The sequence below is a fragment of the Gracilinanus agilis genome, chromosome 6, assembly GCF_016433145.1.
Source record: "Gracilinanus agilis isolate LMUSP501 chromosome 6, AgileGrace, whole genome shotgun sequence".
Lineage (NCBI taxonomy): Eukaryota > Metazoa > Chordata > Mammalia > Didelphimorphia > Didelphidae > Gracilinanus > Gracilinanus agilis.
In genome coordinates, this window is record NC_058135.1 from 148,459,104 (window position 1) to 148,579,103 (window position 120,000).

The following is a 120,000-nucleotide window of genomic DNA, read 5'->3' on the forward strand; positions in this document are numbered from 1 at the left end:
GCAATTTGGAATCATGCTCAAAGGGCTATAAAAGAATGCCTGCCCTTTGATCCAGCCATACCATTGCTGGGTTTGTACCCCAAAGAGATCATAAACAAACAGACTTGTATGAAAATATTTATAGCGGTGCTTTTTGTGGTGGCAACAAATTGGAAAAGGAGGGTATGTCCTTCAATTGGGGAATGGCTGAACAAACTGTGGTATATGCAGGTGATGGAATACTATTGTGCTAAAAGGAATAATAAACTGGAGGAGTTCCAGGTGAACTGGAAAGACCTCCGGGAACAGATGCAGAGTGAAAGGAGCAGAGCCAGAAGAACATTGTACACAGAGACTGATATACTGTGGCAAAATTAAATGTAATGGACCTCTGTACCAGCAGCAATGCAATGACCCAGGACAATTCTTAGGGATTTATGGTAAAGAATGCTGCCCACATTCAGAGGAAGGACTGCAGGAGAGGAAACATATAAGAAAAACAACTGCTTGAATGCATGGGTCTGGGTGGACATGATTGAGTGTGTGGACTCGAAACTACCACACCAATGCAACTACCAACAATTTGGAAATTGGTCTTGATCAAGGACACATGACAAAACTAGTGGAAATGTGCATCGGCCATGGGTGGGGGAATTGCTGGGGGCGAAGGGGAAAGGAGGAGCATGAATCATGTAACCATGTTAAAAATGAATATTAATAAATGTTTGAAAAAAAACTAAAAAAAAAACCTTAGCAACTTTACCAATGTTGCAGGGTGTAAAATAAACCTACATGAATCTTCACCATTTCTCTATACTGCCAAAATCCTAACAGCAAAAGATAGAAAGAGAAAGTCCACTTAAAATAATTGTAGACAATATAAAATACCTCGGAGTCTACCTAACAAGACAAATCCAGGAATTATATGATCACAACTACAAAACACTTTTCATACACAAAAAAATCGTATCAACTGAAAAAGCATTAATTGTTCATGGGTAGGTCAAGCCAAATAATAAACATGACAATTCTACCTAAATCAATTTAATTATTTAGTATCATACAAACAAATTACCCAACAATTATTTTATAGAGCTAGAAAAAAAGTAACAAAATTAATCTGGAAGAACAAAAAGCCTAGAATATCAAAGGAATTAATAAAAATATGAAAGAATATGGCTTATCTGTACTGGATCTCAAATTATGTTATAGAGTGAAACCATTAAAAGAATCTGGCACTAGCTAAGAAACAGAGTGGTGGACCAATACAACAGATTAGGTACTCACCATACCATGGTAAATAACCAAAGTAACCTAGCATTTGACAAAGCAAAAGATCCAAAGATCTAATACAACAACAATATTGTGAAAACAAACAATTTTGAAATCTTTAAGAATTTGTATCAATGCAATGACCAACCATGATTTCAGAGAACCAATGCTGCTACTTCCTGAAAGGTGATTGACTTCCATTCAGACAAACATTTTAAGACCTGAATAATGGGATTGATATGAGAATCGAATAAAATAACATACACAAAATGCTTTTCAAGACTTAAATGTTATATGTGTTAAGTACTTTTCTTTTTTTTTAAAGGTTGATATAATTTTTAATAATCATTTTCTGGCATTTTGTGGTCCATGTTCTCTTCCTCCCTCTTCAAGATAGCAGGCAATATGATATATAGTATACATGTGTTAAAACGTAATATATCATTCCATGTTCATCATGTTTTGAAACAAGACTCTTCTTACACTAGAGAAAAATCCATGGAGGAAATAAAGAATGGTATGTTTCAATATGCATTCAGACTCTCTCAGTTTCTTCTATGGTTGTGGATAGTCCTTTTTTGTCACAACAAGTTGAGGTTGTCCTGGATCCTTGTGTTGCTGACAATGCTTAATTCATTCATAGTTGATCATCATATATCATTGCTATTACTGTGTACAATGTTCCTCTGGTTCTGCTCACTTCACTTTGCATCATTTCATATAAGACTTTCCATGTTTTTTTGGTGATTGTCTTGTTCATCATTTCTACTGGCACATCAGTATCCTTCTACAATCATACACCACAATGTGTTCAGTCATTCCTTGTTATGATTCAAATTCTCTTGAGACTCTATCTTAATTTAGAATTATTCATTAAATAATAAAAAATGGGCCAGAGAAAGAAAAGGTTATCAGCCATGTGTGCTAGTTGTTCCCTTAGCAGCCTCCTCCTAATGCCAGGTGCACTGGCTATAAGCCAGATCTCTGGTATGCTGGCACTCCCTTAGGTAGCCCCAAACCAGACCACCTATGTTGGCACTCTCCAAGTTGCCTCCCCCTGAGCCAGTTGTGCAGCTAGACCATGGACAAGTCAGCATGATCTTAGTCGTTTCCTTTCTCTGCATTTCCCAGCTCAGAACCCTTACTTACTTTCCCTTCTTCAATTCATGCTCCTCTTGATGTTCCTTTCACAAATCCCTCTAATTTGGAGGACTCCAACCTTTGTCCAGATAAGAATCAGCTCTTCCAGGGACCAAGAATTACTTTTTGGTTCTTAAAATGTCCATACATCTCTAGTACAGTGTCTCCCAGCTTGGTTGGGAGGACTCCACCAGTAGCATAAGGGAGATAAGGTTAACAGGTTCAGAAGTAAGATCTTTTGCTTTAAAATCTTGGGGTGCCAGAAAAGGGGGACAGGCTAGTATTAAATTTCCACATCCCAAATGATGGACAACTCTTCAGTTTCTAGTTTTTTCCCCACCACAAAAAGAGCTGCTATAAATATTTTTGTATAAATAGGTCCTTTTCTCTATTTTTGATTATTATTATAATCATCATCATCATTCTGATGACTGAAGGTAGGAGTATAGATACAGAAGTCTAGGTATATTTGTACATCACCCACCAAAAAAGAATAGTATTTGAAGTATTATTTAATGTACAGAAGAAAATAGAAATAAGGCTAGAAAATAGAACTAAAAAAAAAGTTGCATATAAAATTTATTATACAAAGAAGGCAGCTAGGTGGCTCTGTGGATAGAGAACCAGGCCTAGAGACAGGAGGTTTTGGGTTCATATCTGAGCTAGATTCTTCTAATCTATGTGAAGCTGGGCAAGTCACTTAACCTCCACTGCTTAGCCATTACTGCTCTTCTGCCTTGAAATCAATATTGATATTTAAAAGGAAGGTAAGTATTTTAAAAAATTAACTAAAGAGAAAAGTGAGCTATACATGAATAGAAATCCACAGTTTCATGTACAAGCCTTCTTTTCTATTTTATCATCTCTGTGGAAGAGTTTGTTTTACTTGGTGCTTGTTTAGTTAAGAAGTTAAAAAAAATAAAGGGAGCAATTTGGAACTATCTTAAAAAAAATAAAGCCCTAAAGTGTCCACACCCTTTGATCAGAGATCTCTCTGAGTTTGGCTCAACTCTAAAGAAGTCAAAGGCAGACAGATACATGAAGGTCATGGAATGTCATTGCAGCATAAGAAATGATGAATATGAGCCATTTGGAGAAGCATGGGAAAATATGAACTGATACAGAGTGCAGTAAGCGGAACCAGGAAAACAATATATACAGTGACTACAAAAATGCAAACAGAAGAACAAAAGAACGAAACTGGGCTTTGTGTTATTTTAATGAACAAGCTGTCCTCAGGGAGGAGTTGAAAATACTCATCACCCTCCCTTCATCAGATAGGTAGGGGACTCTGCAGGTAAAATATGGCACAGACCAGATGTGGTCAATATGTGGCTTAGTCACCTCCACTTTCTGACTACTTCAATTTCCTCTGTAGGAAGCTTTTCCCAGTCCCTCCCCTCTTTCCTCCCTCTCTCAGATGCATGTCCACCAAAAGACATCAGAAACAGTGTTTTGGAGTTTAGTACAATGCAAGGTTTAATAAATAATTGTTGATTTGACTGACCCTTTACAATCTTTATTACACTAGAAGCAAGAATCCGAAATTAAATACGATGCAATGGGAAAAGGCATTACTAAAAAAAAAAAAAAAAAAAAAAAAAAAACCCGTAACATTTATAAAACAAAGGAACAGCAATTATCGACCACAAATGACATATTTATGGAACCACATTTCATTTTAAGGTCTGTGGATGGGCTTGGAAGCCCAATATATTTATAGTGGCTTAGGAACAATAGGGATTGCTTCATATGCCTTTGTATCACAGGCAGAGAAATGATGGTGTCTTGGGAGACTGGTGGAGCTGTACAATCTCTTGTCCCTGTGATCCTGCTATTATGTTACAAGCCAAACTCCTACTAGAATTCCTGTAATTGCTTGTTAATCCTCCAAAGTTTTAAGAAAAAATATATTCTGTTCTCAGTGTTGCTGTCACGTTCTCACAACCGCAGATTGCAAGGGTCCTATACTACACTGGAGGGAGCAGGAAAGACCTCAGCAGGTCTTTTCCAGATCATGACTATCACACAGGATCCCTGTGGTTAAAAAGGTTTTTGGTGAAAATGTGCATTAAGGCATCTTGTAGCTTTTAGAGCTGGGGGCTGCTAATACCAGCTGGGACCAACTCTAAGACTGATATTATAAGATATTTAAGATTCTCCTTAGAGATACTCACAGTAGAGGGATACACTAATGAAGACACAGGAAAACACAGGCAGTTCTCTACACTGGTTATTCACAAGTTCAGACAAAAATGAAGTTGATTTTTAGAAGTAATATATTTCTAAACGTAAAAAAAATCTTAGAAGTGTGAAAACATTATTCACAGAAATATCTGATGTTCACCTAATTGTACAAACTGATAACATTTGCTTATCATCTGGTATTTATTTGTACTCTTTCTTTAGCAGATGAAGTGCAATATAGCCATGTAGGAAACACACACACACATAACACACACACCATCTCATGCAAAGTACAGAGAGTTTCTACCTCTCTCAGAGAAGTTTATCACTACTGCCTTCTGGTATTACCTTCTAGAATATCCTGATGAAATAGGATACTTTTCTTTTTAATGAGAGCAATGTATTAAAATGAACCAGTGTTAAAACTCAATTTAAATTAAGCTGACAAATCATTTATCATTTTTAAGGTGTATTATCTGTAACAGGTTTCTAAATCAAGAACACAAGTTTAAACATGAGCAAAATTCAAAGCTTTAATGCTGGAAAATATGCGATCTTGGCCTCAACCCAAATAGATACATCAGGTATGTAGGGGACAATGAGGTGCAGCAGAAAAAATATTAAACTTGTATGTTTGCTTCTTGATTCCATAGAAAAATTGCTTGGCCTATATGAACCTCAATTTTCTCACCTAAAAATGGGGATAATAGTGATTATACAACAAATCCCACAGGTTTGCAGTGGGTTATAAACTTTTTAAAAATTAATTTATTTAAAAATATTTTCCATGGTTACATTATTCTCCTCTCTTCCCTATCCCCCTCCCAGAGCTCACAAGCAATTCCACTGAATTATACATGTATTATCACTTAATACCAATTTCCATATTTTTCATTTTACATTGGGTTATAAACTTAAAGCACTTACTGTAGAGGTCATAGATTATTTGTGTTCATTTGTTCCAGCTGAGTCCAACTCTTTGTGACCCCTTTTGGGGTTTTCTTGGCAAAGATACCAAAGTGGTTGGCCATTTCCTTCTCTAGTTCATTTTGCAGATGAGGAAACTGAGGCAAATGAGGTTAAGTGACTTACCCAACAGCACACAGCTAGTAAGTGCCTGAGGCTAGATTTGAATTCAGGTCTTCCTGACTTCAGGCTCAGCATTGTATCCACTGTGCCACCTAATTAGTCTGGCATAAATTATACTGTAACAAAAATAAGCCTAGGGATATCCAAAGTACAACTATTAGAAATTCAAGTGGTTTGATTGCTGTTTTCTTTTAAACAAATCTGAGATTTTACCAGAATATAGCATTTCTGGGTAAAGAACTACCTCTACAATGCAGAGAAGTTTCTGTTCTGCAACTTATAGTAGTAAGGAGTTATGTGGGACATAGGAAAATAAATTGATTTCTCCTAGGATCTCACATCCATCACAGGTCAATATGAGATTTCCATCAAGTTCTTCCTGACTCTGAAGTCATCTCCCTTTTCAGGGTGTTATATTTCTTCTCTTTAATACTTTAAACCAGTGCTTCTCAAAAGATTATCTATGGACACCTCAACAACTACAAGACTCAGAGTGGTTCCACAAGGTCAAAACTATTTTCATAGTAACACTAAAAAATTTACATAACACACATAAACAAAAGGGTTTAAAGGGTCTTAAAAATGTAAATGTGTCTTAAGACCCAAAATTTGAAAGCTGTTGCTTTATGTCAAAGATAATTAAGTTGAGGCTATTAAAGTATACCCATATATAAGGTATGCTTGCTAAACAGACTTGTTGTAGCCCTTAATGAAACTGGCCTCTAAAATGCTACCTTGACATCATTCATATCTTCTTTGCTTTTGGACAGCTCTCTTTGCCCACCACCATTTCCAAGGTGGAGGCAAGTAAAAGTTAAAAGGCATTAGTAGTAAGATCAGACCAAGACTTGAAGGTGGATATAAAACTTTCTTCAAAATACCTTTTATTAACCTTCCAGGCAGGACTCTCTCTTCCTTCAAACTGAGTCAGTCTGAAAAGGTAAGGCAAAGCAAGAAAGAATAAAACCCAATCATATGCACTACATATGCAGGCAAGCCAGATCTCTTGTTTAAATTCTGTTCATCAGATTGTAAAAGGATAAAGGAAGAAGATACTTTCAAAGGTGTTATTTTAAACTCCTTCTTTTACTTATTACACCAGTACCTATCCAATGGCAGGAATATATCTTGAAGGAGTCAAAGACAGAAAGGTCCCATAGACACCCAAATTTTTGGAGCAGCACATTTTTTGACAGTAAAAAACCCAGAAATAAGGTGTATGATGATAGGAGAATGATTCAGTAAATTGTGGTACACAGATGTATTTTGGCTATAATATTCCTGGAAGTTGTCAGATATGGATTAAATGTAGGCTGTGATCTGTGGATTCTTTTAATTTCCACGTTTCCCCCTTGTTTGAGAATATCAGAGCAGTTTTCTTCCTGTAGGATGATGTCCAGGCTTTTACTTTAGTCATGATGTTCTGGTAGACCAATAATTCTTAAATTGTCTCTGTTTACTAGATCTGTGGTTGTGTCAACGAAGTATTTCATATTCTCCTCAAATTTTTCATTTTTTGATTTTGTTTTATATATTCTTGTAGCCTTGTGAAGTCATTTGCTTCTAGTTGTTGAATTCTAATTTTTAAAGACTGAATTTCGTCCCTGGCTTTTTGATCACCCTTCTCCTTCTGGTCTGATTTTCTTTGTAGATCATCTTTCGCCTTCTTTGCTTTGTTTTTGAGCTGTTCAATTTTGGATTTTAAGACCTTGTTTTAGTTCATGTATTTCATTTTTCCAATTGTCTTCAGCCTCTCTTGATTGTTTTTTGAGTTCCTGAAATTCTTGAGTTAATTGAATTTTGAGCTCTTCCAAAGCCTGTTTCTAATTTGCTAGAGCTTCCTGATCTTCTATTTCATTTGCAATTTGTTCACTTCTTGGAAAGAAACTATCAATTGTAATTTCTTTTCTCTTTTTCTATTGCTTACTCACATTTTTTTCCTTCTCTGTTCTGCTAGCTGATTAGGTTAATGGATTTAATGAGTTTTAATGAAAGATCTTCCCTCAGCTGGCAATGGAGGTTTGTAATTACTTTCTCTGCAGTCTATGAGGGAGGGGCGTTGGAGTTTCCCTGCTCTCTGAAGACTTCTTGTCTGTCAAATTGATGGGATTAAGCCTGGACTGGGTTAATGTTCCCTGAGGCTAAAACCTTGAGAGAGAAAGGGGGGCAAGATGGTATGTTTTCACTGAACTGACCAGCAGTAGGGTCCCCCTGCTCTGTCCTGCTGTTAGACCTACTTTTCATTCCTCTCCAAGAGCTTTGCTTTTTATCTTGGTGTGGTAAGGCACATAGGTCTGAAGCTTTGCTCCATCTAAGCCACCATCTTCCAAGCATTTTTGCTGTGTTTCTCTGCCTTTCTCCTCTAGTCACCTCCCTGGCATCTGTGTTTAACTCCTTGAGTCTGGCACCAACAAGGCCCTCTCTCCAGGCTGGTGTGTTTGCCCACCTGGAGATTTCAGGGGCCACTGGAGACTCTCCACAGCACATGGGGAAGAAATTCTGGGATTCCCCTTCTATATCCTCAGACCCAACAGTTTAAGAATTCAAGCCTTTTTCTTGGTGTACCTCTTGAGCTGTCCAGCAGCTGTTGTTAGATTTGTTTTTCTTTCTTTGTTTTTTATCTCAGTATGGAAAGGGTGCAGAGGTTTTAAGATTTGTTCCGTCTAAGCTGCCATCTTCCCAGCTGTGGTACACAGATATATTAAAATATTTTAATTATAAGGCATCCAGCACAGTTTCTAGAATACTGTTAAGGTGCTTAATAAATCCTGATTATAAGTGATTGATAAGAAATGATGAACATGATACCAAGAAGCATAGGAAAACTGAAGCAAAGTGAAGTCTGAGAATCAGGAAAGGAATATACAGAATAACAACAGTAATGTAAGTAGAAAGAACAAAAAACAGAAACAAAACTGAACATTAGGTAATTAAAATGACTAATCTTGAAAGGAGGTGAGAAAGTATACCTCTTTCTTTGCAAAGGTGGGGGACTATACTTGTTAAATCAGATTCAGCTGATGGGTTAGTTGATTTTTCAAAACTTCTTCTAAAAACCTCTATAATAAGGGAAAGTTCACTCACTAGGCAGGGGATTCTGGGAAGGTATATTCAGAAATTAATTGAATATAGAACAAAATGCATCAATAAAATCTTTTTAAATGGAAACCATTCAGGTTGATACAGTGGTTTGATTATAAAGTACTTTATATCATTGTTGCTATTCAGTTGTGTCAAACTCTATTGACCCAATTTGGGAGTTTTCTTGGCAAAGAGACTGGAATGGTTTCCTTCTCCAGCTCATTTTGTAGATGGGGACCTGAGGCAAATAGGATTAATTGACTTGGCCCGGGTCACACAGCTAGTCTGAGACTAGATTTGAACTCATGAAGATAAGTTGTCCTGATTTCAAGCCCAGTACTCTATACCCAGTACCCCTTAGCTGCCATAATTTTTATACATTTATATACATTTGTTCCTTACTGCAACCCTGTGAAGTAGATGGTAAACAATGTTATTATTCCCATTTTTCATATGAGAAAACTGACACTCAGAAGGAATGACAGAATTAGGGCAGGACTCAGGTTGTTTGTTTGTTTGTTTTTAACTCTAAACCCAGTAGTCTTTACGCTATTAAAGCCTTTCATTTAATGTAAATTTTCCATCAATTTCACATTATCTCTGGGAGGCAAGCAGGAAGCTTTCACATATGTCTCCAATAATAACAATTCAATTCAACAATTTTTTTTGGGGAATGTCAATTTTGTGCCCATGCTGGAAAAATACCTTGTTCTATTAGCCACTTTTACTCTAATGGATTTTATGAATAAATACAAATATACATACATATGTATTTATACACACATATACACATACACACAAAAAAGCCAAAAATCTTTTTTCAGTCTCTTAATCCTAGTGCATTCCTGTGACATTTCTCATGAAAAGCCTTACAACCAGTTTCATCTCCTTTATTTAATTGGTCAAAACAAAGAAATTCTTGCTGGAACTCTAATAGGTCTTTTGACTTTTCTTAAGCTATACTACTGGTTAAAGCCGCTCTGTCCAGACTCGTTTGACTAGTTTTATCTCAACTTACTTGTAATATATTTCTTCATTCCTTCCAGGACTGAGATCTCTAATAGATCCCAAGATGTCACACATTTGATTGGAAATTCTTAATCAGTGTGCAGACCTAGAAGATCTCCTCAGGGGACAATGTATCGGTAAGTTCAAGTTAAATCTTTGGTAACTGGTAATTTGGTAATTTTGAGTAAATACTGGGGAAGCTAACAGAGATTCCATTAACTGAAATTTGAATTGAGCTGTTGTTGTTTTTTGTTTTTTGTTTTTTTACAATATCGTGGAATCACAGATTAAGAGTCTCAATTATGTTTTCAACCTAAAATGAAAATTTATGGTAAATGTTTTGCTCTACCTCTCCCTATCCAACAAAAAAGTAACAGGTAGAACTTGAGAACTAGCCACAGGAAGTTACCAAAGAGTACTTTGATCGTTTCTGTTGTGCATTGATTTTTGTTTGTGTTTTATTAAACTCAGTATCTTAGGTATCCAATTAAATTTGGCTGGTATTTATTCTTCCATTCTGCCTTTCCTTTAGCTATTTCCCCTCATGCTCTTAGAGTTGGTATATGGAGTCAAGTGTGGAGATCAGCAAAGGTCTGGGACTCCTCTTTGGGAAAAAAGAGAGGAAGAAGAAAGAAAATTAAGGACAGGGAAGAAAGTAAAATTGTCATGTATCTTTCTTTTTTTCCTAACTTAGGAAAGAGAAAAATATTAATTATAACATTATTCTTTGTGAAATTATATTTATTAGATGAGAATGCATGCAAAAGATGAATTAAATTGATTAAGACAATGTTGCTTTAGTTACATGCAATTATAAAAAAAACAATGCTTTATATAGATACGGGACTTTAGAGCTTTCAAAATATCTTCACATGGGTTATCTTATTAGCTCTTCACCATAATCTGTAGGAGGTAGGCTTCTTTTCCACATATGGTAAAAGAGGCACAAAGAGATTAAGTAATTTGTCCAAGACCACACAGTTAGTAAAGGATATTACTGAATATTAATCCTAGATGTAATCAACTTCATTTCAGGACACTTCATTCATACCTACTCTTTTTGTAAGTAATTAAAACACCAGGTTTCAAGTGACAAGAGATTGGAATTTAGCTCTAGAAATACCAGAAATTCAATGAATTTATCTGAATTCCAGTTTCTTTGCTAGCAAAAATCAAAATAAAAAGTCGACTCTTTATTCATCCTCTAAGAATATGGAAATGTTTTTTAGTCATGCTTGACTCTTCATGACTACATTTGGGATTTTCTTAGCAAAGATACTGGAGTGCTTTACCATTTCCTTCTCCAGCTTGTTTTATAAATGAGGAAACCGAGGCCAACAGGATTAAGTTATTTGCTCAGGGTCATACAGTCAGAAAGGTTTGGGGTGACAGATTTAAATTCAGAAAGGTGAATCTTTCTAACTTTAGATCTAGCACTCTATCCTCTCTCTACACCAGGGGTTGACAACATATGGCTCTCGAGCCATATCTGGCTCTTTTGAAGGCCAGATATGGCTCTTTCTGCAGGAGCCATAAATCCATTTTTTTTTTTCAGGCTCTGTTACAGGAGCGCGCACTGTGAGCACTGTACGGCTCTCACGAAATTACATTTTTAAAAATGTGGCGTTTATGGCTTTCACGGCCAAAAAGGTTGCTGACCCCTGCTCTACACCATCTATCTGCTCCAGAAACATGGGAATAAATAGGGTTTCTTTTTGAGACAACAATTATAACAATTCTCTTTGAATTTAACAAAGAAAAATGAAAATCCATTTAGTTCAGTACTTCCCATGCAAATGGCTCTCAAAAGTGTTTATTGAATGAACATATTAACAAAACTATTTAATACTAGTTTGAATTTAATAAGTAAAATTCCCTTAGTTGGACATTAGAACTCCAATTCATTAAGAGTATTTCATGATGATCTGGGTACTGCATTGTTCTTATGCCTTTCAAAATTAAAACAAACAACCAAAAACCATTCTGCCCAAGGTATGACCACTTAGAGCTCCCAAGTCTAACTTTTTCATTCCATAGTTACTTCTGGCTCAATCAACAGCCTCTCTTTTTGGTCAAGATGTTTTTGAAAACCTTCTCTAATGTTTCCCCCTATTATTGCAATAGTAACTCTTTCTATTTGTCTTTATTGCTCATCTAATCTCCTCTCTTATTTCCCTGTGATGTTGTCTTTACCCCTTACTCTTTCCTCTAAATTTAATTCTATAGTGATTCATCCACTTTAATGCTTCAATAAATTTTATGGTAGATAACACCCAATTGACTTCTTCACCTTAGATTTTTATCCTCTTCCCAGAAGTCTCACTTATTTTTCTTTCCAAATGGCTCGCTAATCTAACTTTAAACTTAAATGTCATGTATATAGAACTCTTCATATTTCCTTCCTAATATTCCCTCTTGGGGACTAGTCTACTCCAATATTCACTGATCCTACCTAATGTTGGTAACTTTAGTTTCCTTTATGTCAATTAATCTATTGTCAATCCCTCCAGGAGACTGCTTTCTCATGTGTATCAAAATGATTATTTATTCTTTAACTGCAAAATAAAAGCAACCATCAATTAAGTGAAATAAAATCTCTACATTTGTATTTTTATTCTGATCCATATACTAAAAAATATCAACATTTGTACCTGTTATAGTCATCCTAAAATTTGGCAAAGTAGACAAATATTTAGACAGTGAATTGATGAAAAAGAACATGAATATAATTGATTCAGAAGGAGGTTTGCTAACAATACATTAGAAGGTATGAAAAAAAAATGTTTTAGTTTCATCCTAGCAAGGATCATCTTAGAAAGGGAAGTAGGACGAAATAGACTCTGCACTACAGGTACAAAAGTGAATCTAGTGGAGATGTTGATGAGGAAAATGTTATGGTCAATTTTTGGAAGTTATTTGTAAAAAAATTTACAATTTGGCTTCATAAGGAGAAGACAGGACTCATTGTAAACGTCCCTGATATTGGAAAAGATTTAAATCAAAGGGAGAAGGGGATAGCAAAGGCTGAGATAGATAGATAGTATCATAGAAACAATGAATATGAACTTGGACAGACTTCAAGAGACAGTGGAGAATAAAAGGGTCTGGTGGGCTATGGTCCATAGGGTCACAAAGAGTCAGGTATAGCTGAATGATTTAACAACAACAAGTACTTATTTAACACCATTCTGTATAATACTTTGAACTATGTGAACATATAGATGCAAAGGTAACTAAGTAAATATATAGTTCATTACTTATAGGATCATAGACTTAGAGATGAGATGAGACTCAGTGGTCATCTAGTCCAAACTAGAAATGAAAGAAATACCTTCTATGTATACTTCCTAAGTGACCATTTAGCTTCCAATAAAAAAAACCTCTAAAAAGGGAGAATGACCATTTCTTGAGATGGGCAACTCATTACACTTTAAGGTAGCAATAAAGTTAAAGAATTTTTTCCTCATTTCATGTGACCTCTCTACCTATGGATCTTTTAAATATGGCATCACTTGGGAATATCCTGTTACTTGTTTATTTATAGCATTATTTAATAGGCACTTAATTAATGCTTATTGATTTATGATAATAGTCAAATATTTACTAAGCTCTTAATATGTGTTAGTTACTGTGCTAAGCACTCAGGAAACAACTTTAAAAAAGAAAATCAGCCTCTGCCTTTGAGGAGTTTATAATCAAATAGGAGGACAGAAAACACCAAAAACGCTGAAAAGGATTAGGGAGAGAGAATAGGGACAGCGAGGAATTCAAAGAAATCTAAAAATCAGCAAAACCAAGTGAAAAAAGAAAGATGTCTGTCTTGGACCCTCTCCTTAAAAGGAGGTTGAGGAACTCTTGGCTCCACTCTTCAATTAGAAGGGCAGAGAATATTTATGTGAGGAGAATGACCTGTGAATATCAAGTATGATTAAATCTTTTAGGATGATAGGACTTTCCAAGGATAAGTTCCTAAGACACATTGGAGAAGAAATGTAAAATGTAAAAGAAAAAAATTTCAGCCAAGTGGGAAATGAAGAAATATCATTTGGCATTTATATAGCTTTTTAAGGTTTGTGAAACACTTTAAAGTATCTTATTTTATCTTCACAACAATATTGGAAGGTACGTGCTAATACTTTCTCCATTTTATAGATGAGGAAACTGAGGCATATAATAATTATCTGCCCAATATTACACAGCTTCTAAGGGACTAGGTCAAGATTTAAACTTAGGTCTTTCTGACCCTAGGTCTAGCCCTCCATTCATCAAACCACCTACCTGATTGGTTAATAATCCAGCATTAGGAGAAACCTATGCCAATGTGATGTAAGCAATTGGGAGATATGGACATATCTGGCTAAACCCAGTTTTGGTGTAAGGCTGTCAATTCAAGGCTTTCTCCAGTTCTATAGGTACACTCACAAAGACATACACACACATGCTTAAAGGACTCTAGACATAGATGTGAAAAATAATAGTACTTTACATTTATTGAGTATTTTAAATGTTGTGAAGGGCTTTTGTCATATAATAATCCTATGAAATAAAGAGAACAAAGCATATTATTATCACCAAGGTCCTGAGAGGTTTATGATTTGCCTCTGATCACACAGATAGTGAGCAGTTAAAGCAGTATTAGTGTGATGTCAGCATTAAGTTTACTGAGCTACTGTGCATCTCAAGATGGAGTTTAAATTATGATGAAATAGATGCCTGTAGAGCCAACCACAAGCAAATGGTCACTGAAGCTGTTTCCATGAATAACATTTTGCTGCCACCACTCAGCGGATTAAGGGGTGAGGAAAGGGAGTCTCCAAAGAACATAACCCAGGATTTACCTACCCATTTACCTTTATTTTAATTCCTCAATTCCTTATTCCATGTCTATTGCAGCACAAACCACATGTTCTACATCAGTGGTTCCCAAACTTTTTTGGCCTACCACCCCCTTTCCAGAAAAAAATATTACTTAGCCCCTTGGAAATTAATTTTTTTTAATTTTAATAGCAATTAATAGGAAAGATAAATGCACCTGTGGCCATCACCGCTCCCCTGAATCACTGCAGCACCCACCAGGGGGAGGTGGTGCCCACTTTGGGAATCACTGTTCTAGATGGTACAGCAGTGAGAGCACCAGATTGCTGTTAGGAAGACTTCAAATCCAGCTTCAGATAGATACTAGCTTTGTTATCCTCAACAAGCCACTTAACCTCTTTTTCAGGTCTCTCATTTTTAAACTAGGCATAATAACAGCACTTACCTCTTAGGTTGTTGTAAGGGTAAATGAGATTATGTTTATAAAGTGTTTTGCTATTTTTTTTTACCATTTACTATATTTTGCTCTTTTTTACTATTATATAAATTTACAGCTGTTTTACTCCAATGTAAGAAATCTCACGGCATAACCTATATACAGATGAGGTGAGTCATTGTCTCTACACCCTGAATAAATCAACAAATATTTATTAAGAGCCTACTACTTTGTCCTACACACCATGCTAAGGACTGGGGATATAAAAAGGCAAAAGAAGAGTCTCTACCCTCCAAGAGCTTAAAAATTAATGGAGGGGCCAATGTGCAAACACATTATTTACAAAGCAAAGCATATACAGGATAAACAGGAAATAATTTAAGAAGGAAGACAAAGGAATTGAGAGGGGTTAGTGAAAGCTTTCTACAGAATATAGGATTTTAGTTGGGACTCGAAGGAAGCCAAGGAGATCGGTAGGTGGAATGAGACAGGGAAAATGTTCTATGCATGGGGGAAAGCCAGAAAAAAATTGCCCAGAGCTAAGAGATAGAGTATATTGTTCATGGAATAGCCAAGTATTTTGCACAGCACCTTTCTAAAGTGTTCAGTATTCTCTTCCTGAACTCAATGCCCCAGTTTTCAAGTTGTTCCCCTTCTATAGCTTCTTGTCTAGCCCTAACTCTTGATATCATTGTCTTCTATTATTAGTTCAACTAAGTTCCATATCAGAGAATTGCTGAGTTGGAACAGATCCCAGAGACCACCTAAAGCAATGCATACTTGATTAGGAATTTCCCTTAGAACATCCTCAACAAGACATTATCCAGCCTTTGCTTGAATACCTCTAATTAGGGGAAACCCTCTTCCTTTTGAGGTAGCCCATTTTATTTTGAGATAGCTGTAACTATTAGGGTAATTTTCATATAAGAGTTGAAACATGTTTCAGCAACTTCTAGTTTAGCCCTTTGGGGCCAAGCAAAATGCATTTAATCCCTCTTTTATATGGCAATCATTCAAATGCTTAGAGACTGCTATGCTGTACCACCTCTCAGTCTTCCAACTTCTAATTTTTTCTCTATGTTTACCATTCCCAGACCCTCCAATTGGTCTTTACTCTACAAATATCTCACCAAGAGAGAGTTCTCTCTCATATTTCAAGACCTCTGGAGGGAAAAATAAATCTTTTTGTTTTATTGTTATTCATAGTTGGTACAGTGGGTAAAAGTGCTAGATGTGATAGCAGAAAAAGATCTTCAAATCCTAACTCAAATATCTCCTAATCATGTAACCCTTGGCAAATTACTTAATCTCAGACTACCTCAGTTTCCTAATCTGTAAAATGGAGATGATAATTCCACATACCTTAGGAGGCTGTTGAGAGGATTAAATAAGATGACATATGTGCAATGTTTTGCAAGTCTCAAAGTGATATATGAATTTACTATTTTATTAGATAATTGACATAAAGCATTTTACCACTTTAAATATAATACAACTATATATACATGCATATTATTTCATTTAAAGCCCACAAAAGTAGTATAAGGTAGGTATTTATGTATACTTGCTGTTCAGATATAGAAACAGAAATTCAAAAAAGTTAAACAACTCACCTGTCCAGTCATCATAATGAGTAATTATCTGAGGTAAAATCTGAAAACAAATCTTCCTGAATCTGCATTGCACATTATGTCTAGCTATCTTTTCTCTATCCAAGAACTGGGTCCATACTGTTCATTCTCTTCAACTTGAAACTGATCTAAAAGCAGTTTTATTGAAATGTAAATACTCAAACCCTAATTCATATATTTTATGAATCTAGATTTATCACACTGGATTTGCTTAAAGCATACAGACATTACTTAGAATTATAAGAGGCAACTAGTGTTACTAAGGACAGTGTTTAATTATTATGAATCAGAATTAAATTAATTTAATTTGCAGGCTTCAGAAGTTTTCCTAAACTCTGAATTTCAGCTGATCTTGTTAGTATGACTGTAGAGCACAATACCTCTAGACTCACAAAGCTCACTAAATGAAAAATATTAGAAGTACTTTTTAATAAGTAGATATTAATAACTTGTAATGAAAGCAATATTATATGAGGATGCTTCTAAACTACTTAAAGGACTTTGTGTCTTTAGAGATTTTGGTATTCCTTTTTTATGTGCTATAAATTTATTTTGCATACTCTTTTCGTAATACAAATATAAATAACTTTTCCTGCCCAAATGATCCTATTTCAAATTAGTAAGTAAGATCCAAGTTAGAAATGTTATTGCAGTGGTTTCCTAACCTTATTTCCCAATCTCGGGTTCACATCCAGGTCTTTAATTACATTACTACATATTCAATTCATTTCCATGGCATTGAATATCTATTTGCCCAGTACTATAGCAGGCACTTGGAAGTAGGAATGGTGATGGAGAGGAAACATAGAGTTGAGTATATTTTTTAAAAATCCAGGATATGTTCAGTGGTTTATTTACATTTAGCTTTTAATTTTGTGGAGACTCTATAAATGGGATCACCAAAGTCTTAGTGCAGTGCTTAAAACTGCACTAAGACTTGTAGGATAACTTCTATCTTAACTTATTTCCAGTAATTCAGTGAAGGGATGTAGACTCTTCTTCTGCTAGTTCTGATGGAGTCTCATCCATGACTTCTCTTCCTGTGTGATACTTTTTCATATCTTTTAAAAAAGTTTTCTATAGGGGACCTACTTAAACCATTGGAGACTTTCTTTTGGTTCTTCTAATATTTCCTGGATACTAGTGCAAAATCCATATTGTCCATTATTCTTCCGTAAACTAAGCACATAACTGACCCACTTCCTTCTCAAATCATACAACCCCCTTGATGATATCTTTTCTATCAATTCTCACTTATGAGTCACCAATATGTGGCAGTTTACTTATTTATTATTTTATTTCATTTTATTATTCTAAAAATCATGGTAAACCAGAGTTTACTCTTTTTGAAAGATATTACCAGGGAAATTTGAAGCACTTGAAATGCTTGTCCTTAGAGAATTTACTTCTCCAGAATTCCTCTCATGTCCATGGAACTTCTGAGAAGCAGTCAAGAAGACAATGAAAAAGGAACCCTCACACTCAGATTATATCAACTTTTAGGACGCCATGCTGAATTCTACAAAGTGAAGCCAAGTGAAGGCTACAGCCAGAGGAGACTAGAAGCATATCATATCAGGAGCCAAGGTCAAGGTGAAACTAAGAGCTCAGTGGATAGAGAGCCAGACCTAGAGACAAGAAATCTTGAGTTCAAATATGACCTCAGATACTTCCTAGCTATCTAGGACCCTGGGCAAATCACTTAACAACCCCTGTTGCCTGGCCTTTGCTGCTCTTTTGCTCCAGAACGAATACATAGTACTGATTCTAAGACAGAAGGCAAGGGTTTAAAAAAAAGCCAAGGGCAAGACTGGATCCAGAGAACTGATCACTTCAAACAATAGAGGACGGTTTGGTGAGACAGACTGAGTTAGGTCTTCCCAATGACTTCTGATTACCTCTACTTCTTCCAGTCGTAGCCTTCACTGTGCATCACTCCCTCACTATCAGGCACAGAGTCCTAGAAATCACTCTAATGATTTGATGGGATGCAGTAGGAAAGGAAAGGATCCTCTCCTGGTCTCTAGGCTTTTTCTTGGAAAACACCAAGTTTGAAGTCATGGGCTCTCAGAGAACTCCTGGTAAATGTCTGTTTCTAGTATGTACCTTGTTTCTGTAGTAACATCCCTGGGAAACCAGGGTTTCAATGATATTCTTCCATGATTTGCAGTCATATAACATGCCAAGAAAATATTAATATTAAAATATGGTAAGGTGACTTTTTTTTGCATCAAGCAGTACTTTCAATATATGAACATACAAAATAATTTCACATAAATCAAAATTTTAAAAACAATATAAGAGCAATGATGTAAAACAGAAAGAAAGTGATTAGAACTGGTAGATAAAATAGTAGGAGGTGCATAAAAAAAAGAATTGAATGAGTCAAAAAGTGTCATCCCAAATAGAGTAATTTATGTAGTAGTAAGTACTAAAGATAATTCCTTCTCAAGTACATGAAGGTATGTCCAATTAAAATATCCTTCTCTTCCATTAGTTTACCATGAGTAACTCTATTATCCATGTTCAGAATTTTAATGTTATCTTTGACTCTTCTGTCTCATTCACATCACACATTGTTTAAAATTTTGAAATTATCTTTGACTCTTCCGTGTCACTCACATCCCACATCTAATCAACTTCTATATATTCTTCCTCCTAAATACTTCCAGCACCAGTTCATTCCTTTCTAATTTTGTTGTGCCAACTTACCCTTTATGCGTTCTATTTAATAGTATCTGAATTAGTCTTTCTATCTCTATTCTCATTCCCTTAGAATTTGTTTTTCATACATTGTTTGGTCACTATTCCTTCTGAACAGATGTGATAAAATCACTTCTTTACTCAAACCCTTCTTTGGCTCCCTGTGGGTATTACAGACTCTTTTTCTTGGTATTAAAGGCCTTCTTTTCCAATTTGGTCATGCATTGCTTTTTTCCAACACATAATTTAAGACCTTTCTAAATTAGAAGGCTTGCTTTCCTCAGCAGAGTCCATGCCCTCTCACTTTTGGACCTTTGCTTTCTCTTGCACTTCTTCCTTTTCAAATCCTCCTAATCTTTACTCCTTGGTTTAAATGCCACTTGTTTCACTAGTTTTCCTTAAATGGAAGCAGTCTCTCCCTCCTAATGCCTCAATAATATATTCTATGAATGTACTGGTGTGCCATTTTGTGTGATGATTTCTTGGAGATGTCTCCCAGTTAAATTGTAAATTTTATGACATAAAGGACTTTATCTTGCCTATGTTTGTATTTTCTCCAGGGCTTAGCACAGTGTACATATGTACTGTGTGCATTTGAAGTACCAGAAACTGTTTGTTGAATCTTTTAAGAAGAGATCAGATGGGGTTGATGTTTCATGTGGTTTGCAACCCAGGCAAATTGATTCTGGCTTCTATAAGGTTATGTGCCAGTTATAGACCACAAATATTCAAGCACAGGCACATCCCATCCCTGATTATTCATAATGAAATCCATTCTTCTGTTTTTTAGGGTGTGTAGGTTTCTCTTTGCTGGATTGCAGAGGGCAAAGATATAAACTCTGAAAAAACACTATGCATTTCTTTAACATGACCCTAACTTGATCTTACACACCCTTCAGAACATTGGAAAATCAAACTTAATAAAAATATAATGAATATTATAAAGTTCTCTTTCAAATAGATGGTGGTCTGCCCAAGGAGAGCTTAGTATATTGGATGGATTCCTGGAACTAGAGTCAAAAGACTTGGGTACAAATTAGATCTCTGGCATTTAAGAACTATATGCCAACCACTTAACCTCTCTGAACTACAATTCACTCATCTGTAAAGTGATAGTATTAGATTGTATAATCTTAAGGCTCCTTATGGCTCTTAATCTTATGAATCTATTTCAGAATATCATTCATTTTTCTGTGTTGCAAATCACAACCATAGGTTAAAGGAGTGAAGCCTTATGATTGACTACTCTTAAATGCCTTTCCTCTTTTCTCCTATCAGTCCATTCAATATTTGTAGAAATCTTCTATTACAGAAAAATACAATAGTTTATATTTATGTAGGTTGCTTAATATCAGTCATTATACAAGTTCTCTCCTCTCTTTATGCTTATAAACTAAAGCTCCATTTTAATACTGTCTTTTTATCTGTTTCCCTTCTATTCTACCTTATTAAAGATAACACTGTTAGGGGTTGACACTTTTCCAAAACTAACCTTTTTTTCCTCATTGTTTGAATTAGTTTTGTCTTTCTTCTTTCACCTTTCATTCTACTTCCTCCTCTTTTCCCTCTTCAAAGTAAGATTATCAACAATCAACACACATGAAGTTTTGCCATGATGAATTTGATTTGATTCAGTAACATACTTCTAAAGCACTTACTATTTTACCAAACATTATACTAGGTTCTAAAGATACAAAGGAAAAATATAAAAGAGTCCTTACTTTTGAAAGGCTTATATTCTACTAAATGGTTATGACACGTACACAGATAAATAAGCACAGAGTAATTTCAGGAGGGAGATAAACTAGGGAAATCAGGGTCAAAGACTTGGGTAATCTTAGAGATCATTTGGCCAACCTCTTCATTTTGCAGATGAAGAAATGGAGATACTCAGAGGATCAGGAAAGATCCCACATAGGAGGAAGCAACTGAGCTGAGTCTTGAAAGAAGCTACAGGTTCTAGGAAGAGGAAGTAAGGATAGAGTACATTCCAGGGAGAGGGCAAAAGCATGCCCATACACATTCAAGTGCATAAAGTCAAGAGGTGAATGGCATATACTAGTAACTGCTGGTAGATAAGTTTCACTAGAATACAAAGCATATGAAGAAGTCAATCTGAAATAAGAATGTAAGACTGGAAATGTAGGTGGGAGCCAGATTGTAGAGGGCTTTAAATGCAAAGCTGAGGATTTTGCATTTCATCACAGAGGTAATAGGGAGCTGGTAAAGATATTTTCAGTAGAGAAGTGACATATTCATATTTATGTTTTAGAAATATAAAATTGGAAACGATGGGGACATTTGAGGGAGAAGGGGAAGCCCTGAAAGCATGGAAACCAAGCAGGAGGCTACTGTTATAGTCCACACAAGTGTAAGGAGGTCTTGACCTAAAGCAGTATCTGTGTGAATGGAAAGAGTGGGTTCAATAATATATTTGAATCAACAAAACCTGACAATGAAGGGAAAGGGAAAGGGAAGAGTCAAGGATGATTCTGAGGTTGTTAAATTGACTGAGAAATAGATAATGGTAACTTCAGTAGAAACAGAAGTATATATGGAGGGATTGCTTTGGGGTAGAAATGTTTTAAAGTTCTATTTTAGACATATTTAATGTGTTACGTCTAGAATACATCCAGGTGAAGAAGTTCAGGTGTTAATTAGTGAAAAAAAAGACTAGATTTAGGGATCATCTTCACAGAGCTATTAATGGAACCAAGGAGAGCTGATGAGATCATTAAGAAATAGAATAGAGAGAGAAAAGAGGAGAGGTCCCAAGATGCTGTTATTCAGCCATTTCAGTCATGTCTGATTCTTCATGATCCCATTTCAGGTTTTCTTAGCAAAGAAACTGAAGTGATTTTCAATTTCCTTCTCCAACTCTTTTGATAAACAAGGAAACTGAAGCAAACAGGGTTAAGTGACTTGCCTTGCTTGTCGCAGCCAGTAAGTGTCTGAAGACAGATTTGAACTCAGGATGGAAAGTCTTTCTGACTCCAAGCCCAGCACTGGATCAGCTGAGCCATCTGGCTATCCAATTGGCTGAAACAGAGACCGTGTAATCTAGCTAGGTAAACAAACAACATCAAAACACAGGAAATGAATCAAAAATACAAAATGTAAACATATAGTTTGATACAGTAATTCAAGAACTTTGACAAAGTTATAACAAATGTAACCTTGCTTTGAATGTGTGAAGCATGTTTATGCCAGAGTGTGGATTTGTAGGAATTCTGGCCTTATGAAGTGGTTTCTTATGCTTATGCCCCTGGTTAGACAGGAGAATTCTCAAATCTTGAAATGAGGTTTTATATTCCAGCCCTGCACTGAGAAAGGCCTCTCTATAATACCTCTGCATTGCAAACAAAGGACATCAGATAACCTAAAGACGAGATTAGTCATAGGTGTTTATAAAATTATTAAAATGTGGCAAATATAGAATTCTAATTTTTTTTCCTAAAAGTACCAAAAAGTAAGGCAAAAAGAGGATAGGGATCAGTCTGTCCTCCTATCAGGTATTCCCTCAGCACCTCTGCTATTGCAGTGAATGGTGCATAAAATTTTGAACTATCGGACATTTCTTTGCTTGTAATCGTGGCCCCTGGCTTCCATAGTTGCATGGATAACTCTACATTGCACTCCTCCCCAACACACCTTCTGCAGTTAGTTTCTTTTCTTCCTAAATCCAGAAGAATTAAAAATCCCAGAGGCTTTTACAGCCAGTTCAACTCTTCCATGATTATTGTATCATTAAGAAAATACAGAGATACACTCTGGAAAATAAAATCCAGATTTGGAGGTAACTGTGACTTATATTGAGACAATACAGTCATTTTTAAAGGAATGGTGCCAGTGATATTTGGTTGTTTTTTTTTTTTTTCTTCTGGCTATTATGCTGCCTTCTTCTGTCTATAACTGTGTCAGTGAAACTACTCAAAGTTGGATATGTGATACTGTCAGAGGTTATCTTGCCCAGCATGCAGATAAGGCTACTAGCATTATGCATGCCAAGGAGGTATTAGGAAAATAGGGGGGTGCACCGTGCACTGTACTAGGAGTTCTGAAGACTTGGCTCCAGACATTTACCATCTCTGTGACCCTAGACAAGTCACTTCACTGCCTTGGCCTCAGCTTCCTCTTCTGTGAAATGAAGACGATGGGTAGCATCAACTTTCCACGGTTGTTGGGAAGATCAAATGAGATGTTTGTAAAGTGTTTTGCCAACCCTAAAGTACTAAATGAATAGTACTTCACTACTAGCTATTATTATTGTCCTTTAAATGCTGTGATCTCAGTTATGCCATAAGGATATTTTCACTCATTGGTCAAATTAGCTTAAATTACTCTTCCGTATTTCCAGAGAAAACAAGAAATTTTTTCATCCTGTCATTGTGAGGTTTTTTATTTATTAATGGCTGTCTCTCCCCTCTCCCATTAGGCCAGTTGGAGTGGGCACAAAACCCCGAGGTTTGGAGCCATGGATGATTGTTCTTATTGTCATAGTAGGACTATTGATTGCAAGCATAACCATTGGTCTTCTGGTTCATTTCTTGGTCTTTGGTAGGTATAACTTGAAATTTCCTTCCAAGGAAGGAAATTTCCTTAATTTCTTTTCCCCTGAAATATTTTTCCACACATATGTGAAAGTGATTTCTTTTTTGCAATTGGGATATTCTAGGTGCTATTTGAAGAATAATTGCTGATGCAATAGACAGCACCAGGAATTTGGATTCAAATCCCAGCTATTTATTAGCCATGTGACCTTAGGCAAATCACATAACTCTTTGATCTCAATTTCTTCATCTGTAAAGTAAGGGAGTTAGATGAATAAATTTTTAAAGTACTTTCCAAGTTAGTTACGAAGCATATAATCCTAAAAGGAACAATTAATCATGACAGCTTCTGTGTTCCAACTAACAAAAAAGTAAAACTACATGTATTTTTATATATACACCTTAATCAGTGAAGAAAACAAATGTAGTATTTATTATAAACGATTCCATATTTATTAATCTGCAAGGATCAAAGAATCATGGATCTAGAGCTGCAAGGGATCTTAGAGACCATTTCATCCATTGCCCTCATTTTATACATGAGAAAACTGAAGCCCAGGGAGGTTGTGATTCACCCAAAGTCACAAAGAAGCAAGGCACAAATCTCCCTTTTTATATTGTACATTTCTGTCTTTCTGCCAACTTTTCTGAGCAGCAGGAACTAGGGCAGAAATGAGATGTTTATATTAATCTGTCGACATGTCCTAAGGAAAATTCACTGAACTATATTTTCTTTATCACTTTTTAATGTCAGATGTACATATGTAAATGGAAATAAATACATTTCTTTTTTATATTTTTTCTCCATGGAGCTAAATGTATGTAAATATATTATCTAGTGAATTCCACAATATAATTATGATGCTTGCATGGTGCCTGATAAGACATAAGGCCCAAGTCGTCTGCTTTCATCTCTATTTTTTTTAAATCTCCATTTCTATTGCTGCTGCTCAAGGACATGTGGGCCTTTTTTCTTGGAATTCTTTATGACCTTTGTAAGACAGGCATTTTCCCTGTGGCCCGAAGTCTGTCTATACTCTCTCAGAAGTCGTCACCATAGCAACAGATTCATTGGTTAGCTGTTTTGAGCACAGAAAAACTATTTTGGCATTTTTATTAATCAAAGTAAGGTTATAAAGAAGAAAACAAAATCCAGTGATCAGCATGAATGTATCTTCAAAATACATTTTATATTTATCTACAAAATTTCATTAACTTTATGCTGTGAAAACGACACATTCTTTCTATTCAGTTTTATATGTTGCTTTAGATTAGAGTACTACATTGGAGTCAGAAAGACCTGAGTTCATATTCTGCCTCGGTCAATTATTATCAGTGTGACCCTGGCAAGGAAAACTTTCAAATTTTCATTTTCCTCATTTGCAAAATGGAAATAATAATAGCACCAATCTTCTTCCATTGTGTGGGGATCAAATAAAATAACTTGTAAAGTATAATATAAACAATAGCTATTTATCATTAATGAGGCAATATGTAATTGTATATACATTATAGGTCAATAATATTAATGAAAAATTAAAATTCACCATAGTTATACACAAACTGGTAATTTTAAGTATAAAGCTTTTCATGGGGTCAAATGATGTTCCATCTGGAAATAAATATTAGAGATAGCTTAGTTCTACTGTTTTGGATCAGGCCTTAGAATCCTTTAACTTAGGATTCATGAGCTTATTTTTTAAATATTTTGATAAATGTATTTCAACATGTTTGGCTTTCTCTTGTAATTTAATGTGGGTTTTTTTGCATTTAAAAACATTATTTTGAAAAAAGGATTCATAGGCTTCATAAATTACCCAAGGTATCTATGACACAAAGAAGGTTAAGAATGACTAATCTAGCTTTTTCTTGAACCAGATTTGTTTCTAGTTAGCCATTTGAGAAATCTGCTTCTCTTCTTAGTTTTACCTTCTTCACTTATTAGCTCAAATTATACTCAAACATTTAAATGGGTCTTTCATCTCAAAGATTCAGAAATTTCTCCCAATTGTACAGATCATGGGCCTTTATGGGTCAAGGTATGAGTCTCCAGCATCCAGTTCTACCTACAATTCAAGTCAAATTTTCTGAACACTGAGACTAAATTATTACCCTTTTTTCTTAGTTGTCTCAATTAACCTCTACGTTTTTAAGTCTCCCAATAACTAATTGATATTTATTCTTTCCCTCTCTCAGATATTTAAATTCCATACTTTCTTTGAACTATTTTTGAATTTCTGTAGCATGTCGATTAGAAATTCACCTCTTTGAGCAAATTCATGAACCAAAAAAGTAACTTTTTTGACACCAGCAAAAAGAGGAGAACACTTTTTGTCACATTGTCACAGTGGCCTGATCATATATTCAATATGAACCTCTATTGGTCCTGAATTAGATACTTACATTTTCCCCTACACCTGAGTCTTATGTCCAAGTCTTGTCCTTAATTTTCTTTTGTTTCCTTCTCATTGCAGATCAGAGGCTAGAGTACTATCATGGCACTTTTAAAATTTCAGATGCACAGCTGAATGCTAATGCTGAACAAGGCTATGGATACCAATACAAGAACTTACGTGAGAGGAGTGAAATCTTGGTAGGTCCAGCTTTTTCTTTTTCCTTCATAGAAATTTGAGTTGGAAGAAATCTAGAGATGATCTAATTCAAACCCCCTAATTTTCCAAGAGATGAAATTCACCTGGGCCAAGAAGGAGCCCATTCTAATTGGGCCAGCCCTAAATTTCCATATATAATTATCAATTTTATCATGATAGGTGACATTTATAAAGTGTTTTAAGGTTTGAACTTCTTTTACATATATTATCCCATTAGAAGATAGAATTAATTATGAGGTAATAATCACCCCATCACTGGTGAGTTTGCAGAAGGAATTTAAGCTTCATATTGGGGTTAGACTACATAAATCCTAAATCCTCTTCTATTTCTGAAATTCAGTGTTTTTGCACAGTCACTCTGGAAATAATTTAGAAACAAAATATGAACTAGTGCCAAAATCTCCTAATTCACATTTCTGATGTTTTTAATTTTATTCCAAATATATATTCCATATAAATTATATTCCATATACCTCCTATAGTTTTCATAAATGTCCATTAATTCAATAAATATTTATTAAACAGCCACCATGTTATAAGAGAAGGATTTTTTTTTGTTTTTGCAGAATTTAAAATACGACAGAGGCATATAATATCTATGCAAAAAACTATAATAGGTAAAAGTACCTAAAAGAGGCATGAAAATATTATCCTGCTTCCAAGCCTTAGTGAGGAAACATCTTTACCAATTTTTTCTAAATTTGAAGTCAGCATAGCTATTTTCAGATCCTGTTCTGAAAAATATTATCCATGTGATTTTGGGCCAGTAGCCTCACACTTTTAAGTCTCAGTTTCCTGATGGGTAAAGCAGTAATAATAGCCTCAACCTCAAAGTAGGGACAATGGGAGGTTGGTCTAAGGAACCTCTTAAGAACTCCTTCAATTCTAAGATTTAATGAAATACTGAGAGGAAATGACTTTGTCACTAGAGAAAAGATAAAATGGATAATGGAAAGAATAAGAATTGGAGGAACCATCTGCGAAAAGATGAGTATACTTACAACATATATAGAAAGTCAAATTAACGGAGACTTTAATACTCAAAAACTTTTACTGAGTCATAGCAAAATATTAGACAAATCTAAAAGCTCTTAGAACCACTAGAGCCCGAGTCAAGTCAAGTCAACAAACATTTATTTGGCATTTACTTTATGAGAGACACCATACTAAATGTCAGGAATACTAATACAAAGAGTTCAATCCCATCATTTTATGAATGAAGAAATTGAAGTTCAGGAAAATGAAATGGTTGTGTGACCAAAGGTCACCTGACTAGAGTTTTGATGTTCTGACTTCCAATCCAGAGCTCTTTTCACTACACTGTAATGCCTCTGAATTAGATATGCTACGACAATAGCAGCACTGATATTTTTAGGAACAAATGTTTTATGTAGCTTTTGGCATAAATAAATATGTTTTTATAGTTTGAGAAATATATGAATTACTCGAAGGACATACAATTTTATTACATCATTAATACGACAATTACCAGCTATAGATGTCATGTAACGGGCTAAGTACTATAGGCAATCAAAAGACCTGGACTCATTTCAAAATATTCAGACTGAAAGCCAAGAAGTATAGTAAAGTTTGGACACAGCTCTAGTTCCCATCATGCTTCTCCCATCATTCAACCAATGTCCTTTTGTTGTTGTTGGGGTTCTATCATGTCTGACTCTTTGGGACCCCATTTGGGGTATTCTTATCAGAGATAGTGGAATGATTTGCTCTTTCTTTTCCAGCTTATTTTGCAGATGAGGAACTGAGGCAAACAGGGTTAAGTAACTTGCCCAGAGTCTCATAGCTGGCAAGTGTCTGAGGCCAGATTTGAACTCAGGAAGACAAGTTGCCCTGAGTCTAAACCCAGAACTCTATATACTACACCACTTAGCCACACTTCTCTAGGTACTTTGTGAACCAGCAAGTGAATATTTGCATATTTAAATATGTTGGTCAGGACCTCAGTGACTCTAAAGATACTCCCTTTAAAAAGAAAAGAGTGAATAACAAAACAAAAGAAAAAACAACAAATTATTATTCATTGTGATCTCTATCATAACCCCTGACAAAGAGCATAGCTATAAAAGGAAAGTCTGGAGAATGATCATGTGACTATTACAAAACTGTTAGAGTAAATTCCTAAATTTTAGTCTATTAGGAAGATCCAGGAACTGGAATCATGGAATCTTAAAATCAGAAGTAACTCTAGCAAGCAACTAATTCCGAGGTAATTGACCCCTTTTGTGTCATGGGCCCTTTGGGTGGTCAGATAACATCTCCGAATCTCTTCCTGAAATAATATTTTTAATGCCAAAAAAAGTGCAGGATTGTAAAGAAAGCTAATTTTATTAAATTTAGTTATCAAGATATTTTAAAACAAAAAAATCCTCAGACCTCAGATTAATAACCCCAAGGACTATCCAGCCTTTTAGCCTAATCTCATTTTACAAATGGGGATACTGAGTCCAAATGTCACTTTGAATTATAATAGAACCAGAGCTAGACTGTAGGTCTCTGGATTATTACTCCAGGCCTATTTCTATTATATCATGCTGCCTCTTACTCTCAGCTTTACCATTAACTTGAATAGAACAATAAGGATAACTTTCCTAATCTGTAAAATGGACATTGTAACACTGACCTTCAGAGTTATAGGCATGAAAAAGTAAATATATGATCAGTTCTTTGAAAAAAATTAAGTCTATAATTGTAAAGAAATATATCATCAGGAAAAATCTTACTGGACCTATTTTTGAAACCATATATTTAAAAGGATCTAGAAAATCTCTCTTTGTTTGGCAAGAAGATGACAGCAAATCATTCAGAGACCACCAAACTAGTCAATATGTTGGTAGAGCCTTTTAAAATGCTATTGAATTCCTTAAGTAGCTGGTGGTACAATGGATAGACTTTAGGCTGAAGTCTGAAAAGCCTCAATTCAAATCCTACATCAGATGTTTACTAGCTGTGTGCCAATGATCAAGTCTCTTAACCCCTCTCAGCCTCAGTTTCTTTATCCATAAAGTGAAGATAATAATTACACCTACATACTGGGATCATTGTTTCTCTGAAACGAATTGATCTCTGTAATATCCTTTGCAAACTATAAAGCACTATATACCTGCTAAATATGATCATTCTACATATGACAGGATTTAAGAGAGAAGAATTGTTCAAATAATAAGTGTAAGCTCCAGTCAGTAGCCAATACCTAGTTTAGGAAAGATTTTCATAAATGTGAATCAATTATTAAGTATTGTTTGTGAACCTTTTATGTATTCAGTGCCAGGAGGTGGAGGGAAGATGAGGACATAATGATCTCCATCCTTTAAGAGCTCACCTCAATGAAATATGATGATCTAGCTAGGGAGGCAAAAAGAATGCATAAAACACTAGCCAAACAATACAGGACAGTATATAATTAAGTGTGAAATTATACTACATTTAATAAGCAGGAATAAGAGAAAAGGGAAGTCAGTGCAAAATGAAGGGGTCAGGAAGGGCTTTAAACTGTTTATCTTTGTCTCTATGAGGCAAGTTTCTCCCTGGCCCAAGTTCACCTTAAGGGAATTACAAGAAAGGCTCGTGCCTCTCCCTGGGCCACTCCTGTTCATTGTTGCTAAATCTCAATGAAGAAAGCCAGATTTTTTTTTCTCTGTCCCATATGAATACTAATTAAATAGCTAAAGCAGGAAAGCTTGCAAGTCCTGTTCTTCCTTTTGGTTTTGTATTTACTGATGTTAGTGGAGAAAGTGAAAAAAGTAAAATGAATTCAAGTTCACATAACCTGTTGGTTTTTCCAAATTTCCTCAGATTATGATATAAATGTGTTGTTCGGTCATCTCCAACTCTTCCTCGCACCATTTCAGGAAGTTTTCTTGGCAAATATACTGGACTGATTTGTCATTTCCTTCTCCAGCTCATTTTAAAGATGAGGAAATTAAAGAAAACAGTCTTAAGTGACTTGCTAAGGGTCACATAGTTAGTGTCTGAGGTCACATTTGAACTCAGGTCTTCCTGATTCCAAGCCTAGAGTTCAATCCACTGCACTACCTATCTGCCCTCATGACATAAAAATATTTCATTATTCAAAATATCCTATGTGGCTACTGGATTTCACGATTCACCAAAATCCCTGCAGTTAATGTAGTTTTAGTTTGCTCTCCTGTCAGAGAAGTGTGAGAACTAAAGTCACATAGAGGAAAATATCTTGGGATTGTATTAAAGACACCAAATTTGGACTCAGATGTCTGAGCTTTCAGTTCTGGCTCTGCCATTTCTTACCCATGCAACACAAAGGATTTATACGGTTCTGAACTAAGACTAAAAAACCTTTCATTTTGGCTTTCCATCTCTGTTCTCTTTAACATGAAATTTAAAGTAAAAAACAACCTCATATTTCTTTTCTTTTCCCCTCTCCCCTTAATCTAATAGTCTCATTTTTATCCATGTTAAATGAGAGTCTTTTCATCAAGACATACCAGCTCTTCGGTAGGGCAAATGCAAACACACCCTCTTTGAAGATGGAAGGATATTAGGAAGATAGATAAAGTCTATATTCTCTAAATTAAATCATGGTTTATTCCTTCCCAGAGCAGTTCAAAACTGTCAACCCTTTTAATAGAATAAGATCAGAGCTAAAGTAAAAAAACGAATCTCAAAGTAGCATTCAACAAACTTGCTACAAAGTTATAGGGATTATTGACTAAAAAATAATAGGTGACCAAGGAGATGTGGTAGTACAGAGTAGCTTGATGAACTAATTTGAAACTAAGGGTGAGGAACTTGGATTAGATCTCCAGTGCAGTGAAAGTTCCTTTAAGGAAGGTATTCTTGCTATGGTAAAGGATCTAGTCAAAAAGATAATATAGTAAGAGCATTTAGAGTCAAATAGAACAGGCAGTTGCCAGAGGTAATCAAAAGACTGAAGATGAGATAACACCATCAGTAATTCCCAAAGTGGGCACTACCACCCCCTGGTGGGTGCTGCAGCGATCCAGGAGGGAAGTGATGGCCACAGGTGCATTTATCTTTCCTATTAATTGCTATTAAAATTAAAAAAATTAATTTCCAGGGAACTAAGTAATACTTTTTTCTGGAAAGGGGGCGGTAAGCCAAAAAAGTTTGGGAACCACTGTGGAGGAAATCACATGAAATGTGACCAGAGTCTAGATTAAGATTAAGAAATGGCTTCATGCATTGGTAGAGGCTGATCCAGATGCTTTAAGAGTAAAGGAAAAAAGCAAGGTTTGGCAACAGATGAGAAGTGCAGAGAATAGGATGTTGACACCTTGAAGATTACTGAGATTTTTTGTTTGGGGAGCTTGACTTTATACTGTTGTAGCTAAATAATATCCACAACTAGCATTTACATACCATTTTAATATTTGCGACATGTTTTTAAAATATCATCTCGTTTTGTCCTCATGACAACCCCCCATTGGATGGATGAAGAAACTGAGACAGACAGTGGTCAACTAACTTATCCAAGGTTATATATTTCATATGTATCTGGGGATGGATTTGAACTCAGGTCTTCCTGATTCCAGGTCTACCACTCTATCCATTGTGCCAGTGGGAAGAAACATACCTGTGTTTCTATCATGTTTAACTTCAGTTAGGAATGGTACCTCCAGGGCATATATCTTATGAATATAGGATTAGAAGAGATTGTAGATACTTCAGGAGAGATGATAATTTTTTTTATCAGTAATTCACATATCAACTTTTGCCAAAGAGTTATCCCTGATTTTCATTGAATTAGTTCTCCTAGTGAGATAGGTCCAACTGTGCATTAATTGGAGAAAATATATTTCTCCTCAATGGCATTTTCAAATCAATTGGTTCAGCATTAAATATAAGTTTCTCAAGGGCAAGTACTATATCTTCTCCAGCCTCTGTGACTTCCCTCACCGCCTGCCTAGTAAGGGGTCCTCCACTCAGTGGATCTTCAATGTGTTGTGGTCTAGTAAATGTATAGCAAATTAATCACTTTAATATACTCAGCATACTGGAAAAACTAGTACATTTCCCTAAAGATCATCTTCATTGTTTCTTCAACAGCAAATTTAGAAGCATTGTCTTGTTAATTTAGACCAGTGATTCCCAAATGTTTTTGGCTTACTGCCCCCTTTCCAGAAAAAATATTACTTAGAGCCCCCTGGAAATTATGAAACTCAGAATTGAACTCAGAATAGAATGTAATACAAAAAAAGTGTGGCCATCACCACCCTGCCTGGATTGCTGTAGCACCCACTAGGAGGCGGTGGTGCCCACTTTTGGAAGCACTGATTTAGACAATCCTTTAAAATTGGTAAAAACCTGTCAAAATCTATAGTTAGAGCTAAGGATGGGTATACTGGATAACCTTATAACGGCTTACATCTCTCAGTCTCATTATTATGGATCTATTAGGCAAATGCATAAAATTAAGATGAAAGAATTAGATTCATTGTTATGAAAATAGTGAATTAAGCAAGGCAGAATTTTATGTACCTGAATTATCTAACAAAATAAGGAATTGTCATATTTGGAAAGACATAACTTCATATAGGAAGAAAAAACACCTTAACTTAACAAGAGTGAAGGGGAAGAACAGGAAGGAGTGCCAGGAGATCTAGGTACTACTTTCTGCCACTGACTATCTGTATTATCATGGACAAGTTTTTACCCCTCTCTGGGCCTTAGTTGCCTTTTTTGTAAAAGTAGGTTTTCTATGAGTATGAGATTGGGAGACTGGGTGGAAAAAAATAAAAGTAAAAAAATCACTAAAATTTTTTGAAAAATAAAAGAAATTAATGAATATGTTCATTATCCAAGAGAAGTTATTTCTGTTCTTTAGAGAACAGTGCTATGTATCTTTTCAATTCAGCAATATTATCATTACATTCATATGTCCCTAAAGGATGCAAACAATATCATTAAGCTTTAATCCTGTTTCTATATCACAATGAGTTAGGGAGGTTGTCTGTATACAAAAAGTCATTTGTTTCCATGCCATTCTTAGAGTTCTTGCTTCTATGGATATCATTTGCTTCCCTCTCAGCCTCCTCCATAAAACCCAGGAGTTACAGATGGAAATAATGCTTGGCTCAGTAGTTTTTTCAGAGAAATTTGCTTGTATCATCTGGTGAGTCAATAATTTAATTCCAGTATTGTAGTCAACAAGTTGTGAATTGCCAAGCAATCAAAGGTGCGAGGAATTCATATAAGGGAAGTTAAACCAACTGGTCTTTAAACCCATTCTTGGCATACAGTTCCTCATTCTTTTTATTTATATTTCTTACATTTTCTTCTTCTATGTTTCTCAGGTAGTCTTGTAGTTTTTTAAAGTTTAGATAAATATTATTGATGAAATCATTACATTAGCCACTTTTCATTTTGATATTAATCAATTTAAAATTCAAATTTGGGTTATTGGTAAGTCCAGAATTTGAATGGTAAGCCAATGGTTCTAAGAATGCTGAGGAGAAAGGACTTATAGAAGTCATAGCAAAAGTATCAAATTTATTTGATTCCCTATGTAACTGTGGAAGGCCTTAAGTTGTATCGTGGGCTGTTAATAAAGATTTTGAAGGCCAATTGTATGAGCACACATCTTTACTGGACCTTCTCTAAAATTCTGATTCCTCATGGAGACATGGAGTTTACCCTACATGAATATGAACAACATTTCAATGATGAAAGATTATGCCACCTGGTATTGACAGGCATGTTCAATCAGAAAGCTTTCACACTCATCAAGGTGTCATGGGAGAAGTATTTCTCTGCCTGTGGCTTCTCTGCCAAGATTATGAAGGCTAGGATGTTAAGAGAAAATTGTAGAGTGGCTAGATTTGGCAGGAATAGAGAAATCTAGAACTGTATCATATCATCTTCAAGGAGACCCCAAATCAGAGGGCATTACTGTTGTTGTTCACTTGCTTATATGTCATGTCCCACTTTTTGAGACCCTCTTTGGGGTTTTCTTGGCAAAGATACAGGAATAGTTTGCCACTTCCTTCTCCAACTCCTTTACATATGAGAAAAACGGAGATAAACAAGGTGAAGTTACTTGCTCAGGTTAACACAGCTAGTAAATGTCTGAATCCAGATTTGAACTGAGATATTCTTGACTCCAGGATCCAGGCTCAATGTACTATGCTGCCTGGCCATCCAAAGGGTTTTACTACTGAATGTGCTGGTCATCCAGAAGCAGCTAGGGAGTGCAGGTGTTACTCAAGCCAATTACCCTATTTGCCTCAGTTTTCTTAAATGAAAAACAAGGATAATAAGAGCACCTACCTCTCAGGGTTGCTGTAAGGATCGAATTAGATATTTGCAAAGAACTGGGCATAGTGTTGGGCATATGATAAATGTTTAATAAATACTTTGTGAGGCTTTAACAGAAGGTTCAATGGAGTTAAGGGGGTATTTCTAGAGCATGTGTGGAATATCATCAATAATGATGTTCCAGGCTTTTCTCAATACTTGTTGATGTTTGGATAAGAGCCACTGATAGTTATTGGCATTTTAGAAACTTAAAAATAGAGTGCATAATGAGATGATCTTCTAGCTAAGGATTAATTGAAGAAGGTCTAACACCTGGTCTATGACCTAAGTTCAGATAAGCTAAGAGATGTTGTAAATAGTGTTGAGAACACATTTTCTTGCATCAACTCCTGCAAAGGAAGATAATCCTAATAAGTTTATTGGTTTATATAGAAAATACAATATTATCAGCCTGGCAGAAAGCCATCTCATGCCAAGTGTAGTGTATGAAAGACAATGTAGTTTGATGGCATACAAAATGGTACCAGAGAACTCTTGGGTTCATACAAAGACAATATATCACAACCACTTGTTGATCATGGATGGACCAGTTAGTCAGATATCTATAAACGGGACAAAAATTAGCCACATGGGCTCTGAGGAAGGCTTTTCTATTGGTTGCAGATGATTTGTTGAAGTTAGATGATCACTCATATGAAGAAAATATGGTTTCTGATTCAACTGAGGAGGAAAGTCCATGTTTCCAGGATTAGGGAAGTCAAGCAAGATTGCCACCAATTTGAGGGAGATTGGGAGGGAGAAAGAAAGAAAGAATTCATAGGCCTCCAATTTCTTTACTAATATTTCAGTAGTGGACATCTCAGTGGAATATAAGAAACAGAAGTCTTATTTGTTGAAAAGCAGAGATGACCATCCTGGGCTTCCATGAGATCTTAATTTCAACAGTAGGCCAATGGTTCTGAGAATAAAGGACTGACAGCAGGTCATCCCAAAAGTATAGAACTAACTGGCCAATGATCAGGGTGATTTATGATGCTCTAGGAACAATGAGGACAAGGCTACTTGGGTAGCCAAATAGTACCAATTGATTTGTACTTTGCCTATAGCACTAATATGTGAAGCTATATGCTATATGTGAATTTTGTTATCTTATGGATTATATGAATTATGCATTATATTTCTTCCTAAATGCTATGGAACTCCAACATAGATATTATGTATTCTGTGACTACACTTAAACTGGACATTTGAGATAATTGCCTATGAATAAACTAAATGCCAAATGATGGATATTTAGAATGTAAATAGGAAAATGTGTCACATGGGCAATGCCATTTTCAGTGCCTTCCTTTTTTTTAATGGGGTAGGTACATAAGCGTACATAATATGGCTATCTTATTATATTTGAGGGGAATGTATTCCCAGAAGCCACTAGTAGAGAAACGTTCAAAATTCCAAAACAGAATGATTACTACCTCCCCCCAAAAAAGTAATATATAGATATTATGATGAAAGATTGAGTCAGGAGCAAACAACTGTTAGCCACAGATTCTGCAACTAGAAAATTGGTCAGGAGCAGCTCTGCTCTGAAATAGGTGCTGTGCAAGCAGATAAGGGTTAGGAGCATGAGAGAAAGCCAGATACTGATCTAGGGAATTAAGAGAACAAATCAGCAGGTCCCCTAGCCATCAGTCCCTCCATGAGTAACTGATAAATCCCCTTTTCCCTGTGTTAGGGAGATGAGCAATTATTTAAGAAATAAATTAGCACTTACATAGAAGAACTATATCAGTTAATGAGGTTTATGACTGCAAGCAATTCAGTTAACTTCTCTGAGACTCAATTTCATTGTCAATAAAATGGAAACGATTTTAGTATTACTTAATTCCCAAAGCTAATTTGAGAGAAGTACTTTGTAAATTTTTCAGTGTTATATAAATGAATTTTTATTAATACACGTGTATTATTAAAAGCTATTTTGCTCAATTATATGGCAATACGTATGACAATCTAGGTGAAATGGGTGAATATTTACAAAATTATAAATTGTCTAGATTAATAAAAGAGGAAGTAGAATACTTAAATAATCCCATCTCAGGAAAAGAAATCCAACAAGCCATCAAGGAACTTCCTAAGAAAAAATCCCCAGGGCCAGATGGATTCACAAGTGAATTCTATCAAATATTTAAAGAACAACTAATACCAATATTATAAAAACTATTTGACAAAATAAGCAAAGGAGTGTTACCAAATTCCTTTTATGACACAAATATGATACTGATTCCAAAGCCAGGTAGACCAAAAACAGAGAAAGAAAATTACAGATCAATCTCCAAATTAATATAGATGTAAAATCGAATATAGAATACTAGCAAAAAGACTCCAGCAAGTTATCACAAGGATTATTCAAAATGATCTGGTGGGATTTATACCGGGAATACAAAAATGGTTTAATATTAGGAAAACCATCCACATAATTGACCATATCAATAATCAAACCAACGGAAATCACACGATCATCTCAATAGATGCAGAAAAAACCTTTGGCAAAATACAACACCCATTCCTATTGAAAACACTAGAAAGTATAGGAATAGAAGGGCCATTCCTCAAAATAATAAACAGCATATGTTTAAAACCATCAGCAAGTATCATATGCAATGGGGACAAGTTATAAACCTTCCCAATAAGATCAGGACTGAAGCAAGAATTTCCATGATCACATCTATTATTTAATGTACTAGAAATGCTAGTGATAGCCATTAGAGAAGAAAAAGAAATTGAAGGGATTAAAGTAGGCAATGAGGAAACTAAATAATCACTCTTTCCAGATAATATGATGGTATACTTAAAGAACCCCAGGAAATCAATTAAAAGGCTAATGTAAACAATGAATGACTTAAGCAAATTTTCAGGGTACAAGATAAACCCACATAAATCATCAACATTTCTATATATTTCCAACAAAACTCTCTGACAAAGGCTTAATTTCCCAAATATATAAGGAACTAAGTCAAATTTACAAAAAATCAAGCCATTCCCCAATCAAAAAATGGTCAAAGGACATGAATAGGTAGTTTTCACATGAAGAAATAAAAACTATCAATAAGCACATAAAAAAGTGTTCTAAATCCCTCATGATTAGTGAAATGCAAATTAAAACAAGTCTGAGATACCACCTCACACCTAGCAGATTGACCAATATGACAGCAAAGGAAAACGATAAATGTTGGAGGGGATGTGCAAAATTGGGACACTAATATACTGCTGGTGGAATTGTGAATTGGTCCAACCATTCTGGAGGGCAATTTGGAACTATGCACAAAGGGCTTTAAATGAATACCTGCCCTTTGACACAGCCATACCACTGCTGAGTCTGTACCCCAAAGAGATAGTAAGGAAAAAGACTTGTACAAAAATATTTATAGCTGAGCTCTTTGTGGTGACAAAAAATTGCAACATGAGGGGGTGCCCTTTGATTAGGGAATGGCAGAACAAATTGTGGTATATGTTGGTGATAGAATATTATTGTGCTGAAAGGAATAATGAACTGGAGGAATTCCATGTGAACTGGAACAACCTCCAGGAATTGATGCAGAGCAGATCGAGGAGAACATTATACACAGAGACTGATACACTTTGGTACAATCGAATGTAATGGACATTTCCACTAACAGCAATGCAATGGCCCAGGACAATACTGAGGGACTTATGAGAAAGAACGCTATCCACATCCAGAGAAAGAACTGTGGGAGTAAAAACAAAGAAGAAAAACATTTCCTTGGTCACATCATTCATTGCGAATAAGATTGGGGATGTAGACTCTAAATCATCACTCTAATGCAAACATTAATAATATAGAAGTAGGTCTTCATCAATGATCCATGCAAAACCCAGTGGAATTGCTTGTAGGAGAAAGGGAGAAGGGAAGGGAAAGAACAAAAGTCATGTAACCATGGAAAAGTTTTCCAAATTAATTAATTAATTAATTAAATGAAATTAAAAAATAAAAGAACAGTGGGTACAGAAATGCAGAAGAAAAACATGATCAATCACGTAGTCCGATGGATATATAATTGGGGTTTTCACATTAAAAGATCACTCTATCTTTTGTGAATATGAATAACATGGAAATAGTTTTTTTTAACAATGATGCATGTATAACCCAGTGGATTATTGTCAGCTCCAGGAGCAGGAAGGGAAGAGGGGTGGGAAAAATCATTAATCATGGAACCATGGAAAAATATTCTAAATAAATAAAAAATAATGTGTAAAATTGTATGTGAAAACATGGATAATGATCCACAAGAAGAAAATTCATAGTGCTGTTACTATCTGTAAGAGTGGAATGAATACCTACCTTGCTAAGAATGATATCTATTAAAACATTGTAATATAGTGTGAAAAATTAAAGAAATGAACACGGATGGTGAATAAGGAAATCCCAGGATGTTTTTCTTTACCTCAGCCTTCTCTTTCTTTTTGGCCTTTTGTAAGATGATATTTATTTTTTTTTGTTCATTTGTTTATTTTTTTGTTCCTCCCAGTATAATTCCAGCAAGTTATGTGCATGCTCAGCATATCCTCTAGCTAAATAGTAAGTTTAAGTAACTCTACAGAATGCTCTCATATTTATAATCAACACACATTGCTGCCATCCAGTGTTCACTGGCAAACATTACTACTTGTTGGTGCCAGATACAACTTGGACTAGGTCACCAACAGCATGATATGTACAACCAAAGCACAAAAACAGTGGCCTTTTATTTCCTATTTGGCACTCAGGTTAATACAGCTTCGGACTAACAATTGCCAAGGAAATTTTATTATTCTCCCTTGGGTTATACTCTAGTGTGGAAGCCAACTGAACTAATTAAAACATACAGTTCTTTCCTAAAGACCTGTTTCCTCCTCCTATACCTATCTCTTATAGTTAATGACCTCGTGATCTACAGAGAAAAATCAGACCTATAAAAACTTTCACAGCACATCTCCACTTCTTGAATCTCTCTCTGTTGAGCTACTTTTTCTTCTAAATGATCATAGGATGAAATCTTGCATACTGAAAAATCTAACTTCTTCATATATACAAATGAGTCTACCTCTTTTTATCTAAAGAAGGGCCTTGTTTACATATAACTTCTCTCCTCTTTCTTCTCCTTCCTTTACATAATCAACCTCCAAAAATTTCTTCTTTCTTCTCTGTCTTTATCCATGAACCATTATTTTATTGATGTATTCTGTATCATTTTTATTTCCAAATATATCTCCTCTCTACTCCTTTAACCAACAAGCCATTTCATATAAGAAAAAAAAGAAAAGAAAGGAAGGAGGAAAGCTAGAAAAGAAGGAAGAAAAGAAGAATGAATGAGAAGAAGGAAGGAAGGAAGGAAAGAAGGAAGGAAAGAAGGAAGGAAGGAAGGAAGGAAGCAGGAAGGAAGGAAGGAAAAGAAATCCATTCAGAGGAAACAATAACAAATTTATGAAGTTGGGGACATTATATGTCATAATTCACACCCATAGTCCCTTGTCTTTACAAAGAAAAGAAGGATATCATTTTCTCAACTTTTCTCCCATGTCTAATTTGTTGGTGATTATGATTGTACAAAGTTAAATTGTTTTTGTGTGTCCTTCCCATTTACACGGTTGTAGTGACTTTTTATGTTATTTTTTTTATTTCTGCTTAATTCATTCTGCAATGGTTCATATAAGTCTTCCTTTGCTTCTCTGAATTCTTTATTTAGAATTCCATTATACTTATGTAGAACAATTTATTTATTCATCTGCAAAGCTAAAAACATATACTTTATTAATTATTTGTCATTAGAAAAAGTGCTACTATGAATATACAGATATATACAGAAACATTCTGCTTTTGCCCTTGGGGTATATTTAGATCAGTGAATTTTTCTGGATCAGAAAATAAAGATATTTTAGTTATTTTTAATGTAATTAAAATTCCTTTTCCTTTAGAATGATTGGATCCATAAACTCACAGTTCTGTGAACAGAATATTACTATGATTTATGGATCATTGTAGTGGCTTTTTCTTTAATCGATTCAACAGTAATTAATTCTTTTTATGGAGTTAATATCCTATATTGTGCCAACAGCCTAAGTAGTTAAGAGGCATTGTACATTTTTTTTAAGTGGAAAGTCCACTTTACACATATCCATATTAAAATATTAATAATTAGCTAGTAATTATGATAAACATTAAGGTTTGAAAAGCAGTTTATGAATCTTAATTCATAAATTCTCAAAAGTTAAAATATTATTTAAAGGTTTAAGGGGAATAATGTTCAGAAAATTTCAGGAAAAGAAATCCTGCTGTTTCTTGGAATAAGAAAATATGCCAAAAGGAAGTAGAAATATTAAAAAAAAAGTAGACAAAAGGAAGAATCCAAGAAAAAACAAAGTGATTTACATGGTAGTACGTGTGCAAAAGCTAGATATTATGTAATTAGGCTAGATAATGGTAATATCCTTCAGCTGCAATTCATTGTGAATGACTTGTTTCATAAGAACTCACTCTTATTGCAAAATATCCTCTTTGTGTTAACACATTTCTCTCTCTCTTTTTTAAAATCAGGTAGATGAAACATTTATGGATTCTGTCTTAAGCAAACATTATATTAAGAATCATGTAATCCAACTGACGTAAGTATATTTAGAAAATATTGTTATGATTAAAAATGATAAAGACTGATATAATAAGAAAAATTAGTAGTTTAATTAAGGCCATGCTGATAGGGATAAAATCATTAGACCACGGGCCTGTAAGAATTCACATTGCCCCAGCCATTTTTACCTTTCCTATCTTCCCACGCCTGGTAGCTAAGAGGGTGACTTCCTCCTGACCAAGGAGACTTATCCCCTCTCTTACATCATCATACCTCCTGTTTGCCATGAGGAATCATGGGAAATGTAGTTTGAAAGTCCCCCACATGTCCATAGGGTGTCTGCTAGACACTTCCCTGAATTTAAAACAAACATTATAGACTGGGTAAAGTTGGTTGAGTAAGCATAGTAAAGAACTTATGACTTGCAAAATTATATTTAGTAAAATTCTTTTCTCTGGTAGGCTTTTCACATCAATTTTTTAAAGTACATTTTATTTTATTTTTTTCTCAATTACATGTAAAAACAATTTTTAGCATTCTTTTTTTTTTTAATTTTTGAGTTCCAAATTCTCTCCTCCCTTCCCCTTCTTCTTCATTAAGAAGCCTGGCAGTTTGTTATAGGTTATACATGCTTAGTCATACAAAATACTTTTCCATTTTAGTCATGTTGTAAAAGAAAAAACAGTTAAAAACAAACAAGAAAAATAAAATTTTAAAAAGTATGTTTCAAAATTAATTCAGATTTCAATTCTTTCTCTGGAAGTGAATAAATAGAATTTTTTAACTTAAACCATTTGGAACTTTCTTTGGTCTTTGTATTGATGAGAATAATTGTCATCTATAGTTTATCTCTTCTGGATCTATTTTCCAAGTCAGTTGTTTTCCCAGAGAGGCATTTTAGATTTTCTTCCACCTTTTTATTCTTCTGATTTTATCTTGTTCTGTCCTGATGTTTCATATATTGTGATTAGCTTCTATTCACCTAAATTTAATTTATAGAGAGTTATTTTCTTCCTTAAGTTTTTTTTTGTGTTTCTTTGTCCATTTGGCCAATCCTAATCTTTTATGAGGTGTTTTCTTCATTGTGTGTGGTAATTTTTTTGGCTTCAATTTCCATTTGGCCAATTAGTTGGTTTTTTATTTTCAATGTATTTTGTGCCTCTATTTCTTTTTGACTACTCTAGTTTTTAGGAAGTTTATTTCTCTGGTGAATTTTTCCCATAAGCTGTTAAGTTTTCCTGTCAATTTCTTATTATCTGATTTTTAACCTCTTTTCAGTTCTTCTAAGGGTTCTTTTGGGACATGGCAACCTTTAACACTTTCAGAACCTGAAATAGTAGATGTGGAGTGGAGGAGGAGCTTGCTGATGGCTTGCCACAGTACTCCTTGGTGTTGCCTCTTGTTGTCTGTGTTCCTATCTCTCCCTGTTGAATCAGACACTCTCTACCTACTTTTCAAATTGTTCTCTACATGAAAGTTGCTTCACTCCACCTCCTTGTTGCTTCTTTCACTCCAGTATTCATTTTGAGCTATTATTTTAAGGCTGGTTAGAGAGGATTCTCATAGTGATTCCAGCTTTCCCTGCTTCTACTCTACCATCTTGGCTCTTCCTGGTCTACTTTTATAAAAAAAATTCTTCTTTTCAGTGGGTTTTTATGCCTCCTTTAACTTTAACCAATCTATTTTTTTAACTCATTCCATCCATAGAATCAATATTGTCTACTGGTTCCAAGGCAAAAGAGCAGTTAGGGCTAAGCAATTGGGGTAAAGTGACTCACCCAGGAACACATAGTTAGAAAGTATCTGAGGCCAGATTTAAATCTAGACCCTCCCATCTCTAAGCAGAACTCTCAATCCAATGAACCACTTTGCTGCTCTTCAATCTGTTTTTTAAAGTTATATTTTCTTTAGAAATTTTGTGCCTTTTAAAATAAGCTGTCTATTCTTTTTTCTTTAATTTCTTGCATCATCTTAATTTGTTTTCCCAATTTTTAGTCTACCTCTCTTATTTGATTTTTAAAATCCTTTTTGAGCTTTTCTGAGAATTGTTTTTGAGCCTGAGACTAACTCACATTATTCTTTGAAGCTTTGGATATAGCAGTTTTAACTTTATCTTCTCAATTTGTGTTTTGATTTTCCCTGTCATCATAGTAACTTTCAATGACCAGGTTCTTTATTTTGTTGTTTGCTGATTTTCCCAGTCTATTTCTTGATTTTTAACTCTATGGTAAATTTGAGTAGCTTTTTTCAGAGCTAGTTCTGGAGGGATCTGCAAGTTTTTGTTTCTTCTAAGGTGATATAATCTAAGAAAAAGTGTGTTTACTACTTTCCCAGCCTGTGCTTTGGTCTTTGAGCAACCACATTTATTCTGTTCTGGAACTGTGACCAGGATCCTTGTTCCCATGTTGCAGTAAGCTTTGGTGTGCTAGTGGTCCTTCTCTCCCTAGGACAGAGACTCAGTCCTAGAACTCTAATCCACACAAAGGCAATGCAACATAATACTGAACCCCGTGCTAGCAAAGGGACCCTTGTAATCTCCTGACCAGTTCTTTTATTGTCTGTGAAACTTTTATAGTTCTGCTGCTCCAAAATTCATTTTGAGATATTATTTTAATGTTGTCTGGGAAGGAATTTGGGACAGTGCAGGAGAGTCTCCACCTATTCTCTGCCATCTTGGCCCCACCTGCCACATAAAACTTTTTTTTAAGTAGCTGCTAAATTAGATGCTAAAGGGGGATTAAAATTTTTGTCTGTTGTAATTTCCAAAAGCAACAGATATTGGTGAAAAGGAGTGTAACTTGTGACTTGGGATAACAAGTATTTTTTCCTTTGTTAGTTTTTTTCTTGGTATTAGTAATGTGCCTAGAGAGTATAGTACAGCTCTAATCATCTTTTGAAAATCAGCTGAGTGACCAAAAAAAAAAAACCACACAAATCGCCAACGAATAATAGATATGAATTCCCTTTTTACACCATGAAGAAAATATATCTTTCAATAGATTACTGGAAAATTCATCCCTTTTCTCAGAGAAAAAGTTCTGGTTTCCATTAGCTGATGATGACTGGATGACTCAAAATGGCTTATCACAGTGAGGGCAAACCTTTTAGAGGAGTGTCAGGCCCTGCCCCAACTCCACAGAGTGCTGTGCCTGCCCCCTCCAGAGACTTCATGCCATGCCCTTCCCCACCACCAAGTGCCAGGCATGCCCCGTCCCACCCCTTACCCCACACAGAAGAGAGAAAAAGCTCTCCCATAGGGCTCCTTGGTGGAGGAGCGAGTAAAGTGAGGAATGTCCTTAGGTGTGCTGGAGAAGGGGATAGGAGCAGCACTGCCTGAGTCCCTCTGCCTTTCTAGTTACAAACTCTTGGGAGGGTTGGCCACATGCCCACAGAGAGTACTGTACATGCCATCTTTGGCACCTGTGCCATAGGTCCATCACCACTGGCTTATACTGTTTCACAAAAAAATTCATTAGTTACTCAGGGTGATTTCCACCTGATTAGAAGTATTGTATTACAAAGGAAAGGGTCTTAAATTTGAATCATTGAAATCAGAATCACACAACCTGAGTCTGAAATTCAACTCTGTTATTTATCATCTATGTTCCCTGGGCAAGTCATATAAACCCTCTGGACTTCAGTTTCCTCCTCTGAAAAAAATGAGGGAATAAAACTAGAGGATCTTTAAGTTCAATTCTAGCTCTAATTTGTAATCCTCTGAAAGTATGAGCTGACTTATTGAGTATTTATTGGCCCAATGATATAATAAAATGAATATAAGACTCAGCGGTCAAAGATCTTATGTTTTGGTCCTTAATTTAAAAGCTCATATTTACATAGTACTTTACATTTCACAAAACATTTATCTCACAGCAATCCCGCAAAGTAGATAACATAAATATTATACATATTTTGCAGCTGAGGATAACAGAAATTAGGTGACTTGCCCAATTCACAAAGTTAGTAAATGTCAGAAGGGAGATTAAAACCAAGATCTTAGTAAATCAAGGGGCATATACTATGCCACATCCTTTTATCTTTCTGGGTCCACGTAAAGTGATTTGATCACTAAGATCCCTTCTTTTTCTAATATTCTAATAATTCTGTCACTTGGATCACAATGAAGAAGTCATGAATTCAAAAACTTCCTGGAATAGTTTTGAGTTATGATTACTGAATTACTACAACAAATGTGTCTTAGCAGAGCTCATTTAATAACTAGTATGATTTCATCTTCCCCTTTACCCAGAAGTTTTTGAGCGAAACATTAATTGGATGCAGAATGAATACACTAAAAGAGAATTTGGTATCAAATACAATCTAAAGTCCTAATCTTCAGATTCGGTATTTTGAATGAAATAGAACACAGCACTAATTAGGAATTCTTTTAGCTGGAGCAAAAGCAATTGAAGCCAAAAGCTCTGATGGGATAAAAAGGATGGATAGAGAGATATACTAATAAATTTTTACTAAATGGCTCTTTGAAAAACACAAGACACGTTTAAGTATAATCTCCATCATTATTATTTTCTCTATCGTTTTCCTAGATTTAGATAATCTACAAGCCAATAAATTCAGCCCTGATTTGTTATGTGTTTAAATAGAGCACTAGGAGCTGGATGGAGCATATGGGGTGTGGGGAACATTATAGAGAGCAGCCTGACAATAGGTGTGGTCAGATGGTAACATAAGCAGAAAGAGGACCACAAGATGAGTTTCAGGAATGGTTGTTGCCAGAGAAGAAAATGAAGTATTCTGAGAAGGAAGTATGAATCACCCCAAATCAAAACCTTAAGCTCCTTGTAGATGGGAATTTTAAAATTAATTGACAAATATCTGTATACCCTGGACTAGTTACAGGTCTGGTAAAATATATGAACTATTGAGAAACTGATACATAACATCTTCTCATTAGCTAATTTCCCCCTTATTTAGCCTGGAGAATCTGGGAGAGCTATTTTTCAGCTTTTTAGTCCTAGGATTTAAAACATAAGCCAACAAACAATAAAAGAAATAAAATCAGATTCCTAGGCAAATCTATAAGAATATATTTTGCATATGAATATATTTGATGAGTAGTCTGGAAATAAACTCTCCTTTTTGAAAGAGGGTATAATTCAATAATTCATCCCTGTGGTATGGCATTAAGCAAAGATGTTGTAAGTGTACATCTGTCTTTACCACATCTTACCTTATGATATCACTGCTTATGTACCTGAGTTGACACACCTTCTGATTAATTATGAAAATAGGCTTAGCTAATGATGTGAAAGAAAAAAAACAAAGAAAAATTTCTTCTGTGGTATAAGAAGAAGGAGAGGAATAAAAATCAAAAATCATGTGGATTGGGCAAAATAAGTCACCACCATGCCAAACAATTTAAACACAATTCTGCTCAAATTGTAAGTTTCAACTCAACTGGTAGTTATCAAATTAATCAATTAATTTATTAGAATTTATTAATTATAGTTGGCTACTAGATAGAGAACCAGGCCTAAAGATGGGAGGTCTTGGGTTAAAATCTGGCCTCAGATTGTAGGTATGTAACTCTGGGCAAGTCACAACGCCAAATGCCTAGCCCTTACCACTCTCCTACCTTGTAGCTAATACTTAGTATGGATCCTGAGACAGAAGGTAAGGATTTTTTAAAAATTAACATTTACTCTATGGTAGGCACTGTAATAAGTCCCTGCTACATACAGTTTATGATGGGGAAAATGGGTTAGTCATATATCAAGAGTAAGGGGAATGCACAACCCACATGAGTCAATGGTGAGGGTTTCAGCAGAACACAAGGAAGGTCTCTAATACATTGAGTCAAAGCCTAAAGAATGTATGGGAAGATATGGACGAGAATTATAAAGGAATGGCAGGCAAGGATGGGTTGCGACTTGCCTTGTTGGAGGGAATATCTATATCGAAGAGATCATAGATTCATTGGAATATGTACACATTATTTTTCTACCTGTTGATGGAGCTATAAAGATAAATATAATAGGTTCCCCTAACTTGAGAAGCTTGCAATTAAATTATTATTTAGTCAATTAGTTACGTCCAATTCTTTGTACCCTTTTTGGGGGTTTTCTTGAGAAAGACACTGGAGTAGTTTGAAATTACTTCTCCAGCTCATTTTACAGATAAGAAAACAGAGGCAAACAGATTAAGTGATTTGCCCAAGGTCACCTAGTTAGTAAGTGCCTAAGACTGGATTTGAACTCAAGTCTTCTGATCCAGAGAGGTCACTCTCATAAACTGCACAACCTAATTGCCCTTGTAGTTTGGTAGGGGAAAGATAAAGTATTTATGGTACATATAGATTAAAAAAATAAAAATTTAAATATAACTACACGGTATGAGCGTGAAATGTTTTAAAATCAAATAAGAGAGTAAGTGCAAAAAAAAAAACCTTCAAGATCATACAGTGAAACCATTTCATTTTGCTTACAGATAAAGAAACTGAGAATTATGTTATGTTCACTTGGGACTTGAACCCATGTCTTATTTTTTAAACCCTTAACTTCTGTGTATTGGCTCCTTGGTGGAAGAGTGGTAAGGGTGGGCAATGGGGGTCAAGTGACTTGCCCAGGGTCATACAGCTGGGAAGTGTCTGAGGCCAGATTTAACCCAGGACCTCCCGTCTCTAGGCCTGACTCTCAATCCACTGAGCTACCCAGCTGCCCCAAACCCATGTCTTTTGATTCTTATTCTAGTGTTCTGCATCCCATGACAAATTTATTTGTCTTTTTCTGTCTTGCAGTCCAGAGATAGATGGTGTGAAAGCAGATATTGTGATGGTGTTTCAGTTTCCCTTCAAAGAGAGAAGAGAAACAAGGGAGAAAAAGATTCATAGCATTTTAAATCAGAAAATACGGGCCACAAGAGCTCTGAAAATAGATACCTCTTCACTTCAGCTCAATGGTAGTTATTTCTTTTCTTCCAATTATCATTAACTTGTGTGTCAATGCATTTACTTTTAAATTTGTTGGTCATTCTTTCAACATAAGAATAAAGAACGAATAAATGAATAAGTAGAAAGAAATAAGAATTGTTTAAAGCATCTTCTATGTGTTAAGTTCTTCACAAATATTATCTCATTTGAACCTCACAACAACCGTAGGAGGAAGGTTTTGTTATTAACCCCATTTTAGGGTTCAGAATACTAAGGCAGAGATTATATAATTTACCGAAAGTCAATGTCTCTCTCTCTCTCTCTCTCTCTCTATCTTGGTTCTTCCTAACTTAAGCCCAGTGCTTCATCCACTGTGACACCTCCTGCCTTAATAAATACAAATATACAAATAAATGAGGGGCCAAAATGGCTAAACAAATAAGCAAACAGGGAAAGAAGGTATGGATAAAGTGAATAAGTAACATTTCAGAATTTTTATGAACTATCTATATTAAAGGTGTGACATTAATAACGAAACCTTATCAGTTCTTACTTAGATGGGTCATGGAGTGACTTTTGTTTTGTGTTGGATGAAGCAACTGATGATACGCATTCCCAAATAGCAGACGTTAATGTATATCAGAAATATGGACTAGCTGAAGATGTCTTTGTGACTGAAAAATCGAGGGTATTTTACAACTTCCAAATTTTCAAGTGGAACCTGAAACACGGTCAAGAAAGTGCTTCATTTAAAGAACATATAGAATGGTGTATATGCTATTTCCCCCCAAATGGATGAAGATATGAGTTGCAAAAGCAAATTCTAACAGAAAGTTGTTCCTTAGGATTTGCATCATGCAGCCTGAAAGTATTCATATTATAGATGGAAGGCACCAAGAACTGGAGGGCTAGCTCAACAAAATTAAGAGTTACTTGTCCTTCCCTTGCTCTGACCCACACTTTTTAAGCAGAAGATACTTAGTTGGAAACAGTGTCTCCCTCTAGAGCAGTGATTCCCAAAGTGGGTGCTACCGCCCCCTGGTGAGTGCTGCAGTGACCCAGGGGAGTGATGATGGCCGCAGGTGCATTTATCTTTCCTATTAATTGCTATTAAAATTTAAAAAATTTAATTTCCAGGGGGCTAAGTAATATTTTTTCTGGAAAGGGGGCGGTAGGCCAAAAAAGTTTGGGAACCAGAGCTCTAGAGAAATTTTTTTTTAAAGTTGCCTTCTGTGAACAATTATTACTAGAACCAACATTTATTTTAACATTTTCTGGTTTGCAAAACACTTTGCATATGTTGTTTCAGTTGACTTTTATAACAACACTATGAGATAAATAGCATCTATATTGTTGTTTAGCCACTTTTTAGTCTTATCTGACCACATTTGGGGCTTTTTTGGTAAAGATATTGGAATGACTTTCCATTTCCTTCTCTAACTCATTTTACATGTTAGGAAACTAAAGTAGGCTTGGTTAAGTGACTTGCCCAGAGTCACCCTGCTAATAAGTATCTGAGTCCAGATTTGAACTCAGGTCTTCCTGACTCCAGGCTTGACTTCTATCCACTGTGCCACCTAGATGCCTGACAGAGACAGGCAGATAGATAGATAGATAGATAGATAGATAGATAGATAGATAGATAGATAGATAAGTCTTATTANATAGATAGATAGATAGATAGATAGATAGATAGATAGATAGATAGATAAGTCTTATTATACAAATGAGGACATTATGTAACTGGAAAGTACTGGAGGCAAAATTATAACCCAGGTCTCTTCCAAGAACATTGTTTTTCAGTGATGCATGTATAACCCAGTGGACTCACTTGGAAGGGAGGGAAGGGAAGAGGGATGGGAAAAATCATGAATAATTTAATTATGGAAAAATATCCTAAATAAATAAATTAATTGAAAAAAAGAACTTTGTTTTTCCCAGTACATCACACTGATTTTTCTCATACAAGGACATATGAATATGAGAATGTGAGGACATTATTTCAAATTCTTTAGCACCTCTTCCCCTTGAAAATCAATCTTTCCAAGTAGCCCAAGACTGACTTTTTAAATCCTTTTCTATGTACATGGTGTGAAGTTGTCAAGGAACCCAAAACGGGCTTAAATTCCCTATAATAACGATCAAAGTCAGCCCAGTAACAAGTTGTTCTGTGCAAAATAACATCAACAATATCAACAAAAACTGTTGATAACTTCCAGTTAAGTTAATGAATGACTGGAAAAAATAACCCCAAGAAAGAAGCTATTGACTTGCAAATGCTAAGGGGCAATTTTCCATGGTGGAGAATAAAGCTTTTTGTCATTCTAAATCTAGTAAATAACAGTATGTGGACTAGTTAAGAGCCAGGATGGACCCAGCCATGGGTTGGATTCAATGTGGGTTGGATTACTCATTAGAATAATTATTATTTCTCTGATAGAATAGTAAATTATAGGTATCTACATGTTGTTTCTGCTGTTTTCTGCTTTATAGATTGACAGTAAAACCAGCCAGGCAATATACTGGCTTTATAAACACTATCAGTCATTTGGAGTCACTTTTCAAGTGATGTTTAAAGTATCATCCAGTTAATAAGACAAATCAGTGATTTTCATTGCAAGCTGATATATAGATATAGGTAGAACTGTGAGGCAGTCAGTTTACTTTTTGATTATTACATACTTGTTCTCTGTTTTAAACAGGTCCTGAAAGAATACTTCTAGGTGGAGTGTTTGCTTGATTTGATCATTGCTTTCAATTTTGTTCATCTTTTTTTTTTAATCTTCAGAATTTCTACTTTGGTATTTAACCAGGGTTTTTAATTTGTCAGTTCTGAGTTTTAGAAAAATATTATTTATCTTATTAGTAAAAAGTCTGTTTATTCCAAGGGCAGTTAGGTGGCACAGTGGATAGAGTGCTTGGTCTGGAGTCAAGAAGACTTATCTTCCTGAGTTTAAAATTTCACCTAAGACACTTGCTAGTTGTGTGTCATTGTTTGCATTAGTTTCTTCATATGTAAATGAGCTGGAGGAGGAAATGACAAACTAATTTAGTATTTTGGGCAAGAAGACTTCAATTGGGCTAGGAAGCATAGGGCATGATAGAAAAAAGACTGAATTACAACTATGTTTTCTAGTGTTTTTACCAAGAATAAGGCTTTTTTCTATTGTTTTTTTTTCTGTGTCTATTGATATTGATTTTTTGTGGCTTTTACAATCATTATGGTCTATTTTGGTGATATTTTATTGAACCAGTCTTTCAACCTAGTCATTGTATATAATAATTGTGACTTATTGCTGTATCCTTTTTGCTAATATTTTATTTAGAATTTTTGTATAAATGTTGATTAGACATATTAGTCTATGGTTTTATTTTAAGTTTCATTCTGAATTTATTGATTTGTTCTTTCTTTCTTTTGTTGATAATATAAACTTTACCCTAAGTATTATTTTGGCTGCATTTCAATAATGTTGGAATTTTGTCTCTTTTTGTCATTAGCATTAATGAAATTATGTATTAGGTTTATAATTTGTTCTTTGATTCAAAACCTTAGATTTAAGTTATTTCATCCAGTTAGTTTTTAATCCTTTCTAATTAAATATAAATATATTGTGTTGTGATCACTAAAGGATATGTGTAATATTTCTACTTTAATGCATTTCTTTGTGAAGTTTTAATGCCATAATACATGGTCAGTTTTTCTAAATGTGTCATATACAGGTGAGAAATATGTATACTACCTGTTATCTTCATTTGATAATCAGCAGAGGTCTATTATCTCAAATGTTTAAAAAATGAATTAAGGGCTTTAATTTGTTTCTTGCTTATGTTTTGTTTAGATTTATCTAGTTCTGAAAGAAGGTACATTGAGCCCCTCCACTATTATTATTATTATTATTATTAATTATGTGTTCAGTATAAGAAAATATTTGACAGCCATGTTGAAGTCAAGATGATGGACAGCTACCTGCTTAGAATGTAGAATGGACTGAGCTTGGCAGGAGCCTGGCAGGAGGGGCAGTTAAGCTCGGGTATAAAAGACAGGGATTTGAACACATATAAAAGACAGGGGTTTGAACCCATTTGGATCTCAGTTGTGAGATTTTTGGGTGAAGGGTGGTTTGGATTAGGCCTAGCTTGTGCTCTTTTCATTCATCAACCAGCAACCAGCTTTTAACTGTGTTTCATCAATCCCTGTTTCCTGAATTACATTTACCAAGAAGACCAACAAACCTATCATTCAGCAGGACAACCTTGACTCTAGGTTGAGGCCTGTCCAGCCTCAGCCAGGCTGTTAACAATCAAGAACTTGATCAGCAATATATAGGAGAGGATTCATCAATAATATAGTCATCTAGATATATCTAGGGATTTCCAGTTCCCACTTTCCCAGCTTCCTATTTTTTTCAGTTTTTTATTTTGTTTTATACTTCTTGTTTCATACTAATTAACTTCTATTTGGTTCATGATAATTTTCAAGGAATCTGTTACTTGAGCAAGATTGTACATATATTAAAAACTAAGGTTTTATTTCTCCTTTCAAATCATTCCTCTAAGGCTCTCATTTTTCCTCCAATTTTTTCTCTGGCATCTCATCTATAGAATTATTTTAACCTTAAGAAAACTACATCAATTTCTTCTAGGAATTCTATTTAACTTTGTGTCCAAACTGTTTTTTCTTTGAGTCTTTCCTTGTAGATGTTTGGAAGTATCTTTTATTTTTTCCTTGAGTTTGGCGTCCCTGTTATCACAATAGTTTTTATAGTGATATTATTTTTTTGTCTCTGTTGTTTACAAATTATTCCCATCTTATTTACTCATTTAGGACTTTATATTAGAGCTTGGTTCTATGTATTATATAGGGAATTCTGGGCCTAGTGTGATCCTAATTTGTTTTCTCCATGGTCCTATTGCTACTTTCTTCAGGTGCTGAGTGCAGTGTTTTAAAATCTTATGGGTGATTCAGACTAAGGACCTTCAAACTTTCAGTGCACCCAAGGGAATTTATTCTAGGGTGAAATGTGATCATTGCATAGTCTTGGTATAAGCTTTCAAAGCTCTTTATCTTAGTTTAGTTTGGGGAGAAGTGGGAATATAGCATATAATCTAGTTTACAGTTATTGACCCTCATCCTTGTTAGCTAACTGAAAGATTCAGAACATTAGAACTTCAACTTTCACTTTGGTCTGAGCTCCCTACTGTAGTTACTCATTTATAGGCTTTAGGCCAGGAGGGGGACAGAAACAAAGAACCCAATAAGGTCCTATTCACTTCTGTTTCTGCTCCTTGACCAATAAACAGTCTCTGGCCAATTCCTAGCTCTGGTTCACAATCATAAATTACCATCTCTATGTATACCATCTCCCTACTTTGTATATCATCTACATAGTCATCATTTTTTTTTGTTACTCTATTTTTGTTACTCTATTTTGATCATTTTAGCAAAAAAAATAGAGTTAAGAAGTTCTACCTTTACTGATTATAGAATTTCATCATCTAACTCATCACCTTTGATTTGCCTTAGAGTCCATAGATAAAAAGAAGGGAGGGATAAAAATTGCTTCTTGACTAGATATTGAGATGCAGGTTGGTAGGCAGGTTATAAAGTCAGTCCATCAGGAATAAATCTTGGTCAGACTCAGCAATTAGACAAAGAGGTGGGCTCAGAACTGAATAAGAGAAACAAAATGGATTAGAAACTTTTGGGAAATTATGCAAGACCTTCAATAATCCTAGCTTGGTTCTCAACTAAAAATTTTATTTTTTAAATATTAATATTATAGCTAAGTCATAAGAAAGATAGAAACAAAGCCTGATGTAAGGCTTAACATAAGAATGATTATTTTCATTGAGAAGAGGAAAACATCTATTAAGATTTTGTGGAAGAGGAATCATACCAAGTAAATCATAGAACATCATGATATGGAAAGAATTAGAACTTCAAGTGACTCAAAAGGCCATGTAGAAATTCATGGTGGATGTCATTATGCTGTCGTACTTTACTCATGCTTACTTGAATTTAAGAGGTGGCATAAAATATATCACCAGGAAAACATACACCCTAAGGAAGAGCCTGATCATATATCAAGAGTAATGAATAACAGTCAAGCTACTGGGGATCAGCAAATTTATAAAATGCTAAAAGATCTAGAAATAGACACTTCTAACCCAATGCATTAAGTAGATATTCTGAAGAATTTATTTGAGTACTCAGAAAAGATTTGCATATGATGAGGAATTGTAGACAAGTTGCATTCACACTGTTGTAATCATAATTCCAACAAAGTGATTGACTTCAGTATATCAGTCTATCAGTTATTGTCTGATATACCTCCCACTTGTTTCATAGTTTTATTGAAAATGCTAAATGTATTACTGTTGATACCACATAATCACCTTATCCAATTGTTCTCTTTTCTTTCAACCATTTAGTTGAAATTATGATTGTAAAACCAGAGTCTTCACGTGGTCAGGATTCTATTATTTTTGCCAGAGAGAAAGACCCAAATAACTTCAAATTTTGATATTTCACTTTTTTTTTCCAGCTATGAGCTCAACAACGGGCAAGCTAACTGTCCAATCATGTAAGTTTAAGAACTTTCTTTAAATAGTAGAATTTCCATAGCAAAAAAGAAAAATCCTTCACAAGACAGTATCAATATTTTTCATCTATAAACATGTCAGTCAGGAAGTTGATAGACATTTATTTTGGCACTTTGAGCCAGGCACTTTGTTAAGCACTGGGGATACAAAAAGAAGTAAAAAGAAATCCCATGTTTTCTCTGTAAGAAGACAATATGTTATACACATGCATTAAAGATTCTTGTCAAAAATTGAAACTACAGCATAAATGAATTTTGAAGCTGATCTTTTTAGTCATAAAATATTTTTGGGTCATATTAATAAAGCACAGGAAAATAGGCTTGAAAGAGGGGGACTTTCTTGTCCAAGGGAAACATTTAAGTGTGAAAAATCAACAAAATATGTTTTGTGCTGAAGAATAACAGAAACTAAGCATTGTTTTAATGGTTGACCTTAATCCCATGGGTAACATGCTGCCCTTCATCCATAAATAAAATGTGCCCACACACTTTGAATTATGTTTTACTCATGAAGCCATCAATGTCCTTATCTTGTTATTCTTGAACAAATGGTAGATATTGACAAGTTGGCTGACAATAGGTATCCACACAATTAGTGATCTTGGACAGTTTTCTTTAGGTAAGTTTACCTAGTCAATCTAGGATCTGAACCCAGTACATTTGCTTTATCAGTACCATGTTCTAAAAAGCTCAGGCTTTTAGCAAGACTATTAAGTATCAGAGTTATCCCTGATACATATAACAAATGTATTTGATAAAATTGTTTTGTTATTACAATAATGAAGGAATGGAAATTCTATTGAGCAGTAAGATTTAGAGTTATATCAATCTATGCTTACATCTGATGGAGTCCTTCAGGCAGACATGGGGATGGAGGACTCCTGGAAAATGAGGAAGAGAACAAGAATTCTTTAAGCACAAACTATGTGCCAGACTCTGTGACAAATATTTTATAATTAATATCTCATTTGATCATTACTAAAACCCTAGGAGGTAGGAGTTCTTATTATCTACATTTTACAATTAAGGAAGGTTCTATTATTTTTCTAATTTCCTTATTGAGGAAATAAAGCATATAGAGGTTAAGTGACTTGCACAGGGCCACACAGCTAGTAAGTGTCTGAGTCCTTATGTGAACTCAGGTCTTTCTGATTATAAACTTGGAAGTTTATGCCACATAACAGGCTTTGGGAACCACTTGTCTGCCTCTCTGTTATATTTATAACCTGTGAAATGATGGATGCCACCTTGAATGACAGGGAAGGCAGTTGGAAGACATGGAATGTTCCCAGGTGCTGTGAGCCAGGGGCAAGCGTCGGTTGACCTGGCAGTATAAATAACCCTGACAGCCACTTGGAAGGGGTCTTGGGTCTTTGAGCTCTTTAGGTCTTTAGGTCTCTGGGTCTTTCTAGTTCTTTAGGTCTCTAGGTCTCTGGTTGGTGAAGAGATGCTGGGAGGTCTATGAAGAAGAGGGTAGGAAGCATCTGAATATTTCCTGAAGCCTGTGAGAGCTAGTGCATTACCAAACACTGATAGTGAGAAAGCTGAGAGAATAAGATCACCAACACAGCTGCATCAACAGCAGTCTCTATTCTCTGGCTTGGCTGTGGCCAGGCTGGGCCAAGGGTATAGTGGAGAATAAAGCTCCAGCTTCTACTAGATCAATAGCCTCCAGTCCTGATTGTCCACTAGTTATAGACATTAGGTTGATAGGGTCTCTAATCCCCATCCTTGTCCTATTTATCCTTTCCCTGATTATAGATAAAGAGAGTTTAACAAGTACATTCCTGAGTGGTCTTTAAATCACAACCCTTGGGGAGGGAGTCAACGCAGTCAGATATCAAGCGTGACCCAAAGCAAATCAAAAGCCCTATAATAATTTATCCAACCCCAGGTTGGACCTGAAAGGGTTACCCATCCACCTAACCTTTCGGGGTCCTCCCTGGGCAACTGTTAGAGAAAAGGGGAAATTATAACAACTACCAAAGGTGATTGGGGTTGGTGTTCCTCTGTCATCTGCAACTAGGGAGAATACATAGATACATTCACATCACTCTATATCTCGCTAGGCCCCTTTATGTTTATAACATCTGATGATCTCAGGGAAACTCTTGCTTTTCTGGAACTTTGTATAAACCATTCTTGCTATCATGCCAGAAATAGAAATGGTAACCCAGAAGGACATTCTCAATATTCAAAATATTATATCCAAATGAATCTGAAATATCATTGATTCAGGCATTCTTTCTAATAATATAGATCTCAATTCATCCGTGCCTGATCATCCTGTATGTTTCTTGTCCATATTCTTCCAAAAGTTTGCTACAGAGTTCTTTGCTTTCAAATTCATGAGGGTACCAATGGACAACTATCATTATATGTCATCCTTTGTTCTTGCCATATTATCATCTCATATTCTCTTTTGTCATATAACTCTTTGGTGATTTCTTATTTACTTTCATTCTTCTTTGGATTTCCTCATTGGCTATCTGTTGAAACTCATCATATGTCTTTCCACTGACTTATGTGTGATGATCTTCTTCAGCTCATCAAAGGCAGTGGTGTTATATATGCCACTGCCAAAATATAGGCCTTTACTTCTGGAGGAACAAAAAGCTTAGTCAATAAATGGGTTGTGTAATCCAATCCTGCCCACTCTCTCCCTCCTTTTTACTTCTGGACCTATTTCAATGCCCATCTGCATAGTCTGTCCAAGATACACATACTATTATTGGATGAGTTTTATAAGTCCATCAAAATAAATGTAGAAATCTCCAGATAGTCTTCATCCTCTTGGTCTTTCCTTTGTGGATAGATGAGCCAAATTTCTTTGTGTAACTGCAAAATTCTTCCTAGAGGTTCTGCAAAGGCTTGAGGCTTGTTGCAATCAAGACATTTGTAAATAGAAACATCTGGAAATCCTCACTATCCACAATGAACTCCTCCTTAGCCTGTCCTCTGCACTGGATCTCCTCCATTAGAATGACATATAGGGGCAGCTAGGTAGCTCAGTGGATTGAGAGCCAGGCCTAGAGACAGGAGGTCCTAGGTTCAAATCCGGCCTCAGACACTTCCCAGCTGTGTGACCCTGGGCAAGTCACTTGACCCCCATTGCCTACCCTTACCAATCTTCCACCTATAAGTCAATACAAAGAAGTTAAGGGTTTAAAATTAAAAAAAAAAGAATGACATATAACTTTAGCCCACATATATTTCCATGTTTTAATACCTTAACTCACATTTATTATCAGAGTTATTGAATTGGTTTATTCCTGTTTTTATATTTTTCAAGGAATCTTGAATGATGTTGAAATAGAGATGAGAGACATTTTGCTACAAACAAGCCTTCTACTAAATCAAATACTTTTTTTTGGTAATCAACAAATAATAAGTACAACAGCCTGTTATATTTTCTACATACTTTAGTTGCAAGATTATCAAGCTGGGTTCCCTTTTGGAATATTGCTTTTGAAAATCTTATTGTTCCATACAAAAACTCTTATCCAGAATTTTTCAACCTATGTATAGATAAACCTGACAAAGAGTTTTTCTTATTAGGAAAATAGGTATATTTGGAAGCATAAGTATACTAATGAAATATTTCTATACTTCTAGGATCTATGATATGAACTATGTGGGAAGAAAGGAAGGAAGGAAGGAAGGAAGAAGTAGAGAGGAAAAAGGAGGAAAGGAATGAAGGAGGGAAAGAAGGAGAGTAAGAAGAAAGAAGGGAAGGAAGGAAGCAAGTATTTATTAAGCACCCCTATGTGCTAGGCATTATGCTAAATGCTTTACAAATATCTCATTTGAACCTCACAACAACCACGGAAGAAAGATAGTAACATTATCCACATTTTACAGACTGAGAACTCTAATACACTGCATCACCTGGATACCTTTATAATTTGCATTCTAGTTTAATAGCCTTTGAGCAGCAAAGGTCAATTGCAAGTTACAATAGGTAGTTTGAGTGAGTTGTTAATGGAATTGCACAATGACTAAATTTGGGTTTGTAGGATGGATTAGTGCCACAAATTAAATAATGGAAAATCTTTCTGTTCAATTTGAAATCTCAGCCACCCTCAACTATTCTCTTTCAATCTCACCTTCTATATCCAATCATCTCTTCTTTCTGAAGACTCACATAGCCCGTGTTCAGGAACTCATCATTTCCTTCTGGACTATTGTAATAATCTACCTATTGGTCTTCTGGTCTCAAATCTCTCCAATTTCCAATCCAAACTGGCAAAATAATCTTCTTAAATCAGAGTTCTTAATACATCACTACTCTTCTCAAAAATCTTTAATGACATACTATTATTTATAATTTTAAATACAAACTCCTCCAATCTCCATAATCTGATTCTGTTCTCCTTTCTAGACATATTTAAAAATATTCCTTTTATATAGTCTATATCCTATCTATACTGGGATACTTTCTGTTCCCCAAATTCAATAGCTTATCTCCCATCCCTGTGCATTTTACACAAGCTGTCTCCAAATACTGAATTGTACCGTCTCCCTCAGTCTTGTAGAATATTTACTTTCTTTCTAGGCTTAACTCACATACCACTTCCTCTGAGAAGTCTTTCCTGATCCTTACAATTTCTGGTCCCTTCTACTCCCTTATTTGAATTATCTGTTTACATGATATGACTCCTAGTAGAATGTTAATTTCTTGAAATAGGTACTATTTTTTGCTTGCTTTTGTCTTGCATATTGTTATTGCTCAATAAATGTTTGTTAAATAATCATTGTATTACATTGTCCAACAACTTTATGCAATATGACCACTGATGAACACAAGGAAACAATAAATACTCTTTCAAGACAATACATCTACAAGTTTCCTTGCATAATTTGATGGTGATTTCTTGAAAATTTTAAAGATCTACCAATTTCTTACAGGTTGTGGCAAACGAGTGACTCCAACAATAATCAACAGAATAATTGGTGGAGAAATTGCACCAAAGTCTGCTTGGCCATGGCAAGCCAGCCTTCAGCATAACGATGTGCATCAATGTGGTGGCGCTTTGATTAGTAACACATGGCTTGTTACTGCAGCTCACTGCTTTAAGAAGTAAGTTTTAGTTAAATGGAATGATCTTATTAATCAAAGGCTGAAACCTATGGTAGTGAAATGGAATTTTACTGCACATCTCTTCTTAAATCCATTTTAAAGAAATCCTATCAGTGTAGTGGAAAGAAACACTGCATCCACATTCTAATGCTTGTTCAGCCACTACCAGCTCTGTAACTTTGGGTGAATCACTTATCTCTCACTGTGTTTCCTCATATACAAAATCAAAGGGACCAGATTAAATGGTTTCTAACATTTTCTATGTCTGGGTAACTCCTTGGCGCTTGCTGTCTTTGTAGAACCTAGTGGTCTTAAAACATATTTTAAAATGGTAGAATGAAAGGTATTTTCATGACCATCTAAGTCTAAACTGCCAGAGAGTGTAAGAATGCCTCCATGGTATTTTTTTTAATTAAAAACCCTTACCTTCCATGCAATGGGGATCAAGTGACTTGCCCAGGGTCACACAGCTGGGAAAATGTCTGAGGCCAGATTTGAACCTAGGACTTCCCATCTCTAGGCCTGGCTCTCAATCCACTGAGCTACCCATCTGCCCCTATGGTATTCTTGACAAATGATCATCTAGTCTTAAATACCATTAGTAATGGGGAACTGGATTGCATACTTGAATGGAGCATGAGAGTTTGAGTGAAGAAGACTTGTTTTAGATTCTTTCTTAGTTCTTTACTGGCTTGTGTGACCCTAAGCAAGTCACCACCTCTCTCTTTGCCTTAGTTTTCCTTATCTTTAATAACAATCATGATAGTTAGCATTTATGTAATGCTTTAGAGTTTGTAACATTAAAGTTACACTTGTTAACTGCTTTGTAAAATAAGGGGTTAGACTCAGTGGCCTCTCAGGTTCCTTTCAGTGTTCTCTGTATAATTCTGTAAGATTTTCATGTAGTCTTTTTCATTACTGGATATCTAACTCTTAGAAAGTTTTTTGTTAGGTATATTTGAAATCTCCTTCCTTTTAACTTCCATGAATTCATTCCTATTTTGCCTTGTACACCAATTCAGGATAACTTTATTGTACTTTCTAAAGTATAATCTTTCAAATATTTGATGACAGTTATGAAATGCTTGGGATAGAGAGTGAGACAGTATGAATAAGAGTAAGACTTTCCTATTACAAATTCTGCATAGAAAATAGGTTTGAGAAAGTAGCAATTAGAGCTAGAAACCCCCAAATGAATCTATTATAATGGCTCAACTAAAAAGTGACAAAGGCCTCGCAAAAGCATGGTGGCTATGTGAATGGAAAAAAAAGAAAAAAGACACAAGAGATGTTATGGAAATACTATCAGCAAGCCTTACTGAATGTGGGAAATTACTAGATTACAGATATTACTAGAAATTACTAGCCTTACTATGAGGAGACGACTCAAGGAGAGTTCTGAAATTATAAACCCAGATAACTGGGGAAATAGTGGCATTCTTAACAAAAGCAGAAAATTTTGGAAAGTGTAAGGCTTTGAGGGGATGATAAGTTCCATTTTGGACATGTTCATTTATGTAGTATTTTAATGTTTGCAAAGATCTTTATATATGTTAACTCATTTGATCCTTGTCATAATCTTGTAAAGTATTTTTATTCTCATTTTATGGATAGGGAAATTGAGGCTGATAAAGGTTAAATGACTTGTTCATGGTCAGTGTCTGGAGCAGGATTTGAAACTCAGGTTTTCATAACTCCAAGTCCCATACAATCTACAATCTACTATGAGACCTAGCTGCAAGTTTGATTACCTAATTTGATTGGCCAACTTTAAAGACATAGATGTACATTAGGTAGTAAGAGATTCAAGACTCAAATTCAGAAAGTAAATTGATTTGGAGATTTATCTATATAAAGACTTTGACAGGCAGTGTAGCAAAACACATAATTTTAATTCAGGAAAAGTTGGTTTGAATTCTACGTCTGACACTTCATAGCTCCGTCATCATAAGCAGCTTAATTAACCTCTGTGGGCTTAATTTTTCTCATTTGTAAAAGTGAAATATCATATAGTTAGGGAGAGAGAGGAGACAAGGATAGTTTTGAGATTATGAACCTAGATGACTGGGTAAATGGTTGTTGTGAGGCTCAAATGAGATGGAATATATAAAGTGCCTTTTAAAGTTCAAAGTACTATATGAATATCAATTATTAGTATAATGATCACTAAAATTCAAAGACTGAGATCACCAAGGGAAATTGTATTGAGAAGAGAAAAAAAGGAAGGGAGGGGAAAAGAAGGGAGGATAGGATAGAGGAAGGAAAGGGAAAAGAAGAGATAAAGTCTTAGGGGAAAGAGGTAGACAAATTATACAGCAAAGGAAAATGAGAAGCCATCAGCTAGATAGAAGAGAAAGAACATTGTAATGAAAGTCAAGGGAGGAGAGAATACTCAGTGATAACAAAAGCTGGAAATGGGAAGGGGAATAAGGATTCATAAAAATTCCTTGAAATCAATAGTTAAGAGTAATTTGAGAGAGCAGTTTTATTAACATAGTGAGGCTGGAAATCAGACTGCAGGGGTTAATCAATGCATGGCTTACTGAGAGAGCGGGGGCCATGAGACCAGACAAGTCTTTCCATGATTTTGGCAATGACAACAACCAAAGAACAAAATGAGAGCCTGAGGGAATGGCAGAATCAAAAAAAAAAAGACTTTTAAAGATTGAGTAGATCTAAGCACACATGTAGAAAGCTAAGAAGGAGCCATTTGATAGGAAATTAATGTTGAGGGAGAAAGGGAAAGATCACAGGAGCAAGCTGATAGAGACAATTCCACCTAGGATACATACAGTAGCCTTGGCAAGTTTCTTCAGAAAATGGAGCAAATGAGGAGATAAAGTGATCTTTTATCAAAAAGTGATAAAAGGGGTAAATCCCCTTTTATTGAGCAGAAAAGATGATAGGGATCCTAAGGAAAGACTACAACAATGAAAGATGGGAAAATGAGGACATATTAGTGTAAAGAGACTGATTTACATGTATAGCTTGTAGAATCATTCTCCTTACTTTATTTGCTTGCTTGTTTATATTTTTCTCATTTATATTTTCATTAAGAATATAGAACCTCCCTCCTCTTAGGAAGCTTCTCCTGGCACTAGGAGGTTAAATATCTTGCCCAGGGTCACACAGGCAGCATTTGCCAGAAGCAATACCTAAAACCACAATTTACTACCTTATAGTAGTACTTTGTTCAAGGACCTGAGTGTTGCAAATCTGTTGGTGACCTAAAAGTAGGAATGTGCTGCTTCTACAGATAATGAATTCCTCATAACTGGAGGACATCTAATGGATGTTGGATGATCATTTGTAAGGTATATTTGTGGAAGGCAGACATAGGTGGACTAAAGAAACTCTGATATTTGATGATTCTTATGCCATCCAATCCTTAAAATTATTTATTCTTCATCTTTTACAGTTATCCCAGCCCACGTGGATGGACAATTAGCTTTGGTATAACTATTAACCCTCCCTTGATGAAAAGAAATATCAAAAAAATTATAGTCCATGAAAGGTACCGTTCTCCAGCACGAGAATATGACATTGCAGTAGTACAGTTTTCTCCCAAAGTCACCTTTACTGATGATATACGCCGGATTTGTCTACCAGAGGCATCTGATCATTTCCCATCTAATTCAACAGTCTTTATCACAGGATTTGGAGCACTTAACTATGGTGGTATGTATCTCAGAAAAGACTGTGCTGATTCAAACACTTCTTTAACCAGCATGATCCATTCTTTTTTTAAACATTTAATAATTTTTATTTTTTAGAAAAGTTAACATGGTTACATGATTCATGCTCTTACTTTCCGCTTCACCCCCCGACCTACCTCCACCCCCCCCATAGCTGATGCGTATTTACACTAGTTTAAACATGTGTCATTGATCAAGACCTATTTCCAAATTGTTGATAGTTGCATTGGTGTGGTAGTTTCGAGTCCACATCCCCAATCATGTCTGCCTCAACCCATGTGTCCAAGCAGTTGTTTTTCTTCTGTTTCTTCTCCTGCAGTCCTTCCTCTGAATATGGGTAGCGTTCTTTCTCATAAGTCCCTCAGAATTGTCCTGGGTCATTGCATTGCTGCTAGTACAGAAGTCCATTCTTGTTAAATGTTAAGTGGTCAGATGAATATGGTTTTGTGGCACAGTTATTTTAGTGATGGGCTTGGAATCAGGAATTGTTCAAAATCTGATTCAGATACTTACTAGTTGAGTGACCCTGGGGAAATCATTTAACCATTCTTCATCTCAGTTTCTCATCTGTTAAGTTGGAAATAATAATAACATCTACTTTAAGGGTTTTTGTGAGGCTCAAATGAAACTTTGCAAATCATAAAACAGGATAGCAATGCTATTCCTATTATTATTATGCAATATGACTAAATGATGACATTAAACTATGTTGTCACTTGATGTTTTTGTTTATTTATATATATATATACATATATATATATATGTTTGTGAATATTCATGTCTTTACTCTAGATCCCTCACACCAGGGAAAATAAATTTCTTAGTTCCCTAATATAGGATACTTTAGTTTTCTGTATTTAGAGCTATTTCCCTTTAGTATTGTTCAAAATATATTACAGTTCCCCATCTGTGACCTCTTCAGGATCTCTCAGTTATCAGGGAATTCAATCAACTAATGAAACATATTACCTTAACATAGATCTAATGAATGTTGAGGTACTTAAATTAACAACTAATTTTGGGAATAGAAAACTAAACAGAAGCATAATATTAACTGGTTTGGTTTTTTTCCCTCACTACAAATGACAGTCAATTTTAGTTGTGAAACAATGAGAAGTATCAGAGAACAAAGATGAGCCTTACTGCCATACTCCAAATTCAGCAGAATCTAATTTTACATCTAAGAAATAATTTTTAAACCACAAAAAAATTAATATTGAGAATCATCAGGAATGAATATCAATGAGCATCTCATAATTAATTATAAAGCATGAAAAGCAATATTACTTTGACTTTTGCCAAATGAGTTTCCTTTGGGACTTTGTGACAACAATAAGTAAAGATTGTTTGTTTTCTGTGTTGATAACTCAAATAATTATTGTTTTGCCATGACTATCATGGTAAAATTGAATTCTTTCTACCTCTGCATCTATTGATTTGTTTAAGGAGATCTAGTTACCAATTAGTTGTGAGTACATACCCTAAATATCCTCCAAATCTTCATTAGCCAAAGAGCTAAAAGAAAATGAACCAGGGCAGTGTGGAATCATAAACAGACCACTGAGTTACATTGAAAGACTTGTGGGGCTAGGTGGTGAAGTGGATAGAGCACTGGGTTTTGAGTCAGGAGGAATCAAGTTCAAATCCAGGCTTAGACACTTAGTATATGTGTGATACCTCACCTGTGTTTGCCTCAGTTTTTCCAACTATAAAATGGGGATACTTACCTCCCAGGGTTATTGTGAAGGTCACATGAGATTATAATTAAAAGGATCCCAGCATGTGGTAAGCACTATATAAATGTTAGCTATTATTATTATTACTAGTCCCTGCTCAATCATTTAATTGCCTATTTAGTCTAGGGTAAGTCATTCAATTTCCTCTGTCATTAGTTTGCTTATGTTTAAAATGAAAAGTTTGGTTTAGATGATCTCCAAGTTCATTTTCACCACTAATATTCTGTGATATCTTCTGTGAAATCATATGGTAGGCAAGTCAAGCACAATGAAAATGGACATTTAGATCCCATAATGCTAATGGTTTATGGGTTTACAATAGCCTAAAAGGCAGAATTGGTAATTTCTGTAATTGATAAATCAGTGAATGATGTTGGTATATATTAACCAGAGACCAGCAGTTACAATGACCGCTGGTGTGCCAAAGGTGAGAATTCTGTAATGAAGTGAAATTCAAGAATATGAACCAATCTAGAGTCCACACCTTATTGTTCAGAAGAGCATAAATGTAGAAGCAAAGGCTACAGGATTTCATTTTTAGCCTTAGGATTCATTATGTTCTTCAAGAAGAATTTATTAAGAAAATGACTTCAGTTTTAGGAAAATTGAAGTCACTAAACAAAATTCCCAAAACAAATGAGCGCAGCTATACATTCATTATTCCAGCACTTAGCACAATGCCTGGCACATGGTAATTGCTTAATGAATATTGATTGATTGATTGGTTATTTGTGTGGAAAGTACTCGTACTATATAATTTAAAAACATACACACAAATTCCAAACCCCATAGATAGTGCCTATTATGCTTGCCAACAACATGTATATCACTAAAGTCTCCAAATAAAAACTATGAAGTTATCTTGAATTATTTAGGTCTTTCTTTTAGCATAAGATGCTATCTTTCTTGGATATTTTTTTCTGTAAACCCCCGCCCCAAATTCCTAAACTGTAGTCCCTCTGTAATTGATGATCATCAAGTACCATTAGAATAAATTGCATTAATTTTTTAAATTCTAAGCCCCAGTCCATGACTCACTGGTTTTTAGAGGAAAAGTTCTAGGACATTGAGATTGCCAAATAACATTAATAATCCTCTGAATATTATTGAAATTATATCTAACAAGGAATTTTGTATTAAAATTATGTCTTGATCTGGTCCCTCTTACTACCTCCTGCTTCTCTAGTTAGTATAGTAAATCAGTAAGTTTATAAGTTTATAAAGAGTAACAATAGCAGAAGAGGAAATTAGCAGTTACAGATTTGTTCTAAAGATCAGAGGAGAATTATTTGCAAATTGTAACACATATTAACTAAAATTGTCACATCTAGAAACTATGTGATCAAACAAGGGAAATTATGTAAGCCTTACTGTCAGGGCTATTTGGTTCTCTGACCTCAGATATGTTCTAGATATCCACAGGAAGAGCAGTAGAACATTAAATATTGTTGATAACCTTGATTAGATGGGGATATATTAACCCCAAAACGGGACAGAAAAGAGTTAGTTCCTCCACCAAAACCCAATAAAAATAAGAACTCAAACTCTTGCCCCCTAAGCATTCTTTCATCTCCATCTGGGTCCATGCTGTTGAGTGCTCCCAACTCTTTGTGAGTTGCTCTTTGTGCCTCTGCCCGCCTCCCCACTTTCTTCCTCATGCTCTCTGCCTTACTCCAGTATTCCATCCTCATGCCCTTGATGTCAGCATTGGTAACTTCACCCACTTCAGGGCTAGTCATCTCTATACTTTTGGTGGCATTTGGCCCTCTTTCCTCTGAGCCTTACTTAAGTGTGATTGAAGCAATACTCCCCAATACCATTATGAACTTTCTTGGTAAGAGGAGCCAGGCATACCTGCTTCTATTTGATAATTCTATAAATTAGTTAGCAATTCAAGTTTTCCCTCATTTTTTGTGCTTTGCAAATCTAATTTATTTTTAAATTTTTATTCATTTTTTAATTTTTTTCCATGGTTACATGATTCTTGTTATCTTTCTTCCCTCTTTCTTCTGCCCTCCCAGAGTTGACAAGCAAATTCACTGGGTTATATACATATATTATCACTCAAATCCTTTTCTATATTATTCGTTGTAGTAATAGAGTAATCTTTTTAAACCCAACACCCAAATCATATACCCATTCAAACAAGTGATAAATTATATGTTTTCTTCTGGATTTCTACTCCTACAATTCTTTCTCTTAATGTGGAGAGCTTTCTTTCTCACAAGCTCCTCAGAGTTGTCCTGGATCATTACATTGCTTTTAGTAGCAAATTTAATTACATTTGACCGTCCTACAATGTTTCAGTTACTATATATAATGCTATCCTGGTTCTGCTTATTTCACTCTGCATTCATATAGGTCCTTCCAGTTCTTATAGAAATCAAGCAGCTCATCATTCCTTATAGCACAATAGTATTCCATCACCATCACATACCACAATTTGTTCAGCCATTCCCCATTTGAGGGATACCCCCTAATTTTCTAATTTTTTTGCTGGCACAAAAATTTCAGCTATAAATATATTTGTACAAACAGAACCTTTCTGATTTTTAAAATCTCTTTGGGATATAAATCCAATAGTGGTATTGCTAGATCAAAAGACACACATTCTTCTAAAACCCTTTGGACATAATTCCAAATTGCCTTCCAAAATGTTTGGATCAATTCATAACTCCACCAGTAATGCATTAGTTTCCCAATTTTGCTACATCCTCTACGATATTTATACTTTTCCTTTACTGTCATATTGGCCACTCTGCTAAGTATAAGGTGGCACCCCAGTGTTGTTTTGATTTGTATTTCTCTAATCTGGAGGGATTTAGAACATTTTTTCATATGATTATTGATAATTTTGATTTTTATCTGAAAATTGCCTATTCATATCCCTTTACCATTTGTCAATTGGGGAATGATTTGATTTATTATAAAATTGACTTAGTTCTTTGTATATTTGATAAATTAGACCTTTGTTAGAGAATTTTACTATAAAAATTTTTACTGGTTTGTTGCTTCTCTAATTTTAGTTGTATTGGCTTTGTTTGCACAAAACCTTTTTAATTCAATATAATCAAAATTATTCATTTTACATCCTGTAATGTTCCCTATCTCATTTTGTCTTAAATTCTTTCTTTCCCCATATATCTGACAGGTATATGATTCCATGTCACCTAATTTACTTATAATATCACTCTTTATGTTTTAAACCATATACCCATTTTGAACTTATTTTGGTATAGGGTTTTACTCTAAACCTAATTTTTGCCATTCTGCTTTCCAATTTTCCCAGTAGTTTTTGTCCAATAGTGGGTTCTTATCCCCAAAGCTGGGATCTTTGAGTTTATCAAATATAAGATTGCTGAGGTTTTTTACCCCTAGTCTATTATATTGAGAATCTCTTTGCCAATACTAGATTGTTTTGCTGATCACTGCTTTATAGTACAGTTTAAGATCTGGTACTATTAGGCTACCATCCCTCATGTTGTTGTTTTTTTTATTAGTTCTCTTGATATTCTTGGTCTATTGTTCTTCCAGATGAATTTTGTTATTATTTTTTCTAATTCTCTAAAATCTTCCATCTTTTAAAAGAGAATTTCATTCTAGTTTTTGAGGGGTTCGACCAGAGAAAGCAACAAATAATGGCAAGATTATTACATCTGGGGTCAGAAGTAATGGGTGTTTCATTAACCTTTGAATTGTTCTGATTTTTAAGGAACTTAAACTTTTATTTTGAATAAAAATAGTAAATTAGTTCAGAGGATCATTAACAGAATATGATGAACAATTACTTATGAAACTGAATGAAATGAATTACATGCATTTGTAGAGGGAATATGAATTTTAGTTAAGGCACAGATCCTTGAAGTAAAGGAGTTCCGGATAAATGTATATACAGCTTCTTTGTTAATAAAGACATTTTCCTTTGAAATGGAAAGATCCAGTACTGAATTCTGTTGCTGTGTTCAAGGTAGTCCATTCCATCGCATCATTTAACTAATATTTCTGGGGATAAAAACAACTGTAAAATAATCTCTTCTCTTAAAGACCTTATAGCATACCAGTAGTTAGGTGGGTGTGCTAGATCCAGTCTGTGCTAGTTCTTAAAAGCTGATTGCTAAATTTCAGTGCAAGCATTTATAACTCAGAAATTGGCAAATGCTAACAAATTAGGACTTGATTTTTTGTTTTGTTGTCCAGTTTTAAGAAAATGTTAATAATGTAGATTAAATTTAGAAGCATATTCTGATTACATTTTCCTTCCTCCCTACCAGAGAGTTGGTTATTAAACATTCACCAGCATATCTCTATCTGGGGTTGGGTTGCAAATGTAAACAAGGTTGTATTATATAAAGAAAATTGATGACAAAGTACTAACAACTAGAGTTGAGCTGAACCTTGAATAAAAGATACAATTTATCAGTAACAGAAGAAAGGATGGATTATGTTGCAGGTCTGGGAAATGGCATACACAAATAAATTGAGATTGGAGAAATTACTAGTAGTCTTGCATGACTAGAACATAGAGTGTATGAGGGAACAATCAGAAATGTGGTTGGTAAAGCTTGTGGGAAATAGATGGTAGTATGCCTCAGAAGTTAAGCTAATACAAAGTTTATATTTTATCATATAATCCAGTGGTTCCCAAACTTTTTTGGCCTACCACCCTCTTTCCAGAAAAAATATCACTTAGCACTTAGCCCCCTGGAAATTATTTTTTTTTTAAATCTTAATAGCAATTAATAGGAAAGATAAATGCACCCGTGTCCATCACTACTCTCCTGGATAGCTGCAACCCCCACCAGGGGGCGGTAGCGCCCACTTTGGGAATCACTGATATAGTCAATGGAGTGTACAGAAAAATGGTTAGGAGGGCACAGGGATTGCTCAGATCTGTGCCTTGGGAAAATAATTTTGAGAGTTGTGAAGAGAGGAGAGAGATTAATAACAGATATCATTTGGAAATTTTTCAAAGTAGTCCAGTTGAGAACTGTTAAGGACCTAAATTATTACAGTGGCTACGTGAGTACAGGGAAAGACATATTAAGTGAGTCAGTCAAATGAACATTTGCTAAAAAACAGAGTAAAATCCTGGGGAACACCCATGATGAGAAGACAGGAGGTACATGACGACCGTGTGAATGATGCTAAGAAGCAATCAGATGAGTAAGAGAAGAATAAGGCAAGTACAATGTCACAAAATAAATAAATAAAAAGACAAAGTTTCTAGGAGGTAGGTTAGGGGGCCAGGACAAGAGTCTCAGAAATTGCAAAGAATTTAAGAATGACCACTGAGAAAAGAGCCCTGGATTTAGTGGTTGAGAGATCACAGGTAAATGAGCAGAGCTGCTTGATTTTTAAGGTGGGGTCAGAAACTAGAATGCAAAGAAGAATTTGGTGAGGGAACAGGGAAGTGAGTAAATAGAAGCAAAGAATGTAGAGAATTCTAAGTTTGGCATTGAAAGGGTATAGCATGATGTCTTGTGTGGATGACAGGTCGAGAAAATGTTTTACTCAGAGGTCTCAGAGACCTGCCACTTGAGTAGGTCACAAAGACACTCGGGTATTTTATGATGGATTCCCTCACACCCAAAAGCCTTGTACCTGCCACATTGTTTGGTTGCAATCAGTTGCTGTACCTGGTTCACATTATGGACCCTGAAGCCAAGAACTCATTGAATGAAAAAGTCATTTATAACTAAATAGGATTACCTAAGCTTAGTGGGAGATTGGCTTTAAAAACAAAATGACTTCATGTTCCAACCTGAATTTCCATAGTTTGAAAACATCACTAAAGCTATGTAATAACACATAGAACAGACTATATCAGAAATGAAACTTCTAAGAAAGAACGTTTGAAAATAAACCATTTTATCTCTATAACAAAGTTGCTCTAGTTTTCTGGAAAAGAAAATAAAGTGCTCTTAAGTGACCTGAGGTACTTTTTTTTTTAATACCAGGGAAATGACTATACATGTACACATTACAAGTTTAACTTCAAGATTCTCAGATAATTTCATCAGTAGAAATTGCTTGTGATGGGATACCCATGAATTCATCATCCCCAACCAACAAAAGGCAGAATAATATTATGGATTGAGCTGGTCTCAGATCTAGGATGACTTAGGTTCAAATCTTGCCTCTGACCAACATTTTCTATATGGTACAGGAGGCAAGTTACTTAGCCACCGTTCTTTAAAACTGTCAACTGTAAAGAAAGGGTTGACCTGCATTTTACCTCATTTTCGCAGTGTTCTGAAGATTGCAAAGTGTTCTTCTCTTCACAACTCTAGGAAGTAGGTAGTACAGATGTCAATTATTTCTGTCAACACCTATGACTTCACTCTTGTAACAAACTCCCTCAATTCCCAGTGTAGGTCCCTTTGTCTCCCCCAGCAATGGAGCATACTGAAAACTCTGTTACTTAAGTATTTTAGAGAGCTGCTTGAGGCACTTAGCGATTAAGGGATCTATTTACAATCACAAAGCTGTTATGTTTCAGAGGCAATACTTCAGCCTGAAATGCAAGACTTCCAAAGCTGGCACTCTATCCACTACTCAACACTTTCTCTCCTTTCCACAATATTGTTCGTTAATTTTCCATCCATTTTTACACTCAAGGAACCCAAAGATGATAGGTGGGGGTGAAATGTCTTGCCTCTGATCACTCAGCTAGCAAATATCCAAACCAGGATTCATACCCAGGACTTGAGCCATACTGGACTCTCTCTCTAATGAAGCCTGTGAAAATAGAAAAAGAATAAAATCTATTCGCTTTATTGTAGCTATGGCTTGTTTTAATACTTTATCAAAAAAAGATATAAATTATAAATGCTACAATTATTTACTTTTTTTCTTTATCTTTAGGGGACTCACAGAATGAACTTCGACAAGCCTCAGTGGAAATCATAAGTGATGAAATATGCAGGCAGCCACATGTATATGGCAAAGAGATAACATTTGGAATGTTTTGTGCTGGTTTCTTGGAAGGAATTTATGATGCCTGCAGGGTAGGTGGGGTAGTAATTACTTTGTTATTACCATCATTACTACTAAAGAAAAATCCATCTGATCCAGGAAATACTTTCGTGTACTTTACAAAATAGGAACTAAAGGTATGGTGTATAATTCTAAATCACTGAGACACACAACCAGTAAGCCATTAGCAGTGTAAAATACTGATTAATTGATTAGGAAGAAGAATATTGGCTAGAAGGAAGAATAGGAAATGAAAGACATAGGGGCCTAGTGATAGAATTTAGTCAGCATCCTATTTAAACTTGTCTGCTTGGTTAGACATGCTAGGATGAAGGATATGCTGGTAAATGTTTAATAACCAGATCTCCAAAAGAAAAAGTATATGTACAATGCACTTCCATTTTAAATTTGTACTATTAACTTCTTTCCATCACTTTAAGTCTAGGCAATCAATAAAACAATAAATCATGCCCCAATTTGTAGCATTTGCCAATTTCTGATATATAAATGTTCACACTGAAAATTTAACAATCAGCTCTCCTGAGCTAGTTAGAGCTAACTCCAGAATACTTCTGCCTAAGATTTTCCTATCATTTCTACCATAGATCCAAGTCCAAATTCTACATGAAATGCTCAATAAGAACAACCAAATTAAGCTTTTGTGTTTTCTTATATCTCACATATTATAACAAATAAAAATGTTACTTAAAATTTTTGAAATTCCCTCTTTTTATGTTAGTCATGGAAATGAAAGGGGATGAAAGTTATTATACAGTGAAAGCTGGCTTATCCAATATCCCCTCATACAGAAATATCTTCCCAATCAATAATAAGAGGCAAAAAAATAGGTTTACAAAAATAGTAGTACATCACCACTATTGACACATTTTAGAAGAGTGAAATTCATTATCAAGAACATGCTTATCCAGGAAAAGAAGTGGGTCAGTTATACAGCAAGGACAGACAGCCTGATTTGTCTAGAAAAAATACTAAAAGAACTGGAAGAAGAGGTGCACTAAGTTGACTTTCTATGTAGGATTTATGGAGAATTTCTATGGAAGATTACTTGAATATGAATCACATAGACTGAAAAGGTCTGAGTGGACTGAGATCTACACCAGCTAAAGGGCTACTCACTCTGAAGTACCATGAGTTATGTTCAGATTTCAGCCGCACTTCTTATTTCTATTATCTTTGAGCAAGTCATTTATCTCCTTGAGCCTTGATTTTTTTTTTTGGCTTTTTGGAGTAAATTTTTTTGTGATTTTGTTCCCAAACCAAGGAGAAGAATGGATAATCTTGTCCATGGGAATTCTTCTGAGCTTCTAATAACCCTAAACCTTTCCCTGAAACATGGGCCTATATTTTTAATGTCAATATATTTGGTGATGTTATATTCTAGTGAGTCATGTAATAACCTACTTGCCAAAAAATTAAAGTTGCAAATCACCAAAGGGGCAATGGAGGAGAACATGCATGATGGACATGACTGAGCTATGACATATTCTTAGTAAAAATTACATGGGAGAAATAGAATAAAAGATATCATCATTAAAATATATGATTTTAAAAGAGACTAACTGATATTTGCTCCATTGGGTGGACACCTATTTATACTGTGCCAAGAAATCAAGAAGATGGCCCTTCCTAGATTTGTTAGACTTCTTAGTGATGATTTATAGGGAGCATGAACTTGACAAGAGTAGAAAGGTTTAGGTGGATGTGATATGAATTCAAATTAAATATGAAAGTAGGAACAAAATCTATTTCCACTGGTCATTATAATTCATCCCAGTTTCCTTCTCGTCATATCTGTTATAATAACACTAGATGATCCTAACAATGACTTAATGCCACATAATAATCCTGAAGAACCAAATCGTTCAAGAAAAAATAAATTGGGATCATTACTGCCCTCTAAGCTCTATTCTAATATGTCATTGTGGCCTAGAGAAAATAGAGTTTCTTGGAGGTTACTATTGTAAGAGCATAAGTCTAGCTTCTCCTAACAACCAAGAAAGGCTTTGAGTGAAGAACCAGGAACAGTCTATGTGTCACTGATCCAAAGATCAGGCTGATGAAGTGTTAAGAGGGTCAGCATAAGAAGACCATTTGGCCATGACAGGTCATGTTTATTAATGTTTTTCCTCTGGGATTATCTCAAATGTTTATCCTTTATATCTTGTTTGAACATAATTGCTTTTATATTCTCTCCCATATTAGACTCTGAACTTGACAACAAGAATCCTTTTAAAAATTTTATTTGTATACGCAATGCTTAGCACAGTGCCTTGCACTTAGTAGGTGCTTAATAAGTGTTTGTTGTTGTTTACTTGATTTTAGGACTAATTATATTAAACTTTGATTGAATGATATGCTTCAAAGACTCACCTGAAGCTTTGAATTGACAGTCTGTACATGTGGAAGGATCAAAATGAAGTTATGCTATTAGAAGAGTCAATGACCTGGTTTCCTAGATTAGTTTTTTTCCCCTCTACTTTTCTCCCTTCACCCCCACAACAAACTTATTTATGTGGGAGATAGAAAGGGTTCAAAAATGGACCTTTTGAACCCCAGAAATATTTGACAGGAGGGAAAATTATCATCATTTTGCTCTCAAACCCTACGTTCTTTCCTTAGTCCCAAATATTATAGAGGGCAACACTGATCTTGTCAATCATACCATCCTTCTTAATTCTCTCTTTTGGTTTTTGTGACAGAGTTCTCTCCTTGTTCTCCTCCTACCTGTATGAACACTTCTAAACGATATTCTATCCCCATACTCCACAAATTTTCATGGATTTTCCCTTCCTGCATTAAATGTTCTCCTTTCCCATTTCAATCTCCTGGCTTCCCTGGCTTTATTTAGGACTCAGCTAAGTCCTTCCGTCCGCAAGAATCCCTTCTATATCTCCCTCCACACCTTTCCTCTGCAATTACCCCAACTTACTCCATACATAACTTGTATGTACATTGTAGTTTGCATGTTATCTTCTACTCACTTGACCTTCGACTATGAAGTTCCTTGAATTTAAGGACTATTTCTTTTTTTTCAGTCAGTCAATGGGGAATTATGTACAATGGATAGAGTACTGGGCCCGGAGTCAGGAAGACCTGAGTTCAAATCCAGATTCAGACAGACATTCACTAGCTGGGTGACCCTGAGCAAATCGCTTAATCCTGTTTGCCTCAGTATCCTCATTTTTAAAATGAGCTGGAGATAAAAATGTCAAACTGCTCCAGTATCTTTGCCAAGGAATCCCAAATGAGGTCATGAAGAGTTGGATACAATCGAACAACAAGAAGCCAGTCAATAACCATTTACTAAATGTCAGGGATTAGGCTAAGCCATGGGAAAACCTGAAAGATAAAAGACAATCCTTGTTCTTAAGGAGTTCTTAGTTAAGCACCTAATGCCATGGCTAACATTAGTGGATACTTAATAAAATGCTTCCTGCTTGTTTTTTTGGCTTATGGACTAACCTTCAGAGATTGGAAGATGTAAGAAACATACTCCATAAACCAAGATCAGACCTCTGGCAAAGATCTCCAGCCTCTTGAACTAAGGTGAACAGTGTAAAGAAAAGACTAAGCCTAACAGCATTAGGATGATCTTACTTGGGATGATCCTGTTCTTTATTCTCAAGAATACAGTGCTTGAGGTTGAAAACTTTCTGTTGGGGAGATGAGTGGCTTCAATATTCTTAGGAAACAAGACAACAGAAGCAGAAAGGAGGTCCTTTTTGCTAGTCCTAGTCAAAGGTTTCTAAAAGCACTAGAAGTGAGAATCAACTAAGACATGGTGTAAGAAGTATTTTTGTAAACAACATGTACTATGCAAATGAAAGCCACTTTTATTATTATTTCTCTTTTTTTCATCAGGGTGACTCTGGAGGACCCCTCGTTGTAAAAGATTATAAAGATACTTGGTATCTCCTTGGAATTGTGAGCTGGGGTGATAACTGTGGTCGTGTGAATAAGCCTGGAGTCTATACCCAAATAACTTATTATCGGCAGTGGATTACCTCAAAAACTGGTCTCTGATGGAACTCACTGTATGCAGGGTACATCTGAACTCCCAGTATTTATTCAGGTGTATATAGCTAAGGTTTGGTTGAGCAGTTGTCCATGTAACAAAATACAATAAAATACATTTACATTTAGGAAGGTAGAAGATTATTCAACCAATATGTCCATAGACAATGTGTAATGCTTTAAAAAAATTAACCATATTTACCTGATTTAAAATAATCATTTCTATGTGATTTCTGTCACTTAGAAGAGAGTGCACAAATGAAAACAATGCAAAAAGTGGGAAGCCTTGATGTTTTGAAATGTGCTTTTTTGTATCTTCTTTTCCTAATCTTGAGTAAGGTTGAGGTAAAAATGTTTTTTTTTTACAGCTCTGGAAATTCATTCTTTATTTTGCTGTTTTTTCAGCACCTTAAATATGCATTATCTTTCTCTCCATCTTACCCTTAAGGAGAGACTTAGCTATGGGGAAAAGCTATCTTTCCATTAGCCTAGAAGATTCCTATATTTTCCTAGAAATTCAGCTACTTCTATTCCCATTGGAGGATACTGAGAGACAAAACTGGCATTACAGTGAATTAGACCAGTGAATCGCCATCTTTCTTGGAATTCTGACACCTTTTTATTGCTTCATTTTTGTTTAGCTTATCCAACTTTTCCTCACTCTCCAAAACCTACACTCATAGAGATAGATGCATATTTTATTTACTGAAATAAAAATGAATATTTTATGTACTGTATTTAAAAAACATTGCATGACAAAAAGAGAGCTGGTCTCTGAGTCCAGAAGACCTGGGTTCTAATCTCTTACTCCTTCTGACTATGTGACCTTGGGCAATGAATTTAATATCTCAGTGTCCAAGGTATCACTAAGACTGTAAATTAGAGGAGAGCTCAAGCTGCATTGGTGGAGGAAGTTCCTAATTCTGAGCTCCCGTGATACCATTGAAACCATAGGTAGAGTTGGACAACTGGTGTTTTTATTGAGAAGACCCTGGTTTATAAATTGTGCACTGCTTTGAGGTAAGTTGAATCAGCTGAGAACTTTTGAATCAACTTGATGATAAGATCCTTCCAGACCTAAAATGATAAGATTTGGGGATTCTGTAAATTATTGAATTATTATAGAAGTGGCATACATTTATTCATTAACACCACTAGGGGGCAACATAGACTATTACCATAGTAAAAAGTAAATTCCTCCCTAAACAATTGGACAGACTAAATAAAGCCCTTTCATTCTATGGGGAGCATTTTCTTTTTTTCCAGGGTTAATATGGCCAATTACTCCCTGAGACTCTATGACAGTCAGATGGCAAAATCTTAGTCTAAATGTGCCTCTCAAGCAACTTCTCCCCATTGATAACGTGAGCCTTGGGAGAATCTGGCTCATTACTTCCAGGGACACAACTAAATGAAAACTGTGATAATGCTGCTACTTTATTTACTGAACGTGTCCTGGGGGCTATTTGCTCCTGAAGTTTAAACCTAAGATGAGTCTTGTGAAATGGAGTTATTTCAGGCCACTTTTCCCCAAAGGGCTGTTAAAAACCTATGATGATAATTTCAAAACAGATTTACAATTGGAAGAACACTTTCCTCTATTCAAAAATAGCAACTTTAATGTTATTTACATGAACAGATGATCCTAAAAAGTACAACTGAGTACTGTTTGATGAGCTTTGCTTTAGTTTAGAAAACCCATGAGGACAGGATTAAACATTATGTGATTTGCGTAGGCAGCTGGCTGCCTACTGACTGGTTAGAAATTCTCTGAATCAAATGCTGCTTCCTAAAAATATATAGTTTCAAATATATGTACTTCTCTCTTGTGGTGGTAAGATGTAATTTTTGACTTTCTTAATGCTAAGATTTGGGGGATGATCAAAATGTGTATGACTACTTAGACTGTAACCTCCTGGAGGGTATGGGCCATGTCTGTCTAAATTGTTCTTTGTACCATCTCATAATTCCAGATATAAATTACAACCTAATTAAATGAATTTTAATGCTGATTATAAAAGGGAATAATGGAAAATTATTAGAAACAATGCTACTGGGAATGTTATACCTAAAGAATAAATTGGAAATTTCTAGTCTCTTCATTTGCTTTACATATATTATGATGTTGCTTAATCATTAAAAATAATAACTAGCATTTATTTGGGGCAGCTAGGAGGCACAATGGATAGGACACTGGGCCTTGGAGTCTAGAATACCTGAACTCAAATCCAGCCTCAGACATTCACTATGTGACCCTAGGGAATTCACTTAACTTCTGATTGCTTTGATCCACTTAAGAAAAAAAATGGCAAACAATTCCAGTATCTTTGCCAAGAAAACTCCATGGGCAATATGGTCTATAAGGTCACAAAGAATCAGATATCACTGACCAACAATAGCAAAGCACTTATATAGTGGTTTGCAAAGTAATTTACTTATGTTATCTCATTCCATCTTCACAATGATTCTGAGAATTAGGTGCTATTATTACTATTCCCATTTTGAAGATGATAAAATAGACTGAGTGGTCACATAACATGCTCAGGAATGCATAGCTGGGAAGTATTTGAAGCAGAATTCAAACTCGGGTCTTCTGAACTGGCCAGAATACCATTCAAGCCATCAGGTTATGTGACTTCCTCAGATGCATACAGCAAATATGTGGGAGAAGCCTGACTTGAAGCCAAGACTTTATGACTTTTATTGTGAATATTATAGATTTGGGGTTAATTAAAAGATAGAATAAGAAATGCTATCTCAGGGTCTTAGCCCCATCTTAGAACTGTGAGCCAAAGTAACTGCTGGAATTCTGTGGTACTGAAAAGAGTGGTTTTGCCAACTATCAGTGTCTCTGGGAGCTGACAGTGGCTCGGGAGGCTAGCTTTTCCTTGGCTCTCTGGGTTATTCCTTTGAAACCTTGGGAATACCAGATTGACAGTTTGGAAAAGGGAGAGTGTGACAGTTTGACAGTGACTGGAGTGAGAAGATTAACAAAAAGAAGAAGACCTTTTTCTTTACCTCTGTGATCCTGTTGAATAAAGACAAGGCTTTTGAGTCTACCAAGGCTGGGAAGCCATTTCTGGCAGACCAGGACCAACTGGTATTGGAGTGGAGAACTGAAAAAACACTTGGAGACAGTACTTTAAGAATCGTATATATGTGTGTGTGTGTNTAAGTGGCTAAGAAAAACTGTAAATGGCCTTAGTAAGGCTTTAACTTCCCATCGTGGGTTGGGAAGAAACTTGTTGAAGTAAGTGATGTTCAATTCTGAACCATTTAGAGGTTATTATTTTTATTCTTTATTTGGAAGGATTTTTTTCCAACAATGGAGAGATGAGCCCTACTATAAATAGAGAAGTTTTGCTCATTTAAGAGGGAAAATCTTTGTGAGAAGTAAAAGTTTATTGTCACCTCTCTAGTTATGTCTAAATCAAAATATGTCTCCTAATTCTATTAGTCTGTTCATAAATTTAGATGGATTCTCTAGTTCCTGCTTTTAATTTCTCAAATTTATTCAAGTTTCCTGGTCTATCTGAACACTCTCTCATCACCCTAATAACTGCCTCTCTAGATTTGCATAATCTTTCATAGTCATGAGGATAGTTCAAATTCCAATGAAGGTCATGTTTAAGCTAGTGAATAGTGCCCCAAGCCTCATGGGTAATACTAATATCTTTAGGTATTCAAAATTGAAATGCTTACAGATAGTTTCTCTCTTTTTATAACTACTATTGGCTCTACCTCTAAGGAAGGGATTCTTTGCTTAAATCCCTCCATATCTCATGGGGTAAATGGTCTGTGGTGCCTAATAGTTACTAATTCATTTCCTGGGTTAAAAGTTGGCACTTCTCATAGAAGGAGCACCATCATTTTTTAAATCATAAAAGTTGCATCCAAGATGGAGACTGAATTTCATCTGCAGATATCATATTCTATTGAAGCTGATGCTTGACTATTATACTCCTATAGTAAGCCATAATCTGCTCTCAACTTTACATGTGCAAATTCTGGATATACTCATTACAACACTACTTGTTTTTGCCTGCCAACTAATATCCCCATTGTTCTCTTTACTTTACCAGAACCAGAAAATATTCAGGAAATAACTCTTAAATACTGGTTTCAGCATCAATAGGATGATACATCTTCTACAAAACTGTACTATTATATATTCTAAAACCTGAGATGAATTTATTTGGACTTACATTATTATTGACACTATCATAATTATTTTAACCTTAGACTATCACAGTAACCTCCTTTTGTGCTCTCTCCCACAACCTTCCATCATCATTATTCCTAATTTGTCTTTTCCCCAAATCCCAAATTAATATCCCTACAATACTTCTTGGATATAACTCTCAAAAAAAAAGACACCACCTTAAATATCTCCCTGCTGCAAACAGGGAAAATTTCAAATGCCAGAGCTCCAATCCAATCCAATCCAATCCAATCCAATAAACATTTATTAAGTAGATATTATGTACTAGGCACTGTAGTAAGCATTAGGGATATAATTAATAAAATAAAGATAGTGCCTGTCTTTGAGGAGCTTATAATATAAAGGGAGAAGAAGACATACAAAAGGAAGCAGAAAAGCAGAGTCAGGAGACCAGATACCACTGGGCACCTAGTTCAAGGGCATATTTTTTTTCAATTTCATTTTTTTAGGACAGGATGATTTATTGTTGTTTTTTTAACATTTAATAATATTTATTTTTTAGAAAAGTTAATATGGTTATATGGTTCTTGCTCTTACTTTCCCCTTCACCCACCCACCCCCGACATCCCCCCCAGCTGATGTGCATTTCCACTGGTTTTAACATGTGTCATTCATCAAGACCTATTTCCAAATTGTTGATAGCTGCATTGATGTGGTACTTTCAAGTCTACATCCCCAATCATGTCTGCCTCAACCCATGTGTCCAAGCAGTTGTTTTTCTTCTGTGTTTCCACTCCTGCAGTTCTTCCTCTGAATGTGGGTAGCATTCTTTTCCATAAGTCCCTCAGAATTGTCCTGGGTCATTGCATTGCTGCTAGTACAGAAGTCCATTACATTCTATTTTACCAGTGTATTGGTCTCTGTGTACAACATTCTTCTGGCTCTGCTCCTTTAGCTCTGCATCAATTCCTGGAGGTCTTTCCAGTTCACATGGAATTCCTCCAGTTTATTATTCCTTTGAGCACAATAGTATTCCATCACCAGCATATACCACAATTTGTTCAGCCATTCCCCAATTGGAGGGCAACCCCTCATTTTCCAGTTTTTTGCCACCACAAAAAGCACGGCTATAAATATTTTCACACAAGTCTGTTTATCTATGATCTCTTTGGGGGCACAAACCCAACAATGGTATGGCTGGATCAAAGGGCAGGCATTCTTTTATAGCCCTTTGAGTATAGTTCCAAATTGCCTTACAGAATGGTTGGATCAGTTCACAACTTCACCAGCAATGCATTAATGTCCCAATTTTGCCACATCCCCTCTAACATTCATTACTCTCCCCTTCTGTCATTTTAGCCAATCTGCTAAGTGTAAGGTGGGACCTCAGAGTTGTTTTGATTTGCATTTCTCTAATTATTAGAGATTTAGAACAATTTCTCATTTCATTTTTATTAATTTATTAATTCAGAATTTTTTCCATGGTTACATGATTCATGATCTTTCCCACCTCTCTTCCTTTCCCCCTCCTGGAGCTGACAAGCAATTCCACTGGGTTATACATGTATCATTGTTCAAAACCTATTTCCATATTATTCTTATTTGTAATAGAGTATTCCTTTAAAGCCAAAATCCCAATCATATACCCACCGAACCACATGGTCAATCACATGTTTTTCTTCTGCATTTCTACTCCCAGAGTTCTTTCTAAGGATGTGGATAGTGTTCTTTCTCACAAGTCCCTCAGGATTGTTCTGAATCATTGCATTGCTATTAGTAGCAAAATCTATTACATTTGATTTTACCACACTGTATCAGTCTCTGTGCACAATGTTCTCCTGGTTCTGCTCCTTTCACTCTGCATCAGTTCATGGAGGTTCTTCCAGTTTACATGGAAATCTTCCATTTCATCATTCTTTACAGCATAATAGTATTCCATCACCATCATATAGGACAATTTGTTCAGCCATTCCCCAATTGAGGCCCAAATGTTTTGCTACCACAAAAAGTGCAGCTATAAATATTTTTGAATAAATAGTTTTCCTTATTATCTCTTTGGGGTACAATCCCAGTAATAGTATGGATAGATCAAAGGGTGTGCATTCTTTTAAAGCCCTTTATGTATAATTCCAAATTGGAGGGCATCTTATTTTATGTAGCTGAAACCAGTCAGAGAAGCTGATGCAAAACAGAATGGGCTGAGAATCCAGTTTCTGCCCTCTATCAAGGAAGGCATAACAAGGAATCTGGTACTCTATCCTCCAACCTCCACTAGGGGAGAAGAGACAGAAAGAAATGGAGTCAATCAAGGTTTCAGTTAGCAATATTTATAGAGACAGATACACTGTGGCACAATCAAATGTAATGGACTTATCTACTAGAAGCAATGCAATGACCCAGGACAATTCTGAGGGACTTGTGAGAAAGACCATTATCCACATCCAAAGAAAAGTAGAAACACAGAAGAAAAACAACTGCTTGATCACACAGGTCAATGGGGATATGATTGGGGATGTAGACTCTAAGCAATCACCCTAATGCAAATATCAATAATACCAAAATAGGTCTTGATCAATGACACACGTAAAACCCAGTGGAATTGTGCATCAGCTATGGGAGGGGGAGTGGGAGGAGAGAAGGGAAAGAACATGAATCATGTAACCGTGGAAAATTTTTCTTAATTAATCAATAAAAAATTTTAAAAACAACAACAAAAAAAAAAGGTTTCAGTTAGCAGTATGGTGGTGAGTTTAGAAGAAATGAGCTTAACATAGAAGGGGCAACTTTTTCTGTGGAATTGAAACCAAGAAGGCTAGCACATATAAAGCAGAATGAGATTTGCTGAGAATATGGTAAATAAGTCCCTGTAGGTCCTAGCTTGACATTTGGGATCTACGTTTTGTCAAGTTTCTTTCCATTCTTGTCTTTTACTATTCTTCTGCATACCCTGTTTTTTAGCCATTCAGTACTACTCTTCATTCTCATAATGAACCACAGGCTTCTTCAAGCCTATTTCCCCTTATACTTAATTCCTGTCTTGTTCCCCAGATGCTCACTGAAATCCTATCCATCAATCAAAGTAAAAGTTAAGGTTTAAAAAAAAAGATAGTATATATAGAGGAAATCAGCCTTGGAGTAAGAAAGACCTGGATTTGAATTCTTTACATAATGGTTGTCTTGTCAGTCACCCAATCAACTCCCTAGGATGTTAAATTTGAGAGAAGTTACCAATGTGCATCACTAGAGGGAGTGTTCATACTAACTTTAATGAGAGCAAAGATCTAGTACACATTTTCAAGACATAGATCAAATACTACCTTGTCTTTGAAAACTTCTGAGATTATTAAAGAAATAATCTCACTTTTTCCCCTAAAAGTCCATATTTTATTTGTACTATTCTTTTTTATATTTGGAATCATAAAAAGGTAGACCTTAAAAGGAACTTGAAAAATATTCTAATCTAATTTCCTCATTCTACAGATGAAGAAACCGAGGTTTCTTCTCTCAATCTATTTGATCAACTTATGTAGCTAGTAAGTGGCAGATTCAGGACATAAAACAGCATCCTTTGATTTCAACTCCATTATGCTTTTTTAAATCACTCTACTTAGGGGATAGCTGGGTGGCTCAGTGGATTGAGAGCCAGGCCTAGAGACAGGAGGTCCTAGGTTCAAATTTGACCTCAGACACTTCCTAACTGTGTGACCCTGGGCAAGTCACTTGATCCCCATTGCCTTCCCCTCACCATTCTTTTTCCTTGGAGCCAATATGGCTCCAAGATGGAAGGGAAGGGTTTAAAAGAAATTTTTTAAAAATTAAATAAAATCACTCTACTTGCTATATTCTATAGGTGTAATGGTTATTTGTGTTTTTTCATTTTTCCTTCCTTTTTTAGACCATAAAGAAGTTCTCTTAGAACAAAATGTCACAATCCATTTATATTCTGACCTGATTTGTTACCCAATCATTTTCTAGTAGAAACTGTCTTTCTTTTCAGATATAATATCTATCAGAATTTGTGGCAACTATCTTCATATGATAGAATTACTCTATTTTTGTACCAATTCACACCTAAATTCACTGCCTGGATGCATAGGCAGAGGAAAAGGACAATTATGAATTCAGACACACTGGCCGAGAGCATCTGCCTCTATTCCTTGTTTTAGTTCTCATTTGCTCCTACAAATCAGGGTTCGTACCAAGGGCAAAGCCAATTCTCCAGGAATCCACATCCAGAGAACTTCCTAAACTGCCATACAATGCAAGAATTTCAAGTATGACTTGACACTATCAAACTCTGTTTACACAAACTACTTTATGCTTTCTCAGCTTCTGCATTATAATTCTTGAATCACACATTTGGCTCACAAACTTATGGAAATACTATTCACTCCCTCCATAATTCAAAGTCTTCATCTATTTTCTGTTTTCCATACACTGAATGCTGGAAATCCCCAAAGAAAGATTTGGTCATACCGGTATCCCACTAGCATCAGTAGGAGGATCTGACACACTTCTCAAGGATAATCAATCACTACAAGCAACCTTGCAACCTTGACACCTTTCTTCAATTTCAGTGCATAGCTATATATAATACATACTTGAGGATATATAATACACCAACTGGCCACTGTTGACCATATTCCACCAGCTGGAGTGATGATTGTGACATAGGACCTTATATGTAGTAAGCACTTTTTTTTTTTTTTTTGCAGATTCAAGTACATTTCAATAAACATGGATCAATGAGTGAATATAGGAGCTGTCTCTTTTTCCTGTGAGGTCATGTCAGGCTCCCTTTCATTTTTTGATCTTGCATCTTTCTCTAATCAGAATAATCATTTTAATTCTCTGTTCTCTTGGATGTCCTAAGTCAATAGATCAATACCTAGAACTTAGCAGATGCCCCCAGAGAGTAATTAACAGGCATTTAAAACAACAGTTGTCACCTTCCACCAGCCTCTCCAATACAAAGACTTAACTCCCCTATTCTCAGCAAATCCACTGAATTTGGACAAGAGTTTTCAAGTACTATATACACCTATTTGGAAACAATAATGGATCAAATCACGACTACAGGGTTCCTAACTATTCTTTCTGTTCCACTTTTTATTCCCTTGTCTGTTTATATTATTTTCTTTGATTTCTCTTGTATCATCAGCAGAAGCTATGTGACAGGCCAGTGTCCCCCAGACTTCCTAGTTAACCCCCCATCACTATATCTTCTGATTGGGGTCCTCTCTAGGCAAATGTGAGAGAAGGAAAAAGCAAGAGGAAATTACAAATCAGATAATTTCCAATTTTTAAGAAGCATACATAATGATATGGTAAAAAGAAGGTTCAAACTCATGGGGAAAATTGATGACAAAAACCAGCAAATCTCAATTGTTGATGTTCTTTCTTTGTTCCATTAAAACTGGTCTTACCCATATTTCACACATCCTGTTGGGTTAAGATACAAAGCTTCACCTGTGCCTCTTATTTCTAATCTACTTACTTCCTTGACAGAAATTAGAAATATGAATTAGAAAAGAAGTTGAAGAAGCAAGAAGCACTTGCAAAGTGAGGAATCATGCTTCAGTGGGCAGATGCAGAACTCCTCTGGTTCCTCTACCATACCATGCCTGGGTTCTTTGCCAGCTCTTCCATAAGGTTACATACCACATTCCTTACCATCTGTACCTGTTAATAGCTGCTCTTTTTATCACCACATGTCACTTACAACTTAAAGACAACTTAATGTCTTGACAACAGAATCATTGGTGTACCTTTTGGTTCCTGCCTGCTTTTCTGGATTCCTTAACTCTTACGCTCAGCTACCTGTGAAAAGCTGGCTCTATTTGGCTAGTTAAGTAAAGCAATGATGGTCGTATTAAGATTGTAGGTTTGGTTTTCTTGTTCCATAAAGCTTCTCCTGTTCTCAGACTCCAAGACTCCACCTTAAACCCAGTCAGTCAAGGAGTCATCTGGGAAATACATGTCTTTAGCTAGCAGGAAGATGAGGCAATTGAATATTGGTGAATCAGACAAATCTATCATCACTGTTTGGGGGGGCAGGAGGATTAGGCAGTGCTGTAACAGTACAACTTGGATTCTACTGATGGTAGGTTGCCTTTATATATTAAATACAGCATTATTAGGTCTTTTAGTAGTTCCAAATTAGTTCAAACTCCCTCCAAATTCATCCTGGATTTCTATGATACCTAGGTTGGTGACAACATGGAACACTAATATTAAACCAGTCTATCCATGCCATATGCTTAGCCAACTGGAGGTATCATTATTGGTTTCATTGATTTTAAAAACAATTTTGGAAAAATTATAAAAACAAGTTTAAGTATGGAGAGTGTCAAAGTTAAAGTAGGGATATTGTAGCCTATATTAGATTTCTGAAAGTCCCTGATAAATATGCATTAATGTTAGAAGCTGTAAGCTGTGTTTCTAAAGGACATTCGTATTGTTATTTTTGTTTCATTATGTAGCTACATTTTATAGTATATCCAACATTTACCCCTTAGAGATAACTTTTATTTATAATTAAGAATAAAAGAAGAGGGAAAATTAGGCAAAACTAACCAATATATCACATTATCTAAAGCCATAGTCTTCCACCTCTATCAAGAAGGGGGATATTTCTTTTGGCAGAAAATCCAAGTTCATGGAGAAATTGTTATTGATCATTATAACTTCACAGCTTTTTGTTTTGATTGTTTGAAGGTTTTTTCCTTTCCAAATATATTATATATATTGTCTTCCCGGTTTGTTTGTCTCATTCTGTATCAGTTTCCATATATATCTTTCCATGTTTTTCATTGTTCATTATATTTGTCATTTTTACAGCATAATAATATTCTTTTACACTTAGGAACCTTAATAGGCTAACTTTACCTTATTCAAATGTTTTTTCCAGTCATTCAAATTTACTATTTCCCATACTCTGTTTAATGATGTTGTAAACTTGTGTTGGTGGTTACTTTTGAGCCAGGTTTATACAGCTTTGTCTGCCCTGAGAACATAATTATTGGATTTTTATCTCTTTCTTCTTATTTCAGAATTATATGCTTTTTATTGCTCTATTTTAGAGAAATTTCTACAAAAGGGGATCATGTTGTGATTATTAAAGTAATACAAAATAATTAGCCAGTTGGAGAAATCATTGGTTGTTTCAGTGACTTTAAAAACTATTTTTAATCACAAAAATAAGCCTTTGCAGAGCAATATTACAATTATACACTGTGGAATATTTAAAAAATCAGTTTATAGTCATAAAATTTTTGAACTGGAACAGATTAACATCTAAATCAGAGGTTGTTATCCTGGAGTCTTCAGTTCAAAAAGTTAATAGCTAGATATTTCAGATTTCTCCATGAAATTTGATAGGAAGAAAATTATGTTTTTATTTTCACTAATTTTTAGTTTTGTCTGCATTTCTTTCTATGTATTTTATTAATTTAAAACATTATTTTGTGAAGGCATATATAGGCTTCATCAAACTGAAAAAAGTATCCTTGACACATGAAAAATCAAGAACCTCTAACATAATCCAACTCTTTTATTATATCTGTATCTATATCTATCTATCTATCTACCTATCTATCTATATGAAAAATTTGAGAACTGCTCCAGAACCTTGCTAATTTTCCCAGGTCTAAAGAAAGTTATTTGGATTAATCAATTTGCAAATCATAGCTTTAATCTAATCAGTACAAGGTTCTCCTTTTATAGACAATGTCAGGTCATAAATTGAATAACAAAATATTTATATGAAAAAAATAAATAACAAGGGAGAAAAAAATCATGCATTTGAGTCTTAATCAGGTTTCCACAAAGAGGCATATTCTCCTGAGGAGGGAAGTGGGGCAAGCATCTCAAGGAAACCTTATGCTGTAGGGAAATGATCTCCTGTGGATAGACTGCACACAGAATACAATTGTTTTCCTTATTTTCTCAGCATGTTCTCAATTGTTAGGAAGAATGGAGATCAATTGTAGTACCCTGAGGCTGGATTCACTTTAGCTCTGTCTCTGAGCTGCCAACTTCTTTAATATGGAGTCAATCCTCCAGGCTCCTAGCCTCCATTTTTTTTTTTTTTTTTTGGAGTCTAGATGCACAAAGGGCAGAATGTAGTATATCTCCTGTTCACTAGGCTTGGTACTGCTTAATACTCTGCCCAAGAAGACTCAGGAGACCCCCAGGACTTTTCATGTGATGCATTTTTTGCTCCTTTCTATCTTCTTTTCCAAGTTTATGCTCTGACACAATCCACAGCTTCCAGGTATTAGGATTATAACATGCTCAAGTTTCCCTAGATGAACAGTACTTCCCTTGTCTTGGTGATCATGGGGACTTGAAATGAAACCAAAGTATTAAAGGCAATCTGACATAATGATCCTAAATACTTCTCCCTGTAATCCCTGAAAACCTCAAAAGTGCAAAAATAAATATATTAGATGAAATTGTAAACATAAATTAATTTACAAAGGATATTATCGCATATAATGTAACATATGCCTAGTCTTCGTTCAGACATATAGTATATAATATCAAAATTTGAGTTACAAGCAGTAAACTAAATACAGCACTCATATGTGACACATAACACATAGCATAATTCATGAAAGTGGCATGGTAGTAGGGGCAGCTAAATGGCTCTGTTGATAGAGAACCAGGTCTCAAAACAGGAGGCTCTAGATTCAAATCTGGCCTCAGATGCTTCCTAGCTGTGTGACCCTGGGCAAATCACTTAACCCCCATTTCCCAGCCATTACCACTCTTTTGTCCTAAAATTAATATGTAGTACTAATTCTAAGATGGAAGGTAAGTATTTTTTTAAAAAAAGATGGCACGGTAGAACAAATAAAAAGATCATATGAAATGACCTTAGACAAATAATTTATCCTTCCTGAGACTCAGATTTCTTATCTATAAAATGAAAAGGTTGTATTAAATTACCTGTAAGGACTCCATCTAGCATTAAATCTATGAATTTATGATCCTAATACATAGAATTATATGTAAAATATAAGTGCAATAAGGGAAGGAACCATTTTCGCTTCATTTTTGTATCCTTTGTCCCTAGTATGGTTTCAGGGATATATTCACTGTTTTATTGAATTGGATGTTAAATTCACATACAAAGTACACATTGCATATAGTAGTGAGTACCATCTAGGCAAGATGTCTGACTTTTCCTGTTACCTCTGGAGTTTTTTTTTTCCTTCTTGGTCTTTCATCATCATTATTGTGACTTTTGTGCAGGAGATTACAGGAAAGTGGAGAATAGTGTCAGAAGAAAACATTAAAGAGGAATTGAACCCTCCAAACCAAAGAGAGATCTAGATAAGTTCAAGAATGAAACTTTTGTCTAAGGAGGAAACTCACTGTGAGAGTTAATGTGTTCCAGCTGGAGGAAACATGGTTTCAGAAAATTCTACTAAGACAGAGACTTCAGGAATTCATTGAAGTAATGATATCATTCTGAAGTACCATATTTCCTATACTTCACCTATAGTTGTGGTACAGAAGATGATTGGGATACTCAGCATATATGTGCATTATTTGACTTTGAACAAGAGAATAAATATGAAACAGTTCACCATGCCAAGAGTTCAAAATACTTTAAGGTCTCTTTTATTTCCAAATCTGTGATCTTGTATTCCATTCTAAGAAAGGTCAGGATTTTAAAATAGTTATCAGGCCTTGGAAGGAATCAAGGTGCTTAGAAATATAATTAATTATCCTCACAAAACACAATATAGGCAGTCTTTTAATTATACTTCTGCTGAAATTCCAGTAGATTCAACATATTGCCATTCTAATGCACGCATAAAACAACACCAAGAATAACATCATACCCTTTTTTTAAAAACCCTTACCTTCTCTCTTAGAATTTGTACTATCAGTTCCAAAGCAGAAGAATGGTAAGGTCTAGACAATGGGGGTTAAGTGACTTGCCCAGGGTCACACAGTTAGGAAGTGTCTGGAGGCCAGATTTCACCATAAACTTTTTACCCCTTTCATGTGAAGTTTAGGGGAGAGTCATATTTGTTTATTCTGTGTTTTGTAGTCCCAGAGGATGGTAAAGATATGAAGACTACAAAGCATTTATTTTGGTTGAGAAAGTAGATTGAGTCCTACCACCTATGTCATTCACTTGTTTATTTTTGTGTGGGGAGCTGAGTTACAGTGCTCATGTTTTATGTCAGAAGCTCTACCCAGGGAATAATGTCTACTACACTTGTAGTGATCAAGCAAAACTCAAGATAACAAATAGCTAGAGAGCAAACCTTACCAAGCAGGTAAAAGACTGGGCAGTCTGCCAATCCACAAAGTAGCCCTGAGAACAATAGAGAACCTAAAGAGATGATACATTACACTCCACAATTGCCCATCGGGATTTAGTTCAAATCACATTGTCATATTTTTAGAGATGAAAAGGTCCAAGGAGACTGCTGAGACCAAGCCTTTTACTTTACAGATGAAGAAACCAAGTCCTGGAGAGTTTAAATGACTTAGGGTCAGCTAGCAAGTATCTGATGCATGAGATGAAACCAAGTCTTTCTGCCTTTAACTTTCATTCCCCTACCCACCATACATTGCAACTGATAGCTAATCCCCTTTGGAATCTCCAATCCAAGACATTTGTCTCAGGAGTGAAAATCTGTTGATGAGTGAGAGTCAAGAAAAAAGCTTCCAAATCACTCAAGATTATTACCTACTTAAGAAATAGTGAAAAAATATTGAAAAAGAAGAAAGATTTTAATGCCGGGAAAGTGGGGGAGGGTAGATTATCCCTTGTACATTCATCATATTGTGACTGTTGCTTTTTATTTTTTTATACAAACCCTTAGATTCTCTTTATTCACTGGTTCATTTCTCTACAACAAATACATCTGAAATCATCTATAATAAAATTATTTACAATATTTCCAAAGGAGAAGGATTATTTCTGCCCCCATTTCAGCTATTCACAGAGTACTTCTACTACACAAAACATCACCAGCTACCTAAGGACAGCCACTGTGTCTGCTAATTTGCTTAGGGAACAAATGTGAAATCTAGACATTTACAACAGTAGGCTGCCATTTTTTCCAAGAGATAACAATTCCTTTTGGAAAACTTGAACTTCATCTTGCCATTATGAATGTTTCCTCAGCCTTGCCTCTCACTGTTTTTTGATAAAGAGGCTACATGGTTTGAGAGAAGGGCAGCATTATTAAAACAATTAACTGTACAGAAATCATTGTGTTTGTTCTTAAAAATCACAGTTCAGAATTGCTTTTTTGTAAAATTCACATACATTTACAAGTCTCCAATTGCCTGAAGTGATTTACTTGGATTTCCTTTGCTTGAACTGCATCACGCTGGCTGCGGGCTCTTTTGAAGTGCTAGAACCTGATGCTGGTCAGGAGGAACACTTGCGCTGTCCATTTTCCCCACTCTCCTGGACAGTTGTGGGCTCCTCAGCTTTTGAGTTTTTCTGATTTGGAGTTTTAGACTTTTCCCCTGTCTCCTTGGGTTCATTACTTTGACTGGAGACTACAGCAGCATGTGCTTCCAGTTCTGGTCTGTGTGCAGGTCCCTGAGGTGGTACAACTGGGATCTGGGTCAGATTTGGTGAAGGTGCCATATTCTGAAGAAACTCTGGGTGGCTTCCTGCTTTCTCTTCCACTAGGCTAATTACAAGCTGTTCAGGCACTATGCCACCATGATTAATTTTAGTATTTGGGGTTGTGGAAGCAAGCTCTGAAATCACTGGGGCATTTACCATGGATGGTGCACTGGCTGGAGAAGGACTGATCAGTAAGCTCAGCACCACTGGTACTGAGGAAGAAGAAATAGCCATGGTGTTAAAACTTGGGGTGCCAGGCCCAGGAGTGCTTATCTTTAGCAGAGTGCATGCCGGGGCTATGGTGGCCTTATTGTCTGGTTCTGTAGTTACCTGCTCAGTTTCCACATTACAAAGGGCTGGCATTTCCAGGCCCTGGCCTTCAGCATCTCCATCCACAGCATTCTGCTCCTCCCCTTTTTCAAGAGATCCTGTTACCTTCTTGCATGCCTGGTCAACAAAACATGACCAACTTTGTTCACTTTTCCCTTGCCCTTACTAGATGAAACTGGGCTTCTTTGGCTGCCAGAGGAACCTGGACTACTGGTAAGAAGAGGTGAAACCATCACTGCTGACTGTGCAGCTGCTACAGGGTACTGATCTGATGAAACACTAACTTGAGGACTAGCATCATCTGGGCTAAACTCTTTGACTTGTTGGACAGGGGTCTGTGTAGGAACAATTGAAGAAGCTATGGATTGGGGAGAAGGAAGCTGAATGGGTGGTGCCCAAGAATTAAGAACCAATGACCTATTGGCTGGTATGCTTGGGGCAGACTATTACTTTTTAAAAAGTATTTGACTATGAATTAAATATAGCCTTATGGAAACTAGGCAGGAGATATATCTCACAGAGATATACATAAGATGTTTATACAGGACATTTTCCATGACACTGGCAGAATCCAAGTATAAAAGGATTTCCTGTTGATGGTGAGATCTTACTACAAATGATTACATCTGTAGATGACTTGCTATTTATTTCCATAAGGCCATTTATTTCCATTCTCTTCAGAGAAACCCCGCAGCAATGAGAAAGTGATTTATCAAATCATCCACAAGTTTCAAGCATTCATCAAGAAAAAAATGGACTTAAACAGAGAGTTTGCTGCCCAAACACAGAACTCAAGAGAATCACCATAAGGTAATTAAGAGAATGGGGGGAGAGGGAAAAATCTTTTCTTTAAGGGACTGAATAAGTTCAATCAATTTGTATCCCAAGAAGAAAAAAAATATTGGCAAATATTAAAAATTATTATTACCAACAGGGTAACTAGAAGAAATTTACATAGAAGGAACAGTGACAAACTGTATAGGATGAAATGTCAAGTGATACACACACACACACACACACACACACACACACACACACACACACACAAAACTAGAGGGTAAGAAGGTAATAAATAAAACCAAAAAAAAAATGGAGCAAATTTATATTCCATAAAGAAGCGTGTGGGGCCAAAAAGGAAGAATAACAATACACTGTAAGGGAAAAGAGGTTGGAGAGAGGAAATATTTAATACTTAAGTGCATTGAAATCAACTTAAAGAGGGAAGAACAATCAGATCCATTGGGGGCAGAGAATTGATTTGCGCCCTATAGAGAAGTAGATGGGTAACAAAAGGACTGGTGGAGAGGGAAGTAACACTAAGAAGGGAGTGGGGGTAGCTTAAAAATATCCTAAAGAAGAATGAGGGGAATAAGAAGGGAGAAGGAGAAAGGGAAGTACAATAAGGGAGGGGATTAGGGAAACTGATTAGAAACAAACTACTGTTATAGAAGGAAATAGTGAAAGAAGAAAGGGCAGGACAAGGAGAGAGAATCAAAATGTCTGGGAATAAGCAGTTGATAATTATAACTCTGAATGTGAATGGGATGAAGTCTCCCATAAAACGGAAGCAGATAGCAGAGTGGATTAGAAACCAAAATCCGACCATATGTTGTCTACAAGAAAAACACGTGAGACAGGCAGACACATAAATAGAGTAAAAATGAAAGGATGGAGCAAAAACTATTGGGCTTCAAATGAGAAAAAGAAGGAGGGGTTGCCATCAAGATCTCTGACAGAGCGAAAGTAAAAACAGATGTTTAAAAGAGATAGAGAAGATAACTACATCCTAATAAAAGGCAGTATAAACAATGAAGAAATATCAGTACTCAACATGAATGCACCAAACAGTATAGCTACCAAATTTCTAAAGGAAAAGCTAGTGGAGCTTAAGAATGAAATAGATAGCAAAGTTATACTAGTGGGGGACCTCAACCTTCCCCTATCAGATCTAGATAAATTAAACCAAAAAATAAATAAGAAAGAAATAAGAGAGGTGAATGAAACCCTAGAAAAATTATTGTTAATAGATATATGGAGAAAAATACATAGGGACAAAAAGGAATTCACCTTCTTTTTAGGAGCACACGGAACATTCACAAAGATAGACCATGTAATAGGGCATAGAAACATGGCAAACAAATGCAAAAAAAGCAGAAATAATAAAATGCAACCTTATCAGATCATAATGCAACAAAAATAGTTATTAGTAAGAATACATGCAGAGGCAAACCAAAAACTAATTGGAAACTAAAAAATATGATTCTCCAAAATAATTTAGTGAAAGAACAAATCATAGAAATAATTAATAATTTCATTGAAGACAATGACAATGAGACTTCTTACCCAAACCTATGAGACGCAGCCAAAGCAGTTCTAAGGGGAAAATTTATATCACTGAGTGCATATATTAACAAATTAGGGAGGGCAGAGACAAATAAAGAGTTAGAAAAAATTACAAAATGTAAAATAAATAATTTGATTATATTAAATTTAAAAGTTTTTGTACAAACAAAAACAATGCAACCAAAATCAGAAAGGAAACAACAAACTGTGAAAAAATCTTTATAACAAAAATTCTGACAGAGGTCTAGTTACTCAAATATACAAGGACCTAATCAATTATATAAAAAATCAAGCCATTACCCAATTGATAAATGGGCAAGAGACATGAATAGGCAATTTTCAGATAAAGAAATCAAAAGTATCAAATAAGCACATGAGAAAATGTTCTAAATCTCTAATAATTAGAGAAATGCAAATCAAAACAAGTCTAAGGTATCACCTCACACCTAGCAGATTGGCTAAAATGACAGAAGGGGAGCGTAATGAATGTTGGAGGGGATGTGACAAAATTGGGACATTAATGCATTGCTGGTGGAGTTGTGAAATGATCCAACCATTCTGGACAGCAATTTGGAATTATGCCCAAAGAGCACTAAAAGAATGCCTGCTCTTTGATCCAGCCATACCATTGCTGGGTTTGTACCCCAAAGTCATCATAGATAGAAAGACTTGTACAAAAATATAGCCTCACTTTTTTGTGTGTGTGGTAACAAAAAACTGGAAAATGAGTTTATGCCCTTCAATTGGGGAATGGCTGAACAAATTGCGGTATATGCTGGTGATGGAATATTATTGTGTTCAAAGGAATAATAAAATGGAAGAATTCCATGCGAACTGGAAAGGCCTCCAGGAATTGATGCAGAGAGAAAGGAGCAGAGCCAGAAGAACATTGTATACAGAGACTGATATACTGTGGTAAAATCGAATGTAATGGATTTCTGTACTAGCAGGACAATTCTGAGGGACTTATGGAAAAGAACGCTACCCACATTCAGAAGAAGAATTACAGGAGAGGAAACAGAAGAAAAACAACTGCTTAAACACAAGGGTTGATGCAGACATGATTGGGGAAGTAGACTTGAAACGACCACACCAATGCAACTATCATAATATGGAAATAGATCTTGATAGATGACACATGTTAAAACAAGTGGAAATGCGCCTTGGATAAGGGGGGGGGAGGTGAAGGGGAAATTAAGAACATGAATCATGTGACCATGGAAAATTTTTCTAAAAAATAATAAAAATTTAAAAATCATCCACAAGTAAAAACAAAGTGGAGAAAAATTTTGTTGTTCATGCCATGGTATGCAGCTATCTATTGAATCTGTAAATCAATATGTACAGATGAATCCAATGGGCTGCTTTCTTTATATGTCAGCATCTCAGCAACATCTATTTTCCAAGTGATGAAATGGGGAGAGACCCACAGACAAAAAGACACAAAAACAGGGAGGGAAAAAGGAATGGTAAAGGAGGAAAGGGAGAGAAAGAGATAGGGACAGTTATAGGAAGAGTTACTTATTAGGGACCAAATACTGTGTTATGTATAGATACTGGGAATAAACATACAAGCAGTGTATATAGATATAGATATAGATAATTCCTACCTATAAATAGTTTATATTCTATTGAAGAAAGATAACATTTTTTAAAAGAGTCAGGGAAGTGGGGGAAGAGGCAGAATACCTTATTGAAAGGAGAAAGGGAAGTACTAACTTAATCCAGCTGAAAATAGGTATGCCTAAGGCTACTTAAGGAATGGTGATTTGGGCTAGGGAGTCACCAGTCAGGAGTCAGGTCCCAAGGATGAGGGTTTTTCCAGGATAGGAAAGAAACTGGTAAGGAGGCAGATAATTTCAGAGAGTGAGTTGAGCTGCAAGTGAAATGAGCATGGATAGGCCTCCTCGTTAAATGTTTATATAAAGATAACTAGCCATATCTTGGACAGGGAATGCAAAATGAATAAGCTGAGACCATAACTTCAATTGTAAAAGACTGACTGGATAACTGCATTTCATTATAATCTCAAATTGCTTACCCCTCTCTACAAGAAGAGTACCTCTATACCACCTCACACCTAGCAGACTGGCCAATATGGCAACAAAGGAAAGTGATAAATGTTGGGGGAATGTGGCAAAATTGGAACATTAATACACTGCTGATGGAGTTATGAATTGGTCCAACCATTCTGGAGGGCAATTTGGAACTATGTACAAAGGGCTTTATAAGAATGCTTGCCTTTGACCCAGGCATACCACTGCTAGGTTTGTGCCCCAGGGATAATAAGGGAAAAGACTTGTATAAAAATATTTATAGCAATGCTCTTTGTAGTGGCAAAAAAATTGGAAAATAAAGGGGTATCCATCAACTGGGGAATGGCTGAACAAATTTTGGTACCTGATGGTGATGAAATACTATTGTGCTGAAAGGAATGATGAACTGGAGGAATTCCATGTGAACTGGAAAGACTTCCAGGAATTGATGCAGAGCGAAAGGATCAGAACCAGGACAACGCTGAACACAGAGACTGATAACACTGTGACACAATTGAATGTAATGGGCTTCTCCGTTAGCAGCAATGCAATGACCCAGGACAATTCTGAGGGATTATGAGAAAGACCGCTATCTACATTCAGAGAAAGAACTGTGGGAGCAGAAATGCAGAAGAAAAACACATGATCAATCACATAGTTTGATAGGGATATGGTTAGGGTTTTGATGTCAAAAGATCATTCTTATGCAAATATGAATAACATGGAAATAGGTTTTGAACAATGATACATGTATAACCCAGTGGAATTGCTTTTCGGCTCCAGGAGTGGGGCAGGAAGGGAAGGCCTAATCATGACTCATGTAACCATGGAAAAATATTCTAAATAAAAAAAAATAAAGATAGAAATCAGAAAAAAAGAGTACCTCTACAATAAATATATTTTCCTAGAGATTCTTACATGGCTGTTAGTTAAGAAATAACATAATTTCGGGCTAATCAAAATTTTGTATAATTCTAAAAGTAATGGAAAGACACATGATGGGTATAAGTAAGTTGTAGTTCATTACCAACATTCAAAAGACAGCATAAAAGATCTCACTACTATTCTTAAATGCCATCCATCATCAAGAATATATTTAACTAGAAAAGAAGCTTGGTGACTCATTTAGGGAGGAGAGGGAATAGATGCATAGACTGCTATACTCAGATCCTCGAGTTAGCACAGTAACCCAGGTTCACTGGGTGGATATTTCATAGAAGACATAAAATACATGAACGATATTCCCAGAGGATGAGAATATGTGGGGGGGGGGGGGTGTTCCAATCTGTATTAGGAGAGAGAGGACTCAGACCAAGCTAAAATCTAATCTTCTGCAGGAAGTCTTCCCTAATCTCTTAATTCTAGTGCCTGCCATATATTGATCATTTCCTGTTTATATTATATATAGCTTGTTTATGTACAGTTATTGCAAAATTCTTGAGAGCAGGATACATCTTTTGCCCTCCTTTATAGCCCCAGTGCTTACCCTAGTGCCTGGCATATAGAAGCCATTTAATAAATGCTTATTGACTGACTATAATCAAGACTTACCTATCAGTCTTAAATTACCACTCATTGTTAGAACCAAGCACATGATTTAATGAATATTTTTGTATTTTGTCATTAATTCTTAGAACTCATCAATAGTGGCTTAATTTAATCCTGTTTTTATCTCATATAGAATGTTCTTTTTCTAACTCACTCTAAAATCTTATTGGACTCAAAAATACTTCCCTATGATTCATCCATTCAGGATTTTGCTTCAACTGCTTCCAGTCTGCTTTCCTTCCAGGCTGCCACTGGGACTTTTCCTTCTTGGTCATAGGAAGAGGTGGCAGTCTACTTAGGCTGATGGAACCAGCTAAAAGGAGAACTTCCATCAACCTTCCTAGTCCTTGGTTAATAAGTTTGTACCTTCCCCTCTGACTCCTCTGCAATCTCAAATAGGACACAATATCCAGAATCACCAAATGGCATTTCTTACCCCCTCCCACCAACCTGACCTGCTCATGAATTCTTCTTTTAAAACTCATCCATAACTTCAAACATTACTCTTTTGAAAGACAAATACTCCTCAGGCCTTAACATCTAAAACACTAATTATGAGCTAAAACCCTAACTGAGATTAGTACCATCAAGCAGAGAGTAAGGACAAGACACAGGATTTAGATGTGGCAGGCTGGGGGGATTTACAGAGTAAAGGAAAGGGGAGGACATCAAAGATAAACCACCTATTTCACAATTCTCCACAGGGCTTTGGCCACGAATGTCATTCAAAATCGCATTGTGTGCCATGGTAGATATCCATCTCATAGTTTACTGATTCCTCCAGTAGGGTATCATGAAAGAAATTAAAGAGAGATCATTTGGCCTGACTAGAAGACAGTTTTGACCATGAATAGGCCTTACTGTGAAAAGAATAGGAATTTTTAAAATTTAAAAATGTATACTACTACATGAAATACCATATGTGGTTTCAATGTTGTTCTGCTGGAGAAAATTGAAATAAATTTAAATTGCTTAATTTACAATCACAGGACCTGGATAAAGACATTTTGCTCCTGTCACCTGAAAAAACAGAGTAATAAATTGTCCCCCTGTTCCTTTACCTTTTTGTTTTGAAAACTGGAACTGAGTATCGCTGATCATTTAAATGCAATTGTACTCTCACAAATTTCCTGGATCTGATTATCACAACTTGACTGTCATTACAAACTTCTAAGAATTTGTCCTCTCAAAAGGCCAGTGTTCATGTCAGAACAAAGAATTAAAAAAAAACCTGAAAGGATTTTTAAATGTATAATTTATAGTGATTTCAATATAAATATTCTTCTCTATTCTCCTCCCTTAGTCCCCAGATATCAAGCATTGTGTTTTCTCCCTTTTTCCCTAGGCATCATTGGTAAGGTGTCTTGCAATGGCATCTAGCACAGCATGCCAGGCTACCCTTCTCCATTAGTTCTCAAGGTCCCATGTAAAATGAGAAGATTGGAGAACGAGAACCATCTATCCCGCAGGCCTGGATAACTTGGCCCAGCTAAGGAACACTAAGTTGCTTTGCCAGCCCCAACAGAATGAATTAACAAGCTTCTTTGTGGAGTTCATGCTCTTTCAGACACAAAGACTGCTCTGGGCAGGGAACACAGAATGTCAGATAGGGATGGGGCAGGGTGGTGCACTAGGCAATGTAAGCAAGGAAGCCAGTTAGATACACAGGAAACATGAAGCGTGCTGTCACTGTCGGAACAATCAGTACAAAGCTTAATGTGACAGCTCTGAAAAATAACCCAAGGAGGGAGAGAGGGTGGACACAGATAACATGGGGAAAATACCAAGAAAAAAAAGAGAACTCCCTGATGGCTATTTGCAATACCTGCAGAGCCTTAGACTAGTCAGCACATTCCAGATGGTTGTCCCATAAGCATTATAAATTCAATATGTCCAAAATAGAACCTGTTATCTTTCCCCACCAACTCCTCACCTATTTTTATTCTAACTTCCCTATTTCTGTCAGAGGCAGCTAGATGATGCAGTGCTTAGAGTGCTAGATCTAAAGTCAGGAAGATCTGAGTTCAAATGTTGGCTTTCATTCTATCTCACTTTTCCCACACACAGATACATCTAATCAGTTGGCAAGCAATTTTCACATCCATTCCTTTCTCTCCACTTCTATGTCTACTGCCCAAATCCAGGTTTTCATCATCTTTGAATCATACCTGCACTACTGAAATAGCCTCTTCATTGGACTCACTACCTTCATGTCTCTTCCCTCTCTCTGTGTTCCATTCTCCATACAATTGCCAAATTCATTTATCATGGATCTGACCATTTTCCTTTCCCTGGTCAGAAAGCTCCAGAATAAAATACAAACCCCTGTGATATTTAAAGCTCTTTGCAATATAGCTCCAGCCTATGTGTTTAGGTTTATTATATATTACTACACGCACTCCATAATTCAGCTGAACTGATCACACTGCCATTTGTTAGCCCCATCCTCCATGCTCTGTGTGTTTTCATTGGCTGCTCCAAATTCTTTGAAATATATTCCCTGATCATTTTTGGTCTCTTAGAATTCCTATCTTCCTTCGAGGCTTTGTTCAAGTGTCTACCCTTATACACTCCCCCACCCAGTTATTAAGGTCTTTTCCCCACACCATATTATTTTGTATTTCCTATGCATTCAAGGCATCTCTAAAATTGTAGTGGTGTAAGCTTTAATAGCTTAATATTAGCTAAATCAATATTAATTAATATTAAGATAGTAATAGTCTCCAGTAAGACTTTTGGGATGCCTTGTATATTCTGTGTTCATATACAAAGCTTCATGGGATCTCAAGGCCACCTGGTCCAATCTCCTTCCTTCATTTTATGGATAAGGAAACTATGATTCAGAGAGGACTTGTCTAAAAGCCCACAGAGAGGATTTGAATCTAGGAGCTTGAATGCAGTCAGTGCTCTTTTTTTCATCTCAGTGGAACACCAGTTTTGTTGTTACCTTTGTATCTCCAGTTCCTAGCCCAGTGACTGTTTGGCACATGGTAGGTACCGAATACTTGTTTAATGACTCAGTAAGTTGGCACAGCTAATCCTGAATTCCAAGAACTAGGCCCAGCCTAGGTAGCTCAGGCAAGCTTGTTAGACATCCTTCCTGCTCTGTCAGCATTTCAAAGGGTGGCGGTGTTTGAAGGAGGCAGAGCAGTCATCCAGGAAAAGTAGCCATGCTTACCTGCATGTCTAAACCATGGACACAGGGTCTCCATGTTTTATTTTTACAAATGTAGACTAAGATATCTATTTTATATGCATTTTATCATGTTTTATATTGAGATTTTAATAACTAGTCAAGTTATATTACATTGAAAGCCTGAACCTTCAAAAACTTAAAATCCAAATCTTCTTTTTCTTCTACTCTACTACTCTAATACTAATAAAGTATATATATATATTATATATATGTATTTATACATATATATAATACAGATACAATATATACACATAAACACAATATATTTTATATATATATATATGTATATATATATATATATAGGGGTTCTTTAACTTAGGTCCATAATATATTTTAATCCTCTTGGTCACTATACTTTAATATAGTCTCCTTTGTAATGCAATGTATTTTATTTTATAAATTTAAAAACATTTTTCTGAGATGGTATTCATAGACTTCACCAGATAGCCCAAGGGATTTGACATTGTTCTTTTCTCTTTTCATTTCTTTGTTGATTTGTTTCCAGTTTTAGCTTTCAAAGTCCTTAGGATGACTTTGCCTAAGGTCTCTCACAAAGTTGTATTTAAACATTTTTTTCTTTCTATGGTATTTCTCTACTTTCTGAATATAATTCACAGGACCAGTTAAGCTCTTAATTTCTCCCCCTCCCATTCCCCTTCATCTCCCTATGTCACCTTGTATGGGAAGTACAGGGCTACTCATTTTGGTAACCCCATTATCATTTTGATACTGATTGGCCTAGCACTGACTTATTTTGTTTCACACTAGGACTGATTCATCCTTCCTTAGGTCCCCTGGGGTCTTCAGTATATTAAAATAAGACTTAGTGTAGACCCTTGACTGGCTTAGTCCACAGTTCCACCGAACTAAAATTTCAGGCTCCACCAAAGTAAAAATTTTTATATCAATCTTATAGATATTATTACAATGCAATTATAACTATTCTATTTGGGTTATAGTGACATATTACCTATAAGATTGTTGTTGCAGATCCCTGAACATTGACATCATGTCATAAACATTGTTATAAATATGTCATGAATAAATAATACCATCAACACTCATAAGGAGCAATTTTTTGTTATCATTGCTCAGCAATCAATGGGCAAGCTATAAATTAAAGACATCATCCTGGAAAATGCAAATACATCTCTATGTTACTCATGAAAAAACATACAAAACATATACTTAGTCATAACCAGGAGAAACTGCCTCAAAATCAACCACCATGACTTGTACAGTGTGTTGCCTTGGCAAGTTCAAATGCAAAAACAACAACAAAACAAAACAAACAAACAAACAAAAAAACAAGTGATGCCATTGCCACAAATTTTGGTTCAGTTTCTGGATACAAGACAAACAGGTTAAAAAAAATAGGTACTTGTGTTAATGAGCAGGTGCCAAGTCAGAGACTACTTTAGAACAGATGGATCCTCTTATTTCTCATTATCCTTATATTAAACTTAAATTATTAGCTAAACACCTTGAAATAAGATGTATTTCTGCTGCTCACTTTAATTTGCCATAGAGTTGGAGCCTAAAAACAAGGTGAGCCAGTTACAAAAACAGCATCCTTTTCCGTCTCTAAGTTGACTTTCAGTAAAAAAGCACCTCGACCCTTCTTACATCTTCAATTTTTAAATCTTTACATGCCTTAACAAATAAATTTGTTATATTCTTCTGTCAAAATAAGAAATTAATACTGCTAATTCATCTTCCTAAACTATAGGTTTGATTTTTTTTCTGACCACAGTGATAAGCCACACCAAGTGATTCACATGGATAGTTTGATCTCTCTCTCTCTGTTGAGCAATGATGCATGGCTTTTCAGAGAGCTTGCTTAGGATTAGGAGTACATTACTATATTGTACCCACACTCTCCACTCAGGCAGGAAGTGGAGCTAATCCCAACAGATCTTAAATTGTATGACTTTGCCATTCTAGATAGATACTTTGCTTCTCTCATCTTTTTCCATAACACTGCTCTGCTCTCTCCTTCTAGGTCTTATTAACCTGAGCATATGAATTTGCATCTGAGAGAAAGAAGTTATTCCACATCCTATATCTTCACAGAGCAGATGACAAGAGCTCTGATGTTTCAAGCACAATGTTTTCTCATGCCCTTCTATTTTTAATATTCCTTCCAACAGATCAATATATGTCATTCTAGCCCTTATAGAGTTTATTGAAGAACTTTTGTAATTTGTTTATTAAGAATAAATAACTCTTCCACAGAATGCTGTTCACAAAAAATCCTTTGATTTCTAATATACAATTATAGGACCTTATCTTTCTTTCTATGTCAAGCACACCAGAGGCAAATTAAATGGAACTATCACTTTGACAATGTCTATATGCAAATGATGGTAATGGAATACTATTGTGCTGAAAGGAATAATAAACTGGAGGAATTCCATGTGAACTGGAATGACCTCCAGGAATTGATGCAGAGTGAAAGGAGCAGAACCAGGAGAACCTTGTACACAGAGACTGATAAATCATGACATAATTGAATGTAATAGACTTCTACTAGCAGCAATGCAATGACCTAGGATAATCCAGAGGAACTTATGAGAAAGAACATTATTCACACCCAGAGAAAGAACTGTGGAAAAGAAACACAGAAGAAACACATATGATTGATCACATAGTTCAAATAGAGATATGATTAGGGTTTTGATGTTAAAAGATGACTCTACTGCAAATATGAATAACATGGAAATTAGGTTTTGAACAATGATGCGCTTATAACCCAGTGGAACTGCTTGTCAGCTTCAGGAGGGGGAGGGAAAAAGTGGGGGTGGGGTTGGAATCATGAATCATGGAACCATGGAAAATATTCTAACTAAAAAAAGGGAAGAAAAAAATAAAATAAAGTGATTTTGCAAACTGTCAAACAAAAATACCTATATACCAGTGATGGCAAACTTTTTAGAGATGGAGTTTCAGGGTCTACCACAGCCCCTAGACCAAGTGCCATGCCTGCCCCCCCACTCCGTTACCCTACATAGGAGATGGAAGAAGTGCTACCATTGGGTTGCTGGGCAGAGGGGCGGGTGATGTGAAAAAAAATGTCATGAGGCACAGTGGAGAGAGAGAGGGAAGCAGCTCTACCCAAGTCCCTCTGCCTTTCTAGTAATGAACTCTGGGGGAGGGGAGGTGGAGGGAAGGAAGGCTATGTGCCCAAAGAGAGTGTTCTGGGTGCCATTTTTGGTACCCGTGCCATAGATTCACCATCACTGCTATATACTGTTCCCCTAACTGTCAGGTAGCGAGTTGCAATCAGAGTAGTATTTTGTTACAGTTTTATTGTTTGGAATATCATGTTTAGATTATTTAATATTTACTGGAAAATATTTATTAAGCACCTATTCATAGAAAGCACTCCTATAAATCTTGTCCTTGGAGCAAGGAATTTAAAATCTATGTCTAGATGTCTCTAAATATAATGCATAGTTGCTCTGTACTGGGTCTACCACAGAGAGGGCCCTGGTAGTTCAGGTGTAATATGGGAACAAAATCATATAATTAATAGGCCATTCAATAGTTGAACAATGAAAAAAAGAGAGATTTACTTAGCTGGAGCAAATTTTCAACAAGGAAAGCACTGAGTACACTGAGAGTTGATTCAGCTGAGGGAAGATGCTGAGTTATCCATTGTGATTCATAAGCCAGTCTTCAGAGCCAAGACCAGAGATCCTAAAGGCTGTTTTATACTCAGGAAACAGAAAAGTGATATAAATAGTCTTAGTTAGTCCCCTGAGCCAAGTAAGTCTCATGGATGGTCTCAGTTCTTTTTTAAAGAAAAGCTAGCCTACTTAACATGGAAGGAGGGATCCCCTATTACAGGAGAAATGTTCAAGGAAGGCTAAGGCATTGGGGTTCACCCATAAAGAGTTTACAAACCAGTGAGGAAAAGAGATATATACATGCATACCCATATTCAAGGCAATGTATGTGATAAGGCTCATAAGTGTAAAAGCCACTGAATTTGGATTGAGAGTACTTGGGTTTAAGTCCCACATAGCAAACATATTATCTGCATTACTTTAGGCAACACAATTCTATGAAAAGAGCCCTAACTTAAGTCAGAACACTTGGGTTCAAATCCTATTTCTTATTCTTAATAGTTGTGTAAACTCAGTCAAACTACTTAAATTCTCTAATTTCCTCATCTGAAACTGAATTGAATTAGATACTTTTTGATGTCCCTTTTAAATCTAAGCCATTGGTTCTATTGGACCATGATCTTTCTGAGTCTCAGATTTAAATCTATAAAATAAGGACTTTGGATTAGATCATCTATAAAATCCCTTCCAGCTCTACATGCTATAATACTAGTCTTTTTCAGGAATTCATAAGAAAGAGAAACCACTTAAAGCAGGAATTGATAAATGATCAAGGGATTAAGGGCACAGGAAAGGGATACAACTCTGAATCCCCCCTTCTTTTTTAAACTAGCCATTTACCATTGTTGGAGAAATAGTCAAAAGGCACATATAAACATCTGGATGGTTGATATTAAGCACAAAGAAATGGTGTGGGAAAGAAAAGGAGAGTTAAAAAAAGAATAAATGTTGAATCTAAAGAAATAAATTGCCAAAAGTGGAATTTCTCTGTGTCTACACCTACAGAGAAATGTGTTTATGTGTGTATATATGCATACATAAGTATTTGAATATATGTATATAAACATACTTATATACATATATCATGTATCATGTTTTAAAATATGAATGATTTAACAATATTATTATCTAGATTCCAAAAGAAAATCTCCATGATTTAATGATACTGCATCCAGGTTTTCTAAGGATCTCTGCAATCTACCCTCTTTTTCCAACATTACTTTCTACTATTTCCTATATTGCATTTTCATTCCAGTTAGGCTATGCTATTCACTGTCCTTTAAGAATTTCTTGTTCAATACAGTTTTGGGACCTTTACTTGAGCTGTATTCCCTATCTGGAAAATCCTCCTTTTTTCCCCTTTACCTAGTTTATTCCTACCCATAATTTAAGGCCAAGTTCAGGTACTTCTTTTCTGAGAAATTATCCTTAATTACTACATGGTACAATGTTATCTCTTTCCTCTCTATTCCTTTGGCACCAATCAACCAAGTAACCAGTTTACTTCATAAACATTCATTACTTTATGTTGTTATTTAGCTTTTCACATAGTAATGACTTACCTTCCTAAGACCCATTCCCTTACTGCTGAGAAAAATGTCTGGTGATAAATTATTATATGCATAAGATATTTTTCTATTGCAAATCTAGACTGGAGGAGGTTCCTACAAAAATATTCACCAAGGAAGAGGGCACATGAAAATGAGTCATCAGTCTGAGAACATAGGGAAGTTATCATAACTAGCAATTTGAGAATGTGTGTAAAAATTAATTGGTAATGGTATGTTAGCCAGTCTGTTAAGTCCAAATTCAGAGGACTAACTAAAATAATAGATATGGGAGATTTAATAGAAGTCAAAGCCTTTGGATAGAAAAAATAAAAATTACAGAATCACAAGAGTGGTAAGGAGCAAAAGAAGTCATCTATTCCAATCTGGACATGGAAGAAAAATTTCTATAACATACCAAACAAGTAGTAAATTAGCCTTTGGTTGAAGACATTCAACAATGGTAAACTTGCTAACTCTCAAGGCAATTGCTCCTTCCACTTTCGTACAGTTCTGTTTTTTAGAAAGTTTCCTCTTATTTCCAGTCAAAATTAACAACTTTGAACTTCTACTCATTGCTCCTACTTATGCTCTCTGTGACTGAGCAGAACAATTCGATTCCTGTTTTCCCAAGGGATAGCCCTTCAAGTATTTGTAGATAACTATCATGTTAAGTTTGTTGAAAAAGACAGAAATTATGGCAACAGAGACATCAAGGACCTAGGCAATGCAGACTCCAAATGGAATGAAATCCAAAAATGAGTCTGAAAAAGTAACAGAGAGAAACGGTCAACTGTAAGAACATGTTGGCAAAACAAACAAACCATCAGGACAAAAAATAAAAACGAGAGGAAGTCCAGTCACCAAGATGCCAATAAGGAGGAAGAAGACATGAGCAAGGGTTGTAGTCCATAGAAAGACACATAGGAAAAGGCCTATCTCAATCTGGAAACTGAAGACAAGGACAAAATATCAAACAAACTCACAGCCATTAAGATAAAAGGTAAATGTAAAACTGTAAGGTCAGTCCTTGTAGGATGTCCAAAAATCCAAGTAAGCAATTTTTGGTGTATTTAAAAGTAAGGAGGGTGCAGAGTGAAAGGAACAGAAGCAGGAGAACATTATACACAGAGACTGATACACTGTGGTAAAATCGAAAGTGATGGACTTCTGTACTAGCAGCAATGCAATGACCCAGGACAATTCTGAGGGATTTATGGAAAAGAACACTACCCACATTCGGAGGAAGAACTACAGGAGTGCAAATACAGAAGAAAAACAACTGCTTGGACACTTGGGTTGATGTGGACATGATTTGGGATGTAGACTCTTAATGACCACCCTAGAACAATTATCAATAATATAGAAATAGCTCTTGATCACACACGAAGAAACAAGTGGAAATGCACGTCAGCTATGGGGGAATGGAGAGAGCAAGAACATGAATCATGTAACCATGGAAAAACTTTTTCTAAAAAATAAAAAAATTAAAATAAATAAAATAAAGGTGAGGAAGGGACAGATTAGAAGGCTTTCTTGAATATAGCACATAGTACAATGCCTCACACATACTAGGTGTTTAATAAATGTTTATTGATTGATTGATTGATTGAAAACATCAGACAACTAAGACTAGGACTAAGAAGATTCGGAAAGAGGCTGAGAATTCTCCTATATTGTCCAGTAGGTAGAACACCAGGATTGAATTCAGGAAGACCCAGGTTCCATTCTGACACCGGCTATGTATAAATGGCTGTACAATCCTGGACAAGTTACTTTAATTCTATTTGCCTCAGTTCACTCACCTATAAAGCAGAGATAATAAAAAGACTTGCCTTCCAGGGTTGTTGTTAAAGATCAAATGAGATAGTAACTATAAAGCACTTAGAACAATGTCTGGCACATAGTAAGTGCTATATAAATGTTAGCTACTACTGTTATTATTATTATTACTTCTGCTCTAAAATATAACGTGTGATCCCTTACCCAATCATGTTGGTATGGCATCTGGTTGAAGGATCTCAGTCAAGTAGGAAAGTTAAAAAAAAAAAAGGAAAAAAGAAAAAGGTGCATCCTGTTGGTCTGGCTTTTTCCTGTGTGAAATGTTCAAGCATGGATTCAAGGACTAGATCCTTGACAATGAGAGAGGCCTCCAGCCTCTGAATCCCCACTAAGCCATGAGTACATAGTCTTCTTGTTGCTTCTGGGGCTGGTATGACTATTTTACCTGGTTTTAGATGAGGGAGACTGGAGAAATGACCTCGTGAGCCTTGAAAAGTCACCATGAGTTACAAGAAGTAAGTCTGGGAGCTGGAATTCATTCCAGAATTTGTAAGAGGTCAGATGGTAAGTGTGAGGTCTGGAACAATTTGCTTGACCCAGTCCAGCCAGCAGTGTGAGAGATGCCCACTTAATGGCTATGCCTTATTTGGATAGGAATTTGGCAGAGGAAAAAAGCTGTGTACAAAGAGCATTAAGTGTGAGCTTTCTCCTCAGAGTACAAGGTGACTTGGGAGAGACTGATTCCCTCAGGTATTGAGGAAAAATGTTGATACTTTCATTCTAGCTACATCTGTCAAATAAATATCACTTTTATTATTTAAAAAAAGAATGTTATAAGGAAGACCAGGGATAACTGAGAAAATTGTGACTTAAAAATCTATTCCTTTAGTTTATTTTAATCCTTTTGTGCTTCTTTCTTAATGCTTGCCAGTTTAAAAATTATTTTAAGAACCTAAAGGAGAATTATGTGATTCCTAAAAACCTTTTCAAAATGTTCCATAGGGAAGTAGATGAATAAAACTTAAGGTAGCTGGCAGTGAGAACATCATGGGAGAAGCCAGAAAGCCGGGTTATCAGCTACTTAGTAGAGGAAAAAAGGAAGCCAACAATTCCCCATAAAGGTGATAAAATCCTGCAAGAAAGGGACTGTGTTTTAGATTATAGTAGTCCCACTTCTCAATGTCCAGAATTTCTTTTTAATTTTTTAAACTCTTACCTCTTGTCTTAGAATCAATACTGTATAAGAATGGTAAAGGCAGGGCAATGGGAGTTAAGTGACTTGCCCAAGGTCACACAGCTAGAAAGTGTCTAAGGTCAAATTTGAACCCAGAACCTCCCATCTCTAGGTCTAGCTCTCAATCTCCTGAGCCACCCAGCATTTCTTTATGGAGAAATGTATCCTTTTTCATTCCTACCACCAAATAAGAAGTCATTATTCACACATGCATCATGTAGCATCCTCTGATATTCTTTGTTTTATTAAAATTTGTTTTGCCATTGAATAGGGTGCCATGACAATGAAATGATGACCCATACGCTCCTGAATCAGAAGCAATTGTTCTCGTAATAGACAGAGGAAGTGGAGTCTTTCCTATGTGTTGACACCAGTTTCATTTATTCATAATTGTCCAGAACAAGGAAATTCTTACTTGTTTACGAAAGCCCTCATGTCTACTAAGTCCATGCGCTAAGCCTCACTATTGGTTAAAGATGATACCTTTAGACTTGTTAAACAAGTTATGTTTTAATTGACTGGGATTTCCTCCTTTATATTCAGCCAGCACACAGATCTCAGTTAATAAAAGAGATGTCATTTATTTGAAGAGAAATCTCAGAGCAGTGGTTAGGCTGAAGAAAGATCTTCTTTTCTTTCAGAAAAAAAAAAAAAGAATGTATAGGTAAGTTAAGTTCTGCCTTTCTAATTTGGGGTGCCTTGCTTTCAAATATGCTATGTATAAAGTAGGAATATGCTTAAGAATTTGAGTTTTGTGTGCAAAATGCAAAAAAATGCATACTATTTAAAAATTTATGGCCAAATCATTCACATTGCTTATTTGATATTTTGCCTACCTGGCTAAATGAGGGGAATTTTATTTAAACGGATGAATATGACTATATATTTTGTCATTTGGGAGATAAAATTCTGAATAAAGAGTTATTTTTCAAATGCCTATTTCACATACACATCTAGTTTTTCCCAAAATTCAAAATCTGGGGAGCATACAAATCACTGAATTTGGAATAATTATGTGTTTAAAATGTCAGATTTAGAGTTTAGAATTGTGATGTTAGCCAGATAGCTTCCTGTCATCATCATATTTTTATAAGATAACTCTACTCCTTGAATCTCCATGGAAGAGGTTCTTCTTTAACTCAAATGAGGGGATTTACAGTGACATCATTTTTCATATCATTAGAAAACTCTATGAAGAGAGACTATATGTAATTTATTTTAATATCTATTCCTAGGACAGTTTCTTGTACACAAGAGGTGCTTAATTATTTTTTGTTAAATCAAATTGAATTAACAAAGAAATAGTGTCCAAATCTCTATAACAATTTTTGCTTGAATTCAGAACAAGAATTGTCACCTTTTCATGAAACCTCATTAAAATGCATTAAGATCTGTGTGAAAAGTATTCTCCTTTGGAGAAAAATATTAGAAGATATAAAATATCTATTTCATATCATATAGAAAATGTTTGGGTATGTAAATCCAGGTATGCCAGCAATTGTTTGATTTTCTTTTGGAGCAAGTCAACTGGCAAATGGGGACTATTAAATTTAGCAAATGCCTTTGTAGGTGTATTAGATCAGTTACATTGCAGAAGATCTAGACGAGCAAAATCACTTTACATTGTTACCTCTTTTTAGATTGATTCCATACATTGGCTGAATGTTTCATTAGCAGCAAATGAAAAAAAATATATAGACACTTTGATACGTTTAGAGAGGGGATCTTTCCATCTCTGATTATATCTAAACATCACTCTGTCCTTTTACCCTTTCTACTTTATTTCTTGTAATGTCCAATGATTTAAGACATTTTATTTTATTTTATTAATTTATTTTTTTTAAACCCTTATCTTCCGTCTTGGAGTCAATCAATACTGTGTATTGGCTCCAAGGCAGAAGAGTGGTAAGGGTAGGCAATGGGGGTCAAGTGACTTGCCCAGGGTCACACAGCTGGGAAGTGTCTGAGGCCGGATTTGAACCTAAGACCTCCTGTCTCTAGGCCTGGCTCTCAAGCCACTGAGCTATCCAGTTGCCTCGTTGTTTAAGACATTTTAGAAGGACCAAGTTATTGTTAATTATACAATGCTGTGGGATGTCCATGGGCTCTTACTTGAGCAGCATGAAGTTAGGGAAAGTGAATAGGAAATCTTCTATTTGCTGGGCTTCAGAATTTGCTTAGAGGAAAGTTTCAAGATAAATGAGCAAAAGCTATTTCATAGCATCAGGCACAGACAAGTCCTGACAAAAAGGCTGAGTATAATATAATAGTCTTCTTGTTTTTCCTCTGTTCATCATATATGGCATTTGTGAATAAAATCAACTCTGAGCTCCAAACAAAAAGACACCTTGCAATCTTAGGTCATAAACAAGAGGAAACTGAAGTGTGGGAAAGTAAATATGAGTCATAACCTAAAAAAATACACTCTGAATTTCTGCTTACTTAATCAAAACCTGAGTTTCTGAATTTTTCACTTTTAAAAGCTGTGCCTTGAAATTCAAAACAACAGATATATGTTTCATTTGCCAATAAAAAGTAAGCAAATGAGAATGGCTATAGCTTTAGATTGATAAAAAGAATCTAAAACCATGGAATCTCCTATACTAGTGAAACACACTAAAAACCTTGGGATTCCCCACAATGTTCCCTTTCTCTCTGTGTGTCTCTCTATCTCTGTTTCCATCTGTCTGTTTGTCTCCATTCTTCTCCTATTCTCTTCAACAAAAATATGTATCTCTTTTTGTTGAGTACTTTGTGACTAGGGGTGTCTTCTTGGAGGGGTAAGCTACAGTATTCGGAGGAAGAGCAACTGCCAGAAAGAGTCATATCTTACTAATCAAGTGGTTTCCAACTTCTTTTAGGCATGAGGACACACTACCACAAGCTTGTAAACTTGTACTATTTGGAGGAGGAGGGTCTATAAGAAATAAGAAATTCCCAAAGCATAAATACCCTCCACCTATAAAAAATGGGCAACTTAGCTGTAATTTATGGTTTTAGAAAGTTCTCCGGGATACTAAGAAACTAAGTAACCTGTCCATAGTCACACAGCTAGGATGTTTCCATGGGAAGACCTGAACCCCCATTTGATAAATGACTGCTTTTTGAAAACTCGTTACCTAATTAGAAAAACTAAGCATTCATCATGAAATCTAATAATCAGACTTTTCAATATGGATATGAGAAAATTTCATGTAGAATAAGGTAAAGAGAGTTTTCTTTTTTTAATTGTTCAATTATCATTGCCTGACATAGTTCAAAGGCATACTCCTATCCTCTGTAACACACTGGTTTTCTCTGTACTATTAGTACAGAAAAAAATGCATGATAATGAAAAGCTCATAGGAACTTATTCATGATTTTAAATGAAGTTGTATAATATTTTCTGGTATTATTGAGAGCCTACTGAGGCAATGGGCAAGTTATTTAACTTCTTGGTACCCTAGATAACTTTAAGATTCAGGGACGGTTTTGGATGAAACAGTTTTCTCACTGTGGGACTTCTCCATTTAAAGCCACAATTCCTAACCGTAGGCTCTTATTTTTATCAATCACAATAATACTTACATGCACTTAAAAAGGAGCAATTAGTATGTTCATGAGATATATTATTTATTCAATTCAAAGAGGTGGCTCTATTTACCTATGACACTGAACAATGCAATGCCTTTTGTTAGAACCAAATAAAAATCAAGAGGCATCATGGTAGAGTGATTAGGTGGCCAATCCTGGAGTCATGAAAACCTTGCTTTATATCCTGCTTCTGACAACTCAGTTGATCTCTCTATGTCCCAGGCAGTTCCCTGAACTATAATAAATTGCAGAACAGATACAAATCTTTATTGGTAGAAGTATTCATATTTTATAAATGGAGGGTGGGGAAAGGAGGCAGAAGGGAAAAGGAATGGAATAAATATTTATAGATTGCCTACTATATGTCATATACTGTACTAAGTGTTTTTACAAATACAATTTCATTGGATCCTCACAAAAACCCCAGAATGTAGGTGCTATTATTATGCTCACCTGACACCTGAGAAAACTGAGACAAACAAGGGTCAAGTGATTTGTCCAAGGTCAACTGCTAGTATCTAAGGACACATTTGAACTCAGGTCTTCCTGACACTGGTGGGCTGAGAAGTCTTCAGCATCAATAAAATAAAAGATACCATCAATTATAAAATAATAAAATCACAATTCTTAGTGCATATATAGATTTACAGAACCCTTTTAATAATTTGGTGTACAGAATGAGATCTATTGTTGCAGTCTTTTTTTTTAAATCATAACCAATTCATTCTCTCAGCACTTTGGAGGCACCCTAGACTTTTCTCCCAGTTCTTGACTCTACCTCTGTTCATTCTATTCCTTTACTCCACCCAAAAAAGAAATAAACAAAAGACAGAATAAATTCATAGAACTTTCTAATAAAAAATAACTTAGAGATAATCTAGTTTAACTATCAGAAGAAAAACCAAGGAACCTAACTAGACAGGGAGATAATGAATTCAAGGCACAGAATGAGATATACATTTCTGGATATGGACAACGAGGGAAATCTGGTTTGATCAACTATACATATTTGTCACAAGTGTTTTTCTTTTTTTACACAGGGGAATAGGAAGGAGATGGAAATATATATTATATATTTTACATTTGTCAATATAAAAATGAAAGAAAGTATGACAATTTGTTAATATAAAAACAGAAAATAAAGAAGGAATGAAATACTATCATTAACATCTGAAAATTGATTTGACTTTTAATTTAAAAAAACTTTTAAAAAATTTTATTAAAGTTTAGTGGCATTAAAAACTGTACTTATAAGACATTTAGTCCTTTACAGGTATAATGTAATGACAAAAGCACCAGACTACAAATCAAAAGACCTAGATTCTAATCCAGACTCTACTATTAGGAGTCCTTGAATAAATAATCAAACCCCTATATAGTTCAATTTTCGCATTGACAAAAAAAGAAAAAAAGTATGTGATATTCTGATCCTTCTTGAGATGACTGCCTGCCTAAAGTGGTTCTGAACAACTATATCTTGAAAGCATTATATTCTGAGTTGTGCCATGATAGTCTTTAGAAGAGCAAGAAGCCTGCCTTGAGCCCCAGAAACAACAATATTGATCAGAAATAGGAGTTATGATCTCAAGATCCCATTTAATTGGTTAATAAGTTTACACTATGTAATTAAAGAACTTTCCTTCTTGCCGGACTTGACCTTTCCAGTTGTGATTTTAACTAGTAAGAGTGAAGTTCTGCCTTTCAGGTGTGCTGATAAGAGGTAAATATACACACACAGAGAGATCTGAAGAGGGAATGGCAGAGCCTATAGTCAAATTTGATGATAATCTGTTTCCCTGGAAGGAGTAGGATGGTGACATCTAGATGATTTAACCCAATGATCAGTCAAGCAGACTACATTGGTTAAGTGCAACCTTAGTTTATAGTAGTCAACAAGGGTAAAAGGGGTTAAGCTGTCAGTCCTAGAAGGACTTTGTGGTGTCCAGTTGTTCCAGATAGTTCTTGAATTTTATGTTTAATAGGTCTCCTCCTTTACAGCTGTGTATTTGTAACTAGTTGGGTGTTCATATATATCTAGATCAATCCTCAAAGACTATTAGCTCCTCTTTCTGAATCTCTTGCCTATAATCAGCTGTTACTAATCACAGGTGTATTAGCAAAAAAGGACAATGTATTTAAAATAGAAAAAACAGGATGAACACTAGAAAAATTAAAATAAGAAATACCATTACATTTTCCTCAAGTGACTTCTCTCAAGCTCCAGGTTCCTAACTCAATCCCTTCTCCTATCTTTGCACAAGGGGAGAGAAGCCTGGGTATTTTTTCAATAATATTCACTACCTTCCAAATAATCCTGGTGTTTTACAAAAAAATGTAGGAAGGCAAGAGGCTCATTGATTTGGAAGATCTAGAAGACTAGAATGGGGTGCAGGTAGCTCTCCCTTTTTCATCTTGCCAAAGTACCATATCTTCAGTGTATGGGCTTCTCAGACTGTTGTGGAAACTTTTATTGATTCTTTAGGAATTCTTTGGTTTTGGTACTTCTTATTTGTTGGAAGGAAAGAAGACCAAACCTCACATCGCATCACCCCAGCAATTCTGTCACTTCTGCCTCAGCACTACTTTTGCCAAAGACTGGGAATGGTTGCAAATTATTTTCTTCTGTAATCTAGCTTCCAAATTCCTCTGTGATTCTTTTCAGTATCTCCCACACTCCAAGTGATTTTCCTATGCTATACCCACGAATAGATTTCCAATTAAAATCTCATCTTCCCCAGAAGGCTTCCCCAATCTCTCTTAATTCGAGTGCCTTCCCTCTGTAAATTATTTCTTATTTATCCTGTTTATCGGTTGTTTGCATGTATGTTTTTGCTTGTTGCATTCCCCCATTAGATTATGATATTTTTGAAGGCAGCTGCTGTCTGGCCTCTTTCCACGCATCCCCAGTGCTTAGCACAATGTCTGGCCCATATATAGTAGGTGTTAAAATGAATGCTAGTTGACTGACTGATTGACCTGGGATTTGTTGTTTGGGACATTGTCCAATATATAGAAACTTTTGATCCCCAAATATTGGTTGGAATATAAAGATTAAAGAAAACATGGAGGTTTACATAATTCAGGTGAAAGTTCCTTACATATAATTTATGGTTAACTTGCTACTCCACAAACTCTTATTCTATAGATAGCCTTACAGAATGGAGATGATAGTTCTTGAAGACAATGCTAGAGAACCCCAAGGTCTTGTAGATTATATTATACTGGGAAAGGTACAAGTACTGTCCTAAAAGCAAACCATGATTTAAAAGACAGAGGCAGAATCTGTGCCAACATAAAGAAAAAAAATAATAATTAGAGCTATCCACAAGTGGAATTAGTTGTCTAAAGAGATAATGGGTCCTTGACCACTGGAGGCTAGATGCTCAGTTTCCAGGGATGTAATAGATTAGATCCATGTGCAAGTAAGATTAAAGTAGATGATCTATAATGTTCTATGATTCTATGAAATAAGATAGTTAAGTTAAATTATTCCTCAAATTTCTCCTAGCCCTAAAGTTCTTTGATTTTATGCAAAGATGGTAAATCTTTTTCTCATACGAATACCAAAAACATACAAATAAAAGGCTTAATACATGGGTAACCCAAGCATTACAAACTTGAGAATACTCACCAGGGCTGACCCTGTACCACTCTTCATGATCTTATCATGAGAAATGATCTTCTAGGAAGGAATACCCTGAAATAGCCTTAGGACAAAATGGAAGCAACAAGCCAATGTACTCATCTCTGAAAGGCTACAATAGCACAACCTCTCCATGTAATGGTGGGGTGGAGGGGGAGGAAAAGAGGGTAAATAGGATGTCAGCTTTAAGAATTCAGAGACCTTTCACTAAGATAAGTGATTAGATTGGTGGGGGGGTTGGCCTTAAATAGTAGAAACACCAGAATCACAGAAAAATAGGCAAATTTAAGTTTGATGCAAAGAGTATGTGTTAACAATTAGAGCTGACCTAAAAGTGCAATTGATTTTCCAAAGAGTTAGTGTGTTCTCTTTCCCTTGAGGTCTCCAGGCAAAAGCTGGGAATATAGGAATGCTGTTACAGAAGATTATTTTGATCAGGTACCAGTTGGTCCCCATTGTCCTATCCAACTTTGAAACTCAATGCCATTCTGTGATTATATGATTCTGTGTGATTCAAGGAACCACACAAGCTAGGCACAACATGTTTTTCTATCAGATGAACCATATGCTATAAGTAAACTGAAATAGTCATTGTTCCATTAACACACTTTGCCCCCCTCCTTTTTTTTTGGACTCTGTGAAGCCTTACTTTTGCTTATGTTATTTCCTCTACCTGAAATGCCTAACCCCTCTGTCTCCACCTAACAGAAAGTCCTCAAGGTTTGTACTAATGCTGGTTCCTCCCTCAAACCTTACCTAATCACATTAGCCAGAAGGCATCCTTCCCTCATCTGAACTCCTACATCATTGTGCTTAATCTACTTACAGATCACTTAATGTTTTGCCTTGATAATTTTTATCCTTTAGGGAAATAAATCTGTTCTTACATATTCCATAGAAAATAGTAAAGTTGCCTGAAAATAGAAAACGCTCACAAAATATGTCTTTGTTTGTTTTAAATCCTTTACCTTCTGTCTTAGATTCTAAGGAAGAAGAGAGCTAAGGACTAGGGAATTAGGGTTGTGACTTGCCCAGGGTCACAAAGCTAAGAAGTATCTGAGGTTAGATTTGGCTCCTGGACTCCAGGGCTGGCATTCTATCCACTGAACTCTGTTGCTAACTCCAATAAATATATGTTGAATGAATGGAAAAGAAAAAATACAAAACCTATCTGGAGTACCTTTGACTCCAAATGCATACCAATTAAAAAAAAAAAACACAGGACTCTTAAATCGCATTAATTTAGGATTATTTAAGAGAGAAGTAGAATAAAGAACAGTCTGACAGTTAAAAACCTAAATTATGGGAAATGGTTCGATACGGTTTTGTTTCTTTCAAGTTTAGTGCAGACTATAAGTGAGTTTTAAATGGGTACTTACATAATGCAAAATAAATGGATATGAAATTGCAAATCACAATCAATATCACTAATAATAGTAGGCCATAAGCCTACAAGTGGCTGTTATTCTGGAAAAAGGCAGATTTTAAGTGGATTGTAAGCTCAAATATAGTCACCAATGTTATACGGAAACCAGAAAAGGTAATGTGTATTCACAGAGGTACAATTTTGAATAAAATTGGGGTGATTGTTCCTTTGCACTCTATCTTAGCCAGAACACTCTTGGATTATAACAATCAATTTCTAGTACCATAGTTTAAGAAGAACATTAGTAAACTTTGGTATATTCGAGATGTTAAAAGGTCTTAAGTCTATTGCATATAAGGATTGGTTGAAGAAACTGAGAATTTTTAGTCTGGAAGAGAGTAAGAAGCTAAGCATAATGACGGTCTTGAAAGACTCTAATAGGGATAAAGAATCAGACTAGTTTTGCTGCAGTGGGCACAATCAAGAGCAGAGAAACAAACTGCAAAGAGAAAAACTTTGAATTGCTGTCAGGAGAAACTTCCTAACATTTAAATTATCCAAAAGTGGAATGGCCTATCTTTGGAGGTGCTGTGCTTCCCCTCACTGGAATCATTAGAGTCTGAATGGTCACTTGTCAGCTGTGTTTTACTGGGGATTCCTTTTGGGCATGAATTAAATACAGTGGCTCCCAAACTTTTTTGGCCTATCACCCCCTTTCCAGAAAAAATATTACTTAGCCCCCTGGGAATGAATTTTTTTTAAATTTTAATAGCAATTAATAGGAAAGATAAATGCCTCTGTGGCCATCACTGCCTTCCTGGATTGCTGCAGCACCCACCAGAGGGCGGTAATGCCCACTTTGGGAATCACTGAAGAAATATAAGAATAAATATATGGACATTTTGCAGTCTATATAAATGACGTTTTAATACATTTGTAATTAGCCACCATCTGAAGATCTTTGCTTAGATCTCTGCTAGCAGAGGCTGTTTGAAGAGCCCTAAGGGAATAAAGTAATTTCATAACCCAGTGAACAAAGGTTACCATTTTGAAATTAGACACTTACTACTGGGAAGCATCTGGAAATTTGAATATTAATAGATATAGAAAAAAGAACTCTCATCAAGGCCAGATGATACTGAAGGGAAAACCTTGAAGGCCAGTTAACACCAAATGAACAAGAATTTTTTTCCATGTATTGTAATAACAAGTAACATGGACATTCTACTGACTTTCCATCATCACCAACATCATATTAGTTGCCCATCTTTTTACCATACTTTATGGTTTGCCAAGTGTTTTTCTCAATAACAATAACTGTAAGGTAAATGTATAATTATTATTACTTCCTTGAGTACTTTGCCTTAATGACTTCTTGCTGCCTCCCCCCACTCCCCACCCACATACCCTATGCTCAAACTGGTTAAGAGACTTACCTATAGTCACACAGATAGTATCAGGTAGGTATAACTTATCTATTTCTCATATACTCTACTGCCTCTCTAAATGATACTAAGCTGCCTTTCTGCTAGTAGTGATAGTCATACTAATTAGTTCTTACTCTTTTGCCTGATCCACTTGATGAAATGAT

At 35.6% G+C, this 120,000-nt stretch overlaps 1 protein-coding gene across 1 annotated transcript; it reads left to right on the forward strand.

Moving 5' to 3' along the window:
- The first annotated feature begins 23,494 nt into the window (after positions 1-23,494).
- TMPRSS11A (transmembrane serine protease 11A) lies at positions 23,495-76,418 on the forward strand. The gene is made up of 10 exons (XM_044681719.1): positions 23,495-23,541; positions 23,777-23,898; positions 26,366-26,484; positions 41,367-41,434; positions 48,155-48,315; positions 54,832-54,870; positions 59,797-59,968; positions 63,387-63,646; positions 72,264-72,406; positions 76,257-76,418. The coding sequence occupies exons 1-10, from the start codon at positions 23,495-23,497 to the stop codon at positions 76,416-76,418; spliced, it is 1,293 nt and encodes a 430-aa protein (XP_044537654.1).
- The last annotated feature ends 43,582 nt before the right edge of the window (positions 76,419-120,000 follow it).

Excerpts from the sequence above, each read along its gene's own strand:
- TMPRSS11A (XM_044681719.1), top strand. The coding sequence starts at position 23,495 with ATGGGTAGCATCAACTTTCCACGGTTGTTGGGAAGATCAAATGAGAT. Across the intron at positions 48,316-54,831 it reads CTCTTCACTTCAGCTCAATG|CTATGAGCTCAACAACGGGC; the intron begins GTAGTTATTTCT and ends TTTTTTTTCCAG. Across the intron at positions 63,647-72,263 it reads TGGAGCACTTAACTATGGTG|GGGACTCACAGAATGAACTT; the intron begins GTATGTATCTCA and ends CTTTATCTTTAG.